Source organism: Tachypleus tridentatus, chromosome 9 (assembly GCF_004210375.1).
Source record: "Tachypleus tridentatus isolate NWPU-2018 chromosome 9, ASM421037v1, whole genome shotgun sequence".
Taxonomy (NCBI): Eukaryota; Metazoa; Arthropoda; class Merostomata; order Xiphosura; family Limulidae; genus Tachypleus; species Tachypleus tridentatus.
Genome location: NC_134833.1, coordinates 8292927 through 8407335, shown reverse-complemented (window position 1 = coordinate 8407335; position 114409 = coordinate 8292927). Strand labels below are relative to the sequence as shown.

Genomic DNA, 114409 nt, shown 5'->3' with positions numbered 1-114409 from the left:
CGTTGGTAAAATAGTAGCACAAAAGCTGGCGGTGGGTGATGATGACTAGTTGCCTTCCCTCTAGTCTTATATTTCTAAATTAGGGACTGCTAGCGCAGATAGCCCTCTTGTAACTTTACGCAAAATTAAAAAACAAACCACAGCCCTCTGTAATATCCTCGAAAGACATAACAGTTTACCAAGCAAGATGAATCCATGTCGGGTTTCATTTATATCACATTTCGAAAAACAATGTGTAGAGTTTCTTTTATCAGACTCTCTAGAACTTGTCATTTCATAAATCAAATCAATTGCCTATAATATCCAGGACAACTGTAATCATGCATTTAAAACGCAGCTTTAAAACAATGTTATTGTTTAATTTAATCTAGTTTAATTTGTATTTATGATATTTTTCTTATTTTGCTCAACAATTTGTACAGCCCTAATATGACAGCAGCTGACAAGTGATTGGTTCGCTAGAGGGCTTCTTTATTGTTTTTGTGAAAGGCGATTCATAAACTAAGGGTTGCATAATTGTGACATGATTAGAAGGTGGAACTTAGTAAATAAATTATTCTAATTAGCTGTGTGAGAATTAAACAGTTACAATTAGGCTAAGAACGCTTACGTCGATTAAATTTCAATTCATTACGATGTTTCTCGCTTCAGAGTTTTGAATTAAGTAACTTAATTGCAAGTGTAAAAATGTGGATAAAACCACAGGAAGTACTTTTAGCTGGAGCATTATGGTAAGAAAATAATTTAAATAGGCCTAGATAAAGGGTAATCGTTAATAGTTAAATTGTTGATAAATTTTTGGGGACAAATGTCCTTTCATACAGGTTTCTTATAACTTTTTTTAGCTTTAAATGCTGACGGTGTTTGTGTAGTATGACACTGAGGGTTAGAGTGCACAGTATCGTGACGCTGATACTGTGGTATTGATAGTGCAATTGGTTGCGAATAACGATACAAACAACGTAAGCCAGTGTAAATTGACGTACCTTTTGGTTATATTTTAATATTTGAATTAGCCATCTAAGACTTTGATCGTTAAGTTACATATTACTGTTATACTTAGAGCTATTTCATCTTTTTAATGTAGCTTAAGTTACTGAGTTAGAATATCGAATCTGTTTTAAGATAGAATACAAAAGTCTAGATGACTGAAGCTGTTTAGCTCCTCCAGATCACCCAAAAAACAAACCAGTTTTGCATGCAATAAAACCCCAAAAGTTTTAACTGATAAGTACACATATGATCTTGCTACCCATTTTATAAGTTAATAACTAACAAAAGAAATTTGTCCAGTAACCAAATTGGATTTGAGATTTTGTATCTAAGAACTTATTTCATATCCAACCTTATTCTTCCACAATGGCAATAAATCTTCCATGGACAGTTTCTAAAATTATATTTTTATATCTCTGCAGAGAGACACTGTTTTTCTATTGTTTTGTCTTTATATCTTCAAAACACTTTTCAGTTGACTGCCATTTCTTTATTTCTAGGGAAATTTACTTAAAACCTGGTAAGATTTTATCTTGATCCAGTATGCTATGACAGCTTTTTTCATTTTTGTGATATAGACCTTTTTAAAGATTTTGAGGCCAAAGGTAAAACAACTCAAAAATATATATTTTTGGCTCCTGTGTAGTCATATTTACAGTAATCAATATGAAAACTGGCACAAATATAAATTTTTGTGTACCCAACACACTGATATACAAAAAAGTTGAATTTATCCATATTGAATCTTTTTGTGGAGAGTCGGAACTCGCAAAAACACACAATTTTGAGGTTTTTGGTCAATCATCTAGCTGTATTTTGGGATTTGGAGTAAAGTGACTTTCTTACAGGTTGCACACATTAACAAATACAATTGGTGGATTTTTCCATTTTCAATAATTATAGGGAGAATCAAGATGCTACATAAAGAATAATTTTAGGGTTTTTTGATGATTAGTCTGCCATATAATGACCACCTTACATGGGATTTGGTAGAAAGATACCTTCTTCGAGGTCCTAAGTAGTGATAAAGAGAGTTTTTGATGTATTTGTGAATTTTTATGATTTTCTTGGTGTCATAGTTGACCATGCTGTAATGGTGGAGAAATGTTGCATTTGCCCATGAGTGTCAGTATTTTTTATTTTAAAATAAATCTAATAACCTTAATTATACTTTTCACCCTGTCTATATATCCAGCAAAAGAAAATCTTGTTTTATTAATTGGTTTTTCTCCCATTGTTAATAAAACTAGTATTTGTCCCTCACTTCCTTCCACGATGTGGTTATGTAGCTAACAATAATGTCTAGTTTTAAAAACTATTCTGTAATTTTCACCACCCTCCCAAATGCTTATGGCAAAGAAATTACAATTGGCATCAATTCTTTGTCATGTGACACTGTTCTGTATCTTTCCCTCTAAATAAATGTGATATTTTAATATAGTCTTATGGAAATGGTTGGTAGTTATGACAAGTTGTCATAAAATATTTTAAATTGCATTTTTAATTGTGATCTTCAAAACTTGCCGATTTTCAAGTTTCCCAAATATGCTTACAGTCACAATGTTAATCATCACTTCAGTTCTGCATAACCCTTTCTACCTCTCTCTCACCTGTTTTAAAGGCCATAAATTTGCTCTGTGTTATGCACTGTGCAGTGTTGTTTTTTTATGTCCCTAGTCCATTTGTTAATAATAGTTGCTTTGGGACTTTTGCAGCCCTTAATAGTTGCAGGTTTAAGCTTTCTCATAAAATTCCTGGTCTATTTTGGTAATTCCTCAAACAAGACAGGTTCATAGAATAGTCTGCTTGAATTTCCAGCTTTTTCTTCCTTCATTTCAATTTTCCTTATAGGTAATAGATTAAAAATAAGTTATAGGTGTAAAAGGGTTTGGGAACTGTGTAAATGCCAGTAGTTTTAATAGTTTATATTTATAATTTTTGCTCTTTACCAGACATTGTTTTTTAAATGTATGTCATTCCAAAGTTTTTACAGTTATTATAATACATGTATAGCAAGGGGCACATCATGGCTATTTTCAAATATAACTAACAACTGTAAAAAATGATGTGACTCGATGAAAAGAAAGAAGATTTATAATGATACAAAATGTGTGTGTTTATAAACATTATTAATGTATGGCAAAGATCACTAGAATATTTGAGTTGTTTCTTCAAGGGTTCAAGTAATGAATTGGTAAGTTTTAAATATTTTTAAAACAAGTATTTCTCTAAATGCATTGAAGGCAAGTAAAACATTGAAATGGAAATTGGGTCCTTGAGGAATGCTGAAGGAAAGGTGATTACAGAAGAGCATGGATAGCCAAATAGCATAATTTTATATATTTTTTTTTCAGTTTTTAATAAAGGTGTGAGAAGTATTCTGGACCCTAAGAAATTTGTAGTAGAAGAATTATAGATATATGCAAACGTAATATTAACTTTATAAAATAAAACTTGAAGTTTTAAAAAACCTATAAGGATCCTGGGCCAGATATTTTCCAAAGAATACTAAAAGTTTAATGCCAAAGTAATATTCTGAATGAATTTTGTGTCTTTCAGTTGTTGCCAAGTACATGAAGATTGTAAGCTATCTAATGTCACATTTTTAAGTGTTTTGATATGTTTTTCTTCAGGTAGTTTTTGAGCCAAGTAATTACACTAAAAGTTTAAAGGAGACTCATGAGAGATGTTTAATAAAGTTTACAGTTTTTTATTGTACAGCTGATCTGACTTCACATGGAGACAAATCTTGTAATATTTTAAGACCTTCTTGTAAGATGCTTACGTTGCTGAGGGTAAAGATGTGGATTTGGTATACTTGTATTTTTAGAAGACTAAGGACAACATTAACAAAATGTCACTTGCTGATGTGAAAAATAAAGTATTTCAATGGAGTAATGGTTAGTTAGAGAAGAGGAAACAGAGAGGTCTAACAAGTGAAGTTCAGTAAAACTGGATTGGAATCGCAAGTGGGATACTATAGGGATTTGGATTATTTGGGAAATTAGGTAAATAAATGGCAGATGGTGTTAAATTAAGCTAAGTGCAGAGTAATACATACAGATTAACTTAAGTTGGATGGAAATCAACTCAGTGTGATAAAAAAAGTGATTTTTCTAGATAGTATATTATTACCATTAAGAAATCAAATGGTATTTTGGGGTTGTTCTTACAAAAATGTTGCATGCAAGTCAAAAGAGGTTATTTAGTTGTACAAATCCCTGGTTAGGCCTGATTTGGAGTATATTGTATTCAATCTTGGACTTCTTACCTTAAGAAGGGCATTCAGTTGTTACAAAAGGATTCAACAGAGGGCTACTAGGATGATTCTTGGAATAAAAGGGACAATGATTTCAAGAGAGGTTAAGGTCCTTAAAAATGTATCTTCTTGAGAAACAAATTTTAGAAGGGAACCTGATATATTCAAATTATAAAAGGAATAAATAGGATGAATACATCATTTTTTTCATGTTTAATGGTAGGTGTGGTAGAAATTGGGGGGCACGGGTTTAAAACTTGGCAGGGTAGAATGTATTCTTAGTAATTTTATTTTCCAAACAGGGTGCTTAGCTTATAAAACAGATTACATTAACATCTAGTAGATGCAACATGGTTTAGAATTCAAGAAAAGGCTTGATGAATGCTTTACAAAAATCAGGACTGTTTATAAGTAGTTGGGTGTTTAATGAAATGAATGAGAACCACCAGGGAGCTCCTTGCTACATTTAATTTTTGTTCTTAAAACTAAATATCCTTTTTAATACTCTGTAATAAACAATTTAGTTGGCATGTAAGTCACCTCTTCCTGATTTCAGGGTTATATTAAAAAGAAAATATTAGAAGTTACGTGCTGTGGTTGTCATAGTTCGAACTGAGATGCAGTGTCCTGCAAATAACTATATTTTTTAAATATCTATTTGCTTAAAAGGTTATTGTAATAGTAATGTTGACAATTTGAAAAAAACAACTTTCCAGAGAGAGTTTTAACACAGTAATTGTGAACATCTTTTGTTACAGTTTTTATTACTTCGCACGGTTTGTGTTTTTATGGACTTCATGTTTTCAAGTGTGGGTACTCTTATTGCTTTTATGGAAGCTTTGAATGTCTTAAGTTTTCATATTAAGGAAAATAATAATTCCTTAAATGGTAAATGGTTGCTTTTCTTATTACTGGAATGAGATTTTTTATGAATAACAAAGACTATTAAAATAATTCTGGGATGAAATAGTTAGAACCATGAAAATAGGCTTAATAGTTAAAGTTGTATGAAATTTCTATAGGTAGGTCTACCTAACTGTAATCATTAATTAAAACCAGATATTTCTGAAAGTTTTGGACTTTAGTAAAAAAAAGTCTTATCTGTGTACAGTTGTCTGTCTCATGCTAGCAATCTAAAAGAAATCTTTTCTGTGGTCTGAATGAATATTTTAATTGATATGAAATTCATTTCTGCACATAAATGATATCACAGTCCTCTCAGATCTGTTTTGCTCTGAGACTTGGGTGACTTGTAATTAGATATTGTGATGAATTAGGCTTTAAGAGTAAAAGAAATATTCACCTTAATTGGGACTTGTATCTAGGATTGTCAGTTTTATGTTTTTCCATGGCTCACTTTTATTTCCTGCATCACTTAGAACAAAGGAGCAACATTCTGACTTTGTTTACCACGTTTCTTACAGTAAAAGTTTAAACATTTGTTTCATAAATAAATTAACGTAAACACTCGATTGTTTCATTAAAAAAAAATGGACATATTGTAAAAGCAGCTGTATAAAAACATTCATTCAAGAGAAAGTTCTTGTGTACACATTGGAATTGGACAGTTGGTGGAAGTTGTTCATTTGGAACCATTCAGTGAGTTGATTATTTTCATCTGAGACTTTGATAGTTGGAATAATCCAAAATAGTAATAATTAGAAACATAATTTTCAATTAGTTGATTATTTTAGTATGGCCTAACTCTGATCAATTAAGCTGAACAAATTTTAATTAATGAAAAAGAATAATGTGACATTTTGACTACTTGTGTACTTGGAATAACCAAGAACTGGAAATACTAAGTTTGATTAATTTCTCTGACCAGCTTATAGGTAATTATTTTGATTAATCAGTTTTGTTACTTAGCTCCAATGTATACATATATAAAATTATTTTATTACAGGGTGACAGAACAAGCCAATCCTTTTTTTACCCTTCAGCGACGTAAAGGTCATGGGACGAAAGGATTGTCGTCATTATTGGTGGGAACTTTAGATTCTGTGTTTGATACAAAGGTAATGAACTGATTGATTTGATATTGGTTTTTCTGCTTGCATGTCAGGGCAAAGATTTGATTAATTTCAAGCTGATTTTACTGTTCGTATGTCAGGATGAAAACTTTCACACTAAAGTAAGGAAAACATGTTTAGCATTGTCCTTTTTTTTTTTTTTAAATGAACTCCTTGAAAGAAAATGTATACCTTTTTTTATATATTTCCTTGTTTTCAAAGTATCCATGTCAAATCTTTATTTTATTATGAAGATGATACAGAATTTATGGCAAGTAAAATGAACAAAATGAATGAACTGCATTCAACTCATTTTCATTTGTATGATTGAAAAACAATAATTCAAACAAGGAAAGAAATTGTCAAAAAATGTTTGTGTGTGTGTGTGTTATAGCAAAGCCACATTTGGCTATCTGCTGAGTCCACCAAGGGGAAATGAACCCCTGATTTTAACATTGGAAATCCATAGACTTACTGCTGTACCAGTGGGGGACTGTCAAAAAACAAGTGAGGTGACAGAGATACTAAACACATTGTTTTATTACTTTGCCTAAACTTTAGTGTTTCTTTTAATAAGTATCTAAAGAGTAGTAAAGTGTGTACACACACACACACACACACACACACACACACACACACACACACACACACACACACAAACATAATTACTCAATTATTTAGGAACACTTGATATTTCTTAAAACACGAAAATATTTGCAAGTACTTTTATTTTTTGTTTTATCTTTTTGTATTACTTTTATATAAAATAGTTCCACAATGTATAGAATCTACTAACATTGCTTTCTTGGAAATTTAAAATAAACATTTGTTTCCTATCTGTCATTAGCATCAATATTTTTCTTTTATATATTGCAAGCATTTTTGTGTAAAAGAAATTTTTGTACTTGAGTTTAGGATGGGTTAAAAGTGACTATACGCTTGTTTCATTTAGGATTTCTAATGTCTTTCTCAAAATAATAAGTTGATTTCAGATTTTTTTATAATATCTTATTAGTACCAGCTATGTAACAACTCTTGTCTCACCCTATTTTATATTCACCATTGTCTCATCCATAAATTGTATGTAAAATAAGCATGAGTCTTGCTTATAATTTATTTCTTAATGTATACACATCTCCATAATGTTATTTTAAGAATTTCTTTTTAAGTCAGAATTTTGTCAATAACATGTATCAGTGTCAAGTAAAATATGTGCTATTATTTCAACTTCCTTCAGTATTTTGATCTTTGACCTGAGGATTACTGTATGAACATTAAGACTTGTCACTTAACCCCTGTTAATAAGCCTTTTCAAAATGTACTCCATAATAAACCTACCTCACAGATTCCTATTTGAATGCTAATAGTAATTACTGTATCTTAGTGGGTTTGTAAATTTTCTTTGATCTGTTATTTTAACATTTTTAACCTTGTTATAATCTCACTCTTAAAAACATTTTTTCTTGTAGCCACCTCCATATCGAATTATTCATCACACTCCATCATCAGAGCTGAGTTATGGTAGGTTGTACTGTACACTTATGGTCCTTTATTCATCTCTTTGTATAGTTTTTAATTACTGTTTTAATATATTACATGTACGTTGGTTATAGTGTAGGATATTCTTCATGCAGGTAAATGTATTAGTTTAGTGAAAAGCTCTCTGAGTGTAGGGGATATCTTAATTTGTAGATTCTAAATGAATTAAATGGAAGTATTTAATTACTTTATTCTATATATAACTTGTTTGTTTTTACAACCAAGAGAATACAGATTGAAATTAATCACTTATCTCTCATTTAATGTATAAACTAGTTTCTGGTAATAAATGTTAAAAACCTTATTTTATTTATACACCTACTACTACTTACTTGGTCTGTTTTTATTATGAAATCATTGATTAATTATCCTTTGTGGTGACAGAGAAATTGTGAATTTGCATATCTAGAAGTAAATTAGATATATTTTTTCATTATAACGTAACTTAATTTGGTACCTTTGACCCTCATATTCCTTGTGTACCAGAAAATCATATCAAAACAATTTTTTGTTTAAAATTATCTGCTTTACTCAGTTCAATTTCATTGCAAGGAATCACATTGGGTCATTTGCTCTATAATGAGAACCAGTTTTTTTTTACCAACACTCTTCTCCTAACTAAACAAAGAATCTCTGTAAAAATCAACTTGGTAAAAGGAAGTTTTTTCAAAGTAACATTGCACTTAGAAACATTTCACATTGGGCTGATTCTTTGTGCTAGTTTAGTAGCTTGGTCATTGTGCTATAGTTCCTCTAGTGGTTGGTGTTGGTTTACCTATCTCAGTGACTGCTACGGTACCTCTCGTGGTTGGTATTAATGTAATAGCTTGGTGACTGTGCTGCAGTACCTCGGTTGGTGTTGTTTTACCAGTTTATTGACTGTGCTATAGTATCTCTAGTGGTTGGTGTTGGTTTACCAGTTTATTGACTGTGCTATAGTATCTCTAGTGGTTGGTGTTTGTTTACCAGCTCGGTGACTATTCTATAGTACCTCTAATGGTTGGTGTTAGGTTATTAGCTCAACGAATATGCTATAGTGCTTCTAGTGGTTGGTGTTTGTTTACCTAGCTAATTGACTGCTAAGGTACCTCTCATGTTTGGTGTTAGTTTACTGTCATGGTTATTTTCAGCTACTAGAGTGGATGTGAAACACTGTTGTCCACATTAATTTCTAAATTATAACTGTTTATTAATTAGCTATAAAGTAATTAACACACAGTATGAACTAAAATGCCTTATTCATTTGTCCAAGTTGAGAGGATGGTTATGAAGTCACATGTAGCACATAGTTTATTTAGTGACAGTGTTTAATTGTAGCCTTGTTATGAGGAAGTTTCCATTATTGTACCGAGGACCTAATTCAATCTTTAGCTTGAATATAAAGTAAAGAATCTCTACCTATTCTTCCAACTCCTTTGAAGTACTTGGTGAGTTGTTTATTCATGTTGTAACTTGTATCTATTTATATACATTTCTTGTGGAGCCTTATATAGTCTTAAATTTGTTACTGAAGAGTCCTAAATCATTTACAGACTGTAACAAAATGTTTACACTCAGCAGTTCTACATGCATAAGAGTAACAAAATGTTCACACTCGGCAGTTCTGCATGCATAAGAGTAACAAAATGTTCACACTCGGCAGTTCTGCATGCGTAGCAAAATGTTATTAGTAAATAAATGTACCCTGTTGTTAAAGTGATTTGAATGGTTCTGTTATTAATATTTGTCGAATTATTTGTAAATCTAATGTGAAAACATCATTTTAAATTTTGTAAGGATTGGTCTTGAAGTTTGGCCAGCTGACAGCTGTAGGAACTGTAGTATTATTATTAATGTGATAAAAATTCTGATAATCAAAACATTACCTTTAAAGGTTTTCCACTTTTAAAACAACAGTTGTGTAAAATTTATTGTGATTTAAAAGCAACCTGTTTCATGATAATTGTATAAAAGTAATTAACACTGTCAAGATTTTATGATATTTAGAATAAGAATTATTTTTGTTTCTAGGTTCTCTTATTCGTCCTCTCAATTCGATAGTAGTAACAATACTTTGTAGCAAACAATTCATCTTCTTAACTCATAACCTTATTTTTTTACAGTTGTTGCCTGTGCGTTAAGTCAAAATGAAATACTGGGGGACTGGGAGTGGCTTGTAAACAAACTTCTAAAAACTCTAGGCAAGTTTTTCTTTGATTCGTGGTAAAAATACATAGGAACTTAAATCAGTTATGTGAGTTAAAGAAATTCTATCAAATCTAAATAGACCATCCAAGAGATATAATGCCTTACCAAGTAAAGTATAAATAAAGTACATTAGTTAATTTGTGTATATTTTTATTCATTACAAGTCCACCTATAAATCTTGGCAGAAATCAGTTTATTTCACAATAAAGTTTCATTTAAATTGTAGATCTTCAATGCTGTAACTATGAGGTCTAGGAACAGGAAGTGACCATGTAGTTAGTCATTCTTGGTATTAGTGCTTGTTGTGTGGTTCTAATTGTCTTTACAGTTTCATGAAAGATAGAAACATACATTAAATACAGTATATAAACTTTATCAGAGAAAATCTAAGAAAAACTTTTTTCTTGTAAATATATAAGTGCCCAAAGATCTGGGAAGCTAAAAACTAAACATGAACACTTAAGTGAAATCAGTTTTCCAACATGTTTTCACATAGGTAAGAATGTTAATTTCATGTTTTTTTATGCACTGATGTTCTTCTGTTTCAGAATCGTTTGATACAGAAGAGGAAGCAACAGATTACGTTCGCTGTAAAATAGAGAGTCTGCTTGCTCATAACAACTCTGAGAATTACCAGAATCTTCATGATGACAGCTTCCAATTTAAAACATCCGCCACAAAGTTTGCTAACATTTTTGGAATGCCGGAAGAAGAAAAACTTGTGAATTGTATGTTTGAAGTAATTTTAAAATATTGTAGGAAGTAATATCTAACAACTTGATTGTAGGAAGTAATATCTAACAACTTGATTGTAGGAAGTAATATCTAACAACTTGATTGTAGGAAGTAATATCTAACAACTTGATTGTAGGAAGTAATATCTAACAACTTGATTGTAGGAAGTCATATCTAACAACTTGATTGTAGGAAGTCATATCTAACAACTTGATTGTAGGAAGTCATATCTAACAACTTGATTGTAGGAAGTCATATCTAACAACTTGATTGTAGGAAGTCATATCTAACAACTTGATTGTAGGAAGTCATATCTAACAACTTGATTGTAGGAAGTCGCAGGAAGTCATTACAACTTCTTTTGATGTTTTCTGATGTTGTTTAATGTTCTTCATCCAGCATGTGAATTTTATGTATATTGAGAGCTATATTTGAACTTTAAATTGCATTACTAGTCATTCATTGTGTCCCTAAACTTGAGAGAACTGTAGTTTTCATATACAAAATGTTTTGGGCACAGAAACAATTAGTTGCTTATTGATTCGTTATTTCATCCTAGATAAATAGCTTAATAACATTGACAAGTTTTGTACTTACTTGGTTTCTCAAACTTGTTCAAGAATATTTTTATACAGAATTATTTAAAAGACCCAGGTGTATAAATTTTACCCCAAACCAAATAACATCTTGTATAACCATGCTGTATGATTTCATATAATATAAAATAGTCATTCTGTATATCTTTGTGTGGTATATTTTCACTCTGATCAGTTATTTACTGAAAAACAATGTTATTTTAAACAGATAAATACTATTAATAACTTGGTTTTGAAACCTTCTATCATGTAGTGAAAAATATAAATGACATTTTTCCTTGAAAAATTTCAAATTAAATATTTTATATTTTGCATATTTTGTGACGTTTTTATCTTTTATGAAATTTATTTCATCTGGAAAAACTGCAAAATTTTAGATATATAAAAACAAGTTAAAAACATTCCTAACTGAAACAACTTAAGCTCCTGACCACTTGTTTGAAGGTGAAGTGTCAGTTACATTTGGTTCTGTGTTTACATGTTGAGTTTTTCAGTACATGCTATTAGAAGAGTTCAGGTTTTGGTGAGTATATTTATCTTACATGTGGGCCTGGCATGGCCAGGTTATTAAGGCATGCGACTCGTAATCCAAGGGTCGTGAGTTTGAATCCTCGTCATAAAAGGATGCTTGCCCTTTTAGCTGTGGGGCATTATAATGTGACAGTCAGTCCCACTATTCATTGGTAAGAGTGTGTGGTGATGACTTCCCTCTAGTCTTACACTGCTAAATTAGGGACAGCTAGTGCAGATAGCCCTCATGTAGTTTTGCAGGAAATTTAAAACAAACCAAACCTTACATGTGTTAGGTTAGTAATTTCTGTATCATAATCATTATTAGCACAAAACTGTTGTGTGTGACAGTACACATGTCATCAGTCTAGTTGTTAGTGAATATTTAGGATGTTTAAAGATATATAAATTAAAATAGATGAAATTATCTAGCTATGAATCACCATTAAGTGTTCTTAAGTCTTAAACCTATCACTTTGAAATATGTTGACCTGCCTGTTCATTATCAGTCTGCCATTTGGTTTGACCACTGGGATGTATTTTTCAAATTTAAGAAAACTATTTATTGAAAAAAATGTGAACTGTTGAGTTGTAATATAAATCAAAGTTCAATTCTATGAATACCAAGTTCTTATAGTGTAAATACATAACATTACACTTGTCATATTTTGTTCCATAAGTAAAACTAGTAGATAAAATTATTTGACAAGAACTTTCCTAAAGGCCTGTAATTTCAGAAACAAATTAATGTTTCTGCTATTTGTACTAAGTGTTTACTATTTACTGTAGTTATTAGCACTCAGACACTGAAGAGTTGTGATAAATACTATTGACCATCAGGGGCTACTTGTCAGTAAAATAGTTTAAGAAGTAAAAGTGAAGCTGTTTGATTAATATTTGATTCAGGACTCATCTTGTGTATCCATAAACCTTGACCATGTCTACAGTACGTTGTCTGAACTCATGTAGTTAAGAGTGCATTAAACATGGCATACAATCAGTCACCCATTCTTCACCACTGTCTACATTGTGACACAAGTGTTGCTTCTAAACACTTCAATGGGAGTGTGGATAATAAAAAAATGTTATACATTAAAGAAAGTTTGTGGTTACATCCCAATTAAAATATTAATCAATAAAGTAGTTATGAATCAGATTGTTGTAATAGAACAAAGGTGATGTCTTTGCACAAAATTTTATAGCAGCTTGGTCCTACATCAATATGTTTCCTGAAAGCAACTTTACAGTTAAGACATTTTGTATTTAGAACTTATCACTGTAATATTCCTCCGACAGTACTCTCTTATCGTGTTGGTAAATCATTTAATGTTAGATTTATTTTTGTTTTGATATGTATCTACCAATTACAATAAAAGCTTTTTTATCTAGCACTCTTGCATCTGGAAAGCTCCTATAACCAAGACTTAATATGTCCAAGTACAAAGGCTCATTGCATCTTAGTGGCACTGTTCTTTTGTACCAGCAAGCTTTAATTGTTAGCTGCTTGTACTGTGATTAACTTTTAAAATATTGTAATTATAAATGTTCTTACACAGTTTAAGGTTTTTTACAACATTTATTGTTGAGAACTGTTATTGTTGTAGATGGTGTAGAATTTCTGTACATTATAACATTAGCCCTCCTGCCCTGGGTATCCTTTACTGTACATAATAGTTTTAGTTTTGTACTTCTAAAATTTTATTAAAGTACATTTTGTTTGTTATATAAATTAGTTTACATAACATCTTAGCTAACAGTGCGTGTCTTAATAGTGTACACATTTTAAATTATTAATTCTAGAAGAATTATTTTTAAAAAAACCTTAGTTTTAGACATGGGACATGCTTTCTCTGGATATCCCTTCTTCACTATTTTATTTATTACCCCTCTAATAAATATGAAATTTAAAACAAACTAATTATTATAAAGTTGTCATTACTCAAACAAACCATAATTTTCATAGTCTTCAGTTTTATTTCGTTACAGAGCCTTTAAATAGGACCACTCCTACCACACCCACCTGTCACATCCTTTCTTTTAGGATTTGTTAATTGGTCCCTCTTATATTCAATTATATATTACCTATAACACTGCACAACAATTTTTTTGAAAAGTTTTTGCTGATTGTGACAGGTACCTGGTGGGTATGCACAAATATAGTTTTGGTTTTGCTTCATCACGTAGGAACTCTGAGAAATAGACAGACAGTTAACTGTTTACTGGCAATAACGTATTTAGTTGTGTTTGTTTCTAATATGCTATTAAGTTTAACTTAATTAAAATTGTTTTGCTCCTGATTTTCATTTGTATTCAATGTCCGGTGCATCACGTTGCAGTGTCCAACAGTAGTCGGCAAGCACTGACGTATTCCAGTTGCCCTGATATTGTTTTTCCATTGTATCAGTGTCCTGGTGAAACCTTTCACCATGTTCGTCACTGACAGCACCAAGATTTGCGGGGAAGAAGTCCAAGCGTGAGTGGAGGAAATGAATCTTGAGTGACATGTTGCACTTCATTGTTTTGTATGCTTTGAGAAGTTTGTTTACCAGCTGAATGTAATGTGGGGCTCTGTAATTGCCAAGAAAATTGTCAACAACATCTTTGAAGGCTTTCCAGACAATCTTTTCCGGTCCAACTAACAGATTTTCGAACCGCTTGTTACTCATAACGTCTGATCTGAGGCCCAACAAAAATGCCCTCTTTGATCTTGGCCTCAGTTATTCTTGGGAACATCTGTTTTAAATAACAAAAACTTTCACTTTCTTTGTTTATTGCTTTCACAAAATATTTCATAAGTCCCAATTTTATGTGAAAAGGAGGGAAAAAAAATCTTTGCCGGGTCGACAAGCGGTTCATGCGCCACATTTTTCTGTCCTGGAACTAACTTTTTACGAAGTGGCCAGCTCTGTCTAGAATAATGTGACTCTTTGGCACGACTGTCCCATTCACAGATGAAACAACAGTACTTTGTATAGCCGAGCTGCAGTCCCAGTAACAGAGCAACGACTTTCAGATCTCCACAAATATTCCAATTGTACTTGCTGGACTGGATGTGCTTCAGCAACATTTCCAAACACCATTCCTGCAGTTTTTGGACACAAATATAAGAAAAAAACATGACAAAACTGAAGATTTCGATGAAACAGTACGTGATGGGCAAATCTGGATGTGATTTTCGTGATCAGCAGCCAGAAATCTATAAGGAACACCCAACAGTGTTCAAGAAGCAAAAACTTTGTTGTGTAGTGTAACCAATAGAAAGTCAAGGATTTCATCTGTTAAATGAGGTATTTTATTGTGTTACCTTCTGAATAAATAAGTGTCAATTTCATTTATAATACAACTTTGGTTCTCATGGGAATCACTTTGGCTAGCTTGGATGAATTTGTAACAGCTCTTGTTGTTTAGTGAGAAAGCTAGAAAAATTGTGATTGTTAGAGGAAATCGTCTTCTGTTTGCAAATTATTAGTTTGTTCTTTGATGTATTTAGTTGAATAAAACCTATTTAGTGTATTACTACCATCAGTATGAAAAAGTAGTCTTAAGTGTCCTCAATATATGTCAGCAAGAAAAAAAGATTTGGTAAGTGCTTTATATCTTGTTTTTCATGTTTATTTATTATAATAAAAGTTATTAAAACATAAGTATGGGTTTTAAACTTAGTTTAGATTAAATTAGGTAAAATTAATAAGTGTTTCATGAGGCACTTATGCAAACAGCTAGCAGTAGCTTGTGGGTAATGGAATTCAATAGTGTAATATGATTTGCATATGCTCTGAGTGATTTAAAATTTACAGTGATGTGGCTAATAATTACATGGTTCAAAGGACAATCAAAATATTAATAAAACAAAATTTAATTATAAATAGGTGTATACTGTTACAAGCTTAAATCTACTTAGGATAAGCAAATGTAGTTTCATGTTACAACTTGAAGGGATATCAGAAAGAAAAGGAAAAGTTAGATTTATTTCCATTTTTTGTGGGGGCAGAGGGGTTACAAGATCTCTGAATCCTATTTTGAGAAGAAAGTAACAGATAAAATATAAAGTTTTACTGAAAGGAAACTTTTGAAATGTGTTTAGGAGGTTTTAGATATTACACAAAAGAAATTTGAGATTTTTTATATGAAGAAAAGTATTTGTAATCCCAACATGAATATTACTTTGAACACAAACTTATTAAAAATATCTCCCTAAAAGGTGTGATTTTTTAAAATGTGAAAGACTTGTAATAATAACTGAAAGACTACCAACCAGATTTTGTAAATATATACTCACTATACTAATACTTAGAAGTGCTAGATCTGTGAAGCATAAACAAGTACAAAGAGGTCATGTGGTTGGTCAAATTGACCAAGTCTGCATTGGGAAAGCCAACAAACTGTTAACATTTTTTCCTTTAAATTAACGTAAGTGAAACAATTTTTCTAATTGTTATTTTTTTGTTTAACTAACACTGCTCATGATCACCAAAGGCCAGATAAAGGTTTTACTGTATTGATTTTAGTTAATAAAAAAAAAAACCTAAGTTGCAGGTTCCACATACATGTGATTAATCAGTAGGATGTTTAAAAGAAACTTTTAGGTCTCAATATGAATAAATGTATGTACATTAACTGTAACTAAAGTAAAACAATATATAAAAACAATGGTTTGTGCAAGGTTGTCAACCCTTCCTTTCTTTTCTCAGATTATTCTTGCAGTTATTGGAAGAGTCGTGTACCTCGCCAAGGTTGGCTGTATTTAAGTGTCAACTATTTATGTTTTTACTCTTACTTGTTTGGAAGAGAAACTAAACTCATTATCCGTTGGATTGACGTTGTTGTAAGTGATTTTTTCATTACATTGTTTTTCTCAAGTATATAAGTAAAGTTAGTACTAGTTACTGTGTGGTATTACTTGTTTTAGAAACTAGCTAGAATGAATTAATTCCTCTTGTTTTTCTCAAGTGTTTGAAACCTTAAAATAATTTTTAGTGTTTTTCTTTCTAATAGATATACCTGATAGAAAAGTAATGAACAAGAAATTAATCTATTTCAGTCTGCAGTTTATTAGATAACTTGTGACATTAATCTATCAAATGACATGTAAATCTACAAAACTACTTTTACCTTTAGGTTTACATCAGGTTGAGATATCCAGTTGTCTGGTGGGCACTAACTTTGTTCTCATCCTGAAAATTATATTTATCTGATTACTGACTTTGGTCATCAGAGCTTTCAGTACTTAAACCTTGTGACTGATATGCACATTTAAGTGGTTTGATTATCTTGTGGTTCACGTTGTTGACCAAACTGTTTTTGTTAATTTTCTAGATTCGATAACATTTCCTTAATTTGAGTACTATGAAAACTTTCTTACCAAGTCTGATATCTTTAGGTTTGTTCTATTTAAAACAGTTTTAGTGGTACCAAGTAACTTACCAAGTCTATCTTTAGGTTTGTTCTATTTAAAACAGTTTTAGTGGTACCAAGTAACTTACCAAGTCTTATATCTTTAGGTTTGTTCTATTTAAAACAGTTTTTATTGTATCAATAAACATGTGCATACAAAATGTTATTTTAACATTTTTTGTGAATTATGATAAAGTACAAACATATAGAAACTTGTTGAATAATGAACTGTTTAAAGATAAGTGAGAACAATGATTCAAGACTATTTTCTCCATACGTATCAATAACTTGTAGAAAAGAAAATTAAAAATACTGTATGGAAGTATGTTTAATAAAAACCACAATGGTACCTACATAGATATATTGAAGTGGTGAAATCAGATTTTCCTGCTTCTCTCTTTAAATGGCATTCATATATTTAATATTCCAGCATTTGGAGAGAAGTAACACTGTGTTCTTTCCTGAGAGTATCTGGGTGGCAACTAGAGAAAAAGAGGTAATGTTGGAGAATTATACTTGTGAATGATTTCTGAATTATGTTCCTGTTACTAGCTATAATGGAACCTTGAATTGTTGGTACATGCATAATATTTAATTATTCAGAAGTTAACTTTGTATTGTATGTTACATTTTATATTATTTAAACATTCTTGTCAACTACCAATCATTTCATTGTTATGGCATTTATAACATTAAGGAACTTTTGTCAAATGTGTATTTAGATCTTGCTAAGTTATTATTAACCAGTGGTTTCTGTTGATTTAGAAACTGTAAAAAGAAGATATTGGTATTACATTTACATGAACTAAGGGTTCATTATGATTTGATTTTATATCCTGCAGTATTATTTCTCCATGTTTCTGAAGACTGGAGAGACCTTCAGACTGATGGAGCAGTTAGCCAATCTTGCCATGAAACAGTGAGTTTATTTATTCACCTTGTTATTAGGCCTTTTGTTGTACAGAAGAGTATTTGTGATATATGATAATACATTTCATCCACATCAGATTGTGTTTTATGGACTACTGGTCTACAAAAAGACTACAGTGAAGTTCATATAATCTCCCCTACAGTTCTCTCCTTATCAATAAGTGTTAATACCCATACCAGCCATTCTGAGATACAATCTCCCTTACACTTTACTTTTTTACAAGATGTTATGTAGATATTGGTTGTAATTATACTGATAATTTTACACTGCAGATATCCAATTATTGGAATACTAGTGTCATGTTTTGGATTTTTCTATAATTGTGGAATAAGAGAACATTGAAGTGGAAAGTATCTCTTCCTTTTTCATGAAGTTAGAAAATCACACAAGTTCAAGAAGTCTTGATAGAAATTAATAAAAAGCTGATATTCTAGAGTTTTTTTTATTAATTTCTTTCTTACTTGTTTATCTCTCACAATAAATAAGCAAATCACAAACTTTCAGTTGAATTGTAGCAAGCATTTCATGGCTTTCAACCTCTGTAGTCACAGACCGTGAGAATTACTGTGGACCAAAAACATTCCTTTATGAGATCCAAAAATAATTTGGTTCGATTCATAACTTCAGGTTTGCATGAAATTATTTATTTACTTCTTTTCATTGAGATCTACCACAACGTACTATAATGGAACTCTTGCTCATATGATACTGCAAAAACTTTTTTATTATGTGATGCGCAACCCTCAACTTTGGAAACTTTTCATCCTGTGTGTATGTAGATTTGCAGTAGGGGTCATGATATTTTTATTTTACCTCCATTTCCTTTCACAGAGAACTTTATTTTTTTTCCCATTTTCATAGTGCAAATATGAAGTCATGAATAAATCAAATACAGATATAATGTACTGGCTTCACGTGTTATCAGCTAGTTTGTAGTGATAAAACAACATACATTGGTGGTAGTAAGTAAATAATTTTATTAAATATGTGAAAAAAAGTTAAAAAATTAGATTATGTTCTAATTATTTTGAAATACAGCTAAGTCTACTAATTATAACTCTGCAGTCTTGAGGGTATTGTAAGATTATTTTGTCAAGAAATAAATGAATTAAGGTAAACAGAAGTGGGTTTTTTACTATTCATAAATAGGTGTCCTCCTTGGAGTGTAAACTAAGTATTGTAATATCAAAATATTTTTGAAGAATTATATACATAAACTGAATGTTTTCCACAAGAGATGTCCCTGAATATTGTGAACATAAACTGAACGTTGACTTGTAGAGATGTCCTTGAAGAATTGTATACATAAACTGAATGTCCTGTAGAGATGTCCTTGAAGGATTGTATACATAAACTGAATGTTTTCCTGATGAAATATTCTTGAAGGATTGTATATATAAATTTAACATTATCCTGTAGAGATGTCCATGAAGGTTGTGTACATGAACTAAATTTGTATCCCTATGAAGTTAATAGAATATGCCACATTTCTTAAAATTATATATTACTATGGAAGTAACTGTTCGTTTTTGTCTTTTCAAATTTAAATGATATATTGTTCAGGACTTACTTCTTAATGACAAATTGTTGTATCAAAAGCTCGTTATAAATTTATCCTAGTGGTGGTTAATAACTATCTCCCTGTATTTTTAGTTCACAAAATGGAAAATAAAGTTAACATGTGTGACTTGCGTGTGGTATTGTTTACCTCCTTAGTCTTAAGATCATATATTAAGACAGAGAAATCATGCAGAATTCTTCATAGCATAATTTCTTGTCTACAAGTTTGTGTCAAAAGGACAATTAAAACAACAGTAACTGTGTACATTTATACTGCAGTGTGGAGAAACTTGCAAAGTGGCACAGTGTTAGTGATTTTTTTGGAAAAACAATGTCTGTAATCAGTTATGATATAAAGAACATCTTCCCATCCATAATCAGTGACCACACAAAGGACTCCTTATTCCACAATGTCCATAATCAGTGACCACATACTTGGTATGTTTCACCACGTTATTCAGAAAGATTGTATTTACCTAGTGTCATGAAACATTTGTAAGCCATACTTCAGTCATTAATAATTATGTACTTTAAAATTATAAAGTTTAACATTTATTTATATTTTAATAATTTTATTAGAAGTGAAACCAAAGTATTTTCAATAACTTTCTAAAACTTGTATATTTATAAAAATGCTGCCAGTTTAACATATGTAGTAACTAAGATGAACTAAAGTAGTAGTAGGGTATGTTTTTATGCATCTGTTCGACTACCAGATGTATACGCTTTGCTGCTAATTAATCAAATGTCAAAAGTTGAAGTCTGATAAAGACTGAAATGAGTTAGTAAAACATATCTTTGGGTGCATAAGTCTGGATTGTGTCAAAGGTATACAAGCTATTGTATAGTTGTATAAGCTTTGATCAAACGTCAGGTTTTAACTCCTGAAGATGGTGGTGAAAGAACACTGAAACATTGAGGTATTATAGGGTTGGTCCCTGATTTAATAAATCATTTATTAAACAACTATTACAACATTGTAGTCTTTTTAATTGAATGTATATATTTAGCAAAAGTGTCTTTTTAGCTTGTTGAAATTAATATCATAAGGGGTTTAATTCAGTGTGATTAAATTTATGGTCATGTTCTTCACTTCTGTCTCCTTTTCTAGGTTGATATGCGAAGAAACTTTTCAGGCAGACAAAGATTTGGCCCAAAAGTCCAGTAGAAATGTGCCAAAAAAGCCATCTTATTTAAAGAGAGATCTGGATGCTCGAGCCCACAGTGAAGCTTACAGGTTAGTCAAACAATTTAGTGGTAACATTTAGGGGTAGCTTAAAGCTTACAACAGTTTAATCATACAGTTTGGTGGTAACATTTTGGGGTAGCTTAAAGCTTACTACAATTTAATCATATAATTTAGTGGTAACATTTTGGAGTAGCTTAAAGCTTACAAGCTAATCATACAATTTAGTGGTGACATTTTGGGGTAGCTTAAAGCTTACAACGGTTTAATCATACAATTTAGTGGTAACATTTTGGGGTAGCTTAAAGCTTACAAGTTAGTCAAACAATTTAGTGGTGACATTTTGGAGTAGTTTTAAACTTACAGATTAGTCAAACAATGGTGACATTTTGGGGTAGCTTAAAGCTCACAGGTTAGTCAAACAATTTAGTATTAACATTTTGGGGTAGCTTAAAGCTCACAGGCTAGTCAAACAATTTAGTATTAACATTTTGGGGTAGCTTAAAGCTCACAGGCTAGTCAAACAATTTAGTATTAACATTTTGGAGTAGCTTAAAGCTCACAGGTTAGTCAAACAATTTAGTATTAACATTTTGGGGTAGCTTAAAGCTCACAGGTTAGTCAAACAATTTAGTATTAACATTTTGGGGTAGCTTAAAGCTCACAGGCTAGTCAAACAATTTAGTATTAACATTTTGGGGTAGCTTAAAGCTCACAGGCTAGTCAAACAATTTAGTATTAACATTTTGGGGTAGCTTAAAGCTTACAGATTAGTCAAACAATGGTGACATTTTGGGGTAGCTTAAAGCTTACAGGTTAGTCAAATAATTTAGTGGTGACATTTAGGGGTAGCTTAAAGCTTACTACAGGTAAGTTATACAATTTAGTATTAACATTTTGGGTAGCTTGAAGCTTAGAATATATTTATAATAGGTATTAAAATATTCATTAAAATTGAGGTTTATACTGTTGCTGGTTTTTAAAAATGTTAATATGCTAATAAAAGTGAATATTTTTCTGGCAAATTTTATGAAATCTTTCCAGGATATATCAGTCCACTACTTTATGGGAAAAACTTTTTTGAGAAAAAAACCTTTAAATAATTGTAGTAAAGGTGAATTATACCAGGAATAACTTCTGAACTCTCTTGCTTTGTTTGTGTGTATTTCAGCTAAAGTTACATGTCTGTTCAGAAATTTAAAAAGTTGACTCATGATGTACATACAGATGTGTGTGTATTTATTGAATAAACTAAACTGTTCATGTTGTGATAAATGTTTTCTCTTGACGCTGTGAAGTGTAAGGCTCTTTATGTTACTTTTTCTTGTGCAACCCACTTTTTTAGTGTTGTTGACTGCTGTAAGAGAAACTTTATATCCTTCAAAGCTATGAAACAGTCACACAGACAGTAAGATAACTTCACACACTTCATAGCTATGAAACAGTCACACAGACAGTAAGAGACACTTCACACACTTCATAGCTGTGAAACAGTCACACAGACAGTAAGAGACACTTTACATGCTTGGTAACTGTGAAACAGTCACACAGACAGTAAGATAACTTCACACACTTCATAGCTGTGAAACAGTCACACAGACAGTAAGATAACTTCACACACTTCATAGCTGTGAAACAGTCACACAGACAGTAAGATAACTTCACACACTTCATAGCTGTGAAACAGTCACACAGACAGTAAGATAACTTCACACACTTCATAGCTGTGAAACAGTCACACAGACAGTAAGATAACTTCACACACTTCATAGCTGTGAAACAGTCACACAGACAGTAAGAGACACTTTACATGCTTGGTAACTGTGAAACAGTCACACAGACAGTAAGATAACTTCACACACTTCATAGCTGTGAAACAGTCACACAGACAGTAAGATAACTTCACACACTTCATAGCTGTGAAACAGTCACACAGACAGTAAGATAACTTCACACACTTCATAGCTGTGAAACAGTCACACAGACAGTAAGAGACACTTCACACACTTCATAGCTGTGAAACAGTCACACAGACAGTAAGAGACACTTCATAGCTGTGAAACAGTCACACAGACAGTAAGAGACACTTCATAGCTGTGAAACAGTCACACAGACAGTAAGAGACACTTCATAGCTGTGAAACAGTCACACAGACAGTAAGAGACACTTCATAGCTGTGAAACAGTCACACAGACAGTAAGAGACACTTCACACACTTCATAGCTGTGAAACAGTCACACAGACAGTAAGAGACACTTTACATGCTTGGTAACTGTGAAACAGTCACACAGACAGTAAGATAACTTCACACACTTCATAGCTGTGAAACAGTCACACAGACAGTAAGATAACTTCACACACTTCATAGCTGTGAAACAGTCACACAGACAGTAAGATAACTTCACACACTTCATAGCTGTGAAACAGTCACACAGACAGTAAGATAACTTCACACACTTCATAGCTGTGAAACAGTCACACAGACAGTAAGAGACACTTTACATGCTTGGTAACTGTGAAACAGTCACACAGACAGTAAGATAACTTCACACACTTCATAGCTGTGAAACAGTCACACAGACAGTAAGATAACTTCACACACTTCATAGCTGTGAAACAGTCACACAGACAGTAAGATAACTTCACACACTTCATAGCTGTGAAACAGTCACACAGACAGTAAGATAACTTCACACACTTCATAGCTGTGAAACAGTCACACAGACAGTAAGACACTTCACACACTTCACAGCTGTGAAACAGTCACACAGACAGTAAGAGACACTTCACACACTTCACAGCTGTGAAACAGTCACACAGACAGTAAGAGACACTTCACACACTTCACAGCTGTGAAACAGTCACACAGACAGTAAGAGACACTTTACACACTTCACAGCTGTGAAACAGTCACACAGACAGTAAGATAACTTCACACACTTCACAGCTGTGAAACAGTCACACAGACAGTAAGATAACTTCACACACTTCATAGCTGTGAAACAGTCACACAGACAGTAAGAGACACTTCACACACTTCATAGCTGTGAAACAGTCACACAGACAGTAAGAGACACTTCACACACTTCACAGCTGTGAAACAGTCACACAGACAGTAAGAGACACTTCATAGCTGTGAAACAGTCACACAGACAGTAAGAGACACTTTACACACTTCACAGCTGTGAAACAGTCACACAGACAGTAAGATAACTTCACACACTTCACAGCTGTGAAACAGTCACACAGACAGTAAGATAACTTCACACACTTCATAGCTGTGAAACAGTCACACAGACAGTAAGAGACACTTCACACACTTCATAGCTGTGAAACAGTCACACAGACAGTAAGATAACTTCACACACTTCACAGCTGTGAAACAGTCGCACAGACAGTAAGACACTTCACACACTTGATAACTGCTTTCTGTGATGAGTTGATAGTTATACAAAGTTTTACTGGATTTTAAAAACAGTAATGTCAGACCACATGAACTTTTATTTGTTCACCAAGAAAGGCTTGTTATTATGGTTTTTAATCATATAACCTAATCTGTTGCCCTATGAGAAGATAATTCTTGTTTTCAGTACTTTTGTTGTTTTTACTTTTGCAGAATGACGTTTAGGTTGCCAAGAGATGAAAAACTTGATGGAAGCACCGAGTGTACTCTTTGGACTCCGTACAACAAACAGCATGTTTGGGGAAGACTTTTTATCTCTTGTAATTATATCTGCTTTGAAAGTCGAGTAAGCTAATTCTGAAGTTAAAAAGTTTATTTTCTTTCATTATTATTCACCATCATAATTCTCCATACTTTAATAATAGTACGTAATCCTCAGGTTGTAAGTAAAGAACAGTTTTAAATAGCATTTAGTAGACAGGTGTCATAAAGGAAAGAATTTAAAGTAGATTAAAAAAGCGTGACTGGTGAGTGTGATATGAATTCATAAATCTCAACTGGTGTGATGTGGATTACAGTTGCGTGGCTGGTAACTTGATGTTTAAAAAAGCCTGATTGGTATTTTTGATGGTGTTTTAAAAAGCTTGATTGGTATTTTTGATGGCATTTAAAAAGCCTGATTGGTATTTTTGATGGCATTTAAAAAGCCTGATTGGTATTTTTGTTGGTGTTTTAAAAAGCTTGATTGATATTTTTGATGGGTGTTTAAAAAAGCCTGATTGGTATTTTTGATGGTGTTTTAAAAAGCTTGATTGGTATTTTTGATGGTGTTTTAAAAAGCTTAGCTGGTAATTGTGATTTGTAAAAAGCTTGATTGGTATTTTTGATGGCGTTTTAAAAAGCTTGATTGGTATTTTTGTTGGTGTTTTAAAAAGCTTGGCTGGTAATTGTGATGTTTAAAAAGCTTGATTGATATTTTTGATGGGTGTTTAAAAAAGCCTGATTGGTATTTTTGATGGTGTTTTAAAAAGCTTGGCTGGTAATTGTGATTTGTAAAAAGCTTGATTGATATTTTTGATGGTGTTTTAAAAAGCTTGACTGGTATTTAACAAAATATTTTTAATCATTAAAACATTAAAATATTGTAATTTTTATCTCTATATTGGTAAATTTTTATAACTTTGTTTCTTCAATTTCATTTTACTAATGAGGTTTTCACAGAAAGCCATTTGTTTTATCTTAATTATCCTGTTAGCATTAATTATATTTCAAAAATTGCTATTTGATACAATACTGAAAAGTTGAATTTTTAAATGTCATTTATCTGTATATAACTAAATTTGGGTGAATAACATTAAAGGTCATAGTTTTGTGTTAATTTAGGATTTTACACATTAAACTATTAAATTCAAAAACTACTCACTAGCATAATACTTCATAGTGATGTAGTTTTTAACCTTTATCAACAAGAATATGTTTACATGTCGAATAAACTAATTACCAAACATGATAGTATCAAAGTATTGTATATACATTATAACTGTACATTTTCAAGCTATAAATAAAACATATTAACATGAAACAAAATGTGCTGCATATTTTTAAAAAGGATTCTAGGGTACAAGCTATAATGTGGGATTATAAAATGTATCTTAGGTTCTGGAGGTGACTGTAGAAATAGGACCCACATTACAGTGGGGATACACCATCTATCAGTTTTTTGTTTTTTTGTTTCTGTTTACACTGATAGACAGTGTATCCCTACTGCAATGTGGGTTCTACTTCTATAGTCACCTCCAAACCAGGGATACATTTTATAATCCCACGTTGTAACTTGTACCCTAGAATCTTTTTTTTTTTTAATATGCAGTGTATTTTGTTTCAGGTTAATGTTATGTTTATGGTTTAAATATTTGTTCATAATATAATTAATCAGAGGTTGGGATGTGCTGTTTTTAATGCAGCCCTTCCTCTTGGTTGTATTTATTCATTTAGCTTGATTTGGATGTAATTATTTAATTTCACTATATATAAATAAATAACAAACTAGTTCAAAACGTGTCTGTATCAACTTAAATCAGGAGATAAAGGATAGTGTCAGGATGCATGTAAAACTGTTATAAGTTAGGAGTCTTTACTGTTTGTTTCAGGTTAAAAATTTGGTGTATGTAATCATTCCTTTGAGAGAAATTGCTCTGGTGGAGAAAGTTGACAGTAATTCATCAATGAATGTTTTGCAGGATGCACTGATACTGACGACAAACTCCAAAGTAAGGATAGAAACTCTGTTTCATTACTAGTCTCGGTGATTTCATGTACACTCTGTTTCATTACTAGTCTCAGTGATTTCATGTTATGAGTAAAAAAACTATTCTTTATCCTAAAAATCTCTTGCATAATCTCTAAAAACCTAAATACATTTCAAATATTTTATTTTCTATATGCTATGTAGGGTCTATCACTTAATGAATCTTATAACCATAAATATAAATTATGCTTTATTTTATTAGAATGACTACATATTATAACACAAATACAAATGTTTAGTCTAAGTAGTTTAAGTCTTGTAACTCTATATATTTATTATTTTTTATTATATTGGCCTTCCAGTCATTGCTACCTAACATTACATAACTTGTATTGATGCTGTACATGTGGGTTTATGTTATGTATCCAGTAATATATAACTGATCTTTTGTCTTCCCTGTGTTTTAGTGGGCTAGTAGTTTGTAATATAAAGTCACATTTAAAATATTATACATTGTATATATGTATATAGATTATTACTGTTTAGAAATTATTAAACTTAGTTCTCTTAAAATATAGAACAAGAAGTAAAGCAAACAGTTTTCTTCTGATGATGACCTTAGAACTCAGTTGTTGCTGGACATGTGTTGTTAAGGCTTTTAAAATTTCACACATGGAGGATATCAAACAAAATTTATTTTGTTTTATGTGTATACAGTTGAATAACCAAAACAACATAAATAACTGCACTGTAACTGTAGCTACTAAGGTGTATTTATATTTTAAAAAATATGAAACTTCAAGCAGACTAAATACAACCTATCTCATTGAAAACTTGGATTGAAAAATGTGGTAGCCTTTTTAAAGATTAAAATACCTGAGAAAACCACTCTGGGGACATTCTGAGCTGTTGATTGGTTACTTACATGTTATATACAGTAATAATAATGGAAAGAACTGGACATTGTTATTTATTCAGTACATAAGCCATTTCTCAGCAAAATAAAAATATACGAGGTTCTTATTTTATATCCTAGTTTGATAATACTAGTAATTTGAGTTTCTGATTTGTACAAAACTGTAAAAGTATTTTGACATCACAAACATCTAATTTTAAACTGCTGCATCCAGTATACCACATAACTCACTAAAATCTATGTAGTTGTGTTCTTTTAATATTCATTTTTGAATTACGATATTAACCGATATATAATATTGATGTTTGAATTACAATCTACAGTTTGATTCCAAATATTGATATAAATTTATAAAATAGTAGTTCAACCAAATTTTGAATGCAAGTCAACAAGCATGATGTGGCCTTTGACCCCTGACCCACTGTGTAAGGGTTAATAATGATTGAACCAGCTGATGCAACATTTATAACAAATATTTTGATTCACTACAGAAGAAAAGCTAAAAAATATTTAAAGTGTACAGTGTTAAATGTGTAACATTCATGAAATTATACCACCCCTGTTTTTGTTTCTCTAGGTAAATTTTCTCTTTGCACAGTTACCAGATAGAGATTTTTTACTAGAAAAAATCTCAGAGCTGCTGGCCAAAGTACCAGTGAATCACAGGTATGAACAGAAATATTTGAAACCAGCTGAAATAAAATCTTTGTCCTAAAATGATTCACTCAGTTTGAATTTAATTATTCTAACAGTTGGAAAAACAGTTTAAAATAACTTTTCTTTGCTGGAGTATAAATATATAATAATTACAAGTTTTTGTCTTAAAATTTATTTTAACAAATGCTGTTTTCCAGGAAAGCACTGTTATTGCCAACAGATCTTTTGTCCTATGAGTTTGATTTTGTTAACCCTTTCATCACATAATTAGATCTCATGGTCAGTCCAGTAATTATCATTTCTCCATCAAAAGACATCGTAAAATAACAGCATATTTTGGTGTATCATATGATATATAAGACGCACTTACATTGCATATATTGATGTTATATCATCAGTGACTTACCTAAACAATACAATAAACAGCTGATATCTTTGTGCATGAGTGCCTTGTGTTGTCTTGTGTGCCAGTTAGGATCCCAGGTGAGAGATTGCATGTACTTACTTCCTGCTCATGCCCCAAGACATCAGCACACACAATGCCTGTTGGTTGATTCAAACATGTGGATGGTTGTTGCTTTCCAATGTGCAGAGGAAAAGTCAGTCTCTACTGTCAACAACATTTAATGTTCTATCAACTAATTGCTTTCAACGGTGAAAGTATGCTTTACCAAAATGATTGACATTATAAAGAGTAATTTCCTTAAAATTCCATATTACTTAGAGGTGTGGTAAATAAACTGGAAAAGATGAGACCTAGAGAGAAAATGTTATAATTCTAATACTAGGAAAATTTAGTATTTTGTAGAACTATTTCCCTATAAATGTATATACTTGTGTACTGTTGAAATTTGTCTAACCAGCTACATATTTACTCATGTTCCATAATAAAGTACTTTTAATTACATTTTGAATGCAATATAGTGAAACTTCATGCACAAACAACATGCATATGAAACAGAAAAATTATGCCATTTGTCAAGAAAGAATAAGAAACATTATTTTAAAGAGAAAATGTCTAACAATGACTTCTAATGTTGTTAATAACTGTGTGTGAAGGTTAGGTGCTTATGTATAAATATAAAGGTGATTTTTATAAATATCTGTTTTTACTACTGACATTATTTATCCTTCTAGTTTTGTTGTCATTATTTGTCTAATGTCTGATACATGAGAAATTTCTGGTGATGTTTGAAGCTACTACATGAATTTTCTTTTGAAAATTATCAGTTGTACTTTGAGTAAATAGTATATTGTTTTTATATACATTTTTGGTGCACCAGTTTTTCAGTTTAGTTTTATTTTTTGTGTCTGTGGGTAAGAACATGTCTGTAAGTACTTATGTAGTCAATCTTGAAAAATATTAACAAGTATTTCAATGGTTTTACAGACCAGCGACTAACTTCAAGGAAACGGGTACTGATGACCTTAGTGAAGACAGCAGTAAGTTATGAAGTATTCTATTGATTAAAGCTCTGTTTAGTTCACAAATCTGTATTTCACACAACTTTAAATGTGTTCTTACAGCTCTTTTCTCAGCAATTGTACAGAAATTTCAGCGTGATCACTCAGTTTTCTGTATTTCTCACTAAAGATTGTGAAAAAAAATGTACAGTAATGTTAATATTTGTACAATGTAACAACAGTGCTCTAAGATTCACACTTTTTAGTAGCTACTTTCTGTTGGTCTGCTCATTATGATAAGCTTTGTGCAAAGAATGGCTAAATTGGTCATAGGCCAAACATTTTGACAGACTTTCTAATGACCCTCTATTGTATATAGACAACAGGTATCAAAATTACATTTAAGCAGACTGAAGAAACAATGGTTTAAGTTGAGCTACAGATGGAGACCTGACAGATATATACTTGTAAAGACGATTCTTCTTTCTTCTCCTGTAAGCTACAGTTGGAGACCTGACAGATATATACTTGTAAAGACGATTCTTCTTTCTTCTCCTGTAAGCTACAGTTGGAGACCTGACAGATATATACTTGTAAAGACGATTCTTCTTTCTTCTCCTGTAAGCTACAGTTGGAGACCTGACAGATATATACTTGTAAAGACGATTCTTCTTTCTTCTGCTGTAAGCTACAGTTGGGGACCTGACAGAGATGTAGTTGTAAAGACGATTCTTCTTTCTTCTGCTGTAAGCTACAGTTGGGGACCTGACAGAGATGTAGTTGTAAAGACGATTCTTCTTTCTTCTGCTGTAAGCTACAGTTGAAGACCTGACAGAGATGTATTTGTAAAGATGATTCCTCTTTCTTCTCCTGTAAGTACAGTTGGAGACCTGTCAGAGATGTAGTTGTAAAGATGATTCCTCTTTCTTCTGCTGTAAGCTACAGTTGGGGACCTGACAGAGATGTAGTTGTAAAGACGATTCCTCTTTCTTCTCCTGTAAGCTACAGTTGGGGACCTGACAGAGATGTAGTTGTAAAGACGATTCTTCTTTCTTCTGCTGTAAGCTACAGTTGGAGACTTGACAGAGATGTAGTTGTAAAGACGATTCTTCTTTCTTCTGCTGTAAGCTACAGTTGGAGACCTGTCAGAGATGTATTTGTAAAGATGATTCCTCTTTCTTCTCCTGTAAGTACAGTTGGAGACCTGTCAGAGATGTAGTTGTAAAGATGATTCCTCTTTCTTCTGCTGTAAGCTACAGTTGGGGACCTGACAGAGATGTAGTTGTAAAGACGATTCCTCTTTCTTCTCCTGTAAGCTACAGTTGGAGACTTGACAGAGATGTAGTTGTAAAGACGATTCTTCTTTCTTCTGCTGTAAGCTACAGTTGGAGACCTGTCAGAGATGTATTTGTAAAGATGATTCCTCTTTCTTCTCCTGTAAGTACAGTTGGAGACCTGTCAGAGATGTAGTTGTAAAGACGATTCCTCTTTCTTCTGCTGTAAGCTACAGTTGGAGACCTGACAGAGATGTAGTTGTAAAGACGATTCTTTTTTCTTCTGCTGTAAGCTACAGTTGGGGACCTGACAGAGATGTAGTTGTAAAGACGATTCTTCTTTCTTCTGCTGTAAGCTACAGTTGAAGACCTGACAGAGATGTAGTTGTAAAGACGATTCTTCTTTCTTCTGCTGTAAGCTACATTTGGAGACTTGACAGAGATGTAGTTGTAAAGATGATTCTTCTTTCTTTTGCTGTAAGCTACAGTTTGGGACCTGACAGAAGCAGTTGTAAAGATGATTCTTCTTTCTTTTGCTGTAAGCTACAGTTTGGGACCTGACAGAGATGTAGTTGTAAAGACAATTCTTGTTTCTTCTGCTGTAAGCTACATTTGGAGACTTGACAGAGATGTAGTTGTAAAGACGATTCTTCTTTAATTAACGTGCGAAGGTGAAGTGGTAGGAGAGGCTGTTAAACATTTGAATATTTTTATATTTCATGCTCATAAACATTTGTGATATCTTTTCAATTTCTTCTTCTAAAAAGACTATGGAATAAGAAAGGATATATTAAAAACATTCCATGTTTGAACTGATACGAATGTGAGTTTTTGAAATGTTTTTAAATTTACAAGCTTGTTTGTGTACAATAGACATTTGTAACGTTGCTTTGTGAAGATTAATGGTTTGGAAATCCTGTGTATATAAATTTAACGATAGATCCATACGGTTCGTGGAATCCTCAGCCAGCACTGTCTACGTTATTTCCTGTTGAAATATCCAGTCACGTTGAAGCTGAGGAAGCCAAGAAACTTCATCTGTGGAATATTCATTTTGCTGAATATGGGAGGTTGGTATGTTGCATCTGGACAGATTTTGTCATTGGAGAATATAAGAGAGACAGTGAACAGAAATTCTCTAACTGTAACATTAGTTATTTTGGTTTATTGTTTTAATACTTTGTATATATTAATCTACCATAGATTGAATATCAACTCCACATACTTGTTAGAAATAAAAACAGAAATGAAATTCCTGTTTTCATTCTGTCTGTTGTAACTTTTACAAGTTAGGTTAATATATGTTAAAGTTCCAATAGGCTAGGGGACACTACATTCTAAGAGTAGCCCAAGAGTTACAGGTGACTAACTGCTTTCTTTCTAGTGTTTCACTTATAAATTAGGGTCAGCTGGTGCAGATAATCCTCGTATTAATGTGCACAAACTTGAAACTATGCTATCTGACAATTACCTGAACATACAAGCCTCTTGAGCACGATTATGAAACAACTCAAGCATCAACCTAGACTATACTAAGTTAAGAGACTTAATATTGATGTTCCTCCAGATATTGTGAAGAAATTGTCTGCACATTTTTTTATTGTGTTCTGAACACATTGTTCATACTGTTAAAATATGGTACTTTAGTGTTTGAAATTAGTTATGGAAGTAAATGTTCCCCTAAATGTTTCACACCCTCTTTTAAAATTTCCCTCTGTCCTGATATGAAATTTGGCACATTAGTTAATATGTGTATCTGTGTATACAAAAAAAACTCACAATTCTCTAAAAAATTTATAAAACTCTAACTTTTCAAGTAATAGTTGAGGAAATGTGAGATTGTTTTTAATCTTTAATTGCGAGAAGTGTTCCAAACAACAATGAAAGTTTTTCTTCATTAAAGTTTTTAAATGTATAGCAGTTTTTTCTCAAGCATGTGATACTAATGTCTAATTGTATAAACATCTAATTTGAAATATAACTGTTTTTATCAGTCTTTAAAAACACAAGAAAAATTACTATTTTTTGCACAGGGGGATCTGTTCATACAATAATTCCAGAGCTCAAGAACTGGTCCTTAAAGGAATACCTGACAAGCTTCGTGGAGAATTATGGATGCTGTACTCTGGAGCCATCAATGAGGTATGTGTTGAAGTACATCTGTGGTTTAACAAAGTATAAATGTAGTGAAAACACATCTGCAGTTCAAGTAAGTACGAGGTACTTGTTGAAAGCATGCCTGAGATTTGAATAGGCATTCAGTAGGTCAGAATTCATGCACTAGTGCAGTGTTTACAAAACCAGTGCAGATCCATCACAACCATTTTGCCAGTCTGCACGATTTAACAAAAACTGGCAGAATGTTCATACGTAAGTCTTAATAAACCTTCATTGTGCTTGCAATTTATTGGTTTTTGATGGTTTAGGAAGGAAGGGAGCCAGTACCTGGTGTTTTAAAGGTTGTGAAACTAAAATATTTGTTGTTTTCACACATTTTTTAAAATTTTAATAAAACAGGTGTTCATGGAGTACTGTAGTGAAAACATGTAATCACTTTATTTGGTTGACATGCTAATTGAATGTCCATGTGTTTCTCGGTGAGGTTTTTTTTCATCAGGAAGATAATGTTATTGTTCATATGAATATCATTAAAAATATAATTTAGGTTTAGCAACTTAGATATGTTAGTAGAGTGCAAAATAATCCAAGACTGAACTAACCCAGCGTAAACAATTGTAATCTTGTTTGTTTTTTTTAACGCCATTTTAATAAAGGGATTATTCCTCTAAACATCGTGCATCTGTCTTACATAAATGTCATGATAATACCTTCTAGTGAATAACAAAATTACAACATTAAAAATGGAAAATAAGTTTTAAATCAAGAAAAACAGAGTAATTTTATTAAATAATATTAAATGTATTACAATAATTACTTCTGTGATTAATGTAATCTTACTGTTAAGTACTATTTATTACACATTTTTATCTTACTGCGAGTGGTTGCACCTTTTAGGGTATAAAGCAGTTTCAAAACCCACAGTTTTTAGGTTGTTCAAAAAATAATGGTAGATTTGAAATTTTAAGTGTGATTTAAAAAGAAAAATTCAAAACCAACATTAGTAATCAAGATAGGAAATTCATGAATCCATACACTTTAGTAATCAAGATAGGAACTTGATGAATCCATACACTCTATTAATCAAGATAGGAACTTGATGAATCCATACACTTTTTCCAAGGAGAAACAACATTATTTAATATAAAACTGAAGTCCTATAGTTTGAAAATTCTTTAAAGTCACTCTCTGTTGTTGCTTTGTTATTGAATCTTTTGTCCTGTGAAAAACTTGTCCAAATGTTTGAATAAAGTAGTATCAGTGGTCTGGAAAGTAAGAAGGATGAGGCAGTGTTTCATAGCCAAGTTCGTTCAGCTTTAGAGCAATGTATGGTTGAGCATCATCTTTAAGTAAGACTAGGTCTCTTTGATTGACTAGTGCTGTCATTTTCTCACTCAACTTTCTATGAATTTCTTCCAGTTTTTGACAAACTTCCACAGTGATATTCTGGCCCTGTTTGAGCAAAGTGCAATAGAAAATACTGGCCTCAGACCACCATACAGTGACCATAATCTTCTGTTGGTGCAATTTTGGCTTTAGGAAATGTTTTGGAGCCTTGTCACACTTGAGCTATTATGAAAATTGCCTTCTGTTGTCCTAAAGGACCTACTTTTTGTTTCATGTGACATTTGATCAACAAATGGGTCATTTCTGTTGTACAAAATCAGCATAGAGCACAGTTCAAAATGGCAGTTTTTCTGATTTTCACCAAATTAATGTGTGACCCACTTGTTAAACTTGTTCACTTTCAAAGTTTGCTCAAGATTGTTCAAAATTATGGAAATGCCAACACTCAATCCTTGTGCCATTTCTTGAACAGTTTGGTACAGGCTTCTTTCCACTTGTACTATCATTTCGTTGTTTTTAACTGCAGAAGGGGGCATCCCCTGCCCTTCATGTCTTCAAGACTCGTCACTGTTACAAAACTTTTTAGCTAGTACTATACTTATGTTCTGAGGTGATTCCTTCAACCCATGCTTGGTTGATATACTTATGTTCTGAGGGGATTCCTTCAACCCATGCTTGGTTGATATACTTGTGTTCTGAGGTGATTCCTTCAACCCATGCTTGGTTGATATACTCGTGTTCTGAGGTGATTCCATCAACCCATGCTTGGTTGATATTGCAAGATGTTTGTGATGTTTATGACCAAGTTTGATTTCATACAGAAAAATGATGTAACATTTTTTTTCCTTCATTAATTGTAAGGGTGTGAAGTCTTAGAAAATAATAAAAGTTCTGATAAATAGAAGAATGCCTTAGTTTTTTCATCATGTATATAAAGTAGTAAAAAGATGTCTCTTATCCCTATAAATTACTAAATTTTTAGTGTAAAAATCTGCCATTATTTTTCAAACAACCTGATAGCTTTACTAGTTTAATTTGTCTCAATTATTTCATGTGATGTTAGAATATAGCTGTAAAGGTTTGCTTTAATAGTACAGTTTGTTTATATATAGCTTGAAACCCACCCAGGCTACTACGTTTGGTTAGTTGAACAAAGCAGGGGGCGTTGTACTGTAGCTGCTGAAGAAATTGAGAGAGACTTGCACCGTTCTTTGCCAGAACACCCAGCATTTCAGTCAGAAATAGGAATTAATGCTCTCAGACGAGTTCTTACTGCTTATGCTTGGAGAAATGCAAGTATTGGTGAGTGTAGAGTGATGGTGTAGAATATTGTTTGATATAAAGTATCACTAAATGTGAAGCAATGGTGTAGAGAATTGGGTAATGTAGAGTAGTGGTGTAGGGAATAGGTGAAATGTAGAGTAGTGGTGCAGAGAACTGGGTAATGCAGAGCAGCGGTGTAGGAAGAATAGGCTTAACGCAGAGCAGTAGGCGCAGGAGAATAGGCGAACGTAGAGCAGCGGCGCAGGAGAATAGGCGAACGCAGAGTAGCGGCGCAGGAGAATAGGCGAACGCAGAGCAGTGGTGTAGGAGAACAGGCGAAACGCAGAGCAGTGGTGCAGGAGAATAGGCGAAACGTAGAGCAGCGGCGCAGGAGAATAGGCGAATGTAGAGTAGTGGTGCAGGAGAATAGGCGAATGTAGAGTAGTGGTGTAGGGAGAATAGGCGAATGTAGAGTAGTGGTGTAGGGAGAATAGGCGAATGTAGAGTAGTGGTGTAGGGAGAATAGGCGAATGTAGAGTGTTGGTGCAGGGAGAATAGGCGAATGTAGAGTAGTACTAATTCTTATTTGTATGTTTTGTATCTGTGTACATCCATCTACAACTTTGTTTTAACCCCCAGATACTTTTAACTCACTTGTTTTTAAACCTAAATATTTTTCATCTAATGTAGTTTTATTTGTATAACAAGTTTCTTGCAAACCTCATTATGCTATAATTTTAGTTGATGTGTTTATATTTAGTTTTTACTTCCAACCTACATGTTGCTGACCAAGTTATTTGTAACTTTTAATATTTTGGCACGTCTCTTACTTTCTGATTATATATTTTTGATCATTTTGTTTCACATGTTGAAGTTTATTGTTCATTCAATGTTCTTGTAGGTTATTGCCAAGCTATGAATATCGTGGCATCAGTGTTGCTATTGTATGCCTCGGAAGAAGAAGCTTTTTGGTTATTGGTTGCTCTTTGTGAGAGACTCTTGCCTGACTATTACAATACAAAGGTTGTTGGAGCCCTGATAGATCAAGGTCAGTTGGGAAAGGATCTTTAATCTTACTGTTGATATGCACTTTAAATAGAAAATGTTATCATTAGATGACTCATTTTTGTTTAAGCATATTAAAACCAGGAAAATAACTACTGTTGACCTTCATCTTATTTTATTCTTCATTTTTATCAGAACAGATCATCTAAATTAGTGACAGTTATTTTTCTTTTGTTGAATAGTGGAAGTCTCTACACCATCTTATCTACTATGACTGTATTGGAAAAAAATATTAAACCTTACTGTGGACTATCTATAATCCTGAACTGGGGTTATGTTTATTGAAAGGTTATCTATTGAGTGGGAAAAACCTGAAACTGTCCAGTCATGTAACAATTGCACAATTGAGACCCTTGTTTGATCAAAGATAGTGGTTTGAAAGCTGTGCTTTTCTGTACACATTTAACGTTACACAAGAAAGATTAAGTTATTTAATTTTTTAAGTTCAATAAACTCTTTTGTAAGAGTGCCACATAGTCAATAGTTTGTTTTATAAATCTTAGGATACCCTATGTAAGAAATGGAATATTAATTTCCCATAATTTAATTTTATTTATTATCCACATGGTTTAGTCACACTGGTCATAGAAAAAATTTGTTTTCAGAATTTATAGTACTTGAGAGATTAAGACAATGAAGTCAGAAGATGTGACCAATCTTTATTCTCAAATTATGTTCAACAATTTGTATACTTGACAGTTTTTCACTATTGTAGCTTCATCAAAGCTAGCACCATAAGAACTGTTTGGTCACTTGATGGAAGGGAGTAATTGGGGATTGTTTTCCTTCCATTGCAGATGCTAGAAATGTTTTGCTGAAAGCTTTTACTTCTGAGATGTTTATATAGGTTTCATTTTTAAGAGGTTACTTGTAAACAATATTTGCACTCTTATCTAGGTGTTTTAGAAGACCTCACAAAAGACCACCTGCCAGATCTCTATCAGAAACTTGAACCATTAGGAATTCTTTCAATGATCTCTTTATCATGGTTCCTCACAATTTTTTTGAGGTATGCTATCTGCTAACGTTAACACATAATAAGGAATGGTATTTATGTAGGGTACTTGTTAACTCTAGGTATTGTACCATAACCTGCTCTACTTGTATGTACTTCTTGATACATTAGGGCTGACCTTTAGTGTAACAAATAATATTTCCAAGGATGTCTAACTTCCAGAGATAAACTAGGTAATCTTTATTTTATTTTCTGTTTAGTTTGATCAATAGTGCCATCAAAAGTTTCTTCATAAGATGTTGTCTCACAGTGTGCTCTGATTACAAACTATGTTATTAATTGGCTTATAAATTTTGTTAAAATTAAACTTTGCTATCTAATAAACTGTATATGGCCTGTTGGTTAGCATGCTGGCTGATAATTTAATAGCCCATATTTAACTTCTTGTTTCTATAAAAAAAACAAAAAAAACTGAACTTTGGAACTGTGGGGATTTTTTTATGAGAGTGATGTTGAAATCCTAGTATTTGATTTGAGTAACTCGAGAGGTGGGCAATGTTTATAGTATTTGATTTGAGTAACTCGAGAGGTGGGCAATGTTTATAGTATTTGATTTGAGTAACTCGAGAGGTGGGCAATGTTTATAGTATTTGATTTGAGTAACTTCGAGAGGTGGGCAATGTTTATAGTATTTGATTTGAGTAACTCGAGAGGTGGGCAATGTTTATAGTATTTGATTTGAGTAACTCGAGAGGTGGGCAATGTTTATAGTATTTGATTTGAGTAACTCGAGAGGTGGGCAATGTTTATAGTATTTGATTTGAGTAACCCGAGAGGTGGGCAATGTTTATAGTATTTGATTTGAGTAACCCGAGAGGTGGGCAATGTTTATAGTATTTGATTTGAGTAACCCGAGAGGTGGGCAATGTTTATAGTATTTGATTTGAGTAACCCGAGAGGTGGGCAATGTTTATAGTATTTGATTTGAGTAACCCGAGAGGTGGGCAATGTTTATTATGTACCCTTCCTCTAGTTGAAAACTTCAAAATTAGGCCTCTCGATGTTGATTCCTGTACGTGGTGAGGGGACCTCCCAGGAAAGGTTCTGTTCTTTCAGTTTACCTTCTCTGGGATCTAGCATTCCACCCACGTGTTTGCTGTACGAGGCAACCCATGAATGGGAGGAGAGGATCCTGGTGGTTGAGGGGTCCAACCCTAACCCACCACTTTGGCCTTGAATTCTTGTAGACGGACAGCCTTGGGGTGGCCTCTTTGGGTCAATCACCTGGTCCACTTGGGCTAGGATCAACCAAGTACTAGTGTTGGATATTCTCAACAGTTGTTATGTACATTATATCTGATGCCGGTGTTTGGGTATAGTGCTCATGAAACCTTGGCATTGCTGTAATGTCCTTCTTAGACATTGTAGTGCATCCCCTCGTAGGGGTCCATAATGGATGGGGTCAGTGGGCACCAAAATTTCTTTCTTTATTCTGGATACTCCAATTAAATATCTGAATAAAATAGTGAAAAAACAGTCTACAGGTAAACAACCACATCTTGAAGATTCTGAGCAGCAATCCTCACCATCTGTACCACCTGTTGTACCTCATTTTCTTTTTTTTGCACTCACTTTTAGACAAACCTTGAGGGCAAATGTCTCCCATTTTCATTCAGAAGGGACTAGAGGGACTTGCTGGCTCTCCAAAATCGGTAAAGAAGCTTCAATCTGGTGACATATTGATGGAAACATCTACATCTCAATACAGTGAACTTTTCTTGCATTGAAAGGCAATTGGGGATATACCTATTGAGGTTACACCTCATGCTACTTTGATTTCATCATTATGAGTTATTGTTCAGAGGAATTTTGAAGAACATCCCAGAGTTTGAGATTCTTGCTGGTTTTTCCACCCAAGGAGTTTCTGCAGTGAGGCGTATATCCACTCGCAAAGATGGAATTATGGTGCCGACCAATGTCCTCATTCTCAATTTTACGTCAACACGCCCACCTGCCACCATCAAAGCAGGTTATCTTAATTGCAGAGTACGGCCATACATTCCAAACCCTCTCCGATGTTTCCAGTGTCAGGGGTTTGGTCACTCGAAGACATCATGTTGTGGTTCCTTGACATGTGCTTGTTGCAGTGCCAAGGGTCACGATGCCTACAAGTGTGAAATGGACCAACATTGCATCAATCGCAATGGCTCTCACCTGTCCTATTTTCATTCTTGCTCTAAATGGTTTTAAGAAACAGATGTGCAGTGTTTGAAAACGATTCATAACATTACTTATCCTGAGGCTCGAAAATTGCTTTCCACCACCTCATTTCAGACATATGCTGCTGCACTTTGTTCCACAACTGCAGTGGGAGTGCAGACAGATCTCTCTGTGCCTCCAAAAGAATCGTTCTCCAAACAGATGAAAAGTGTTTTGACCTCCATGGTTAAAAAAAGTTGGTGAACCAACTTCAACACCTACCTCTGTCTCTTACATACATTCCAATAAACCCCAAGATCCACATCCTTTGGTTCCAGGTACAGACATTTCCTCAGATACATCTTATTCTCCCATCCCAAGATGCAAAACAATCATTCGTTCACATACTCAGTCACTGGAATCCTCTTCCAACAGCAAAGACCTGTCCAATCGACCCAGTAAGGAAAAAAGACGTGGTCGTAAACAGAAGGGTTCTTCACCCAATTTGCCTACACACAAATTAAAATGGCCACTTTGATACAATGGAACTGTTGAGGTTTATGTTCTAATCTGGATGACATCAGAGCACTGATAGCTTCCTGAAACCTGTCGATACAGTCACTTTTCGACAATTTCCTTTGTACAAAAGTGACAGACTGTATGATGGACGAGTGCATGGAGGGGTGGCACTGTTGGTTGATCAGCATGTGCCCACCCTGTTTTTGCCACTCGACACACCCTTGGAGGCCGTAGCCATTCGTGTTTTCTTGGGTCATACCATCACTGTTCTCTCTATCTGTCACATGGAGAGACATATGATCAATCAGGCTTTGATGCTCTCATTTAACAGTTGCTGTCTCCCTCCATCCTGGGGGACTTTAATGGACTTCATCCCTTCTGGGGAAGTGCTGATATTGACAGGAGGGGCTGCTCTGTAGAATGTTTACTCTTTAGTCACAACCTTTCTCTTTTCAATACTGGTTCTTCTACTTATTTTCACACACCTAGTCAGTTCTTTACTGCTATTGATCTCTCAATTTGCTCCCCTTCATTATTCTCCCAATTTTCATGGATGGTTGACAATAATCCACGAGGCAGTGATCATTTTCATATAATCTTGAGAGAGTCTGGCTGTGGTTGATGCCACCCAACCTACGTGCCCCGGTGGAAGCTGGATCAGGCAAACTGGCCCTCTTTCAATGCTCTCACAGAACTTGATTCTGCCATCATCTGTAAGCCATCAGTAGACAACTTTGTGGCAACAGTAACTGACTATATTATACAAGCGGCTACTCAATGTATTCCTAAAATCTCAACACGTTTTCCACTATATCCTCTTCCATGGTAAAATCCTGCCTGCCAAATGGCATGGAAGGCTCAAAAACGGGCCTGGGATACTTTCTGTAGATATCCCACACTATCGAACTGCATCGCTTTCCAGTGGATCCATGCACATGCTCGGTGGTAGGACGTCAAAGCCAGAAGGAATATTGGATTAAGTACACAACCGGCATATCTTCTACCACCAGTTCCAAAGTCATGGACAAGATTCGAAACGTCGGTGGGCAATATAATAATGTCCCCATCTCGATCTTGCTCTCTGATGGCCAGAAAGTATGATACCTGGAGCATAGGTGAATAGGTGAAAGCTTTTGCCAGGTATCTAGCACTTCTGCTTCTTCTTCCACCTTCTTAGTCATCAAGACTCGGGCAGAGCAATCACCTCTTTCCTTTTGAGCTGATTGTCTCTGACTATAAACATCCCTTTACGCTGGTGAAACTCAAACTGGCCCTTCATTGGTCTGGCAGTACATTGGTTGGACCTAATGATATATGTTATGATATGCTGCGCCATCTATCTCCTACTTCTCTTGCTATTCTTCTGATTGTTTTTAACTGGATCTGGGAGGAAAATGTTTTTCTTGTTGCCTGGTGCAAGACTATTGTCCTACCTTTCTCTAAGCCTGGGAAGGATCCCAAGATTCCTTCAAACTACCGTCCAATTGCTTTGACGAGCTGTCTCTGCAAGACCTTAGAGAGGATGGTTAGTGCTCGTCTTGTTTAGTTCTTTAAATCAAACAACCTCCTCTCACCCACCCATTGTGGGTTTCAACAACAGTGCTCCACCACGGGCCACCTGATTCAACTCGAATCATCAATCACAGAAGTTTTTCTCAAATGACATCTTGTATCAACATTCTTTGACATTGAGAAGGCTTATGACACAACATGGAGGTATGACATTTTGCGAGACCTCCATATATATATATAGATTACGTGGCCATTTATTAATTTTTTAATGGACAGGAGATTCCAAGTTTTTGTGGGTTCGAAACTTTCTCATTCTTTTCTATGGGAAGTTGGAGTCCCTCAGGGCCATGTTCTGAGTGTCACACTTTTCAGTATAAAAATTAATGCCATCACTGAACAACTCTCTCACTCTTGCAAATGGGCTCTATGTCAATGACTTTCACATCTCGTGCCAGTCGTTGAACGTGAGGTATATTGAACAGCAGCTACAGACTGCTCTCAATCGCTTACTGAAGCAAACAGTTTTAACTTCTCTCTCTTTAAAACTATTTGTATGCACTTTTGCTGCTAATGGGGTATTCACCCTGCTCCTGAACTCTGTATCAGTGAAGTTGTGCTGCCTGTGGTCGCTGAGACAAAGTTTTTGGGGCTTATCGTTGACCATAAGCTGACCTTTATACCACACATCAAGCAGCTACGGGTCAAATGTACAAGAGCACTGAACGTCCTCTCTTCCACCACTTGGGGAGCAGATCGATGTTTTATGCTAAAGATGTATCGTGCTCTTATTTGATCACAACTCGACTATGGATCACTGGTCTATGGCTCTGCCAGACCCTTGGCCTTAAAGATGCTGGACTCCATTCATCATCAAGGACTTCAGCTCTGCACTGGGGATTTCTGCACTTCCCCAGTTCAGAGTTTATACATAGTCTTGTGAACCTTCTTTGCACCTCTGCCATTTGCAACTGTCTTTACTATATGCTTTGAAACTTTGTTCTTTACCAAAGCATCACACTTGGGGTTGTGTTTTCCTTCCTTGGTGGGCCATACTTTTTCAGAACAGATGGTTTGCCATTGCTCCTTTTGGCCTTCATATCCAGGTGCATTTGGATGAATTGGGTCTGTCCTTGGATAACATTGCTGTATCCACTGGTTAGCCCATCCCACCATGGCTTCTTATAGTCCCCAAATGTGACCTATCTTTAAGTCATTTGAGAAATGCAGACACTCCTGATTGGACAGACTGTCTGTTATTTGCTGAACATCTTTCGAAACATCCTTCCATTCCTATTTATACAGATGGTTCAAAATCAGATGACTGTGTGGGCTCTGCCATGGTTTGTTGTGGTTTGGTGGTTGTGCATAGGATCCCCTCTACAGCTTCTGTGTTCACTGCTAAACTGTATGCCATTACTCTTGCCCTGGACCACATAGAAGCTAAGCAGTACTCAAACTGCACTATTTATACTGACTAACTTAGTTCTCTACTGGCCCTGGAATTGTTTCATGTTAGTTCACACCCTGTTCTCACTGATATTCAAAACTGACTGGCCCATTTCTCTTTAACATCTACTTCTATCCTGTTTTTCTGGATACTGGGCCACATTGGTATTCGTGGGAACAAGCTCACTGACTCTGCAGCTAAATTTATCTGCTCTGGCACTATCACTGCTGTGCCTGGTCCATACATGGACTATGGCCCTGTATTCAAGGCTCGGCTACGTGCCAGGTGGCAGTCGACATGGAGTGATGAACGAGAAAACAAGCTTTTCCGAAGAAAACTTTGTATTGGACTTTGACCGTCTTGCTTCCATAAGGATCGGAAAGAGGAAGTTGTTCTAACTAGACTACGCATTGAAACTGATGCACCAATATGTAGTTTGTGTAACACTCAGCTCACAATAAGCCACATTTTACTTTCTTGTCTTTCAATGACTGCATTTTAAACATGTTCTGTCCCAGGATTTGTCTGTAATATTAGTGTTATTGGTGATGGTGACACTGTCCACCTTGGTAATGTTTTTAGTTCTTTAAAGGCCATTAATCTTTTTAATGCCATTTAAGTTTTTTAATTCATTCATTACACCTTTTTAACGTGGCTCCTTTTTTAAAAATCACAGTTCATCTAGTTCGATTTTAAATTAGAAACTGGCTGTAAGATTAAATAACTCGAAACCAGGACTGGAAAGGCCAACTTCAGGTGACTATTGCTGCTGTTTGAACTATCTATTTGAACTACCCGTTAGTCATCCTGACGAGTTATTATTATAATTTTGCTACACGTCTTTTAAAACCTTTTTATTACTTTCCTTTTTGATAACGGTCATAACATCAAATAACTCAGAACCAGGACTAGAAAGGTCAACTTCAGGTGAATGACAGTGGATTTTGTACTTACCTGTTAGTTTTCCTGGCGAGTTATGATTATTACAGTTACGCAACAGAAACTCCTTTACGATTTGAATTACTGTAGTTTTCTCTTACTGCTGTATACTAGATGTAAACATGAGTTTTATGCTGTTTGTGTTGTTTTTTTTAGACTTTGTTTTGTTTTACTTTAATACTTTTTTTATGAATTTTACTAAATTTACTTTTAACTTTTTACTGGATGTATAGCACAGTTAGCCTAACTACTTTGTACTGTAAAACACTAAATCAACCAAAATTAGGACTGGCTGGTGCAAACAGCTCCTGTTTAGGTTTCTATTAATATCTGAAACAAGTAAACTGTTCTTAAGCCACATACCATTGATATTCTGTGCATTTATACATTATTCATGATGTTTGTAGTATAGAAATATGAAATGCAATATTGTAATGTAAACTGGTTCTAATATTGTGTAATGTACAAAGTAAGTGTTTCTTTTACAAACTTCCATATTTTGTAATGTTTCTTACAAATACTTTAAAAATTTCCTACACTTGTGTAAGTTATAAAATACAATGTATTGATGTTCAGAAAGTGAAACACTACTGTCTACTGACTGATAGTTTACTGTCCAAATAAACAGTCTTTAAACTTAAATATTCTTCATTATAATACATTGTGAAAAATTAGCTACTGTGTTATTAGTTAAATGTCAGTTGAATAGGGTATATTGTTGAATGTACTGTGTTATATTAGTTAAATGTCAGTCGAATAGGGTATATTGTTGAATGTACTGTTATATTAGTTAAATGTCAGTCGAATAGGGTATATTTTTGGGGATCAGATAACTGATGTTTAATGTGTTAATAAACTGATCTGTTTATATGTTGATGGCTAAGTGTATATTAATGAGGAACAACTTATTGTTAATTAAGTTAACAGTTTTGACAGTCATTTATTGCTTTATTTTGAAGTGTGATGCCATTTGCCTCTGCTGTCAACATTGTGGATTGTTTCTTTTTTGATGGAGCAAAGGTAGGAGTTCAGGTTGGAGGATAGACACATTAGTTCAGGTTGGAGGATACAGACACATTAGTTCAGGTTGGAGGATACATTCAAACACTCTCTATACACACAAAAACCTGTCACACCAGCTAAAGATCTGAATATTTTTATAAACACAGTACTTAAAATAAATAATGATGTTAAAGATACATTACCATTTAATACAGCTTGTGGTGTATTAAACACACACACACACACACACACACACACACACACACACACACACACACACACACACACACACACAACTAATTATCTGATCTACGTACACATACACAGTAAAACCTGTCTAAGCTGAAAATATCACACTTTGTAACATTAACTTAGATTTATCTTATAAAACGCCCTCTATATGGCAGAACCTACATAATGTGAATGGAAAACTCTCTCACCTACCTCATCTATCAACAAGTAAGGCAGAAAGAATGTTTTTGATTAAATAGTTATTTTTTATTTAATTAATAATTTGTTTAAATAATAAATAAATTCTTGTTATAGTAAGTATTGGTTAAATATATTGTTTTTTTTCTGCTATCATTATGTTTGTGATTAAATTAAACAAAAGAATGGAACAAGAAAATATGAATATTCTACTTTTCATAAATAATGCAACTTGTTACCCAAAAGTTCAACTTTTAAACGTTCGTTTAGTATTTCTATCTCCATGTACAACATCAGTTCTACAGCCACTAGATAATGGAATTATACAGAGTATAAAACTGAAATACAGAAAACTGATGCTTCAGCATATTATTACAAACATGGACGACTGTAAGAGAGCATCTGAAATGACCATGAAAATTGACAATGTTAGATGCAATTGCATTTTTAAGTCATTCAATCAAATGTGTAAAAGATGAATGCGTAATAAAGTGTTTACAAAACTGTGGACATGTACTTGATAATGGTGAAGTTTGTGGACAAGTTGTTTGTTATGAGGATTCTAGTGAAATCCAAACTCTGAGAAGATTGATGCAGATGATTCTGTGAAAGTTTTGTGAACATTGACAAGAATGTTTTAACAGAAACTGATGAAATTGATTTAAAATCTTTAATAGAATTGCAAGAAGGTAGCAAAGTGAGAGAATCAGAAGAAGAAAAAAATGGAAAAGATAGTGAAGAAATAGAAATTCCTACTTCATCACAAGTGTTAAGTTATATTAACGCTATCAAATTGTATGCAAAAATGAAGGGAGGAAATGAACTTCATTAAAAGGCTGTAGAATTCTCTTTTAACCTCATGAGAAAACCCATTAAAAAATGAAACAGTTGAAATTGGACACTTTCTTCAAATAACTTTTAACATTTTGTGCACTTGTGTGTATTTTGAATGTCTCTTTTTGTTCTTATTCTAATAAATATAGCATAAACAGTGTAATGACATATTACTTTCCTTGAATCAAGCAAGTATAACGTTCTACTAAAAATTATATATAATTAAGGGAATCCGTGTTCACTGTCTACTCCGGAAAGCTGGAAATTTTACTTGGTCTCACACAATTCAGTCTTAGATTTTACAGTGTGCGATTCCAAACTTCTCAACTAAGCAAATTAGTGTTATATAAATTAAATGGATAAAACTGTGATACAATTAGGAGAAGCTGTTTTGGAAATAGTAGTTGAACAGTGGTGAAAAAACTTTGTATCAGATTTAACATATTTTTTTAAACTTTTTCATGAGAAATGCAAGTTACAGAAAATCTTTTTCCTAATTCTGTGTTCATTGTAGTCTTAAACTTTTTCATGAAAACTATGTAAAGCCTGTGATAGTGTTTATTTCCTTAGTTATAACATATAGTTTAACATCAGTTAAAGTTTTTCCACTAACTTTCTCAAATTATAAATTTATCTTAGTTTGCAACTAGTTTTTTAAAAAAAGTCCTGGTGTCATAATTTCCTCTTTATTCATTGTTATGATTTCCTCTCTGGTGTCATAAATTCCTTTTTATTCATTGTTATGATTTCCTCTCTGGTGTCATAATTTCCTTTTTATTCATTGTTATGATTTCCTCTCTGGTGTCATAATTTCCTCTTTATTCATTGTTATGATTTCCTCTCTGGTGTCATAATTTCCTCTTTATTCATTGTTATGATTTTCTCTCTGGTGTCATAATTTCCTCTTTATTCATTGTTATGATTTTCTTTCTGGTGTCATAATTTCCTTTTTATTCATTGTTATGATTTCCTCTCTGGTGTCATAATTTCCTCTTTATTCATTGTTATGATTTTCTCTCTGGTGTCATAATTTCCTCTTTATTCATTGTTATGATTTTCTCTCTGGTGTCATAATTTCCTCTTTATTCATTGTTATGATTTTCTCTCTGGTGTCATAATTTCCTTTTTTTTCCTTTTTATTCATTGTTATGATTTTCTCTCTGGTGTCATAATTTCCTTTTTATTCATTGTTATGATTTTCTCTCTGGTGTCATAATTTCCTTTTTTCATTGTTATTCATTGTTATGATTTTCTCTCTGGTGTCATAATTTCCTTTTTATTCATTGTTATGATTTTCTCTCTGGTGTCATAATTTCCTTTTTATTCATTGTTATGATTTTCTCTCTGGTGTCATAATTTCCTTTTTATTCATTGTTATGATTTTCTCTCTGGTGTCATATCTTTTCATATTTCAACACATTTATGTTGAGCTATTGATTGTGCTATTCCATTCAGCTTTAAATTTTTATGATGTTTGTTGTTAGAGGTTTTAGATGAGCTGAGAGTGAAACGTTCAGAAGTAGTACAGGTGTGTATGAATATTCTGTCTGTTTATAGGTGGTATTCCAAGTTGCACTGGCTGTGTTAGAAGCCAACAAAGATGCCTTGATGCAGTGTAAAGATGATGGAGAGGCCATGACTGTGCTCAGTAAGTACTTGGAAAGTGTAATGAACTATGATGCTACTTTACCACATATGATGCACAGCGCCCCCCTGTGTTGGAAAGGACAGAAGAACCAACAGGTAAGTGTAAAAAACATATAACCATGGGAATCATAGTTTCAAATTGTGTATGAAAGTATTGTGTAAGCAGAACTAGCTAGAAGTGGTTTTAGTGTGGTCGATGTCTGGTTCTTATTTTAATCAAAATATCTATCTCGATACTACTCTAAACAAAAATGTTTTTAGGAAATTGTAAACTGAGATAATTTAAGAGAATTATTAAAATATCTTTATACAGGTAAGAACCAAGATAAAAAAATATTAGATGACAGAAAAATGTGGGAAAACACTTACTTAATAGTTTAAAAAACGGTAGAACTGAACTTTTATGTGCATGCTGTTACATAAGAATTATCTTTTATTCCAAATAAAAGTTTCTTAGTAAACAGTTTTATGTGAAGATTAATTAAGATGACAAGTAGTGCTTGTTACACATTGTTTTAAATATTGTGAGGATATTGGTTCTGTCTGCTTTAAAAGAAACTCTAAATTTCCAGTTTAAGTGTTTATTTGAGGTTCACTTTTGGGGGTTTTTGTTTGATCGTTTCGTTTTTAGCTACTTTTATACCGTTGTCTTTCTAACCTATACTTCAGTAAAAATGCTAGGATTTTAACAACACTAAACAAACATTTCTGTAGATGACATATAATTCCTGTTCAGGTTTTTGTGAAGTAAATCTTTTACCTTAACTGAACCTGTTTGTATGATGTGCAATATTTTATTGTATTTATAATAGTTGTTATATTATGAACATCCCACAAGCCTTGAATATCTAGTTTCTTCACTTTGTTATGTTGGTCAGAAGAACTTTGAACTTATATTTATGTAATCCAGCTTTGTTGTATGATGGCTATATTTGGAAACCTTTATTACTGATGTATTTATTGTTCCATGCTTGAGAACACAAATCTGATCTGTTCAAATTTAATTTAATTTTTGCATGCAAGTAATAATAAACTAATTTTCAGGAATTTATTGATGTTAATGACTTGATCTACAATTCATATTCCAAGTATGGATTTTTAACATCTTCGATGATAGAAAGACTGAGGCTGAAACATCGACTAAAAGTAGTACAGGTGAGTATATGTTTCTTGTTTTGATGATGTGGTGTATGCTTTTATGTTTCTTGTTTTGATGATGTGGTGTATGTTTTTATGTGTTTCTTGTTTTGATGATGTGGTGTATGTTTTTATGTGTTTCTTGTTTTAATGATGTGGTGTATGTTTTCATGTTTCTTGTTTTGATGATGTGGTGTATGTTTTTATGTTTCTTGTTTTGATGATGTGGTGTATGCTTTTATGTTTCTTGTTTTGATGATGGTGTATGTTTTTATGTTTCTTGTTTTGATGATGTGGTGTATGTTTTTATGTTTCTTGTTTTGATGATGTGGTGTATGTTTTTATGTTTCTTGTTTTGATGATGTGGTGTATGTTTTCATGTTTCTTGTTTTGATGATGTGGTGTATGCTTTTATGTTTCTTGTTTTGATGATGGTGCATGTTTCTCATGTGTTTCTTGTTCTGATGATGTCCGCATATGCCTTTGTGTTCTTGTTTTGATGATGTCGTGTATGTTTTTATGTGTTTCTTGTTTTGATGATGTGGTGTATGTTTTTATGTTTCTTGTTTTAATGATGTGGTGTATGTTTTTATGTTTCTTGTTTTGATGATGTGGTGTATGTTTTTGTTTCTTGTTTTGATGATGCAGTGTATGCTTTTATGTTTCTTGTTTTGATGATGTGGTGTATGCTTTTATGTTTCTTGTTTTGATGATGGTGTATGTTTTTATGTTTCTTGTTTTGATGATGTGGTGTATGTTTTTATGTTTCTTGTTTTGATGATGTGGTGTATGTTTTTATGTTTCTTGTTTTGATGATGTGGTGTATGTTTTTATGTTTCTTCTTTTGATGATGTGGTGTATGTTTTTATGTTTCTTCTTTTGATGATGTGGTGTATGTTTTTATGTTTCTTCTTTTGATGATGTGGTGTATGTTTTTATGTTTCTTCTTTTGATGATGTGGTGTATGTTTTTATGTTTCTTGTTTTGATGATGGTGTATGCTTTTATGTTTCTTGTTTTGATGATGGTGTATGTTTTCATGTGTTTCTTGTTTTGATGATGGTGTATGTTTTCATGTGTTTCTTGTTTTGATGATGGTGTATGTTTTTATGTGTTTCTTGTTTTGATGATGATGGTGTATGTTTTTATGTGTTTCTTGTTTTGATGATGTGGTGTATGTTTTTATGTGTTTCTTGTTTTGATGATGTGGTGTATGTTTTTGTTTCTTGTTTTGATGATGTGGTGTATGTTTTTGTTTCTTGTTTTGATGATGTGGTGTATGTTTTTATGTTTCTTGTTTTGATGATGTGGTGTATGTTTTTATGTTTCTTGTTTTGATGATGTGGTGTATGTTTTTATGTTTCTTGTTTTGATGATGTGGTGTATGTTTTATGTTTCTTGTTTTGATGATGTGGTGTATGTTTTATGTTTCTTGTTTTGATGATGTGGTGTATGTTTTTATGTTTCTTGTTTTGATGATGTGGTGTATGTTTTTATGTTTCTTGTTTTGATGATGTGGTGTATGTTTTTATGTTTCTTGTTTTGATGATGGTGTATGTTTTCATGTGTTTCTTGTTTTGATGATGGTGTATGTTTTCATGTGTTTCTTGTTTTGATGATGGTGTATGTTTTCATGTGTTTCTTGTTTTGATGATGGTGTATGTTTTCATGTGTTTCTTGTTTTGATGATGGTGTATGTTTTCATGTGTTTCTTGTTTTGATGATGGTGTATGTTTTCATGTGTTTCTTGTTTTGATGATGGTGTATGTTTTCATGTGTTTCTTGTTTTGATGATGGTGTATGTTTTCATGTGTTTCTTGTTTTGATGATGGTGTATGTTTTCATGTGTTTCTTGTTTTGATGATGGTGTATGTTTTCATGTGTTTCTTGTTTTGATGATGGTGTATGTTTTTATGTGTTTCTTGTTTTGATGATGCCGTGTATGTTTTTATGTTTCTTGTTTTGATGATGTGGTGTATGCTTTTGTGTGTTTCTTGTTTTGATATGTTTTTCTGGTTTGGACAATGTGATGATAGAAATGCATTAAAAGAATGTCTCAAGACATTGAATGTTTTCGTAACTTGTTTTTTGTTTTACCTAGTGTTTCATTATTTACCAATACATATCTATATATGCACTTCATTAATTAGTGTATTGGTAATGTAACAAACTTTCAAAATGTCACTCAACTTGTGTCTTGTAGAAAGTTTAAAAAGAAACACCTTACAATCTTATGTTGATTTGCATTTCTTTGTTGCAGAACTTGGAAGACACAACAATGAGGAATGTTATTAGAAGTGTTCAAAGTGATCCATTTATCAGTACTTGGTTGTCTCAGAAAGAATTGCTGGATCTCTTCTATGTGGTTAAGGTGTACATTTTTGGTTCTTAATATGGACTATTGGTAAAACTATTCTCTAACATTTACAATTACAATTATTTTCAACCATTGAAGAACCTACTGTAGCTGTTAGCATCTGTGAGATAATTAAATCAAAGGCATGTTTACAGATTAAATGTATTTGTATTAGGTTGTTTTTGATATGGTAGATACTGTATATATTTATGGTTGGAGAAAACTATTTGGGCTATGAAAAAGGCCATTGGTATGTGATTATTCATTGCATTGATCATAGTTTGTGTATTGAGTTTGTTCTGGCATTAGTTGAAAATTTTCCAATAATCAGAATTATAAGTTCACTCACAGTTTTAAATTCAAAGGTAAGCTGAACTTCCTAACCTGTAAGAGGTTCAATAATATTTATTTATAATTCATTACCAGGGTCTTAACAGAAAACAAATAGAAGGTTTGAGTCTTTCAGGTAGTGATTTTTGTAACTGCTGTGATGGAAGTTTTCAATCCAAAGTTGTGTTAAAAACTGATGAAAAACCATTTACAAGTAAATGTGATGCACTGTATTGACTTGACTATAAACCCACATTTTGATTAATAATTAGCCAGCAACGTCCATAGTTACTTTATAGTCGTGACTGACCAAAGGCCACTCCCCTGTTGAATCCCTGTTTGTTGAGATGTTAGCTCAATATTATTGTTAATTCTTACAAGTGACCTACCTGTAGTCTGTTCAGTTATATTAATTTTATAAATCAAAAAGAAAAGGGCATTATTACACTAGTTTTCTTTCCCTTGTTCTCAGAAAATTTGAATCACCCTATAATCAGACCAATATAATATATACCTGGTTTCAATAGAGACAGTTGAACTTTGAAGATTAATCATTATGTTGTGCTTTTAGTTTTTCTTTACTACTGTTTTGATTTACAGCTGTAATAAGTAAATTACAATCTATAAGTCTTTATTTACTTAAACTGTAAAAGAAAAAACACTTATTGAATCATACTTGAAGTACTTAATAATGAATGTAGACATCTTGATCTGAAGGTGTGGAATAATAAAATGTGTTTTTTATATTAGGAAGATCAGTTAACACAGCAGAGTTGGGGACGAACATCGGGAGTCGCCCAAGATAAATATGACCCTACTTTACCATTCTTTGAACATTACCGCATTGATTTTGAATATTTTCGCCTCCTCTTTGTTACTTTGACTCCTTGGGGTGGTGGACAAAATCCTGAACTTTTAGCAAGGAAAGTATTTCAGGTATTGCTTCAGTATTCATATCATTAAACATCTTTACTTCATATGAAGTGTTGTTTTTTCTAGTAGTTGAGATGTTAGATTATTTAAATTGTTACATTTTGCTCACTGGTTATTCAATCCATCCTAAGGTTTTAACTAGAGCTAACAATCTGCACATCAAGAACTATTTTTGATAAGTAGATTGAGACCGAAAATTAATCAGGTGTGTTCAGTCATAACTGAGTCATTGTATAAAGAAAACGTTTTTGGATAAGCAGGTTGAGACCAGAGATTAACTGTCTTACTGTTGGCACAGTGACACCAAATTGGACTTTATAGTTTTAACATTATAACTTCTAATCTGATTTCTGTATTATAACAAACTTTTGCAAGCTTCCATTAAATATTGGGTTGTTTGAAAAACAATGGTGGATTTTGAAATTTAAGTTGATGAATCCATACACTTTATTAATCAAGATAGGAACTTGATGAATCCATACACTTTATTAATCAAGATAGGAACTTGATGAATCCATACACTTTATTAATCAAGATAGGAACTTGATGAATCCATACACTTTATTAATCAAGATAGGAACTTGATGAATCCATACACTTTATTAATCAAGATAGGAACTTGATGAATCCATACACTTTATTAATCAAGATAGGAACTTGATGAATCCACACACTTTAGTAATCAAGATAGGAACTTGATGAATCCATACACTTTATTAATCAAGATAGGAACTTGATGAATCCATACACTTTATTAATCTAGATAGGAACTTGATGAATCCATACACTTTATTAATCAAGATAGGAACTTGATGAATCCATACACTTTATTAATCAAGATAGGAACTTGATGAATCCATAAACTTTAGTAATCAAGATAGGAACTTGATGAATCCATACACTTTAGTAATCAAGATAGGAACTTGATGAATCCATACACTTTAGTAATCAAGATAGGAACTTGATGAATCCATACACTTTAGTAATCAAGATAGGAACTTGATGAATCCACACACTTTAGTAATCAAGATAGGAACTTGATGAATCCACACACTTTAGTAATCAAGATAGGAACTTGATGAATCCATACACTTTATTAATCAAGATAGGAACTTGATGAATCCATACACTTTATTAATCAAGATAGGAACTTGATGAATCCATACACTTTATTAATCAAGATAGGAACTTGAATCCATACACTTTATTAATCAAGATAGGAACTTGATGAATCCATACACTTTATTAATCAAGATAGGAACTTGATGAATCCACACACTTTAGTAATCAAGATAGGAACTTGATGAATCCACACACTCTATTAATCAAGATAGGAACTTGATGAATCCACACACTCTATTAATCAAGATAGGAACTTGATGAATCCACACACTCTATTAATCAAGATACGAACTTGATGAATCCACACACTCTATTAATCAAGATAGGAACTTGATGAATCCACACACACTATTAATCAAGATAGGAACTTGATGAATCCATACACTTTAGTAATCAAGATAGGAACTTGATGAATCCATACACTTTAGTAATCAAGATAGGAACTTGATGAATCCATACACTTTATTAATTAAGATAGGAACTTGATGAATCCATACACTTTATTAATCAAGATAGGAACTTGATGAATCCATACACTTTATTAATCAAGATAGGAACTTGATGAATCCATACACTTTATTAATCAAGATAGGAACTTGATGAATCCATACACTTTAGTAATCAAGATAGGAACTTGATGAATCCACACACTTTAGTAATCAAGATAGGAACTTGATGAATCCACACACTCTATTAATCAAGATAGGAACTTGATGAATCCACACACTCTATTAATCAAGATAGGAACTTGATGAATCCACACACTCTATTAATCAAGATAGGAACTTGATGAATCCACACACACTATTAATCAAGATAGGAACTTGATGAATCCATACACTTTAGTAATCAAGATAGGAACTTGATGAATCCATACACTTTAGTAATCAAGATAGGAACTTGATGAATCCATACACTTTAGTAATCAAGATAGGAACTTGATGAATCCATACACTTTAGTAATCAAGATAGGAACTTGATGAATCCATACACTCTATTAATCAAGATAGGAACTTGATGAATCCATACACTTTTTCCAAGGAGAAACAACATTATTTATTATAAAACTGAAGTCCTATAGTTTGAAAGTCACTCTCTGTTGTTGCTTTGTTATTGAATCTTTTGTCCTGTGAAAAACTTGTCCAAATGTTTGAATAAAGTAGTATCAGTGGTCTGGAAAGTAAGAAGGATGAGGCAGTGTTTCATAGCCAAGTTCATTCAGCTTTAGAGCAATGTATGGTTGAGCATCATCTTTAAGTAAGACTAGGTCTCTTTGATTGACTAGTGCTGTCATTTTCTCACTCAACTTTCTATGAATTTCTTCCAGTTTTTGACAAACTTCCACAGTGATATTCTGGCCCTGTTTGAGCAAAGTGCAATAGAAAATACTGGCCTCAAGTCACTGTATAGTGGTCTGTCTGATCAACCAGTGTGTCATTTGTGTACCACAAATAACTCATTTCTTGATCAAATTGTCACAGCAACACAAACTGGGCCCTTTATGACAATAGTAAGTGATCTGCACAATGACTCAATTGTGATAAGGCTCCAAAACACTTCTAGACACTTCTCCATTACAAAACATTTGGAGGTGGATCCTTCATTCCATACTTGGTTTATATTGTGAGTTGTTTGTGATGTATTATGATGGAGTTTGAATCCATACCAGATAATGTGCAACATCGTTTTTCCTTCATTAATTGTAAGGGTCTGAAATATTGAAAATAAAGTCTTAGCAAAGAATAAAAGCTTTAATGAATAGAAGAAAACTAGTTTTTCAATGAAGTAATAAAAACAACAGGTTTCTTATTCCCATAAATGACTAAAATTTTAGTATAAAAATCCACTGTTCTTTTTTTGAACAACCTAATGTTATAAGTCTTGTATACGAAAAGTGAGGATACTTATTAAAGTATTTTTACTACATAAACATATGGTATCAGTGTTGACTGCTCTAAGTGTAATGTAGTTTTCATATTAAAATTACTTTCTCTGAAAACAGTCAGATTTTATTTGTATAATCTTTACAACTTAGATTTCAAATATTTTATTTGTAGGACTTTGTACTCTATCTGTTATTTTCTATAACTACAAGGTCAGTCAAATCGACCCACCTTTTAACCAAAATACAAAAATAAAAATTACCCTTGTTTACTTTCTAGAATTACTTCAAGCTGTAACATGAAACTGTATTTGTTTACCATATTCTTAAATCTTTTTAAAAATTATACATTCGTTTTTACATAATTTTTATTACCCTTTGAACTGTGTCTGACTACACACTGTCACAAAAGTTGTATTAATGAACATGTAGCTCACATTACCATATAGATTTACATAATGCACTAGCTGCTCAAGTCTTTTCATAAATTTAATTCTTATTATTTACCCTGATGGTACTGCAACATTAATTTTTTTATCTAATGAAATAATGCACCTAAAAACCCAGAATAATAACATGTAAGTTACAAATAATCTCACATAGCTATCATAATTTTTACTTTTTAATTATGTGTCAAGAGTTGTTAAAAATTTAGTTAAGGTTTATGTTTCTAGTGGGAATAAAATTTGAACTGGAGATGAAATAGACAATTCTCTGTTCAGAAAGCAACACAGAGTAATACATCATTTGATAAATTAAAACCATGGTTTCCTGTTGGTTATAAGTAATGCAGTATTATTAAACAGAACTATAGGGAATTTGTGAAACAAGACACAACACCCACCTGTCATAAGTGGATCTGATTTTGTTCCCTACTGTACTAAATAATGTTGCAGGTTATGAAGATTATGCTTTGTCTGAGTAACAACTATATTATAATGAGATATGTATGCTAAATTTTGTACCTCTGAGAGGGGTGGTAAAGAAATTAGAGAAGAGGAAATATCCAGGGGAAAAAAATAAACTTAAAACATAATATTAAACTGTGATTTATCAAATACATATTTGTGGCAAGTTCACTTGTGTGTATTGATTATAAGGTAGTTTAAATAAGCTGTGAATGTAACTATACAAATTGACATGCACTTTAACCTTGTATAAAAATTAATTGACATGCACTTTAACCTTGTAGTTAGATTAATAGGACATGTTCAGTTATTGTATAAAAAATTTGTTTTTGGGTATGTCCATTGAGTATAAAAATTAGCAAGATGTGTTCAGTCACATATAAAACAGTTATTCAGATCTGAAAGTTACAAGATCAACGCATGTCGAGGAAAAGTTAATCTACAGTGATCTAAAATTGTTTCAATCATCATTCATCACTCCTCTCAGCTTCTTGACTTAAATGAAGACAACATGATCAACTTTAAAGAACTGGCATTAGGACTTGGGATTTTGTGTCGTGCTGGTTTGGAATACCGACTGAAATTATTGTACGCTTGTCATTTGCTTAATAAAGACGTTGAAGTTGAAACTGAGCATCCATCTAGTGAGTATATTGTGTACAACATAATCATGTTAAATTATTGGTAAACATTTGTTTTGTATACTATGTTAATTCTTCAAGAGAAGCAATCTAAAAGTGGATAATTATATAACAGCTTTCAAAAGTTTATTTTTTTCCCTTTTCGTATTCGTATGTTTCTAATTTTTAAGGTGCATATGACACTGTGTGTCATAATTTTGAGTATTTAATGCCAATCTGAGTATTAATAAGAAATTTTAACATAGTACAAAGTAAAAATATTATTAAGACTAAATCACATTCTATGGTTTAACATATTACAAAGTAAAAACATTATTAAGACTAAATCACATTCTATGGTTTAACATAGTACAAAGTAAAAACATTATTAAGACTAAATCACATTCTATGGTTTAACATATTACAAAGTAAAAACATTATTAAGACTAAATCACATTCTATGGTTTAACATAGTACAAAGTAAAAACATTATTAAGACTAAATCACATTCTATGGTTTAACATAGTACAAAGTAAAAACATTATTAAGACTAAATCACATTCTATGGTTTAACATAGTACAAAGTAAAAACATTATTAAGACTAAATCACATTCTATGGTTTAACATAGTACAAAGTAAAACATTATTAAGACTAAATCACATTCTATGGTTTAACATAGTACAAAGTAAAAACATTATTAAGACTAAATCACATTCTATGGTTTAACATATTACAAAGTAAAAACATTATTAAGACTAAATCACATTCTATGGTTTAACATATTACAAAGTAAAACATTATTAAGACTAAATCACATTCTATGGTTTAACATAGTACAAAGTAAAAACATTATTAAGACTAAATCACATTCTATGGTTTAACATAGTACAAAGTAAAAACATTATTAAGACTAAATCACATTCTATGGTTTAACATAGTACAAAGTAAAAACATTATTAAGACTAAATCACATTCTATGGTTTAACATAGTACAAAGTAAAAACATTATTAAGACTAAATCACATTCTATGGTTTAACATATTACAAAGTAAAAACATTATTAAGACTGAATCACATTCTATGGTTTAACATAGTACAAAGTAAAAACATTATTAAGACTGAATCACATTCTATGGTTTAACATAGTACAAAGTAAAAACATTATTAAGACTAAATCACATTCTATGGTTTAACATATTACAAAGTAAAAACATTATTAAGACTGAATCACATTCTATGGTTTAACATAGTACAAAGTAAAAACATTATTAAGAGTAAATCACATTCTATGGTTTAACATAGTACAAAGTAAAAACATTATTAAGAGTAAATCACATTCTATGGTTTAACATAGTACAAAGTAAAACATTATTAAGACTGTAAATCACATTCTATGGTTTAACATAGTACAAAGTAAAAACATTAAGACGGTAAATCACATTCTATGGTTTAACATAGTACAAAGTAAAAACATTAAGACTGTAAATCACATTCTATGGTTTAACATAGTACAAAGTAAAAACATTATTAAGAGTAAATCACATTCTATGGTTTAACATAGTACAAAGTAAAAACATTAAGAGTAAATCACATTCTATGGTTTAACATAGTACAAAGTAAAAACATTATTAAGACTGTAAATCACATTCTATGGTTTAACATAGTACAAAGTAAAAACATTATTAAGACTGTAAATCACATTCTATGGTTTAACATAGTACAAAGTAAAAACATTATTAAGACTGTAAATCACATTCTATGGTTTAACATAGTACAAAGTAAAAACATTATTAAGACTGTAAATCACATTCTATGGTTTAACATAGTACAAAGTAAAAACATTATTAAGAGTAAATCACATTCTATGGTTTAACATAGTACAAAGTAAAAACATTATTAAGACTGTAAATCACATTCTATGGTTTAACATAGTACAAAGTAAAAACATTATTAATAGTAAATCACATTCTATGGTTTAACATAGTACAAAGTAAAAACATTATTAAGACTGTAAATCACATTCTATGGTTTAACATAGTACAAAGTAAAAACATTATTAAGACTGTAAATCACATTCTATGGTTTAACATTGTACAAAGTAAAAACATTATTAAGACTGTAAATCACATTCTATGGTTTAACATAGTACAAAGTAAAAACATTATTAAGACTGTAAATCACATTCTATGGTTTAACATAGTACAAAGTAAAAACATTATTAAGAGTAAATCACATTCTATGGTTTAAATTTACTATCTGTATTTTTGTTAAAACACGGTAACAGTAATACAAAATTAACTAAGTATGGCATAAACCAATTGTAGTACTAAGTAAAACTTGTACATGTTAATTCACGTTAAAATAATGTATAATTATATTAATTATTTCAAACTGTGCTACATTTCATGACTTGTTTGTTTAACTTTGAAAATCTTGTGGCCATTCCTGAGAGAGATTTCATATAAAAGTTATGTCTGGAATCAAAACTGTTTGTAAGAGAATATTGTTATCACATTACAAAGTAACCTGTCCAGTGATTAATATCAACATTATCTGTTCTCTAGCTGAAGATACAGAAGTCGCCTCAGAGGATACACAATATTGTTATCACATTACAAAGTAACCTGTCCAATGATTAATATCAACATTATCTGTTCTCTAGCTGAAGATACAGAAGTCGCCTCAGAGGATACACAATATTGTTATCACATTACAAAGTAACCTGTCTAGTGATTAATATGAACATTATCTGTTCTCTAGCTGAAGATACAGAAGTCGCCTCAGAGGATACACAATATTGTTATCACATTACAAAGTAACCTGTCTAGTGATTAATATGAACATTATCTGTTCTCTAGCTGAAGATACAGAAGTTAGCCTCAGAGGATACACAATATTGTTATCACGTTACAAAGTAACCTGTCTAGTGATTAATATGAACATTATCTGTTCTCTAGCTGAAGATACAGAAGTCGCCTCAGAGGATACACAATATTGTTATCACATTACAAAGTAACCTGTCTAGTGATTAATATGAACGTTATCTGTTCTCTAGCTGAAGATACAGAAGTTGCTGCAGAGGCTACAGAATATTTTAGCACATTACAAAGTAACCTGTCCAGTGATTAATATGAACATTATCTGTTCTCTAGCTGAAGATACAGAAGTCGCCTCAGAGGATACACAATATTGTTATCACATTACAAAGTAACCTGTCTAGTGATTAATATGAACATTATCTGTTCTCTAGCTGAAGATACAGAAGTTGCCTCAGAGGATACACAATATTGTTATCACATTACAAAGTAACCTGTCTAGTGATTAATATCAACATTATCTGTTCTCTAGCTGAAGATACAGAAGTTGCTGCAGAGGCTACAGAATATTTTAGCACATTACAAAGTAACCTGTCTAGTGATTAATATCAACATTATCTGTTCTCTAGCTGAAGATACAGAAGTTGCTGCAGAGGCTACAGAATATTTTAGCACATTACAAAGTAACCTGTCTAGTGATTAATATCAACATTATCTGTTCTCTAGCTGAAGATACAGAAGTTGCTGCAGAGGCTACAGAATATTTTAGCACATTAACTCCAACTGGCCAGTCTGCCAGCTCCATTATGGAATCTCCAATGTCTGTGTCTCAGCTTCTGGGATTGATTATTGGAAACAAAGTGAATTATTCATTTGGAGGGGAACTTGAGTGTTTTAAATGTGGTAGCTATAACACCCCTAGCTTATCCAGTGATACTACGACTTCTAGTGGTACAGGTAAGAACTAGGGGCTCCTCGAACAAATGGAAAATGATGTCGGAAAATATTAAAGTAAAAGTTCTGTGATGTTTTATGTTGACTTTATATAGATGTAGAGTGGACAAACATTGTTCACATAAACGTTACACCAATACACTGGACAGCTTGGGTTCATGTGAATGTCACACTGATACTGGACAGCTTGGGTTCTGGTCTTTCTATAAACTGACACATAGTGGTGCAAGAATTTTTTCAGTTTTATTTATCAGTATGACATCATAAGTAAAAATCTGTAGCCTTATGCAGTTATAAAGAAAATAGTATAAATGTATTATGAAGGGTCATTAAAAACTACAAACATCAATGACATAGCAAATATAGCTGGACTTGTAGCTTTGCTACTGTAGTTGAAAGACTAACGTAATGAATGTACAGAGAAAGTAGTTTGTGTGGTTTACTTCATATGAACTGCATTAACTCAGAAATTTTGACTCTTGGATTACAGGTAGTCCATCCCCAGTATAAACAGTGTTTCTAGCTGTAATGTACTATACTGAATATTCTATTACAAAAAATAATAAAATCAAATATTTTTACTTTATGTCACAAGTGTGGAACCTAACCAGTAGTGTATAGATATTGTCACAAGTATGGAACCTAACCAGTAGTGTATAGATGTTGTCACAAGTGTGGAACGTAACCAGTAGTGTATAGATATTGTCACAAGTGTGGAACGTAACCAGTAGTGTATAGATATTGTCACAAGTGTGGAACGTAACCAGTAGTGTATAGATATTGTCACAAGTGTGGAACCTAACCAGTAGTGTATAGATATTGTCACAAGTGTGGAACGTAACCAGTACTGTATAGATATTGTCACAAGTGTGGAACGTAACCAGTACTGTATAGATGTTGTCACAAGTGTGGAACGTAACCAGTACTGTATAGATGTTGTCACAAGTGTGGAACGTAACCAGTACTGTATAGATGTTGTCACAAGTGTGGAACGTAACCAGTACTGTATAGATGTTGTCACAAGTGTGGAACGTAACCAGTACTGTATAGATGTGTCACAAGTGTGGAACGTAACCAGTACTGTATAGATGTCGTCACAAGTGTGGAACGTAACCAGTACTGTATAGATGTCGTCACAAGTGTGGAACGTAACCAGTACTGTATAGATGTTGTCACAAGTGTGGAACGTAACCAGTAGTGTATAGATGTCGTCACAAGTGTGGAACCTAACCAGTAGTGTATAGATGTCGTCACAAGTGTGGAACCTAACCAGTAGTGTATAGATGTCGTCACAAGTGTGGAACCTAACCAGTAGTGTATAGATGTCGTCACAAGTGTGGAACCTAACCAGTAGTGTATAGATGTTGTCACAAGTGTGGAACTTAACCAGTAGTGTATAGATGTTGTCACAAGTGTGGAACCCAACCAGTAGTGTATAGATGTTGTCACAAGTGTGGAACCTAACCAGTAGTGTATAGATGTTGTCACAAGTGTGGAACCTAACCAGTAGTGTATAGATGTTGTCACAAGTGTGGAACCTAACCAGTAGTGTATAGATGTTGTCACAAGTGTGGAACCTAACCAGTAGTGTATAGATGTTGTCACAAGTGTGGAACCTAACCAGTAGTGTATAGATGTTGTCACAAGTGTGGAACCCAACCAGTAGTGTATAGATGTTGTCACAAGTGTGGAACCTAACCAGTAGTGTATAGATGTTGTCACAAGTGTGGAACCTAACCAGTAGTGTATAGATGTTGTCACAAGTGTGGAACCTAACCAGTAGTGTATAGATGTTGTCACAAGTGTGGAACCTAACCAGTAGTGTATAGATGTTGTCACAAGTGTGGAACCTAACCAGTAGTGTATAGATGTTGTCACAAGTGTGGAACCTAACCAGTAGTGTATAGATGTTGTCACAAGTGTGGAACCTAACCAGTAGTGTATAGATGTTGTCACAAGTGTGGAACCTAACCAGTAGTGTATAGATGTTGTCACAAGTGTGGAACCTAACCAGTAGTGTATAGATGTTGTCACAAGTGTGGAACCTAACCAGTAGTGTATAGATGTTGTCACAAGTGTGGAACCTAACCAGTAGTGTATAGATGTTGTCACAAGTGTGGAACCTAACCAGTAGTGTATAGATGTTGTCACAAGTGTGGAACCTAACCAGTAGTGTATAGATGTTGTCACAAGTGTGGAACCTAACCAGTAGTGTATAGATGTTGTCACAAGTGTGGAACCTAACCAGTAGTGTATAGATGTTGTCACAAGTGTGGAACCTAACCAGTAGTGTATAGATGTTGTCACAAGTGTGGAACCTAACCAGTAGTGTATAGATGTTGTCACAAGTGTGGAACCTAACCAGTAGTGTATAGATGTTGTCACAAGTGTGGAACCTAACCAGTAGTGTATAGATGTTGTCACAAGTGTGGAACCTAACCAGTAGTGTATAGATGTAGTTGTAGGTTGAACATTTGTTTAAATATGCCACATTTCACTTCAAGACTTCTAACTGTATCTCACCAGTTGAAATGTTTTGAAACAAGGGTGTGTATGTGAATAATTAACATGAAAGTTACATGTTACAAAATGTTACTTCATCTCGATTAAGTTTTTTTACTATTATAGTAACCCTAGTTTCTTAAACCATATGATTAAACTCTAAAATCTTTAATGCATTTAGAATAACCAACATAGATTGTGGTCTTTTCAGAAGCAAGTTCAGTGCCTCGTCGAAATAGTCCTTGTGGCACAAAATACGAGAAGACCAGAACAGATAGTCAGAATGAAGGAACATCCCTACCACCCATCAATCAGGTATGGCATTTTAAACATAGTAAACTTCTCAAGCAAAGACTAAATGTATTAACTATATCATTAAAAGAAAATCACAGATTTAGAGCAGCTTAGAAATAATAAATACTTGATATAAGTACATTGAACTGACAGTAAGGCTCACACGACCCATCAGCGAGTCGTGCTCTATGATTTTAATATACATACATTGAACTGACAGTAAGACACACACGACCCATCAGCGAGTCGTGCTCTATGATTTTGATATACATACATTGAACTGACAGTAAGGCTCGCACGACTCATCAGCGAGTCGTGCTCTATGATTTTGATATACATACATTGAACTGACAGTAAGACTCGCACGACCCATCAGCGAGTCATGCTCTATTTTCATTTTAAAGGGCCACTAATTGGCTTGGACAAAATGTCTGCATATACACTCTTCCTAAAACAATAATTATAAAATGACTAGCGAGACCCTGGAAAGTATCAGCAAAATAGGCTTGGGAGGCAACGTGTTAAACACCAGAATGACAGACAATGCTGTGTAGCTAAATGAAAACAGTTAAATCAAATTGTTGTACAGCTGAAGAAATAAAATACATAGTCAGTTTTATAAACTTCTTGAAAACCTGAGCAAAATCATAAATCATTACAATTATAAGCAATCTATTTTTTTTTAGTTTACACAAAGTTTACTTTCAGATTAAGAATGTTTTAATTGGATTTATCTGCCTAAAGTAAACTTCAAGTTAGGTGTGAAAAAAATAAGTACTTTTCTTGTTCATTAAGAACATTCATATTTTATGTCTTAACCAAAAAAACAAAGTAGTACTGATTTTTTTGAAGGGTGTGTCCTTAAACTTGTGTTTTATTGTTTTTTGAAGTTCACTTATACATTGGTCAGTAATCCACCACATGATGTTCCGAACTTATTTTGTGCTGTTACTTATTCAAATGTTATTTCCATAGCTGGAAACAAAAATGTCTGTTAATAGTAAAAGAAGGACTGTTCTGTCTAGTTACAGGCCAGGCATGGTCATTTGGTTAAGGCATTCTGACCATTACAGGTTCCTCTCCTACCAAATGTTCTTGTCATTTCAGCCACGTTATAATGTGAGTTGTGTATTATGAAAATGTATGTTTTGTTTCTAAATTGAACTTTTGCCATAATAATTACATGTGAGAACTTTGTTTTTTAGGAGCAGTTTATCAGCATGTGGAAAACCTTGTATAACATGTTTATTGGCCATCCTGATGAACAAACATTTTATCATTCTATTGCTGTTGTAGGTAGGCACTTTACTGTATAATATTTTAGCTATCACTCCACTATTGTTGGCAGGGCATATGTCATATGGCATGTGTTGTTTGTTGTGATAACGTAAAATATTTTATTTTACATAACCTATAATAGTACATTTAATGTATTTATATTAAAAGTTTACATCCATGTCAATTACATAACCTATAACAGTACATTTAATATACTTATATTAAAAGTATACATCCATGTCAATTACATAACCTATAATAGTACATTTAATGTATTTATATTAAAAGTTGATTCCTACATGTTTACTGGTGTTGGTAACATTCTATTGCTTTACTTGTTAGGGACTATGTTACTACAACTTGGTGAAATAGGAAGAGAAATTGGCCACCCAAGAAACTTGTCAGTAGACAATCACTTAGAGAATGAAGGGTTTTCTTTAGAATCATCTCCTGTTGGTGATCCTCTTCAGTCAGCTGTGTATCCAAGCTCCAAATCCTCATCAGTTCATGAGCTTCAAGCAGAAGTAGACAGTGGCCATTTTGAAGATAAGACATCCAGTTCAAGTAGCCATGAAGTAGGATGGATGACCGAGGACGTCTACAGAGATGGCAATAAGCAGCAGTCCAGGAAAAGGACTTCTTCAGAAACAGCTGAGGGAATACGGGAAGTCTCCGTCCCAAGTTGTCTGGATGCAGACGTAGTCGATTTTTCGGAAACTGTTTGTGACCAAGATACAGAATCTGCATCCTTGTCATCAGATAACAATTTTCAGTGGAGAATAACATTTGAACAACTTCAAGCAGCTCTTCACACTCAGCAACCACTGGTGGATTTTCTGGAAAAAAGAATTAATTTGTTGGCTGAAATCGAGAGATTTCGCAACCGGCACCTCGAGAGATCCGTAAGCCTTTCATCAACGCCTTCCACCCCTTAAAATTGTACTTGGAAGTATTAGTGGCTCTTTCTCTCCGTGAAGGAGCTAATTATTTGAATGTCTACAAATGATTATTTTACAATCTCAAGGAATTTTCTGTAGTATTGATTGAAATATTCTTAACAATTTTTGTAAGATAGTCTGTAAATTTGTTTTAAAATGTCTTAAGTTTTATGTAAAAATATCTAAAACATGAAGTTACATATATGTTTTACCTCCTAATGGTGGAAATGCTCTAATTTGTAGCTTGTTCAAATACATATGTTATTAACAAGTATAAAAGTAAAAGGTTTGGAATTTAGTTTTACCCTTCACAGAGTAGTCGTGTTTTTTCTGAAGCAAAGATCATTCTGTCGTGTCCATTATTTCGTGATATTTTTGTTACCAACCTTTCCATGACAGACAAGAGATTGGGGTAGTAAACCCATGAAAAATGATTCATCTTTTCGTTGCTAATGATCTGACTTTGGTATTTTCTTTACGAAAATGAATTTCTTCAAGGTAAACAAGGTTAGACTATAAAATGATTTATGAAAGTTGTTAATCTTTTGGAAATAGAACTAAGCAATTCTAAGTATTAGAAGTCAGTGTAATGTTATGTAATAAATTTGGGGGGACAAGTAAAAATTTTGTCCAATTTACAACCCATAAGAACTATAATAAAGAATTTCATTCAGTGGTGAACTGGACAATTAAAACCTTATTATAGCATGTGTTACCCAGAGAAAGAAGTATCTATGTATTTGCTTTGCTAAATAGTATTGAAAATAGTTAATAGTTTGAGTACAGCTCATCTGTTTCTTTGTCTTACCTTCAGTCAAAGGCACGTTTCAAAACTTTCTTCCAGTTAATATTCCTACAACAAGTGATTTCATTTTATCAAAGATTGAAATGTGTTTTCCAAGTGCTTTTCCTAATTCGTCTTTTTTCTTAATTTCAAAACTAGAATGCCCCTATTAATATACTTTTTGGGGAAATAGAAATTTGTTCAACTTTTAGTTAATGGAATTGTTATTCTCAGTGACTGTTTCGTAACATGAATAAGGTGAGATGTGACTGTAATCTTAACATGTACACAAGTAACACATGAATAAGGTGAGATGTGACTGTAATCTTAACATGTATACAAGTAACACATGAATAAGGTGAGATGTGACTGTTATCTTAACATGTATACAAGTAACACATGAATAAGGTGAGATGTGACTGTAATCTTAACATGTATACAAGTAACACATGAATAAGGTGAGATGTGACTGTAATCTTAACATGTATACAAGTAACACATGAATAAGGTGAGATGTGACTGTAATCTTAACATGTACACAAGTAACACATGAATAAGGTGAGATGTGACTGTAGTCTTAACATGTACACAAGTAACACATGAATAAGGTGAGATGTGACTGTAATCTTAACATGTACACAAGTAACACATGAATAAGGTGAGATGTGACTGTAATCTTAACATGTATACAAGTAACACATGAATAAGGTGAGATGTGACTGTTATCTTAACATGTATACAAGTAACACATGAATGAGGTGAGATGTGACTGTAATCTTAACATGTACACAAGTAACACATGAATAAGGTGAGATGTGACTGTAATCTTAACATGTACACAAGTAACACATGAATAAGGTGAGATGTGACTGTTATCTTAACATGTACACAAGTAACACATGAATAAGGTGAGATGTGACTGTAATCTTAACATGTATACAAGTAACACATGAATAAGGTGAGATGTGACTGTAATCTTAACATGTATACAAGTAACACATGAATAAGGTGAGATGTGACTGTAATCTTAACATGTACACAAGTAACACATGAATAAGGTGAGCTGTGACTGTAATCTTAACATGTACACAAGTAACACATGAATAAGGTGAGATGTGACTGTAATCTTAACATGTATACAAGTAACATGAATAAGGTGAGATGTGACTGTAATCTTAACATGTACACAAGTAACACATGAATAAGGTGAGATGTGACTGTTATCTTAACATGTACACAAGTAACACATGAATAAGGTGAGATGTGACTGTAATCTTAACATGTATACAAGTAACATGAATAAGGTGAGATGTGACTGTAATCTTAACATGTACACAAGTAACACATGAATAAGGTGAGATGTGACTGTTATCTTAACATGTACACAAGTAACACATGAATAAGGTGAGATGTGACTGTTATCTTAACATGTATACAAGTAACACATGAATAAGGTGAGATGTGACTGTAATCTTAACATGTATACAAGTAACACATGAATAAGGTGAGATGTGACTGTTATCTTAACATGTATACAAGTAACATGAATAAGGTGAGATGTGACTGTAGTCTTAACATGTATACAAGTAACACATGAATAAGGTGAGATGTGACTGTAATCTTAACATGTTCACAAGTAACACATGAATAAGGTGAGATGTGACTGTAATCTTAACATGTACACAAGTAACACATGAATAAGGTGAGATGTGACTGTAATCTTAACATGTATACAAGTAACACATGAATAAGGTGAGATGTGACTGTTATCTTAACATGTACACAAGTAACACATGAATAAGGTGAGATGTGACTGTTATCTTAACATGTATACAAGTAACACATGAATAAGGTGAGATGTGACTGTAATCTTAACATGTACACAAGTAACACATGAATAAGGTGAGATGTGACTGTAATCTTAACATGTACACAAGTAACACATGAATAAGGTGAGATGTGACTGTAATCTTAACATGTACACAAGTAACACATGAATAAGGTGAGATGTGACTGTAATCTTAACATGTACACAAGTAACACATGAATAAGGTGAGATGTGACTGTTATCTTAACATGTATACAAGTAACACATGAATAAGGTGAGATGTGACTGTAATCTTAACATGTACACAAGTAACACATGAATAAGGTGAGATGTGACTGTTATCTTAACATGTATACAAGTAACATGAATAAGGTGAGATGTGACTGTTATCTTAACATGTATACAAGTAACATGTGACTGTAATCTTAACATGTACACAAGTAACACATGAATAAGGTGAGATGTGACTGTAGTCTTAACATGTACACAAGTAACACATGAATAAGGTGAGATGTGACTGTTATCTTAACATGTATACAAGTAACACATGAATAAGGTGAGATGTGACTGTAATCTTAACATGTACACAAGTAACACATGAATAAGGTGAGATGTGACTGTAATCTTAACATGTATACAAGTAACACATGAATAAGGTGAGATGTGACTGTAGTCTTAACATGTATACAAGTAACACATGAATAAGGTGAGATGTGACTGTAATCTTAACATGTACACAAGTAACACATGAATAAGGTGAGATGTGACTGTAGTCTTAACATGTTCACAAGTAACAAGAACAGGAGATTGTTTTCTGGAAAAGGGTGAAAACGTGATCATGATACTTCACATCAATTAATGTTAATGTGTATTATCCTTTTAACAGATTGTAAGTGTAGTTTTAATGATACATACTTGATGCCTTGATCAAGAAATGTTAGTTTAGGTGCATGATTTCAATTCTCAACTGAAAATTATGCAGTATATTAATTTAAAGTGTGATTAATTTTGTGTATATTACAAATTCACCAGTGCCATGATTAGTCTCCAAAATACCTGTACATCTTGAAACTACTTAAAACTTCTGGTATGTTACCAAGTCAGCCTATGTATGACTTGTTTTTATTTGTAAGAATTTATTTCTTTAAATATTAAAAGTATTCTCAAAATCATAGTTTTAATGTTGCTAAAAATAGTTTTCAGCTGAGAATGTAGCAAATCGGACTATACCTGTAACATGATGCATACAAAAAGTAGTGTGACAGCATCACTGATACATCTAACTACAGATTAACATGACAGCATCACTGATACATCTAACTACAGATTAACATGACAGCATCACTGATACATCTAACTACAGATTAACATGACAGCATCACTGATACATCTAACTACAGATTAACATGACAGCATCACTGATACATCTAACTACAGATTAACATGACAGCATCACTGATACATCTAACTACAGATTAGCGTGACAGCATCACTGATACATCTAACTACAGATTAACATGACAGCATCACTGATACATCTAACTACAGATTAGCGCGACAGCATCACTGATACATCTAACTACAGGTTAGCGTGACAGCATCACTGATACATCTAACTACAGATTAGTGTGACAGCATCACTGATACATCTAACTACAGATTAACACGACAGCATCACTGATACATCTAACTACAGGTTAGCGTGACAGCATCACTGATACATCTAACTACAGATTAACACGACAGCATCACTGATACATCTAACTACAGATTAGCGCGACAGCATCACTGATACATCTAACTACAGGTTAGCGCGTCAGCATCACTGATACATCTAACTACAGATTAGCGCGACAGCATCACTGATACATCTAACTACAGATTAGCGCGACAGCATCACTGATGCATCTAACTACAGATTAGCGCGACAGCATCACTGATGCATCTAACTACAGATTAACATGACAGCATCACTGATGCATCTAACTACAGATTAGCGCGACAGCATCACTGATACATCTAACTACAGATTAGCGCGACAGCATCACTGATACATCTAAATACAGGTTAGCGCGACAGCATCACTGATACATCTAACTACAGATTAGCGTGACAGCATCACTGATACATCTAACTACAGATTAGCGTGACAGCATCACTGATACATCTAACTACAGATTAGCGCGACAGCATCACTGATACATCTAACTACAGGTTAACATGACAGCATCACTGATACATCCAACTACAGATTAGCACGACAGCATCACTGATACATCTAACTACAGGTTAACATGACAGCATCACTGATACATCTAACTACAGATTAACATGACAGCATCACTGATACATCTAACTACAGATTAGCGCGACAGCATCACTGATACATCTAACTACAGATTAGCGTGACAGCATCACTGATACATCTAACTACAGATTAACATGACAGCATCACTGATACATCTAACTACAGATTAGCGCGACACCATCACTGATACATCTAACTACAGGTTAGCGTGACAGCATCACTGATACATCTAACTACAGATTAGCGTGACAGCATCACTGATACATCTAACTACAGATTAGCGTGACAGCATCACTGATACATCTAACTACAGATTAGCGTGACAGCATCACTGATACATCTAACTACAGATTAGCGCGACAGCATCACTGATACATCTAACTACAGGTTAGCGTGACAGCATCACTGATACATCTAACTACAGATTAACACGACAGCATCACTGATACATCTAACTACAGATTAGCGCGACAGCATCACTGATACATCTAACTACAGGTTAGCGCGACAGCATCACTGATACATCTAACTACAGGTTAGCGTGACAGCATCACTGATACATCTAACTACAGATTAACATGACAGCATCACTGATACATCTAACTACAGATTAGCGCGACAGCATCATTGATACATCTAACTACAGGTTAACATGACAGCATCACTGATACATCTAACTACAGATTAACATGACAGCATCACTGATACATCTAACTACAGGTTAACATGACAGCATCACTGATACATCTAACTACAGATTAACATGACAGCATCACTGATACATCTAACTACAGATTAGCGCGACAGCATCACTGATACATCTAACTACAGGTTAGCGTGACAGCATCACTGATACATCTAACTACAGATTAACATGACAGCATCACTGATACATCTAACTACAGATTAGCGCGACAGCATCACTGATACATCTAACTACAGGTTAGCGTGACAGCATCACTGATACATCTAACTACAGATTAACATGACAGCATCACTGATACATCTAACTACAGATTAGCGCGACAGCATCACTGATACATCTAACTACAGGTTAGCGTGACAGCATCACTGATACATCTAACTACAGATTAACACGACAGCATCACTGATACATCTAACTACAGGTTAGCGTGACAGCATCACTGATACATCTAACTACAGATTAACACGACAGCATCACTGATACATCTAACTACAGATTAGCGCGACAGCATCACTGATACATCTAACTACAGATTAGCGCGACAGCATCACTGATACATCTAACTACAGGTTAGCGCGACAGCATCACTGATACATCTAACTACAGGTTAGCGTGACAGCATCACTGATACATCTAACTACAGATTAACATGACAGCATCACTGATGCATCTGTAACTACAGGTTAGCACGACAGCATCACTGTTGAGTCTTTGTTTGGTTATGTAGGTATTAGGGCAACTGTTGTAGATGGTGTTATTACTGATAGTAAGTAAATATAGCTGTTCAAGCAGTTCCACCAGTAGAATGGTGTCACTAATGGCTGAATTAGTACTCCATAGGATTTTTAATATCAAATATGTTAAGATGTTGTAATTTATATTTTAATTTTTAGGTATGAATAAAACATAAGGGGTTTAGTTATACCTGATGTAACAAACAACTTTGTAATCTGTAATGTTTTTACTTCTTTTAGTATTTCCAGCTTGTGTTTATTTACTGAGTATTAGGTGTACACATTGTTTTGTATTTAAAATTAGAATGATCAAATTTTAAAACTTCAAGTGATACTTTGTCTCATTGGAGTAATTACACTTTTATAATTAGGTTAATGTGTATTTCTTGTTCATTTAACATAATGATTTATTAAAAATGGAACTACGTATATCCTCAAATGTGATATGATGAACTGGTTTACATATCTGAATGATTGAGTCAAAAATACAAGTTTGTGACAGTAAGAAGAAAGTTTTATCTCTATCAAGAACTTCAATCACGAATAAACAGTAGTGATCAAACCTAGGTTAAGGTTTGTTTTGATTGTGTGCTTTTAGCACTTTTTAATTTCATGTGTAGTTGTCTTCCCATCTTTTATGTAATTATTTGTACTGGTAATAAAAATAAAATACTTCTATCTAATCCTGAAATTATATAGGGTAAGAATTTCTCATAATTAAAATGAATTTCACTCAGTGTACATTGCAATCTTTGTGAGCTAACAACAGAATTCAGTTTTGTTTTAAATTATATGGATTGATTCAACAATAAGTTTATTTTCTTTGTATTTTGTGATTTTTCTTGTTTCCAAACAGTATATTTTAAATAAAGGTGTAGATATAAATAGGAGAACGCCAAATGATTGACTTAATTTTAGTAACTATAAGTGTGATGACATTACAAAAACAAGTGGTAATAACTCTTACGTAGTTTCTTTTGGGTTTGTAAGCACTGTGTTGTGTGATACATTTTGTTGTTGTAAAGTATGTAATATCTGTTAAGATATTACACTTTTCTGTTGTTGACACTTGCCAAGGATGCCTTGCTCAACAGGCCAGCAGGGTTACATAACCCACAATATTAGTTGTACAAATTAACAATAAGTGTAGTTAGCACTAACTATTATAAATAACAGTGGTATCTGTGTTAACACTTCTACAATCCATCAAGGTGGGTTTCCTGAAATGTAGCAATTGTATATTCTTTGTTCAGTTTATATTAACTTTGTTTTAACATACACGTTAAGTGTAATAAATTACAGAAACTTGAAACTGTTATTTGGAATGAGAACACATTGCTTTCTTGAGCACTACAGTATATAAAAAAAAATGGATGCCATATTTTGTTTTTTTTGCTATTACAACATGTTGAAGTTTGTAATATTCAAAAAGAAACAAGTAACATTTTGATTTGGAAAGTGTTTGTAGTACAGGAATTGTGCTAATAAATATGTTTGTATTAATACTGAAGTGTAATACCAAATTCTACACTATTTAATGTGATGTTATAATAAATCAACAAGAACTATCATTCACTTTATTTCAAGTAAAAAACTGATATACTTGCAGGAAGTAGTGCAGCTAGGTTCATCATAAATTTATATTTAAGTCGAAAATGAAATTTTAGAAATAAAAGTATAGTTTATTACATTAAGCTAAACTTAATATTCGAGTGTCATGCCACATGTTCTCAATAGATTAGTAAAACCTGACATCATGGTCTAACACTTATATGAATAATGTAATTACTTGTGTGAGCTACAGATTTTGATAGTACTTGAAGCGAAGGACCCGTTTGATATATACTTACAAATTAACATTTATATTAAATATATACAGGCTAAACAAGTACAAAGAGTTCAGGTGGTCAGTCAAATTTTACCACGTCCATGTTGAGAGATTTAAGTGATTTTATCTTATTGTAGCACAGTCATCCCCAAAACAGAGTTGGGTTTGACACAACTACTTATGAGCAAGTTATTACTTGTACAAAATATCACTAATTATTACATGGGCAAAATATAATATAACACTGATGTATTTGTTACATTATATAATATAATGTAATGTAATATAATACAATATAACACTGTAACAAATACATCATTATATAATATAATACAATATAACACTGTAACAAATACATCATTATATAATATAATGTAATGTAACACTGATGTATTTGTTACATTATATAATATAATGTAATATAATACAATATAACACTGTAACAAATACATCATTATATAATATAATGTAATGTAACACTGATGTATTTGTTACATTATATAATATAATGTAATATAATACAATATAACACTAACAAATACATCATTATATAATATAATGTAATGTAACACTGATGTATTTGTTACATTATGTAATATAATGTAATATAATACAATATAACACTGTAACAAATACATCATTATATAATATAATGTAATGTAACACTGATGTATTTGTTACATTATATAATGTAATGTAACACTGATGTATTTGTTACATTATATAATGTAATGTAACACTGATGTATTTGTTACATTATATAATATAATGTAATATAATACAATATAACACTGTAACAAATACATCATTATATAATATAATGTAATGTAACACTGATGTATTTGTTACATTATATAATGTAATGTAACACTGATGTATTTGTTACATTATATAATATAATGTAATGTAACACTGATGTATTTGTTACATTATATAATATAATGTAATATAATACAATATAACACTGTAACAAATACATCATTATATAATATAATGTAATGTAACACTGATGTATTTGTTCTACCAAGTACATACTGCCAACTGTTGTAACCAGGCCTCTACCAAGTATGTCACCAGCACTTAGTTATAATCAGTCCATATGTATGTCACCTGCACTTAGTTATAATCAGTCCATAAGTATGTTGTCTGCACTTAGTTATAATCAGTCCATAAGTACGTCACCTGCACTTAGTTATAATCAGTCCATAAGTACGTCACCTACACTTCGTTATAATCAGTCCATAAGTACGTCACCTACACTTCGTTATAATCAGTCCATAAGTACGTCACCTACACTTAGTTATAATCAGTCCATAAGTATGTTGTCTGCACTTAGTTATAATCAGTCCATAAGTACGTCACCTACACTTCGTTATAATCAGTCCATAAGTACGTCACCTACACTTAGTTATAATCAGTCCATAAGTATGTTGTCTGCACTTAGTTATAATCAGTCCAAAAGTATGTCACCTACACTTAGTTATAATCAGTCCATAAGTATGTCACCTGCACTTAGTTATAATCAGTCCATAAGTATGTCACCTGCACTTAGTTATAATCAGTCCATAAGTATGTCACCTGCACTTAGTTATAATCAGTCCATAAGTATGTCACCTGCACTTAGTTATAATCAGTCCATAAGTACGTCACCTACACTTCGTTATAATCAGTCCATAAGTACGTCACCTACACTTAGTTATAATCAGTCCATAAGTATGTTGTCTGCACTTAGTTATAATCAGTCCATAAGTATGTTGTCTGCACTTAGTTATAATCAGTCCATAAGTATGTTGTCTGCACTTAGTTATAATCAGTCCATAAGTATGTTGTCTGCACTTAGTTATAATCAGTCCATAAGTATGTCACCTGCACTTAGTTATAATCAGTCCATAAGTATGTCACCTTCACTTAGTTATAATCAGTCCATATGTATGTCACCTACACTTAGTTATAATCAGTCCATAAGTATGCCACCTGCACTTAGTTATAATCAGTCCATATGTATGTCACCTGCACTTAGTTATAATCAGTCCATAAGTATGTCACCTGCACTTAGTTATAATCAGTCCATAAGTATGTTGTCTACACTTAGTTATAATCAGTCCATAAGTATGTTGTCTGCACTTAGTTATAATCAGTCCATAAGTATGTCACCTGCACTTAGTTATAATCAGTCCATAAGTATGTTGTCTGCACTTAGTTATAATCAGTCCATAAGTATGTCACCTGCACTTAGTTATAATCAGTCCATAAGTATGTCACCTGCACTTAGTTATAATCAGTCCATAAGTATGTCACCTGCACTTAGTTATAATCAGTCCATAAGTATGTCACCTGCACTTAGTTATAATCAGTCCATAAGTATGTTGTCTGCACTTAGTTATAATCAGTCCATAAGTATGTCACCTGCACTTAGTTATAATCAGTCCATAAGTATGTCACCTGCACTTAGTTATAATCAGTCCATAAGTATGTCACCTACACTTAGTTATAATCAGTCCATAAGTATGTTGTCTGCACTTAGTTATAATCAGTCCATAAGTATGTTGTCTACACTTAGTTATAATCAGTCCATAAGTATATCACCTACACTTAGTTATAATCAGCCCATAAGTATATCACCTACACTTAGTTATAATCAGTCCATAAGTATGTTGTCTGCACTTAGTTATAATCAGTCCATAAGTATGTCACCTACACTTAGTTATAATCAGTCCATAAGTATGTTGTCTGCACTTAGTTATAATCAGTCCATAAGTATGTCACCTGCACTTAGTTATAATCAGTCCATAAGTATGTCACCTGCACTTAGTTATAATCAGTCCATAAGAATGTCACCTGCACTTAGTTATAATCAGTCCATAAGTATGTTGTCTGCACTTAGTTATAATCAGTCCATAAGTATGTTGTCTGCACTTAGTTATAATCAGTCCATAAGTATGTTGTGTACACTTAGTTATAATCAGTCCATAAGTATGTTTTCTGCACTTAGTTATAATCAGTCCATAAGTATGTTGTCTGCACTTAGTTATAATCAGTCCATAAGTATGTTGTCTGCACTTAGTTATAATCAGTCCATATGTATGTCACCTGCACTTAGTTATAATCAGTCCATAAGTATGTCACCTGCACTTAGTTATAATCAGTCCATAAGTATGTCACCTACACTTAGTTATAATCAGTCCATATGTATGTCACCTGCACTTAGTTATAATCAGTCCATAAGTATGTCACCTACACTTAGTTATAATCAGTCCATAAGTATGTCGCCTACACTTAGTTATAATCAGTCCATAAGTATGTCACCTACACTTAGTTATAATCAGTCCATAAGTATGTCACCTGCACTTAGTTATAATCAGTCCATAAGTATGTTGTCTGCACTTAGTTATAATCAGTCCATAAGTATGTTGTCTGCACTTAGTTATAATCAGTCCAGAAGTATGTTGTCTGCACTTAGTTATAATCAGTCCATAAGTATGTCACCTGCACTTAGTTATAATCAGTCCATAAGTATGTCACCTGCACTTAGTTATAATCAGTCCATAAGTATGTTGTCTGCACTTAGTTATAATCAGTCCATAAGTATGTCACCTGCACTTAGTTATAATCAGTCCATAAGTATGTCACCCACACTTAGTTATAATCAGTCCATAAGTATGTTGTCTGCACTTAGTTATAATCAGTCCATAAGTATGTTGTCTACACTTAGTTATAATCAGTCCATAAGTATATCACCTACACTTAGTTATAATCAGTCCATAAGTATGTTGTCTGCACTTAGTTATAATCAGTCCATAAGTATGTCACCTACACTTAGTTATAATCAGTCCATAAGTATGTTGTCTGCACTTAGTTATTATCAGTCCATATGTATGTCACCTGCACTTAGTTATAATCAGTCCATAAGTATGTCACCTGCACTTAGTTATAATCAGTCCATAAGTATGTCACCTGCACTTAGTTATAATCAGTCCATAAGTATGTTGTCTGCACTTAGTTATAATCAGTCCATAAGTATGTTGTCTGCACTTAGTTATAATCAGTCCATAAGTATGTTGTGTACACTTAGTTATAATCAGTCCATAAGTATGTTTTCTGCACTTAGTTATAATCAGTCCATAAGTATGTTGTCTGCACTTAGTTATAATCAGTCCATAAGTATGTTGTCTGCACTTAGTTATAATCAGTCCATATGTATGTCACCTGCACTTAGTTATAATCAGTCCATAAGTATGTCACCTGCACTTAGTTATAATCAGTCCATATGTATGTCACCTGCACTTAGTTATAATCAGTCCATAAGTATGTTGTCTGCACTTAGTTATAATCAGTCCATAAGTACGTCACCTGCACTTAGTTATAATCAGTCCATAAGTACGTCACCTACACTTCGTTATAATCAGTCCATAAGTACGTCACCTACACTTCGTTATAATCAGTCCATAAGTACGTCACCTACACTTAGTTATAATCAGTCCATAAGTATGTTGTCTGCACTTAGTTATAATCAGTCCATAAGTACGTCACCTACACTTCGTTATAATCAGTCCATAAGTACGTCACCTACACTTAGTTATAATCAGTCCATAAGTATGTCACCTGCACTTAGTTATAATCAGTCCATAAGTATGTCACCTGCACTTAGTTATAATCAGTCCATAAGTATGTTGTCTGCACTTAGTTATAATCAGTCCATAAGTATGTTGTCTGCACTTAGTTATAATCAGTCCATAAGTATGTTGTGTACACTTAGTTATAATCAGTCCATAAGTATGTTTTCTGCACTTAGTTATAATCAGTCCATAAGTATGTTGTCTGCACTTAGTTATAATCAGTCCATAAGTATGTTGTCTGCACTTAGTTATAATCAGTCCATATGTATGTCACCTGCACTTAGTTATAATCAGTCCATAAGTATGTCACCTGCACTTAGTTATAATCAGTCCATAAGTATGTCACCTGCACTTAGTTATAATCAGTCCATAAGTATGTCACCTACACTTAGTTATAATCAGTCCATATGTATGTCACCTGCACTTAGTTATAATCAGTCCATAAGTATGTCACCTACACTTAGTTATAATCAGTCCATAAGTATGTCGCCTACACTTAGTTATAATCAGTCCATAAGTATGTCACCTACACTTAGTTATAATCAGTCCATAAGTATGTCACCTGCACTTAGTTATAATCAGTCCATAAGTATGTCACCTGCACTTAGTTATAATCAGTCCATAAGTATGTCACCTGCACTTAGTTATAATCAGTCCATAAGTATGTCACCTGCACTTAGTTATAATCAGTCCATAAGTATGTCACCTGCACTTAGTTATAATCAGTCCATAAGTATGTCACCTGCACTTAGTTATAATCAGTCCATAAGTATGTTGTCTGCACTTAGTTATGATCAGTCCATAAGTATGTTGTCTGCACTTAGTTATAATCAGTCCATAAGTATGTTGTGTACACTTAGTTATAATCAGTCCATAAGTATGTTTTCTGCACTTAGTTATAATCAGTCCATAAGTATGTTTTCTGCACTTAGTTATAATCAGTCCATAAGTATGTCACCTGCACTTAGTTATAATCAGTCCATAAGTATGTCACCTGCACTTAGTTATAATCAGTCCATAAGTATGTCACCTGCACTTAGTTATAATCAGTCCATAAGTATGTCACCTGCACTTAGTTATAATCAGTCCATAAGTATGTCACCTACACTTAGTTATAATCAGTCCATAAGTATGTCACCTGCACTTAGTTATAATCAGTCCATAAGTATGTCACCTGCACTTAGTTATAATCAGTCCATAAGTATGTCACCTGCACTTAGTTATAATCAGTCCATAAGTATGTCACCTGCACTTAGTTATAATCAGTCCATAAGTATGTCACCTGCACTTAGTTATAATCAGTCCATAAGTATGTCACCTGCACTTAGTTATAATCAGTCCATAAGTATGTCACCTGCACTTAGTTATAATCAGTCCATAAGTATGTCACCTACACTTAGTTATAATCAGTCCATATGTATGTCACCTGCACTTAGTTATAATCAGTCCATAAGTATGTCACCTACACTTAGTTATAATCAGTCCATAAGTATGTCGCCTACACTTAGTTATAATCAGTCCATAAGTATGTCACCTACACTTAGTTATAATCAGTCCATAAGTATGTCACCTGCACTTAGTTATAATCAGTCCATAAGTATGTCACCTGCACTTAGTTATAATCAGTCCATAAGTATGTCACCTGCACTTAGTTATAATCAGTCCATAAGTATGTCACCTGCACTTAGTTATAATCAGTCCATAAGTATGTCGCCTACACTTAGTTATAATCAGTCCATAAGTATGTCACCAGTACTTAGTTATAATCAGTCCATAAGTATGTCACCTACACTTAGTTATAATCAGTCCATAAGTATGTCGCCTACACTTAGTTATAATCAGTCCATAAGTACGTCACCTACACTTAGTTATAATCAGTCCATATGTACGTCACCTGCCCTTAGGTACACACACTCATGCTTTAATCACTGAAAGTGTTCCCAACATCTTGTGTCAACCTCAAATCGCTCTTGTATTTCATAACTTATTTCCTGCCATTTCGTTACAAGAAACCAAAAGACTAACCAAGGGGGATATTCTTAGCACTGAACCTAAAGATTTCACACATGTATTAGCCCACTGGCCAACCTTAGCTCTAAGAGGGAACACGACACAAAACTACACACATTTACAAATCCACTTCCACTGTATACAACAGTAATCACACAACATAGAGGAGAAAGAATTCTTTGACGAGTCAGTGCCAATGAATATGAAACTTAAATGAGTTGAAAGAATTGCATCTTTCAAGGCTAATAAAAAAACAAACACTTTTGATCAAAGCAACATTCCAAAACGAACAACACTATGACACATTAATCAGAGATAGTTCCATTTTATTCTGTTTAACATTTAACACCAAACCTCTTCACCGAGAAGTGCTACAGTGCTTCAAATGTCAGAGATTTGAGCACTCAAAACCTAATTGCACTGCTAACCTGAGATGTCTTTGGTGCTATGGCCCACACAAAGTTAGCCAATGCTCCAACACACGAGAGCAGGTAAAATGAGTGAACTACCAAGGTCCACACGCCACTATCTATAGAGCCTGTCCCAAATTTCAGGCCATTACAAATAAAATTCATCCTAATGTCATTAAAACTTCTCAGTCAACAATTCTCATGAATACTTTTAATCAAACATACACTCCCCCCAATTAAATGAAACAAATCCCCACTACTTCCAGTACCACAAGCACCAACAAACAATTTCACTTCTTCGAAGGATTACACATCTCACTATTTCTCACTACCACACACACCATTAATAACACCATCAATGCTGACGTAATTTCCAAAACCACAGCTAAAGAAAATACTATTATTAATATAAAAACTACAAATCTTATACATGCCCTAAAACAGATGAAACATGAGGTCTTGCCATGTATTTCAAAAATCACTTATCACACTGAATTAGTACAGAAACAAACACCTGTTCCAGTACTAAGAAAAGTATACTCGGTAACATCTGGTTCAACAGCAGGCATCCTATTTCATTGTTAGCTACGTACTGTTCTCCTAGTACATGACTAGATGCAAGTTTTATTCAATCTTGTTTGTACAAGCAACCAAAGCCTATTTTAATTGGTGATTTTAATGCTACGCACACAAATTTTCACAGTAACAGAACCACGACCAGGAAGACAAACCTTCACAGCTTATAATAACATGCATGTCATCAACATCAACCACATTATCACGTGTACACGGACACTTATGATGTCCTCGACTTAGCTATTATCCCAGACACACTACTTCCTTACTCATAACTATACAGTACACCCTGGTGTGTCACCTCACAACTTCCCTATTTCTTTCACAATACCAACAATACACAGAAATACCCCACAACCTCCCACTAACTTATAACTACACTAAAAATGTCTGAAACAAGTTTACCACATTCTTAAAGAAGTTATTACCTAATCCCATGATCTCCTTAAACAATAAATACGTAGACAAAAGTCGCTCAAGAAATAAAGCTAGCAACCATGGTGACCACACCCACTTCTAACACATTAAAACATTGGAAACTCAATGTGGAAATACATGGCCAATCTTGGAAAGAAGACGCATAAGAAGGGATTACATAAAAACACGAGACAGAACATTCAAAACACGTTAATAAAGTGCATGCCCTGATTAAAAGAAAGATCTCAATATTAAAGAACTACAACTGGTCTTTTTTTCTGCACACATATAGACAAAAACAATAACAAATAATTTCATCATATTACATATCACAATAGAATAGCCAAAACTGATACTGATAAAGCTGACCTTTCACCTGATTACTTTAAAGTCTCCTTTTCAAACACTGATTCACCACATTTCAATATGCAACTTTAAACATGAAGTCAACAATCACCTCTAATCTTGATCATCTTTGCCCGAAATTCCCAGTTAACTTAAATACACAAACAATAACTGAATGTGGTCAGTTCACAACAAATATTTCTGTAAGTAAAATAAGAGTAAACATTAAAAAACACTGTCGCAGGTCACAATGGAATCCAAAACATTATCTTTAAAAATATATCACCTTCCCTCCTCTTACATTTACAAAACATCATGAAGTTATCTCTCTTTTCAGACTATCAACCTGATGCTTGGAAAAAAAGAAATAGTTACAGTAACACCTAAAGACAATACAAATTTAAATCCTAACACTTTCAGGCCCATCAGTCTCTTCACTTGTTTTGGTAAACTTTTAGAAAAATCATCTCTAACAGACTACTGTGAAAACCACTATCTTATCCCTAACATACAAGACACCTCTCACAATGGTGGACAAGCAATAGATCACATAACAAGGTTAACATTCACCAAATATTGTAACAGACACTCACTGACCTTTCTACCTACGCTGTAACACACACCCACTGACCTTTCTACCTATGCTGTAACAGACACCAACTGACCTTTCTACCTATGCTGTAACAGACACCCACTGACCTTTCTACCTATACTGTAACAGACACCCACTGACCTTTCTACCTACGCTGTAACACCCACCCACTGACCTTTCTACCTATGTTGTAACAGACACCCACTGACCTTTCTACCTATGCTGAAACAGATATCCCACTGACCTTTCTACCTACACTGTAACACCCACCCACTGACCTTTCTACCTATGCTGTAACAGACACCAACTGACCTTTTCTACCTATGCTGTAACAGACACCCACTGACCTTTCTACCTATACTGTAACGGACACCCACTGACCTTTTCTACCTACGCTTGTAACACCCACCCACTGACCTTTCTACCTATGTTGTAACAGACACCCACTGACCTTTTCTACCTATGCTGAAACAGATATCCCACTGACCTTTCTGCCTACACTGTAACACCCACCCACTGACCTTTTCTACCTATGCTGTAAACGGACACCCACTGACCTTTCTACCTACACTGTAACAGACACCAACTGACTTTTCTACCTACACTGTAACAGACACCAACTGACCTTTTCTACCTACACTGTAACACACACCCACTGACCTTTCTACCTACACTGTAACAGACACCCAATAACCTTTCTACCTACACTGTAACAGACACCCAATAACCTTTCTACCTACACTGTAACGGACACCCACTGACCTTTCTCCCTATACTGTAATAGACACCCACTGACCTTTTCTCCCTATACTGTAACAGACACCAACTGACCTTTTCTACCTACACTGTAACAGACACCAACTGACCTTTTCTACCTACACTGTAACACACGCCCCACTGACCTTTTCTACCTGCACTGTAACGGACACCCAATAACCTTTCTACCTGCACTGTAACGGACACCTACTGACTTTTCTCCCTATACTGTAACAGACACCCACTGACCTTTCTCCCTATACTGTAACAGACACCAACTGACTTTCTCTGCCTACACTGTAACACACACACCCACTGACCTTTCTACCTACACTGTAACAGACACCCAATAACCTTTTCTACCTACACTGTAACAGACACCCACTGACCTTTCTCCCTATACTGTAACGGACACCCACTGACCTTTTCTCCCTATACTGTAACAGACACCCACTGACCTTTTCTACCTATGCTGTAACAGACACCAACTGACCTTTTCTACCTATGCTGTAACGGACACCCACTGACCTTTTCTGCCTACACTGTAACAGACACCCACTGACCTTTCTACCTATACTGTAACGGACACCCACTGACCTTTCTACCTATGCTGTGAACGGACACCCACTGACCTTTTCTACCTATGCTGTAACGGACACCCACTGACCTTTCTACCTATGCTGTAACGGACACCCACTGACCTTTCTACCTATGCTGTAACAGACACCCACTGACCTTTCTACCTACACTGTAACAGACACCAACTGACCTTTCTACCTACACTGTAACAGACACCAACTGACCTTTCTACCTACACTGTAACACACACCCACTGACCTTTCTACCTACACTGTAACAGACACCCACTGACCTTTCTCCCTATACTGTAACAGACACCAACTGACCTTTCTACCTACACTGTAACAGACACCAACTGACCTTTCTACCTACACTGTAACACACACCCACTGACCTTTCTACCTACACTGTAACAGACACCCAATAACCTTTCTACCTACACTGTAACAGACACCCACTGACCTTTCTCCCTATACTGTAACAGACACCCACTGACCTTTCTACCTATGCTGTTAAAACATTCAATTCCTTAGTTCCTCAACATATTTGCTAGGGGCAAGTGGGTACTTATCCCTAAACACCCCAGTTAAGAAAGTTAAATACCTTTCCTCCAAACTATATATCTCTCATAGTTTGATTCAGTCATCATCACCCACTGGCAACTCTTGGGCTACTCTTTTATCAATGAAAAGTGGAACTGACCACATATTATAATGCCCCCACAGCTGAAAGAGAAAGCATGTTTGGTGTGACAGGGATTGAAATTTGCAACCTTCAAATTGTGAGTTCAGAGCCAAACCACCTGGCAATGTTGATCCAGGTGTGTGAACAGCAATGGATATCAGTTTGAAAACCTGTGAGATTAACTTTCTGAAAGTTCCATGTCATTAGTAAATTAACTTTCTGAAAGTTCCATGTCATTAGTAAATTAACTTTCTGAAAGTTCCACGTCATTAGTAAATAACTTTCTGAAAGTTCCACGTCATTAGTAAATTAACTTTCTGAAAGTTCCATGTCATTAGTAAATTAACTTTCTAAATGTTCCATGTCATTAATAAATTAACTTTCTAAATGTTCCATGTCATTAATAAATTAACTTTCTGAAAGTTCCATGTCATTAGTAAATAACTTTCTGAAAGTTCCATGTCATTAGTAAATTAACTTTCTGAAAGTTCCATGTCATTAGTAAATTAACTTTCTGAAAGTTCCATGTCATTAGTAAATTAACTTTCTGAAAGTTCCATGTCATTAGTAAATTAACTTTCTGAAAGTTCCATGTCATTAGTAAATTAACTTTCTGAAAGTTCCATGTCATTAGTAAATAACTTTCTGAAAGTTCCATGTCATTAGTAAATTAACTTTCTGAAAGTTCCATGTCATTAGTAAATTAACTTTCTGAAAGTTCCATGTCATTAGTAAATTAACTTTCTGAAAGTTCCATGTCATTAGTAAATTAACTTTCTGAAAGTTCCATGTCATTAGTAAATTATCTTTCTGAAAGTTCCATGTCATTAGTAAATTAACTTTCTGAAAGTTCCATGTCATTAGTAAATAACTTTCTGAAAGTTCCATGTCATTAGTAAATTAACTTTCTGAAAGTTCCATGTCATTAGTAAATTAACTTTCTGAAAGTTCCATGTCATTAGTAAATTAACTTTCTAAAAGTTCCATGTCATTAGTAAATTACAGTTAAATAAATTATCAACCATCTAGTCCACATGCCAGCTTCTTCACAACATGAAATAACTTAAAGCTGTGACATGGGATAATGAATCTAACTACCTGGCCCACATGCTAACTGTCTTCACTACATTAAATAAGTTAAAGCTGTGATCTGAGGATGATGAATCTAACCACCTGGCCTACACACTAACTGTCTTCACTGCAACAAATAAGTTAAAGCTATGACCTGGAGATGGTGAATCTAACTACCTGGCCCACATGCTAACTGTCTTCACAACATCAAATAAGTTAAAGCTGTGACCTGGGATGGTGAATCTAACCACCTGGTCCACATGCTAACTGTCTTCACTACATTAAATAATTTAAAGCTGTGATCTGAGGATGGTGAATCTAACCACCTGGCCCACATGCTAACTGTCTTCACAACATCAAATAAGTTAAAGCTGTGACCTGGGATGGTGAATCTAACCACCTGGTCCACATGCTAACTGTCTTCACAACATCAAATAAGTTAAAGCTGTGACCTGGGATGGTGAATCTAACCACCTGGTCCACATGCTAACTGTCTTCACTACATTAAATAAGTTAAAGCTGTGATCTGAGGATGGTGAATCTAACCACCTGGCCCACATGCTGTCTTAACTATGTTAAATAAGTTAAAGCTGTGACCTGGGATGGTGAATCTAACCATCCTGGCCCACATGCTAACTGTCTTCACAACATCAAATAAGTTAAAGCTGTGACCTGGGATGGTGAATCTAACCACCTGGTCCACATGCTAACTGTCTTCACAACATCAAATAAGTTAAAGCTGTGACCTGGGATGGTGAATCTAACCACCTGGTCCACATGCTAACTGTCTTCACTACATTAAATAAGTTAAAGCTGTGATCTGAGGATGGGAATCTAACCACCTGGCCCACATGCTGTCTTAACTATGTTAAATAAGTTAAAGCTATGACCTGGGGATGGTGAATCTAACCACCTGGTCCACATGTTGTCTTCATTTCATTATATAAGTTAGAGCTGCAACCTTGGATTGTGAATCTAACCACCTGGTCCACATGCTAACTGTCTTCACATCAAATAACTTAAAGCTGTGACCTGGGATGGTGAATCTAACCACCTGGTCCGCATGCTGTTTTCACCACATCAAATAAGTTAAAGCTATGTCCTTGTTATCTTCATTTCCTAATATATAGCTTGGGTGTGTCATGCAGTCCAAATGGAAACTTTCAATACACACAAACTTTAAACAGAGATTCATCAGTGTTACTTCTAAACAATATAGCTTAGATGTGGAGGAATCTATCCCTCCGAATCAGGATAAATATCATTAGAAAACATCACAATAAGAAACATTATGTGGTTTATGACAATTCATTTAATTAACTACACATGTATTTATAGGTATGCTGTATTTAATTTCTTTGTTTTCTCCTACAATGTTGTAGCCTAAACAACAAAATGTTTCTTGTGCAATCATCTCTGGCAGTATGTTACTCAATCATCACAAACAAACCTCAGTAGTAGTTCTGTTCACACTGATCTTGCTTAAACAATCAGATGGCACCAACACTAGTATCAACAACATACATAATATTCATTACAAGAAAAAAGCTAATATTAATAACTAAACAATAAAAAAGGTGTCCTTTATAATAAAATAACAGAAAAATCAAAGCATTTTTTTATTTTTCTTGAAACTACCATAACAGTACACCCAAGTCTGTCACTAACTTTAAATGTTAATTTTTTGTTAATCACAGATGACTTGGTTAACGACTAGCAACATACATGATGCTAACGTTTGTTTTCTGGATATGATTCATATAAATCAAATAGTGTTGAAAATTACACTGCAGTAACATATAACTTAAAATGTTGCACAGAAACAAGTATACATTAGCTAACAGAAACACTATTGTGTAACTTTGATAACCAATTGAGTAGAAGCAATAATTTCGAGTCACAAAATCTCCCCACCAACTACATCTATATTTAATAAGAAAATAACTTTAGGACAGTACATTACAGATACGCAAAAACCAGCTAGGAACTCTGTAGTTGTCCACAAATTAAACAAATCCAAATATCCTCGACACAATTATGTTAAAAAATAATTAAATGTACTTTTAAAGAACAAAAGCCATCTAGAATAGAAGGTAAGTGATAAAAAACCCAAATACATGAGGCTAAAGTTTGAAAGTTTCACTGGAAGAGAAAATTGTTCAACACTGTACGTCTCCACGTGTCACATCAGAAGGTACTTGTGTACGGAAGCACATCACGATAAAACAATAGTAAACTGGCAAACAAATTTATAAGTATGATGAAGCGTTATATATTTAAAACTTATCACTAAGAATAAACACTTCATTATGCTTTGTTTGTTGACTTATTATCATGTCAGTTTTGAAATAGAGTATATTTAGCTATGAAATTATTAGAGGGTGCTCAGTTTTATTCTTTTCCAGACCTCATATTTTTGAATCCTACTTTTAAACAAAATCCTATTGGCATTGATGATTGTTGTATTCTAAATGTTTGACATTCTATAGCAAGAAAGTGGAGAGTAAAGTACACTATTTTAAAACAGTAAATAGATTTCAACTACTGAGAATAAAACATTAAGTTTCTAAACTAAAGCTGCAACTTTCTAAATTAAATGTAAATATAACTAAGAATTATATTAAAAATGTATAAATCAAACCTTAAGATGTTGTACACCTAAAAGTAGAAAGTATAGACTTTTTTTTTTTTTGCCCATAATTTCCAAACTTCATTTTGACATTTTACACTAGGGGAAAAAAAATTCCAAAAATTAGTCATCTTAGAAATAGTAGATCACAGTATCTTGGCAAAAGTTTATTAAGTAAAGAAAGATAATATTATATTTTTATACTTCTAAAATACATTATCATTTGAGACTTATTAAAGGTAATTTTCGTTTGCAAATGGAAATTTGGTATGAAATTAAAGGTTTAATAATTTATCTTATGACTATTAATACAACCAAAGATTAAGATTGAAGGTCTGGCCTAATCACGAGAAAACTCAATTTGGAATTAAATATTCTAAGTACAGAAAGTTCAATTACATACTCTAATTAAAATGTTTTGGAACACAATAAGATGAAACAAATTTAAAGGTTTAAAATTAAATCTCTGATAAAAAACGTTTTGTACCATAAACATAGAAGTTGGTACACACAGTATTCAGTAAGTACAAACATTAATAACAAAAGATGCTGAATTATGTTTCACCAACAATTAATTTACTGCCATCAGAACTGTTATTCTACAAAATTGTATTGCTTTCTGGACGTCTTGATGTTTTTACCACAGAGCGTTATACAAAATTGTAATGCTTTCGGACATCTTAATGTTTTACCACAGAATGTTATATACCAATGTCATGTTGTGATCAAACTGAAAACACTCGACCTCAGCAATTAAACATTAAACTTTTCTGTATCAAGTGTCTGCTGTTAATCAAATGGATTTCTGTTATCGTCATCATCTGAGTCACTGGAGTTGTACACTGTTCCTTTCCTACGCTGCTTCCTCTGACTGCCAGTGGTGGTATTTCTGCTTACAGTCTTCCTATGACTCCATTCAATTTGAGCCTGTGGCTGAGTTTTTGTTTTTTTTGGTGACAAATCATACTCATCTCCTGAACTAATTTCAACTGGCGAGTCATAAAAACTGCATTTCTCTTTCTTTAATTGGTTTTCGAAGGCTTGTTTCAAAGTATTTCTCACAGGAACTTTTGTGCCATTCTTTGTTGACCCACGACCTCTTCCTTGGCCACGACCCTTTTGCTAGAAGCATCTTTGGATTCAGTCTTGATCTCGATCCTCTTCTTGACTGAGCACCTCGTCCTTTTCCAAGGGCTCTAAAACGACCCAAGCCACTGCTCTCAGTTATTTCATCGTCCAGATTCATCTCACTGTCTGAATTAGGAATAATTTCTGTAGCCCTCTGACGGGTTTTTTCTCTAGTGCTGCTTCAACCTCTTGTACTTCTTGTGTGGTCTTCTTCCTCTCTTCTTTATACCTGTCTATCTCATCATCAATAGTTTTGTCATCAATATCTCTCTGTTTCAAGAAGTTCTGAACCTTTTCCACCTGATGGTTAATGAGATCCTGAAGAGCTTCTGGTACATCTTTATCAACAAACTCCTTAACTGCTGCTCCCATCCCTGTCTCCGAGAGCAAAAATAATCTTCGATTATCATCTGCAGCTTCAAAATATTCCTTAACCAGGTCTTCTACTCGAGACTGATCCAAACCTTCCTGTTTTAGAACTTTCTGTAACTGTTCCATGTCAACGTCAACTTTGAGAGGTTTAACACTCTCACCTCGTTTACGGTGAAAGTGAATGATATCTTTTGGATTAGCCACTCTGTCTACATACTTTTGGCCAAAACGGTTAACACTGAAAGTCTCATATTTATCTGTGTATTCAATACGCAGACGAATTATGGGTTTATTAGGCTGTTTTCTGTTTCCTAAAATAATAAAGCAAAACTGTTGTGAAATAAAGTTTATATTTCTTTTCACTATTTTCTAGAATATGGAAAAACCACATTTTCATGAACATTAAACAACAAATACCCCATTAAGACACCACAAACTGTTACTGTGCACATTCGTGTTTTCAACAATACTTGACAATTTGCACTTTTTTGCTATTTCTAATTATGTTCTACACAGAAAAGTTCTACTTTATTAAGTGTTTAACACGTACAAGATAACTAAGTTTTATTTTATAGAAAATGTACTAGACGATCTAACACTGACGGTGTTTTAATAATTGAGATGTATTAGCCATCATGATATTTTTTGTTACAAATTTCAATAAGTAAATTTTGAAGGGATGTGACAAGAATTATCAGTTGTTAATTGGGCAGCTGAGTTATTTGGTGACATTGAACTGAAATGGAAAAAAGTTTCATATAATTCATAAAATATTCAAGATAGACACACCAGAGTTGGTGCAATTAAAAAAGTATTTCACACGTAGTATAAAGAATCAAATTAGCTGCAGTGTTGGGAGATTACTGAAAAAATCGAAAAACAGAATAAGAAAAATGGGTTGCTGAAAAATATAAGGATTAACAGTAAAATGTCTTCACCATCCAAGGCAGGTCTTTGAGGTATGACACAGGAAGGTCGATGACAATTATGGGAGATCTTAAACTATACTTTAACCAATGAAAGTTAAATCAATATTCCTCATTGTGAACAGTTTATGGATGGAAACAAGATTGAACAAGGCAACCACATTAATTCTTCTCAAGGAAAGGTTACAAAGTATAAATAGCAATAAGACAGACAATATTTATAAAGGGTGTTAAAGGAGATAAATGATTGGATATGTGGGCCACTTCCTGCTATTTTTTCTAAGCCCTTGAACAGTGGGGAGGTACCACAAGTTGGCTAATGTTACTTCTATTTCCAAGGAAAGTGATCAAAATTGTCCCAGGCCTATTAGTTTGACATTAATGTTGGGAGAAGATTTTGAATGTCTACCTTGCAAAGACATTTTACAAAGATTTAAAATTTTGTTTGATATTCAGCATGGTTTCACAAGGGCAAAATTATGTTTTGCTGACCTTTGACATTCTTTTAAAGGTTACTGCTTATGTAGATTAAAATACAGCTGTGGATTTGGCATACTGTGAATTTCCAGAAAGCATCTGGCCAGATGCTACAAAAGTCTTGAATGTGATTCACTGAGAAGAGTTTATCCTTTCAGAAAACCCAAACCAATTCTTCCCATTTGTACAACATCTGACTGAATAAACTACCCAAACAAAAACGTTTACTCATCATCTATGTTACCAACTAAATTTAATATTTTGCCTTAACTGACAGCCTCACCTATCACACCCAGGACTGAATATTACCTGTGTGATGACTAACAGCTTTATCTATCAAATTTTCCACCCTTTCACAGCAATAATCTACAACACGTTCAGCAATGTCAGGATCCTCTGGGTTGAGACTGGTTTCAGATAGAACCACATCTTCAATGTAAAACTGTCTGACTGTTTGTAATGGGATCTTTGACAGTTTGAAGTTCCTTTTATAAATCTGAAGCACTCCTATACACTTTGGAACAGCCTCGCCAGGACAAAGAGATTGGCCACAGAACTGCCAGGCTGACAAACATAAAAATTCTGTTGTGCATTCCACTCTGGTTTAATTCTGCATTCGTGTTCATGTCCCCAGATCACCAAGTCTAAAAAATCATCTAGAAACTGTTCCGGTAAGTAGTTAGTCAGCCCATGTCTACTTCTGTTCTGATGTACAACAAAAAGGTTAAACCAGGTTTCACTGTCCTCCCGTGGGCCTAAGCATGCTAACCTTGCCTTCTCTAAACATGCGATGTAGGCGTTCATCTCGAATAGAACCCAGTCCATAGAGGGCCAGTTTTGTTTTACCTTTCTGCATGAGAAGAGGAGACATTTTTACATTATCCAAATCTGTACACTTCCCAAAGTAATTAATCAGGCCACTGACGCTAAGTAGGTCAAGGGATGAGAGATTTCCTTGACCTGCTGGGTCATCATGATTACCATGAATTGAAAACACTGGAATAGAAATATTCAAGTTAGGATCTTCATAGTTCACACAGGGGAAGCTGTTAAATTTAAAATTTTCTGACTGGTCACTTAGAAACTCTATTTGGATGGGTTTATCTCCCATACAGTACTTGCGTAGTAGTTGAATACAGGTATGAAGGGTCTTCCTCGAGGGTTTATTATCATGAAAAGATCACCACCAAGGAGAATCATGTCTACATTTTCAGCATTAGCTGTGCTAAGAATCTCCTCAAAGGTGACAAATGAGTCATTACCTACAAATAAAAACCACAAAATAAATTCACTTCATCTTTACTAATTTAAGAGTGTAATAATATATTCTATAATTTGTAACATCTTTCATTTTACATTGAATTATAATATCAGAGTGCATAATTATTGAAAGACACAAATACATTAAAACTCAGAAGAAGCTATGTCACACTTAACTTATAATTAATATTCTGTTTCAAAGATGTAGAAGTTTAGATAGTCAACTGACACGTGGTGTCCTCTCATCTCTTATCCCTAGTTCTAGTAACAACTTCCCAGAACATAGTTAATGGTATTACATGGAAGCACTTGGATAAAGCTGGACAAATACACCATGAAGTTTACAACAGTTACCATATTTTAGAAGTATGATAACAACTGAAAACATATTCAACCAAAAAGTATACCTAAGGATGTAATACACTCAGTATTATAAAATAATTCCATATTAAAACTGAAAATAATAATATGTAACTACAGCATCAACCACCAAATGGCTTCAAACATGGATAAGAAAACATATCTATGAACAACTAATTAAATACAAGAAATGTTTTTCAAAGGCAAAGCACAGTTTCTTTTTAAAACTAAAGATGAGAGAACACTATAATTAAGTCTTCTAACTTATAAAGTCACAACATAAATGAACGAGATCAGCAAATAAGTTTCCAACCAAGTCTTCGAGACAGATGTTAAAATCATTTCTAAACCAAACATGTTTTAAGCATATGACACAAGATTTGATCAGTAATTTTCATTCTTTTGACAAATGTAGATGAAACTACTGATCTGTTTCATGCAATTTTTATTGATGACTAAGGTTGTATACAATTTAATTGAAAATTCAAAGGAATTACCAGACTTGTTTACCGAACAAAACAAGTCTGACCATTGTTAAATAATACATCAGCCCATGGTATCCGAAACTTTAAATCACGTATAAGTGCAGTACCATGAATACAACAGTGAAAACTTAACTTAAAAACAAATGTTTACCAATTAAATAATTTATACATTCTTAACTAAAACACTTTCTAAAGTATAAAGGCAACATTAGATCATTCAGATGCAGTTAAAAGTAACAAAAAAAGCTAGAAATAATACTCAGAGTTTCAATAACTTGTACCACCATAATATATCAATTACAGTTTGTTTTTTTGTTGTTAAACAGCCCATTGAAAAAGATTGTTTGATCCTTTAACATCCAGGTTCCAAGTTCTAGTAACTGTTTTGTACAGTAGATTTACTGTACGAACAATTTGGACTTGTACTGAGCTGGTTCGTTCTTGATTAGTGGAATTCATTAAATACAAAACAAAGTAAACATAAGAAAGCATAAATTCTTTATCTACCTAAAAACTACAAAAATTATAACAAAACATTAACTCTGTCATTTACGTGGACAATAGCTGATTGTACTATTCTTTCATATCCCACAAGTCTGTACTGCTGGTTAGCTTTATTCCCTGCTCTAACTCACAAGGACAGTCCCTAAAGTTTTACTAACTGTAAAGGTTGTAAACATTAACACACAATCATAATTAATACCAAACAAATGTATTTATGATGGGAAGCTACCTCACCTCATCCAAAAACTTTCTTCATACTGGCCTGTTTGTTCTCACAGCATTGCTAAACTTGTCACCAACAGTACACCAATCTTTTATACACCATTAGTGTCACATCATTTTAAAATATCAGACTACCATCCATCAACCATAGTAGTAAAACTGTCTCCCTCTACTATTCTAAAGCAATCCTGGTATGAAGTGCCCAAAACCAGCACCAACATTATATAAATCATAAACAGTACCAGTATCTAATCTGGAACAATGTATAAGTATGAAGTGCCCAAGACCAGCACTAACATCATATAAATTATAAACAGTACCAGTATCTAATCTGGAACAATGTATAAGTATGAAGTGCCCAAGACCAGCACTAACATCATATAAATCATAAACAGTACCACTATCTAATCTGGAACAATGTATAAGTATGAAGTGCCCAAGACCAGCACTAACATCATATAAATTATAAACAGTACCAGTATCTAATCTGGAAGGATGTATAGGTATAAAGTGCCCAAAGCCAGCAGTAACATTATGTAAATTATAAACAGTACCACTATCTAATCTGGAACAATGTATAAGTATGAAGTGCCCAAGACCAGCACTAACATTATATAAATTATACACAGTACCAGTATCTAATCTGGAAGGATGTATAGGTATGAAGTGCCTAAGACCAGCACTAACATCATATAAATTATAAACAGTACCAGTATCTAATCTGGAAGGATGTATAGGTATGAAGTGCCTAAGACCAGCACTAACATCATATAAATTATAAACAGTACCAGTATCTAATCTGGAAGGATGTATAGGTATAAAGTGCCCAAAGCCAGCAGTAACATTATGTAAATTATAAACAGTACTACTATCTAATCTGGAAGGATGTATAAGTATGAAGTGCCTGAGACCAGCACTAACATCATATAAATTATAAACAGTACCACTATCTAATCTGGAAGGATGTATAGGTATGAAGTGCCCAAGACCAGCACTAATATTATATAAATTATAAACAGTACCAGTATCTAATCTGGAAGGATGTATAAGTATGAAGTGCCCAAGACCAGCACTAACATCATATAAATTATAAACAGTACCACTATCTAATCTGGAAGGATGTATAGGTATGAAGTGCCCAAGACCAGCACTAATATTATATAAATTATAAACAGTACCAGTATCTAATCTGGAAGGATGTATAAGTATGAAGTGCCCAAGACCAGCACTAACATTATATAAATTATAAACAGTACCAGTATCTAATCTGGAAGGATGTATAAGTATGAAGTGCCCAAGACCAGCACTAACATCATATAAATCATAAACAGTACCAGTATCTAATCTGGAAGGATGTATAGGTATGAAGTGCCCAAGACCAGCACTAACATTATATAAATTATAAACAGTACCAGTATCTAATCTGGAAGGATGTATAAGTATGAAGTGCCCAAGACCAGCACTAACATCATATAAATCATAAACAGTACCAGTATCTAATCTGGAAGGATGTATAGGTATGAAGTGCCCAAGACCAGCACTAACATTATATAAATTATAAACAGTACCAGTATCTAATCTGGAAGGATGTATAGGTATGAAGTGCCCAAGACCAGCACTAACATTATATAAATTATAAACAGTACCAGTATCTAATCTGGAAGGATGTATAAGTATGAAGTGCCCAAGACCAGCACTAACATCATATAAATCATAAACAGTACCAGTATCTAATCTGGAAGGATGTATAAGTATGAAGTGCCCAAGACCAGCACTAACATCATATAAATCATAAACAGTACCAGTATCTAATCTGGAAGGATGTATAGGTATGAAGTGCCCAAGACCAGCACTAACATTATATAAATTATAAACAGTACCAGTATCTAATCTGGAAGGATGTATAAGTATGAAGTGCCCAAGACCAGCACTAACATCATATAAATCATAAACAGTACCAGTATCTAATCTGGAAGGATGTATAGGTATGAAGTGCCCAAGACCAGCACTAACATTATATAAATTATAAACAGTACCAGTATCTAATCTGGAAGGATGTATAGGTATGAAGTGCCCAAGACCAGCACTAACATTATATAAATTATAAACAGTACCAGTATCTAATCTGGAAGGATGTATAAGTATGAAGTGCCCAAGACCAGCACTAACATCATATAAATCATAAACAGTACCAGTATCTAATCTGGAAGGATGTATAAGTATGAAGTGCCCAAGACCAGCACTAATATCATATAAATTATAAACAGTACCAGTATCTAATCTGGAAGGATGTATAGGTATGAAGTGCCTGAGACCAGCACTAACATCATATAAATTATAAACAGTACCAGTATCTAATCTGGAAGGATGTATAAGTATGAAGTGCCCAAGACCAGCACTAATATCATATAAATTATAAACAGTACCAGTATCTAATCTGGAAGGATGTATAGGTATGAAGTGCCTGAGACCAGCACTAACATCATATAAATTATAAACAGTACCACTATATAATCTGGAAGGATGTATAGGTATGAAGTGCCCAAGACCAGCACTAATATCATATAAATTATAAACAGTACCAGTATCAAATCTGGAAGGATGTATAAGTATGAAGTGCCCAAGACCAGCACTAATATCATATAAATTATACACAGTACCACTATCTAATCTGGAAGGATGTATAGGTATGAAGTGCCTGAGACCAGCACTAACATCATATAAATTATAAACAGTACCACTATCTAATCTGGAAGGATGTATAGGTATGAAGTGCCCAAGACCAGCACTAATATCATATAAATTATAAACAGTACCAGTATCTAATCTGGAAGGATGTATAGGTATGAAGTGCCCAAGACCAGCACTAATATCATATAAATTATAAACAGTACCAGTATCTAATCTGGAAGGATGTATAGGTATGAAGTGCCCAAGACCAGCACTAATATCATATAAATTATAAACAGTACCAGTATCTAATCTGGAAGGATGTATAAGTATGAAGTGCCCAAGACCAGCACTAACATTATATAAATTATAAACAGTACCACTATCTAATCTGGAAGGATGTATAAGTATGAAGTGCCCAAGACCAGCACTAATATTATATAAATCATAAACAGTACCACTATCTAATCTGGAAGGATGTATAGGTATGAAGTGCCCAAGACCAGCACTAACATCATATAAATTATAAACAGTACCAGTATCTAATCTGGAAGGATGTATAAGTATGAAGTGCCCAAGACCAGCACTAACATTATATAAATTATAAACAATAGCTGAAAGCACATTTTGTCAGTTTCATCGATATCAAGCTACCAACAATCTAATTTCACAGAAATGTCCATGTATTCTTCATATCCAAAATACGTGATGGTCTCGTAAGCTGCTTAGACAGTTTCAAAATAGGTCCTTTTGAATTAATGTAGTTTTGAAAACTCAATTTACAATTTATGTATTTTGTTTGTCAAGTAGATATGAAGAACGATTAATCCTATCAAAGTCGTCTCAAAGAACTGCTGTGTCATTCCATGTCAAACCATCCAGAGTTTGGAAAACTTTCCAGGTGACCCCTTCAGAATGCCTTGAAAAAATTTGCACGTGCTCATCTACCCATATAATAAAAAACTGCCAAAGATTAGATCAATAACTCTAATAGTTTCTGATTTACAGCCCTGTAAAATTTAAGTAATATTTTTTATTTTTGGCAAATTCATTTTCGGACAACTCTGGCTGCTTAAAGCTGCAAGAGTAATGGTGGTAGAAGGCTGAAATGTGTTACACTGGCTGAATTAATCTCACAGAATTCAAAAATTGTCTCAAACCAAGTTTATCTCTCTTAGGATTTTCATAGTGAGGCTGTAAAATCAGCTGGAAACCCAAAATCGTGAAAAACATTGGTTTATGTAATAAGCCATAGCTCTGAGACTTAATATGATACAAAGCTGAATTTTGTTTTCAAATTTCCTATAATATATCAGTTGATAAATCAGCAATTGTTGTAATTAAAAGTGTATTAGATCTCCTGTAAACAAATGTAGCTGCATGCAACTTTATGATTTAGCTAAAAATAGCCCTACTTCAGGCCACAGTTTGACCATGTCACCAGTTATTCAGCCTTTTCAGATTTTTACAATATATTCTTACATCTCTGAACATGATCTTTAAAAACATCAAGGTTGTGAAAAGTAATAAATTATAAAATGTATCTCTGATATGCACCATTGGGTAAAGAACCACATTCATGGCATTCAGTTCTCTCTTGTTAATCAGGAATCAGTCCTGCAGAATTGTGTAAAGTTTGATCTACTTGAGTGCTATGAAAAACACAAAACTGTGTCAGGTATTAGGTCACATCATAGCTTTATTCCCCACTCTACCAACACATTCTATATGAGAAGGCTATCAGATGTGTACACAGTTGTAACTGTTGGTAGTAGCAGTGAAAGTGATGCTACAGCAGCTCAAATAGAGTCTAATGATAGCAATGACAATTATCAGCCAGGGAAATGTGTGACATGTATATACGATCATGAATGGTATGTGGAAAACATAAAAGATAGATCAGATGAACATTCCGATGCGTTGGTGTCATTTATAAAGAAATCAAGAAATGAACTGTTGTCATGGCCTGCAAGGTCACATAAAGATGAAACCTGGATTCCTTACCAACATATTCTTTGTCTGATAAGTGCACCTACCGTGCAAGGCAGTAGTGCTTACCACTATGTTCTCAGTCAAAGTGATCTCAACATAATCAAACTCAAATTTCAGAAATTTATTCAAGCTGTCTGAACAAATCAGTGTTTATTTGATGTTGTTAAGGCTAATTTATCGCCAAAACAGTTTTTGAAACATTTCATTGTCACGATTATTTCAGTTTGGTGTGACTATAATCTTTCTCAGTTATCCCCTGTTGTAACACTGTGCTTTTTGTGTCTGATTTATCTTTGTATTTATTATATTATGAATCTTAAACTCAGCCATATCTGCATAACTGTAATACATACACAATATATTTGCATTGCCATGTGATCTTACTAGTTATGCCAATAAACTTGTTCAGAAATGAATTAATTCTTTCTTGTTTCTTACAACTTCATTGTTTAACATTGTGAAGGGGTGTAATACATACACAATATATTTGCATTGCCATGTGATCTAACTAGTTATGCCAATAAACTTGTTCAGAAATGAATTAATTCTTTCTTGTTTCTTACAACTTCATTGTTTAACATTGTGAAGGGCTGTTAGAATATTTCAATAAATTATTTTAAAGTTGTATGGATATATTTGTACACAGTAACACACCTGAAGTGTTTTGTGTCAAGTAAACAACATATGGTCAGAGAATATTTTAAAAAATTATAACTCAAAAAGTAGGTTGAACACCATCCTGATATTTTTTGTAGATCATATTCAGAGATGTAAGAATATATGGTAAAAATCTGAAAAGGCTGAATAACTGGTGACATGGTCAAACTGTGGCCTGAAGTAGGGCTATTTTTAGCTAAATCATACAAAGTTGCATGCAGCTACATTTGTTTACAGGAGATCTAATAGACTTTTAATTACAACAATTGCTGATTTATCAACTGATATGTTATAGGAAGTTTGAAAACAAAATTCAGCTTTGTATCATATTAAGTCTTAGAGCTATGGCTTATTACATAAACCAATGTTTTTCACGATTTTGGGTTTTCAGGTGATTTTACAGCCTTACTATGCAAATCCTAAGAGAGACAAACTTGGTTTGAGATACTTTTTGAATTCTGTGAGATTAATTCAGTCAATGTAACACATTTCAGCCTTCTACCACCATTACTCTTGCAGTTTTAAGCAGCCAAAGTTGCCCGAAAATGAATTTGCCAAAAATAAAAAAAATTACTTAACTTTCACAAGGCTGTAAATCAGAAATTATTAGAGATATTGATCTAATCTTTGGGAATTTTTCATTATATGAGTGGATGAGCACGTGTGAATTTTTTCAATGCATCCTTAGTGGGTCACCTGGAAAATTTTCCAAAATCTGGATGATTTGACATGGAATGACCCTGCTTCACATAATAATCATACAAGATAAAGCAATCAAGGTAACAAAAAACAAAATTAAATTTTTCAATTATAAACTTAAATAACATTAAATAAAATTTTTAAATATAGTTTATAGCAGTAATATAAAAACTACAGTAATATAAGTTGAAAAGGACTTCCTATAGTATAATGTTAATTATTATAACTCACCAGGATGACTAACAGGTAGTTCAAACATCAGCATTAGTCACCTGAAGTTGGCCTTTCCAGTCCTGGTTTACAGTTATTTGATGTTATGGCCATTTTATAATTTCGTATCGAACTAATTGTACTTTTATTTGTTAAAAGGAATCATATTAAAAAAAAGTCTAATTTATGAATTAAAAACTTAAAATAGCACTAAAAAGTCCAATGGCCTATAAAAAACTAAAAACATTTGTAAGGTGGACAGTGTCATTGGCAATGATAAGACTGTCCAATGTTAGGGATAAACCTTGGGACTAAACATGTTTAAAATGGTGCTGTTGTTGAGAGTCATAACAATGGCAAGACAATAAATTGTAACTTATTGTGACCAGAGTGTCATACAGACAACACAGTCCCAAATAAAAGAAAACAATGACTTAAAGGGTCTTTCTGACCCTTACTGAAACAAGACATCCAAAGTCCAATAGAGGGTTCGATCTGGAAAAGTTTGTTTTCACGTTGCTCACTCTGAGTTGACCACCAATTGGCCTTGAACATACAACCACAGTCCATGTATGGAATGGACACACCAGTGATAAAGCCAGAACAGACAAACTGAGATGAGGTGTTGGTGAGCTTGTTCTTGTGGTCTGCTATCCAGAAGAACTGGAGAGAAGTAGATGTTAAAGAAGAATAAGGCAGTCAGTTTTGGATATTGGCAAGAACAGGGTGTGAACTAATGTGAAGTGATTCCATGACCAGTATAGAACTAAGCGAGTTAGTATAAATAGTGCAGTTTGAGTACTGCTTAGCTTCTATGTGGTCCAGGGCAAGAAAAATGAAATACAGTTCAGCAGCAAACACAGAAACTTTAGAGGAGATTCTATACAAACCATGGCAGAGCCCACAGAGTCACTTTATTTCAAACCATCAACATAAATGGGAATAGAGGGATGGTTCAAAAGATGTTCAGTAAATAACAGACGGTACATCAAATCGGGAGTATCTGCTTTTATCAGATGACATAAAGAAAGGTCACACTTGAGGATTGTAATAAGCCATGATAGGATGGACTGACCAGTTGATGCAGCAAAGTTATCCAAAGACAGACCCAATTCATCCAACTGCTCTTGGATACAAAAGTCAAAAGAAACAACAGAAGATCGTCTGTTCTGAAAAACATGGCCCACCGAGGAAGGATGGGATGCTGTGGTGAGGACTGAAGTTCCAAAGAATACAGCAAAGACAGAGGTTCATGAGACTGTGTGTGCAAGTTCTGAACTTGGGAAGTGCAAAAAGCCCAGGTACTGAGCCAAAGTCCCTAATAATGAATAAGGTCCAGCATCTTCAAAACTGAGATCCTGACAGAGCCACAGACCAGAGACCCATAGTCTAGTTTCAATCGAATAAGAGTGTGATTTTCTTATAACAAAGCCACATTGGGTTATCTGCTAAGCCCCTCCCCCCCCAAGGGACTCCAAGTTTCTGTACAAAAGAATGAGAAAGCTTTGAACCCACACAAACTTGAAATTGCCTGCCCATTAAAAAATTTATTAATAAAAATGGCCAAGTAGCCCATATAAATGAAGGTCTTACAAAATGCCATACCTCCATGTATTATCATAAGTCTTTTCAATGTTAAAGAATATTGATACAAGATGTTGTCATTTCAAGCCAAATCAGGTGGTCCATGGTGGAGCGTTGTCGTCAGAACCAGCACTTGGTGGGTGAGAGGAGGTTGATGATTTGAGGAACCAAACAAGGCAAGCATTAACCATCCTCTCTAATGTCTTATAGAAACAGCTCTTTAAAGCAACTGGGCAGTAGTTTGAAGGAATCTTTGGATCCTTCCCAGGCTTAGAGAAAAGTAGGATAATAGCCTGGCACCAGGCATCAGGAAAAACATTATTCTGCCAGATCTGGTTAAAAACAATCAGAAGAATAGCAAGAGAAGCAGGAAATGGATGGTGCAGCATCTCTTAGTGTATATCATCACATCCGACTAAATTACTGCCAGACTGATAAATGGCCAGTTTTAAGTTCCACCAGTGTAAAGGGGCGATTATAGTCATAGAGACAATCAGCCCAAAAGGAAAGAGGTGATTACTCTGCCCAAGCCTGGATGGCTAAGAAGGCAGGAAGATGATAAAGCAGAAGCACTGGATACCCAGCAAAAGCTTTCTCCAAGGGTATAGGCAATGCTCCAGGCATCAGATATTTCCTGGCCATCAGAGAGCAAGATAGAAAGGGGGACAGAATTATACTGCCCACTGATCTTTTGGATCTTGTCCCATATGACTTTGGAACTGGTGGTGGAAGAGATGCTGGTTGTGAATTTAATTCAAGATTCTTTCTGGCTTTGACGTCTTACCTGTTGAGCACGTGCAAGAGCCTGCTGGAAAGCTATGCAGTTCAAGAGTGTGGGATACCTATAAAAGGTATCTCAGGCCCGTTTTTGAGCATCGCATGCCATGTGGCGGGCAAGATTCTACTACGAATGAGGATATCATGGAAAACGTGTTAAGGTTTTAGGAATACACTGAGCAGCTGCCTGAATAATACAGTCAGTCACTGCTACCATACAGTTGTCTATTGATGGCTTACAGACAATGACAGGATCAAGTTCTGCAAGAGCAATGAAATAGGGCCAGTTGACTTGATTCAGCTTCCACCAGGGCACACAGGTCAGATGGCATCAACCACCACCAGTCTCTCAAAATGAAAGGAAAATGATCACTGCCTCATGGGTTACTGTCAACCCTCCATTAAAAGTAGGAAAATAGTAAAGGGGAGCAAATTAAGAGATCAATAGCAGTAAAAGACTGACTAGGTGCATAAAAATAAGTAGAAGAGCCAGTATTGAAAAGAGAAAGGTTGTGATCTGAGAGCATACACTCTATGGAGTGTATCAACATCAACACCTCCCCAGAGGGGTTTATGTGATCTGAGAGCATACACTCTATGGAGTGTATCAAGTACCCCAAGATTAAAATTGGAGACGGCAACTGTTCAACAAGAGCATCAAAGTCTGATTGATCACAAGTCTCTTCAGGAGACAGGTAGAGAGAACAAACTGTGATGGTACGACCCACAGAAACACGGATGGCTATGGCCTCCAAAGGTGTGTCAAGTGGCAAAGACAAGGTGGGCACTTGCTGATAAACCATGCACTTGTCCATCACACAACCTGTCATTTCTGTACAAAGAAAACTGCCAAAGGGTGACTGTATCAGCAGGTTTCAGAAATGTTTCCTGTAAGGAAAGACATGCAGGATGATACAAAGCAATCAGTGCTCTGATGTCATCCAGATTAGAACATAAACCTCAAAAGCTCCATTGTATCAAAGTGGCCATTTTTATTTATGTGTAGGAAAATTGGGTGGAGAGCCCTACTGGTTTCAACCACATCTTTTTTTTTTTATTTGACAGAGGTCTATCGACCTCTATGGATTCTGCCCTAGGTCGATTGGGCAGGTCTTTGTTGTTGGAAGAAGAGTGCAGCAACTGAGGACGTGAACAAATGATTGTTTTGCATCTTGGGGTGAAAGAAGAAAATGTACCTGAGGAAATTCCCATACTTGGAACCAAAGGAAGTGAACCTTGGGGTTTGCTGGAATGAATGTTTAGAGCAGAGATGGATGTTCACATTGATTCATCAACTTTCTTAACCATGGAGGTCAAAAGACTTTTCATATGGTTTGAGAACGATTCTTTGAGAGGGATGGAGAGATCCACCTGCACTCCCACTCTAGTAGTGGAATGAAGTGCAGCATCATACTTTCAAGGTGGAGTAGTGGACAGCAACTTTCGAGCCTCAGGGTAAGTAATGTTTTCAATAACATCATACTTTCAAGGTGGAGTAGTGGACAGCAACTTTCGAGCCTCAGGGTAAGTAATGTTTTCAATAACATCATACTTTCAAGGTGGAGTAGTGGACAGCAACTTTCGAGCCTCAGGGTAAGTAATGTTTTGCAGCATCATACTTTCAAGGTGGAGTAGTGGACAGCAACTTTCGAGCCTCAGGGTAAGTAATGTTTTCAATAACATCATACTTTCAAGGTGGAGTAGTGGACAGCAACTTTCGAGCCTCAGGGTAAGTAATGTTTTCAATAACATCATACTTTCAAGGTGGAGTAGTGGACAGCAACTTTCGAGCCTCAGGGTAAGTAATGTTTTCAATAACATCATACTTTCAAGGTGGAGTAGTGGACAGCAACTTTCGAGCCTCAGGGTAAGTAATGTTTTCAATAACATCATACTTTCAAGGTGGAGTAGTGGACAGCAACTTTCGAGCCTCAGGGTAAGTAATGTTTTCAATAACATCATACTTTCAAGGTGGAGTAGTGGACAGCAACTTTCGAGCCTCAGGGTAAGTAATGTTTTCAATAATTTTCAAATGCTGAGCCTCTTTTTCTTCAAACCATTTAGGGCGAGAACGAAACTAGGATGGATGAGAGGCATTACAATTAACATAATGAGGGTCTGTTTCACACTCACAGGCATCGTGGTCCTTGCCACCACAATGAGCACATGTCAAGGAACCACAACATGAAATCTTCGAGTGACCAAATTGCTGACACTGGAAACATCTGAAAGGGTTTGGAATATATGGCCATACCTCACAATTAAGATAACCTGCCTTGATTGTGGCAGATGGATGTGGTGATGTAAATATCAAAATGAGGACACTGGTCAGCATCATAATTCCATCTTTGCAAGTGGAGATGTGCCTCACTGCAGAAACTCCTTGGGTGTAGAATCCAGCAAGGATCTATAACTCAGGGATGTTCTTGAAATCCCTCTCAACAATAATTCCCTTTGACAAATTCAAAGTAGCATGGGAAGTAACCCTAATGGAGTTCACTGTGTTTAGAAGTGGATGTTTCTACCAATATGTCACCAAAGCTTCTGACTCATTTAAGAAAGCCAGGAAGTCTCTCTAGTTCCTACTAATTAAAACAGAGAGAAATTTGCCCTAAAGGTTTGTCTGAAAGAGAATGAAGTGTAAAACAGTGAAGTACAGGTGTTACAGATGTTGAAGATTGCTGCTTAGAATCTTCAAGATGTGGTCATTTACCTATGAACTATTTTTTCCACTATTTTATTTAAGTTTGTATTTAGGAGATCCATACCAAAAACAAAGAATGTTTCAACACCCACTGACCCCACCCACCATGGAGCCCTATGAAAGGCACACTACAGTGCCAAACAAGGACACTGCAGCAATGTCATGGTTTCATGAGCACTATACCCAAACATCAGAATCAGGTACAATGTCCACAACACCTGTTGAGAACATCCAACACTGGTACTTGGTTGACCCCAGCCCAAGTGGACCAGCTGTCTGGCCCAAAGACAACCACCCCAAGGACACCCATCTACAGGAATTCAAGGCCAAAGTGGTGTGTTAGGGTTAGACCCCTCAACCACCAGGATCCTCTTCTCCCCTTCACAAGTCACCATGCACGGCAAACACGTGGGTGAATGTTTAGATCACAGAGGAAGTAAACTGAAAGAACAGAACTTCACCAAGTACAGTAATCCACACTGAGGGGTAATGATGTGAAATTGAAGTATCATCTCTCCATACTCTGGTAAAACTCCAGAACCCAATTCAATGTACATTTAATATTACAAATCCAATTAACTTACGAATGCCCATCACTTCACAATTTATTAATAGATGTTGAAAGAATAGAGTTAAAGCTTACTCAGTACAACAAAAGTTATTCCATAATTGAGAATCTCTTCTTTTATCCTTCAATTTTTTGAATAATTTTTGAGGTTGAATATTTATATAGCACATTTCATGTTGTACTCAAATTACAAAACTTAACTTATTTTCAATGTACTCATAGTTAAGCATCTATATACACTTTATAAAATTACATTAGTTTTTTGAAATTATGAACAGGAATATCAAACTAGCAAGAAAATATTTGTTTTGCAAAGCCTAAAGTTCACAGAAGTAGCAAGCATATTATTAAATTCATGTTTCTACTGATAGATGTACTAAGTCAATTTTAAAACTAATTATTCATTAGTCACAAATCACTATTTTTTAAAAACATTTATTTACTAGTAACAATTGTTACTATGTTTACTAGTAACATATGTATACACACACCTTAAAAAAAAAAAGATTACTTAATTACCAAAACTGTTTATTACTATGTATCCAATAGAAAAATAACCTCTAAAACAGATGTTTGTGTTTCTAGAAATAATGTAATACCTCTAACTGCATCTCTCTCAGCATAACCTAGATGACAGTCTGTTGCTATTAGAACTTTCATAACATCTTCCTCTGACGGTTCAGGTTCACCCATTGTTGTTCTTTTACTGAAAAATAATATATATACTGGTGTCATGCACAAATAGTGTAATCATTTTTCCTCTGGATCATTATTTCATATAAAAATCAGTTCTCACTATCAACAACTTCATTTTAATTATGCAAAAATTACATTTACTAAATAGTTTCATGAAGTTAATCCCCTAAGACTTTTTTTCTCGCCGACAAACACCAAAAAAACATTTTATTTCTATCTTGTAATGAGTAAACAAATACATATTGTAAATAACCACATTCTAACTCTCTGTAGTATATAATCACAAACTATTTCACAAAACCATAGAAAAGGATAAATCTACATTTTTAAGCTTCAACTTATGATACAGTAACTAAAATTATTATAGTAGTATGGTAATCAATATTTAACTAAGGAAATATATAGTTTAACACTCCTACGAAAAGTGGGGCCTAATAGGCCACAGAGCAACTTGAAAGGTTATTAATATTAGGCTGATAATTTTGTATTTAAATGAAATTGCCATTTAAATCCATTAATGAATGGATTAACGAGATTCCCACTGTCCCTATCTACTATCTAGCGAAACCACAGCCAGGGGAACGGGCTTGGAGAAATCAGGACTAGAAACGTCTTTTCGTAGGAGTGTTAATTAAAGTTTAAGTTTTAAACAGAAGTGTTTCAATGTAATGAGTAACTAGGTCTAAACCTTGGTTACATTACAAAGAAAGAAGAAAGTTTCTTTTTCCACGATCACAAGTATATCTCACTTTTCAGCTTTCTCTTGTAGTGATAGTACTACTAACTGATAACTCACATTGTCTGTGTTTCTGACTTTATACAGTGTCAACCTTGTCTTCAAAAAAAGTAATAACCAATGTATCGTTATATAAATGGTCCTACGTTAATTCGTAGCCTTCCATAGGACTATTATCACTCCACACTAACTTATTACATGTTATATAAAAACAAACATACAGAACTGATTCTCTTACTTTCCACACACACACAATAAGACTTAATAACAAACGACGATATTGTTATACCACACCATTAACATGTTGAAATCGTACTTAGTGCGACACCTACTAACTAGCCGCCAAACTGCAGGACGGCACCTAGTGGTGTTCTTAATAACTTATTATTACCTGCTTGTTATAAATTATCATGGTTAATATCTAACCATAAAATAGCAATTTAATATCGCATCAGAATTTTTCTGTTAAATTATTTATGTTGATAGAATTTATTATAAATAAATGAAAATAAGCTCCATCTGATTTAAAAGCAAATTATGATATAACTATTGTCAACATGCATACTGTGGCACAAAACAACGCTTTCGCACATTACTTTTTAATATGTTGGGACCAATATTCATTTATCTTTTTAACTATATAAAATTTATCAGCAGAGAAGTATTTTATGTAAAAATCAGCTAAAATAATAAATAACTATTTCTAACAAATTAAAAGCTAAAGTGAAACACATACATTTAATAATAACAATAATAACAACAGAGAATCATATATACAAGACTGTAAATTTTACAATTTCTTTTTGTATTATTATGAACATCAACTTAATGGTTAAAAGTTCCTATATTACAAAACAATATTATATAAAAGTGAAATAACTTTACAAGGAGTCGTTTTAAAATAAGAAAACAATAGCGACGAAAGTATGAAGCCTAGTAGGATGTTTTTTAGGGAAAAATGCATTGAAAGGGCAACATAAACACAAATGACATTAAACAGGATTAAAACCAAAAGGTACAATCCCAGAAGGAACAATGTCTAATAGATTACAGGAAAGGGTAAGTTGTTAAATGGACAACATAAACACAAATGACATTAAACAGGATTAAAACCAAAACGTACAGTCCCAGAAGGAACAATGTCTAATAGATTACAGGAAAAGGTAAGTTGTTAAGTGGACATTAAATCTCCAAAACGAAAACTAACCCTCAATAGCAGACAAAAAGCCAACACAGTTCTGATGGTTTTCTATTTTGTAACGATAAATCGTTCTTTTTTTTTCTTATCAGACTATGAGACCACTACACATTTTTAAGTTCTAGTAGGTTATTTAAAATATGTTTATCAAACTAAATTGTTAGTGTATAAACATTTGTCGAAGAGGCATAGCCATTTTAATTTAAATATTTTGTGTTTGTAAAATCTGCGACAAACCTTGCAAGTAAATATAGACTCCTTATCCTTAAAGTTTGTCTTCAACATCAATATAAATGTATGTATCAATCATTGAAAAAGCCTTTAATAATTACTGTTTAAAATAATATATAATTACCGAACAAAAATTATATTTAAATAGTAATTTAGAACCGTCTACTGCAAATATATTACTTATTTCTGGAAATATTTACTAAATATTTAGTGCGTACTAGAGATATTTTGACAATAAAGTAAGAAAATATGAACTTTACTCTTCACATAATAATTGTTTAAAAATTATTCAGCAAACGTTTCACCAATGTAGCTTCATCAGAGTCAGTAATACAAGAACCTGTCGAAAAACAAAAGCTGTTACAACAATAAAGACATATTAAAACATTAAAAATAAATAACTGACAACCCACCCTCTTTTTATATTGTGAATCTTCTTAAACTATCTCAATACACACACAAGATAAATAAATAAATAGATAATTACGGTAAGTTGTCCATTCACTAAGTTTTCTGGTAGTTTTCTCTTCCGAGGCCCAAGATATACAAGTAGATGGCGTTTTGTCCCTTGCTGTTATTTGAAAAGCTCTTCCTAGATAGGCGGTTGGGTGAATCCACTTTTGATGATCTTCTGGAAGCAGTCCCGACAGGATCCTCAGCAGGATGAACTGTCATTCATCATAATATCCACAAATGGTTCCTCTTTCACAGAGAGCTGGTTGCTCCTTCACCGTTTCGACAACTCACATCATAAGACTATTCAAGCAGCACAAAGACAGAGCTAAAGCCACGAACCAAGTTTTTCTGTGGACTGTTAAAAGCAACAAACAGTAAATATCACCATCAACATAATAACTGTGACAGACTCACAAGCACTGTTGATAAAATTCAGAATAATTAGCCACGAGACGGATGGCAGAAAGAAAAGCAGCTGTGGGCTAAAATTATTACCTAGAAATCTTTGCCAAGAAACGGAGTGAAAATTTAAAAGGTGAAGCTGAAAAGCTTACCAAAAGAAAGCTACCTACTTATTAAATTCACAGAGAGGATGTTGTTATCATTACGTCATATCTTACCTTCTGATTTAATTGTCGAAGTTCCACTAACTTTATGAAAAACAATAACTTGTGTTTAAACTGAGAGAAATTCATTTTTATAGAGGTACAGCGAATAAAGGCAATTATCTGTCGTATATTTATTCTTATGACAATGAGCAACCAGTAAATTAGATAAAGCATTATTGAATAATGATCTTCAACTATTTGTTTGTGTGTTTGAGAGTTATTGTAAATATAACCGTGTTTAATTAACTAACTACCTTGTCGTGCTAGACAGCAGAATGTTAAGTTTTAACATTAGATAAGCCTCATCTACAGGAGTTACTACGTGCCGAAATGAATGTTTAAAAGCTCGTATCTCTTGTTTTATATTTCACAAGTTTGATTATCTCAATAAAACATACAAGATAGACCGTGAAGCTTGTGGCATGCTAGAAAGTTTGCTTAGATGTCGTTGGTGTAAGGACACTGACCTTTCCTGAAGGACACGTTACTAATAAGTCTTCTTCATGACGTTCAAATTTTCAAGACAACATTATTTACTGTTCTTAGGGTTAAAGGTCGACTTTTAAAGGAGTTAGCATTGCTTCATTGATTACATCCAGCTTACATCCGTTTGCTATAAACTTTTTTTATTAATAAATTTTGTTGTATATTATAACTTTTATATTTAAATAAACATTGAACGCAGTTTTTTATGTGCTTCTGAAAGTCATTAAACTGACTCGACATGCAAGATCTGTTAAGAGTCGGTTTATCGTTACCTAAGTTACGATGAAACGTGATACGTACGAAAGAAAGTCTTTTGTAACGATTTCTACGGTCCAGAAAACCCACACAATAGAAAGGTAGAAATAAAGAGATGTACAACTCCCGGTTCGATCACTTTAATAAACTGGATCTCTTCCAATCCGAGGCTTGCACCTCGAAGTAGGTAAGATCAGTTACTTTTGGATAACATATCAAGTTGCAGAGGATAGAATTTATTAATTAAACACAATATCTACTGTTTCATTAAATACACAGTCTACTCTTTTATTAAACATAAACTCCACTCTTGTATTAAAGATAAAGTCTACTGTTTTATTAAACATACACTCTACTCTTTTATTAAACACACAGTCTACTGTTTTATTAAATACGCATTCAACTCTTTTAATAAACACACAGTCTACTGTTTTATTTAACATACACTTTACTCTTTTATTAAACTTACAGTCTACTGTTTTATTAAACTTACACTCTACTCTTTTATTAAACACACAGTCTACTGTTTTATTAAATAGGCATTTAACTCTTTTATTAAACACACAGTCTACTGTTTTTTCAAACATACACTTTACTCTTTTATTAAACTTACAGTCTACTGTTTTACAAAACATACAGTATACTCTTTTATTAAACATACAGTCTACTGTTTTATAAAACATACAGTATACTCTTTTATTAAACATACAGTCTACTGTTTTATAAAACATACAGTATACTCTTTTATTAAGCATACAGTCTACTGTTTTATAAAACATACAGTATACTCTTTTATTAAACTTACAGTCTACTGTTTTATTAAACATACACTCTACTCTTTTATTAAACACACAGTCTACTGTTTTATTAAATACGCATTCAACTCTTTTATTAAACACACAGTCTACGGTTTTATTAAACATACACTTTACTCTTTTATTAAACTTACAGTCTACTGTTTTATAAAACATACAGTATACTCTTTTATTAAACATACAGTCTACTGTTTTATAAAACATACAGTATACCCTTTTATTAAACATACAGTCTACTGTTTTATAAAACATAAGTATACTCTTTTATTAAACATACTCTTTTATAAAACATAAGTATACTCTTTTATTAAACATACAGTCTACTGTTTTATAAAACATACACTCTACTCTTTTATTAAACACACAGTCTACTGTTTTATTAAATACGCATTCAACTCTTTTATTAAACACACAGTCTACGGTTTTATTAAACATACACTTTACTCTTTTATTAAACTTACAGTCTACTGTTTTACAAAACATACAGTATACTCTTTTATTAAACATACAGTCTACTGTTTTATAAAACATACAGTATACTCTTTTATTAAACATGCAGTCTACTGTTTTATAAAACATACAGTATACTCTTTTATTAAACATACAGTCTAATGTTTTATAAAGCATACAGTATACTCTTTTATTAAACATACAGTCTACTGTTTTATAAAACATACAGTATACTCTTTTATTAAACATACATTCTACTGTTTTATAAAACATACAGTATACTCTTTTATTAAACATACAGTCTACTGTTTTATTAAACACACATTCTATTATTATATTAAATATGCACTCTACTCTTTTATTAAACACACAGTCTACTGTTTTATAAGTTATACACTCTACTCTTTTATTAAACACACAGTCTACTGTTTTATAAGTTATACACTCTACTCTTTTTATTATACATAGTCTTCTGTTTTAGTAAACACACAGTCTACTGTTTTTTTAAACATACACTCTACCTTTTTATCAAAGATACACTCTACTCTCTTTTTAATCATATAGTCTACTGTTTTATTAAACATACAAGTTGCTGGTAATATTGTGTGTATTCCGACACATCAACAGTGTTAGCTAATGTTGTTGTTAGCTAATATCGCATGTATACCGTCACATCAACATTAGAATAGAAACCCTCATAACCCGAGCGCTTTCGAAAAGTGGACCTTTCTTCTTCAGGGTCGATTTGATTTTCACATCGCCCCTGAAGAAAAAAAAAGGTCTACCTTTCGAAAGCGCTCGGGTTATAAGGGTTTCTATTTCAGTTTTATCAAAACTTCTTGGACGTACGTGTTTTTGCCATATCAACATTGTCAGCGAATGTCATTGTTAGTTAATACCGCATGTAACCCGACAATTGGTTTGTTTTGAACTTCGCGCAAAGCTACACATGGACTATCTGCGCTAGCAATCCCTAATTTAGAGTATAAGATCAGTGGAAAGGCAGCTAGTTATCACCACCCAAAGCCATCTCTTAGTCTACTCTTTTATCAACGAATAGTGGGATTGACCTTCACGACATAACGTCCTCACGGCTGAAATGGCTAGAATGTATGATATGATGGGAATTCGAGCTCGCGATCCTCAGATTACGAGTCGGGTGCCTTAACCACCTGGTCATGCTAGGCCTTATACCGTCAAATCAACATTGTTAGCGAATGTCATTGCTAGTTAATATCACATGTATACCGTCACATTGACACTGTTGCTGAAACCTGGTATCGCATTATATCAACAGTTTCGTGTTTCTTCACACGTTACTGGATTATACATAACTAGCAACGTCACCCGGCGTTGCCTGGGTTTTCGAAAGACAAAAACCTAATTTTTCGGTTTTACAGTTCCATATTTCAATAGGTAAAAAATATTTTGTGAATTTATTAAAACAACAACAAAAAACCTTCTGTTTGAGTTCTGAAAACAATCTACAAGCCTGTTTGAAATTAGGACTTCCTTATGAAAGAAGTTTCAGGTTTTTCTTTCAGTGACAAGGATAAAGAGCCCCTCATGGAGAATACTTAGATTATACATGTAAGAGTATCCAAACAAGAGAAACCTATCGTATTCCTATCCTGTTCATCCCTCCTCGTAATCTGAGGGTCAAGGGTTCGAATCACTGTCCCACTCTTTCAGGCGTAGGCACGTTGTAATGTGACGACCAATGCCATTATTAGTTGGTAAAAGAGTAGTCCACGAATTGAATGGTGGTTATTACCTGTCTTATATTGTTAAATTAGGGAAATTTAAAACAAACAAACAATGTATGGAATATACTACAAACATATTCACATTATGACATT

The 114409-nt window shown here is 33.6% G+C and overlaps 2 protein-coding genes across 6 annotated transcripts; one reads left to right on the top strand and one right to left on the bottom strand.

The window, feature by feature from the left end:
- The first annotated feature begins 474 nt into the window (after positions 1-474).
- Positions 475-74014, top strand: LOC143224731 (TBC1 domain family member 9-like). Of its 5 annotated transcripts, none has more exons than XM_076452989.1 (30): positions 476-731; positions 6159-6270; positions 7734-7785; positions 9906-9983; positions 10539-10718; positions 16523-16656; positions 17656-17721; positions 18068-18144; positions 20828-20953; positions 24519-24651; positions 26456-26575; positions 28047-28135; positions 29517-29569; positions 31745-31874; positions 32838-32946; positions 35382-35571; positions 36434-36580; positions 37495-37606; positions 45128-45188; positions 47991-48176; positions 49125-49235; positions 51477-51587; positions 52653-52838; positions 57235-57391; positions 60912-61142; positions 63853-63956; positions 65141-65231; positions 65556-68141; positions 68192-70977; positions 71126-74014. In XM_076452989.1, the coding sequence occupies exons 1-28, from the start codon at positions 688-690 to the stop codon at positions 66146-66148; spliced, it is 3783 nt and encodes a 1260-aa protein (XP_076309104.1). In that variant the 5' UTR covers positions 476-687; the 3' UTR covers positions 66149-68141; positions 68192-70977; positions 71126-74014. The 5 variants fall into 5 exon arrangements, with proteins under 5 accessions (XP_076309107.1, XP_076309108.1, XP_076309104.1 ...); XM_076452991.1 differs by having other exon boundaries at positions 65556-70977; positions 71126-72346; positions 72460-74014; XM_076452988.1 differs by having other exon boundaries at positions 65556-70977.
- A 13712-nt stretch (positions 74015-87726) lies between these two features.
- Positions 87727-108373, bottom strand: LOC143224730 (double-strand break repair protein MRE11-like). Its single transcript, XM_076452987.1, is given in 7 exon segments — positions 87727-90835; positions 92237-92473; positions 92476-92680; positions 92682-93106; positions 93109-93189; positions 107219-107325; positions 108112-108373. Coding segments are annotated over 6 exon segments (1611 nt in total). The 5' UTR covers positions 107313-107325; positions 108112-108373; the 3' UTR covers positions 87727-90266.
- Between the last annotated feature and the right edge of the window lie 6036 nt (positions 108374-114409).

What these genes read in the sequence shown, in the direction of transcription:
- LOC143224731 (XM_076452989.1), top strand. Translation starts at nt 688, where the DNA reads ATGTGGATAAAACCACAGGAAGTACTTTTAGCTGGAGCATTATG. An exon ending in TGGAGCCCTGATAGATCAAG is followed by an intron (nt 36,581 to 37,494) that starts GTCAGTTGGGAA and finishes ACTCTTATCTAG; the next exon opens with GTGTTTTAGAAGACCTCACA. An exon ending in TCATTCTATTGCTGTTGTAG is followed by an intron (nt 65,232 to 65,555) that starts GTAGGCACTTTA and finishes TTTACTTGTTAG; the next exon opens with GGACTATGTTACTACAACTT.